The 144,179-nt window shown below is 38.3% G+C and overlaps 2 protein-coding genes across 2 annotated transcripts; one reads left to right on the top strand and one right to left on the bottom strand.

Moving 5' to 3' along the window:
• Positions 1-71,716: 71,716 nt before the first annotated feature.
• Positions 71,717-75,711, bottom strand: LOC129206755 (translation initiation factor IF-2). The gene is made up of 4 exons (XM_054826554.1): positions 75,694-75,711; positions 75,630-75,636; positions 74,318-75,459; positions 71,717-74,225 (listed from the first exon to the last, which is right to left on the bottom strand). The coding sequence occupies exons 1-4, from the start codon at positions 75,709-75,711 to the stop codon at positions 74,145-74,147; spliced, it is 1,248 nt and encodes a 415-aa protein (XP_054682529.1). The 3' UTR covers positions 71,717-74,144.
• On the top strand, positions 74,815-138,238 carry SPRED1 (sprouty related EVH1 domain containing 1). Its single transcript, XM_054827085.1, has 6 exons — positions 74,815-75,983; positions 110,781-110,955; positions 118,297-118,465; positions 119,752-119,801; positions 128,214-128,372; positions 133,111-138,238. Exons 1-6 carry the CDS (start codon positions 75,952-75,954, stop codon positions 133,768-133,770), a joined length of 1,245 nt encoding a protein of 414 aa, XP_054683060.1. The 5' UTR covers positions 74,815-75,951; the 3' UTR covers positions 133,771-138,238.
• The last annotated feature ends 5,941 nt before the right edge of the window (positions 138,239-144,179 follow it).

Raw genomic sequence — 144,179 nt, 5'->3', positions numbered from 1 at the left:
GCAAGTAACAGTTAGATGTAGAGCATAACAAAGGTGGATTATAACATTAGTATATATGTTTCAGATTTCAGAAGCGTCAGCACTAAGGGAGTCTTTTTTCATTTAAATGGCTCTTTCAGAAGAACAATGTTGCAGTTGGTGCTCTTGTAATTCAAAACTTTGAGAAAAATGGCATTAAGGTAGCCATTGTAGATAGGGCAAAATGAACCAAGATCTAACAGTGAAGCTTAAAGCTTAGTACAGTAGTTGTATAAATCCCTAGATAGCACAGTCAACTTGATATGTGATTTGCAAATACTAGTCCAAAAGGGATTGTTAACTTGGAGTGGAACACAGGTACCCATGTGCCCATGGTAAGGGTGTAGGGGGTTCCTGTGGTCCAGGTTCCTAAGGAAACTATGTAGATCCCAGAACATTCAAATCTGCCAAAACTGAACCAATAGTACTGTAATATGATAAGAGACAATATGAACGAGTTGGTATTTTTTTCTGTTGAGTTCATCTTACATAACAGTATCCTGTTGGAAATTCATCATCTCTTCACTTCCTTGATCACTGGTGGATTAATTTCTTCCAATACCGGGATTTTTTTAAATATCTGCCCACTTTACTGTGGAATTTAATAACCATAATAGTGTCACCAGTAACTGGTGGCTTTGCAGACTGCTTTCATCTAAAATGAAGAGTTTATCTGGGGTTGTTCACTCTCACTGAAGCCATCCATGTTTTACACATGTAAAAATTGCTTTTGATGGATGATCTGAAATAGTTCTGTTCTGTTGATAACATTTGAGAAGAGAAACATTTTACTGGCATCTAAAAGATATTACTTACTGTATGTTCAGTGTTAGTGAAAGCAAGGACAAATTGACAAAAAAAAGAGTATCTCAGAGTCTATCAGCGTATCAAGGTCTTATTGGTACAAAGATGGAGTTGCAGTTTTGATATGTGTGACTGCATAAACTGGACCCTCCAAGCAAAAGAGGAGAAACAGATGGTGTCCTCTGAAATGTAAAATTGCTACCACATTGTGAGAATATTTGGAGCAAACACATGAGACATAGTATGTTATTCAACTACACAATGTTATACGTTAAGATATCAAAATTATATAAGAAAGATTAAGTAACATACTCAAGCTAAGATAAGTCTAAGAAAGGTAGAAAGAAGACCACAAGATCCTACATCTTCATATTTGGCTTGAACAAGAAACTTCATTGCATCTTTCAGAGTATAGATATTTATTTTATTTTATTTTATTTTATTTTATTTTTACTTTATTTTAAGTGACAAAGATCATGAGGCTAGAAAATACAGAGAATATTTGTGCCACCTATTTTGGAAAACCAGCTGTCGGTGGAAATGTATATGCTGCAAAAAAAGCTGAAGAAAAAGAGACAGTATCATTAGCGAGATTGCCTATGTAGCAGAGCAAAGAATAAATGTCAAGTAACAATAAGGACCACTAGTATAACAAGGCACAAATACAGGCCTATTATGATTATAGCCAACTGTCACTGTAATAAATGTGTTCTAACCAGTTTTTGAGTAAAAGTAAGCCTTATCGACCAAGTTGATTGTTATCAGACAGTCTTCAAGATAGTGCTTTTAGCAGCATGTATTAGATTTGACAAAAGATCGCCTGTGGCTTTGTTGTAAATGTGTTTTAATGCCACTCTGCAAATGATCCAGTGGTTTACACGAGCTGTCTGCCAAAACACAACTCTTCTACTTTTTACTTTGTGAATATTCAGATATTCATAGACAATAGAAAAAGAAAAGATTTAGACTGGCAACATATACCGTGCCACTATCATTTTGTTACTAATCTTGATTTAAGCAAATTGTCTGACATACTGGTAAAAAAGGCTCTGGAAATCAGAGGTGAAAAAATAATATGGATTTTTGCAGATAAATACAGTCCATGTATTTCTAACATTACACTAACCAACAGAGAACTGTTATAATTCATTTGATAATGCCGCCCCTATGAAAATCTATGATCAGCACCGTTTGCTCTTAAAATCAGGCATTAAGGCAATGTTTCCATATGTTGGTATTTTGATAATCTGTGAAAGTTATGCTTACTGTGAACAATTTAACACCCAAAAAAGAGATTAAAATGAAACAAAGCAGGTTGTAAAATTGTATATTTGAGGAGAAAAATATTATTTTTTTTATGACTTTTCATCAATATGGTGTGCACCAGCCTTGTTAATATGTTGTGCAGCAGACCAAATTAAGGATGCAGATCATGAAGGCCAAAATATCTTCACACACCTGTTAATTACCTCTATTATATGTAACAGCTTAAGTTGAATATTCCACTAATGTTCCAAAATATTTTCTATATAGGATAGCAGGAAAGTGTCTGGCACTCCTCTCTCCTCTTCTGAAAGGAATGAAACTCTGCTGTGCTTACTGGAGTTATTAATTGAGCTTGGAAATGGCATGTATAGTTTGCATAAAGCTCATGCACTCATATACTCATATTACACACATGTGAACAAATAAAGGAGTGAGATGGGTATTATAAATCATAATCATTCTGGAGTGAGACTGTAGCAGTACAGTACTCTTAGGATTTGTCGTAAATCTCCCGCTTAACTCAAAACGCTTTAGTTTATTTGATATAAAAATCTTGGTTTAATTTGTTGCCTTAACATTGTTCTGTATTAATAACTGGAGTAAAGATCCTAAAAAGCACAAAATACTTTTAAAAATGGGGTAATCTCAACTATTTCCAAATAGTATTCCAACAAATATTATTGATTTAATAGCTATAGCCTTGTTTTATAGGACTTCATTACGCTATGTGTTTACCAGACACATTCTCAAGGGATAATGAATAAGATTCAGGAAGCCATTTTCTCAGTGTTAAATATCTGTGATTAATAACATCTATCCATTGCCAAAGGTTACACGTAAAACATAGTAAGGTAACTCACTTTTTTCAAATCTGAAGGCATAATGCCATGTTTTTGGAAAAAATGGCAATGTAAAAGCTTAATTTTTGCCACAGGCAGCTTTAGAAGAAATACAGGTTCGTCTACAGAGCAATTTTTGGTTCTGTAAATGCAACACAGTGGATTTCCTGGTGTCATCAGGCTTCTAGCATTCGAGTGGGGGCTCAAGACCTTACGCTGACTGTAACTACTTTAACAAATGCCGAGAGATTAGTGATCATTCAGATAGCTCTGGTCCAAGCCATTGCAAGTATGTTTATAACAGAACGGAACTTTTACATCATGTATTATATCAATTTGTGAACTGAAACACAGGGGCTCTGTTGAAGAACTGACTGTCTTTTTACTCCGACATGAAGTTTTAGTGTAAGTTAGAGTGATTCACATAGTCTTTCTGCATCCTGAATTCCCTGTGTGTAAAACGGTGATGATAACTTCATTTCACCCACACATTACTTAAACTCCAGGCTGTTCAAGGCAGGACAGTATTATCACAGCTTTCAACAAAATTGCACCACTTTTCCAGTACAACTAATAGATCATTCTCTTAACTGGATTAATTAAATGAATGAATGAAAGTGGAATGCATCCCATCTAATTTTAGCAATCTAAATTTAGGCATTGAGTCTAAGCTAGTCATCTGCACTTCTGTAGTAAACGAAGAGAGGCAGAGACTCCCAACGGGTGATTCATCCCATCCGAAGAGAAGTGTTTGGCATAGATGGAATGAATTGCCATCTCTCTCTTTCCCTGCCCCTACCGTGAGCAGAGGCAGCTGGTTGACTACATACATACCTCTTCACAGCTGAAAGTAGGGGAAATTACTTGCATTGTTGAGTATACTTTTTAGAAAGACTGTCATTAATCTTTCTTAGATTCATTCGTAGTAGATATAAATCCAAAGAAGGGATTCACCAGCTTAAGGTTTTGGACAACACATGGTTAACATTTAACCGTGTCAGGGTTGACAGGAGAAATGTATACTGCTTTGTTGAATGGGATAGAATTATTTGAGCGACAAAGTTAAACGTGATGGATAACTGAGCTGAGGCCTACCTTATCCTCACTTTTGCTTTTGAGGAACAGAAGTCAATACAGCCAAGTACATTTTAAACTTCTATTTCTTTGCAGATTTATTTATAATGTACACTAGTTGTAAAAGATGAAACTTCTAGCATTACTGAAAATCTTCACCTATTATATATATCACTGTGGTAGTCAATAAATCGAGGTTAAAAAAATTAACCAATGCATCCACTTGAGATACAAAATTTCGTGGTGCATTTTGAGGATGTCTGCTTGCAGGATTTCTTAGTCGTAATAACTTTGGCTGAGTGGCTGGGAGCAGTAATTTTAACATTAGCAACAGCAACCACGTATCATGCTAAAAATGTTTTTGCATTATAAGAAATAAAGAACTGAAATATTTTCATTGTTTAACTGTACCAAAAGCTATAAATACATAACACAATATTATCCCATCATAAAAGCATATTCAATACACTAGAGGACAGATTACTGTAATTATTGTGCTCAGTGCATGAACATTTGTGTTTTCATCACTGATGTGTTGGTTAGTACAGTTTTAAGCTCATACTTTTCTGTACACTTCAGTCCATTACTAATTCATAGAAATGTGTTGTTTTGAAAGGAATGGACACCGTTGCATTTCTAAGCTTCAGGTTTACTTTAGGTAGTGAAAATGCAGTCACCTGCCACATCACTGGCATTCATTTTTGCTTGAGTTATCCAGCAATATCTTATATTCAGTGCAGTGTATATTACCGCAGAGATTGTCTCCAAATTCCTGCTTGAGCTTTTGCGTAAGTGCATGGTAAAATAGTCTGCTTACTGATAATTACATGGAATCAGTTTCACATGTTCTGATAATAGTTGATAATAGTATACTTTAAATCAGTCGTCAGACCTCTACAGACATGCTAAAGTCATGTCGATGCCTGCCATTTCTAAAAGAAATGTGATGTGATAAGAGCTCCTATTGCCCAAACTCTCAAATGTGGACTCTGCTTCCTTTGCATAAACATTTCTTTTGCCTACAAAAGATCTAAAAAAGTTATAGTTCAAAACCTGAAGAAAAGAAAACAAAACAAAATAAGAACAGCAAACAACCCCCAACAAAAAACACGAAACCAAAAGAAAAAGGCCTTGCAGTCCCATCAATGCTCTTTGACTCCTGAGACATCGTACTGGTTTCTCTATGTGAGTCTGGTCCAATTCTTTCTCATATATTGGGCAAGACCTTTCATTGTCAAACCCAAGGCAGCACACAAGGACGTCTCTGTCTTTACCACTAAATGTGACTAACTTTTCATTTTAAACATGGGAATATGTGCAGCAGTAGATAGGAAAAGCTCGTGCATGAGGTTCTTATATCCCTCAGAGCTGTCTTTTGTTCTGTGGAGGCTTGCTTCGTGTGCATAAAACTGTCATGTACTCTGTGTTTATAAACTTTTTTCATTCTTTAAATAATTATTCAGTGAGGCTTCTCTCCACTGTTGGGTTTTTTATCTGCTGCTACATTCCTGAAGCAAATCTGATGGTAGGCCTTACATCTCTTTTTTCAGTAAATATCAAACACAGCCTAACTTCCATGGCTTTCTGTACCTTTACATAGTACTAAATGCTAAATCAACTCCTCATATTCTCCAGATGTGTCATGAACACTCTTCCCTCTCTGAACCAGAATCATTCCATCAAGAACACAAATAGCATGGGGAGAGTTTCAGCAGAGCTGTTCTACTCTTTTTATACTTATGCTTGCCTTGGTTATTTTGGTAGTGATCCATACATTTCTAGCACCAGGTGGAGGATTGGTAGTGCATACCAGTAATTCTCTAATGTCCAAGTCTGAGCTTTGAACAGTGATTATCATGTTTTCAAGTAAATTCCTGTCTGCTTTGAATATGCTGTTTCCTTTCCTCACGTGAGATTGTTTGGCCATCTGTTGCTTTTGATTTGGCTTTTTTCAACTCTGTCTTTGATGCTGTGAGAACATATTTATGGAAAGCTTATGCATCAACATGTTTTACAGTATATGTTTCAGTACATGTTTCAGTATGTTTTTCCCTGCGACACCAGCAACACTAAATGCTCCTTCAAATTCAGATTTCAGCTTTCAGTGAACACTTCTTGTTCAGAAATTTAATCTATTGAGTTTTATGTGTTACCTTACATGCAGCTTGTCTTTCTATGAGCTAAATCAATACTATCACTTAGACATTAACATTTTATTATTATTATTTATGCAAACAGTTCATGGTATGCAGTACTGTCTGTTTATTGAGAATATTCACTGCCTTATCCCATGTTACTTTTGTTCTCATCATCTTGGTGTACAAAACAATAATAAGGATCTACCCATCAATTGCTTTGTTGCATATTTTTGTACATTTCATCTCACTTGCTGTTGAACTGGTTGGAGCCTTTCTTTGTGTCGAGCCTGAAGTATGCTCCACAGCTTACCCAACAATCCTGGTCCTCCAGCTATTCAGATCAGAGCCTGGAATGTGCTGTGGTTTCCAGCATATACACCTGTATTTCCTTCCCAAGCAAACCAAAGTATGGAGGAAGTGGAAAGAGGAACGTAGTGTTATTGTTGGTGAAGCTGCACTTGGGAACTGAGTCATGAATTTTACATGTCTTCTGTGATCATGTGACTGCTAGCCCTGCCTTTGCTCTTCAGCTCAATATGCGTGACACAAATGACATGTATTTTATATGTACAAAAAAATAATCAGTCCACCATTAAGAGAAGTACTAGCACGCATGCTAGCAAATGTATATTATGGAATCAACTTATCATTTTACACCTTGGAAAATATGGAGAGAGGCTTTTGCATATAAAAAACTCCCCTAAAGTATGCTATTAACCCTGTCCACCTCAAACTTTACCATTTCCAATGCTACCAATCACCTGCCTAGTTCCTGGACCATGTGAGATTTAGAAGTTCAGTGTTCTAGTATATTTTCCCACCTTTCACTCCATCCAAATGCCACTTTCCAAAGGATGTTTGCTAATTAATGGAACAAAGGTAAAATTTCCTTTTATGAAAAAAGTGAATAGGCAGGTATTAATGAATTCTGAGCTGCCGTCATGTATTTCTAGGAATAATTAAATGACATAAGTCTGTATTCTAAAACTCATGTTTGCATTCTTGTGAAATCTCCAATACAAGATATTCAGTAAATATATATATTCTTATCCTGTGAGGAACAGCACCTTTATAAAGCTCTGGCATAAGCCAGTGAGAATGGATTGTCATATTGTACAGAGACTTAAATTATGCAATGTATATTAGTAAGAACTGAGGTGGTTAATGAAGCAGACGTCCTTCAGTTCCTTGGCTCTGAGTAATTTCTGAACAGCACGTAGTACCAGAACAAGAATGGTGTTCTGAATGCAAAAGTAGACCAGCTAAAACACCGTAACATAACAAGGAAACAGATTTCTTGGGGTGATGAACTGTAAAGAGAAAAGATGTGTCTAATCAAAGTCATCAAACTAGCAACCTGGGAGTATTAGTATGCAAAGAGGTTCAACAGATATGAAGAGCTAGTCATAGCAAGAAACACTGTTTTGAAGCACTCAAAGAGGCAATAAGGTAATGCTAATGTACTGGATAGTTCAAAACTAAATTGTCCGTGGATACTTCAAATTCAGGCTATAGTGCCTTTCTTTCATCAGAAGTGGAGGCCAGTATTTTATGCATCACAGGCATTAATAATAATTAATTGTCAGTATACTCACAGAAAAGATGATGACTTTGGCCTTAATCCCTGACCACGGAAAGTTTCACCTTATTTATTATTACTATTGCTCTTTCATTTATAGGAGGAGAGTGTATTTTCAGCAGAAGAATGCTAACACAAATTCTGAATAGTGAACTGTGTCCAAGAAAGTAGATTCTTCTTAAACTAAAAAAAAAAGGTGTGGTATGTAAATTTAATACAAGGGTGGGAGAGACATTATGATTCCAGGTAGCCATTCTGGAGTATTTGACAAATATAAACAGAGCAACAGAGTCTAGTAACAAATCTGATTTGAAATTAGCCTATAAGATATGATGTAGCATGAACAGAGCACCAGAGCACTACTGGAGTCAGTAGCTGAAATTATTCATACCTGGTAGTTGTGCAGTATATTTCTATCCCCTCCAGATAGTTTTAAAAGGACCTTTTAATACTGTGTGAGCTGTTCTTTGAAGGTATCAAATTATGGTTTCTTGAAACAAACAAACAAAAAAAAGTAGAAACTACACAAATTCAGACATTGGTTTAACAGAAAATAAATCCAAGAACGCAAGCATGGGTAGAAAATGGTACCTTGATCACCATGGCTATGGGCACATATAAGACAAAGAAAACCTAATAATTGCTTGGGATCCCAAGGGTTGACCCTACTGAAGGAAGCGTGGCGTGTATTGGTTGGATACTGCCATTACAAACAGCAACAGCATCACAAAAGACAGTCATAGGTTTGTATATGCCTGTTGCTTCAAGACTGACATCTTCTCTTAAAGATAGGAGGCACAGGAGGAGAGAAGTTCGCTGTTGCTTGGGTCAGGTTTGAAGCAGGCAGTCTCCAAAGCAGGCTGAAATAGCTGTAGAACAGGATATCACACTGTTAAAATCAATGACTTTACCAACATCTTGAAAACTGTATTCTTGGCTACGTGATGCCCTTAAGATGTGTTCTGTATTATGACCTTCTGTGTTATTGTAGATTTGGCTATGCAGGATATTTCTCATGATGAGGGAAGGGAAGGGGAAAAAAGGCTTGTTTACTGTGTTCTGTAGCCACTTTATGTCAGCTTGGCCAAAACAGAGACCTTCTAAAATCTTTTCAAACATCACACCTGCCTGCCAAATACTGCTAGAGAACAGAGATTCCATGACTTTTTTTCTTCTGTATGAAAAAGCATACTGGGAATTTAAAAAAAAAAAAAACTGTCATGATTTACAGCTTTAGATGATGACTAGTAAAAAAAAATTTTCTTTTTTTCTTGGAAATATCATAATTCCTTTGGAATAGATCAGTCATGCCATGAAACTATTTTAGCTGAAGGACATGAGACATTCAGAGCTGTAATGACTTACTTCCATGGCTCAGGCCTGATCATCATAGCTAATACTTAGAGTACTTCAAACTGTTCATCATTCTTCAAAGTATTTAAAAATTCTTGTCATGGTAAACAATATGACAACTTTCCTTGGTTAAAGGTCACAGTAGCTACGCTCCTACCCAGTGAAATTTTCCCTTCAGTTATTAAGCCGTAACTTTAAACGTACATTGCAGCAAGAACCACATTACATAATGTCTCTTTCAGTCTTACAACTACAATCATGAGACAACACCTATTCAAAATATGAAACAGGATTTTTTTTTTTTCTCTAACAGTATAGCAGACAGGAGAGAGAAGTCTTAAAGTTTGTCTGTTTAAGGGTGTGATCTGCATCCCTAGTTACTAATTTAGCATCAAGCAAGATTATGGTTTAATTAGAAGCAGCACATTGCCTTTGATAAACAGATGTTCTCTTTATTTAACTGCTGCCCACAAAGTTAGCACAAATAGATTTTTTTTCTTTGTCACAGCCTGTTAATTTCCGGCCTCTGGTCGTTGCATCCAGATATAGTTCCCATAAGTAGAACATTCCCAATTAATAGGTATTGCCATAAATAAGTATTAGTTCATCCCTGTACGTCTCTATAATTTCCTTAAAGCACTGCAGCTAAGAAGTTGAGCTTTTCTGTCAAAGCTCTATGAGTAACAGTCCAATAAAGCCACACCTAGTTGTCAGTGGACCAGGATTTGGGTAAACATGGTCCAACCCAGCACTCATGTGTCCGGTGACTTGGTAAACAGTGAAACATTCAGAATTTTAGGGTCCTACCTACTGAGTGAATAAGACCCCACCTTGCTATTATTGCTGTAACAGCAAGGTAAACAAAAACTCGACACGCAACTCGAAAGAGCTGCCATTGGACCTACTTAAAAATAATTCTGTTCAATTGCTTGATAGGTTGCTAAGCAAATAAAGGCTTGGCTTTGTTCTACTTTTCTAGCCTCTAGGTAAATAGCGAGTGTAGAAAAGCACCCACGAGTTAATAAGCAAATAAAGCTTTTAACTTTTCAAAAATTATCTGTGTTTTATACGGTAGCAGATGTTATCACGAATATATTACTGATTGCACCAGTTTATGAAGAATGCTTTGCTTTATTCTTTCAGGTTGTATTTTATGGGTCTTTAAGAGCTACAAATGTTTAGCATCCATTTACAAATGTTTAGCATCCAACCTATTCTTAAGTTGAAAGAATGACTAGATCTACTTTTAAAAATGGATATTTACCATTTGTTTATTTTGTTATTTCAGTTCAACTTTTATCCGTGTATAGCTACAATATTCATGTACCAGGGATGGATATGAACATATGTGTTTAAGGTGCAGTCTGTCGATAGCTACTTCAATTGATTTGGTACAACATACATTTGTGATTGCTATGTTCCAGATTTTCAAGGCTCAGTGTCTAACATACCAGTTACCTTTGAAAAGTTCTCTTTTTGATTATAGTTTTAAAGTTTCGCAGAAACTCCATTGGAAATTCTGCCATCTCAGGTTCAAATTCTGCATTCACATTCACTGACAATGCTGATGTCTAGAGGGCAGAAAAATTTCCTCTCAAGCAGTCCATCCACCTCTAACTAAGAGCATTCACTGTAATGGTATTTCCTGTAGGTACATAATAGTATGGTTTTGGTTGTTTTGTGCTCATGAACAGTTAAATATTTATGACCTGATCTTTTAGGCAGCTGAGCACCTCCTTCAAGGTGATTAATGCTTTTGCTCCGGTCAACATGTTGATGGCTACTTAAAGGTTGCAAAGTAGAACTGCTGCTTGCTCTAGCGGAATACTTAGGCCATGCAGGGGAATATGAGAGTTCTTGCTTAGCCTTGATTTCCCCGAGCAAACACACAGCTGGGGCCTATGAGCGAACTGTCACAAAGCAAGAGTTCTATCTATACTACATCCTGTATTTATTTACACCAATGGGACTTCTTGTTTGAATAAGCGCTGGTAACAGAAGCATTTCCAAAATTAAATTGTAAGGTTTTCCACGTGACTGTAAGGTTTTTTTCATGAGTACTCTTAACTGAAAAATTTAGAAAAGAAATCATTTAGGCTGAGGAACCACTACTGAGTCGGAAAAACTACTGCAGGCCTTAAAACTAGAATACACACATTGGAACCAAGCAAATCACAGCTATGTGGTGAGCAAACCAATGATGACAATAGCAAGTAACTCTGCTAATGCAAACGAACTGCCTTTTTATTACATAAAAAAGGATAGAAAAGCAAATTAGGCCACAAGTAGTGACATAGTTCAATTATAATGTATGATATAGCTCCTGCCTCACATTTGCTATACAGTTCTGGTTTCTCTGACAAGACTATCCCAAAGACTCACTTTTAAAGAAATATTAATATTTTATGTGAAAATGAATAAGGTCTGTGTGGAAGAAAAGAATTATGAAAAAGAACTTTCAATAATGCTTTTCTAAAATGAATTATGAAAACAGAGGAGAGGGTTCTTTACTAATAGGCTAATTCCCCCTAAACAGAAGGAGGAGAAGAAAACTCCTCTAGTTAGAAGATAATATGCCATCCCATAGCTTGCTGGCAGTTTACCCCAACTTGAAAGAACTCAACCTGTAGTAATTTTATGACAGCCTTCTTTATTAGCAGACAGGGAGTTTGGCCTGGGAAAGATTGAAAAAGGTGTACAGATCAAGGGCTAAACTGTTTACCTTTGTAACTGGAACATACTAAAGAACTTATTTAGCAAACAGATCAATCCTGGGGGCACCGCAATTCTACAGTTATTTGGGGCTTAGGTGAATTTACAGATTTGCAGGTAGTTTGCAGCCACTGTATTATTTTTGCCTTTAATTTACCAGCAGGCCTTGGTTCTGTTTTGCAAGGTAAACAACCTATAAAATGGTCACGTATGCCCATCTACGCTGTGTTTTAGCTTCACTTTGTGCTTTTGGCTCCTTCGGCTTTTAGAGGCAGGAAAATATTACTCGATAGGAAGGGTTATTTTTCGGTTGCCAGAATTCCTGTGCAGTTTTAATGGAAAGAAGCAGGACTTTTTTGGGGGAGCCAGCATCTCATTTCCATTCCGCTCTCATACAGCCACTGTTGTATCTGCAGGGCCTGCAGAATGTAACTGCTGCGGCAGAGTGAACAAAGACGCCATTCAGCATGGAGAGCAGCTTCCCTTCCGCACCACTCTCTGGCCACGGCGATGTTGGCTGGAGCACGCTATCTGACCAACACGGGATTCGCTGCCCGAACAAAACTCCCCAAGGACGCCCGTTCGGCGTCCTGAATTAGTCCAGTGGGATGAAGACTTCCTTTTCAGCACTGGCATGAGCCCTGAGAATCAGCTGTCACTTGCTTTTGTTTCCCCGCTCTTTATGTACAGACGTGTATTCTTTGGGATCGTACTTAACGAAACTATTGCTCATTAGGGCTCAGGTGGCTGGTTCCACTACCCCAACTGTGTTCTGGGATGGTATGTCCCAAAGTTACAGAAGTTGTAAGAGGACATTGTTTCTAATCTGCCGCCTCTGAAATCCCATCGCAGGGATCATTTCCTGACTTTTGTGTCGTTTCTGTCCAGTCCCTTGAAAGTTCCCACCCCCTGTGACTGTAAACTAAGTATGTAAGTGAGGTATTTTCCCATATCTATTTCCTGGGTTATGCACATAAAAGAATTTAGTTTATGATTTTGCTCTAGAAAATTAATGTAGACATGTGCTGATTTAAATAATTAAAATAGGATTAAGTTATAAACTAAGTGTTTAAAGAGAAAATAACACCTTATTTGTAGTGTTTGTTCATTTTCAGACTTCAAGTTAATGAAAAATATACAAAAAATGTTAAAGCTTCATAAAATGCTTAACACTTCTTAGCGAGAACTCATGCCAACCTTCAACACATCTGTTTCTTTAATGAGCAAAACCAGGTCACAACTTTCATTTTCAAGCTCTAAATTACATAGTACCCATACCAGATTTGCAAGTCAGGCTTTGCTTTGTAGATAAACAACAGATACGGCTGAGAGAGGCTAAGCCACCATGACCGTAAACACCATTTCAAGACAGAGTCACCATTATGAACTGTGCCAGTACGACATCAGAAGCCAGCGATTAAAGAGAAAGATGAGTCAAGCTAGGATTAGTGGATCAACTTTATTCCTAATGAAATATCATTGAAGCAATGGAAGTTTGTATCATGAATGAATAAGGCCCAGTATGTCTGCAGTTTAACTAAATGACATGAACAGATTTGGCAGAAATCTTCTCCTAGTTGAACCAGTTTAGCTCCAGTGACTTCAGGGACATACTCTTTATTTAAATCCCTATGATCAGTGCAGTTGGATGTACGGTACAGTTCTAATTTCAAGGATAATGCAAGCAAACATCTGATTTGTGTAGTATCTTGTGTTTCCTCCTTTCTTTCCCAAAGTAAAACTATTTTATTTTTACTCATCTCCACAAAATGTGGACACCAGTAAAGGATGAGTCACAAAGATTTGGTGGTTCAGTTCAGATATACATCCAGAAGTTTTTGTGGTTTCCAGAGTTTACCTGATCTCATCCAAACTTCCCCAGTCTGGAAATTAGATGGCAATCTCCTAAAAACAGTCTGTCTTGTGATTTTGCAGCACTTCCTTGTTTCATTCAGGTCAGCTGTAGTGCAAGAACAGCCTTTCTCACAGTTTTTTGGCATTTCCGATTTCAGTTCTGGCTGAAACAGAGAAGTGCCGAGGCATGAGAAATAACTTTGCAATAGCTTACAAAACATTTTTAAGAGATCAGATTTGCTCCCTGTTGGTTTGAATTTCACATTAATTTTATCCTAGGTAGACTGATCTAGCTATTTCCACATAATAATTTCCCTAGTTTCTTTACTGACTAAAATTAATTTGTCCAGTAGCATTTTCCAAAGAACAAAGCAATTTGAATGGAGTGCAAAAACTAACTGGCACGTAATTACATAGAGAGATTACCGGACTGTTGACAAATTTTTTTTTCTGCATATTTTAACCCAGCTCTAAGTCGCAGTATACTTATCCTTAGACTAAGTGGCATAGCTAGATTTATTAAGAGTATTGTTACTGATTGAATCATGTATACTACAGCAAACAAGAGGCAGAATCCTGTTACACCTTACCTGGCAACATGCTCCTGTATTAGGGAGTCTTCTAGTTGTGTGAATAAGGATTTTTGAAACAATTGCATCAGCATTCCAAGGCAAGATTGGAGAATAACCTTTAACAGTGATATTGCCTAAAACTTCTGACTTTTGATTCATTTCTATTACACTTCTTATATTCCCTATAAAGGAATAAAAGGTCCTCTTTTGTAATCGAAATGGGTCAATAATTTGCATAAACTTATTTGGGTAATCAACTTTTATACCCTTCAGAACCAGCCTCCAGAAGAGTGAAGACAATTGCAAATAAGCAGTTGAAGAAAAGAACCCATGGATGTTTGATTTATCCTTCATTATTTCAATTTGATACTCCCATTTCCTGTATTTAAACATAAACACATACACACACAGGTATTTGAACTTTTATTCCTGAAATCCACCTTCTGCAGGCTGCACTTGAAAGGCACACACACCCCTACACAGCTGTTAAGGAGTGATCTCTCACCCAAGTGTCCAAATAAAATTCAAATATAACACTTTCTGCTAAAGAAAGCCCTGACGATGTGGCAGCCTTATACTTGCAAGATGCACAGACATGGTCAGTGAATTCTAATGGAATTTAAGAGAGGCAGTGCTATCTGGATATACAAGTGCCTGCACATTTTGGTGGCTGCAAAGCTGTCTGACTTTTTAAATTTTTTTCCTTCTTACCTCATACTTTCAAATTATCAACTCAATTCTTTTTAGGTGTTTGTAATGAAAAGGTATAGAAAGGAGGAGCTTCATTAAGAAAAAAAAAAAGGGGGGGGGCTAAGATATAGATAGCATTTAAGAAACCAAATAATGCAGCCAATATGATGCTACTATAGTAAAGAATCCTCATCTGGCCTAAGGAGCTGCGAAGGGCAAAGAACAAGTCTTCCCTGTTTCACCAAGATATTGAACATAACCAAATAAAAAGTCCATCTATTCTATTTCCTTCTCTTCTGACCTTTCAAATTATCCATAAATATATTTAACGCTAGTTGTTGCCAATAGATTTACAATCCTTGGGACACAAATTCTTTTGGTAGCCACTGTTCAGATAAATGAATCAAAGCAGTAGTCATGGAAATGCAAGCTTTTGCCATATTGTCTACTAATTACCTGAAAAAAATTACCCTAGGAACTCTTACCATAGAAAGGTCTTCAAGTCAGTGACTGACCATCTAATGCCTCTGAAAAACCATGCTAATTAATTCCAGCTTTTCTAGCTTTTTATTTCATCAAAATTCTTGGCCATTAAAAAGAAGTTCTTGGTATATCTCATCTTTCTCACACACAAAAAAAAGAAGCCATGAAATAAAACCAACCTTGTATCTTCATTAGCCTGGTGAAAACTTTGAAGAAGCAGTCAAGAAGCAACTTATTTTGCATGCTATTACCAATAGGTCTGGCCTGCACAGCTATCATGGAGTTTCATATACCTTAGAGCTGGTTGAGGACTTTGTATACCAAAGTGGTTTGTGCTTTCTTTTTCTCCTTATAGAAAATATAGTGTTAGAATATCTTCTGGGTTTGGGGTTTTTTTTCCACAAGAGAAACCTTTTGTGTAGATTCCCTCCATTGTTCCATCAGGAAAACCAAGAAAAGAAAAAGATTCTTTCCAGTTGGCTGAATATGAAACTAAATATTCTGGTTTGCTGAACTAATCTGAACTGTTTCGTTTTAAGTCAGCACATACTGAAATGCATATCCCTCTGCAGCTGCTTTGCTATATATGTCTCATACCCATGTTCCCTCTTGCGGGCTAGTATTTCTTGGCCAAACTCTCTCTTTTCAAATGAGATGGATGGTGCTTCATCAAAGACACATGACCTGGATGTTAAGCGAAACAATTCAGTTTGGCCATATGAAAATATTTCAGTTGTGAAAATGCTGAAATTAAGTATTTCCTTATTTCTGAACTGGAATTTTTCAAAATATTCTGTTCAACACAATAAATAGGAACTTCAGTTTTTGTTTCATTCTAAGATGAAGAATGTATTGAGATGTTATTAGTCTCAAAGAGATGATGCTCTGATTTTCATTCAGGTCAAGCATGATTATTAGAAAGAAATTCCCATCCTATTAGTACAAACTAAATCACTTCAATCTGTGTACTTTGGTCTTGAGTTTTGTTAAGAATCCTATAGATTTCCATGAGGTTTCCGTAACCAGAAGAAGATAGCAGCTTATGTGTTTCTTGCACTAGGACCTGAGTGTGCTCCCACTGAAATGAGTGGGAGTTTTGTCACCGACTTCAATGAGAAAGGATCATCTTAAATGAATATTTATGGGTATAAAAGGAAAGCCACTGGGCATGTGGTTATCTCCCAATAACCCACATCCTGCTGTGTTTTTTTGCTTACACACTTTATAAATAGCCACTTTATAATAGAATTGAGAGTTAGCCACAGTTATGACAAAAGAACCTTTTAAAGTGGAAGTACTTTTACTTTACTTGTGATTAGAGTTGCTTGCTAAGATGGTTTGATATAGAGAAGGAATAGACCAGTAAAAACATGGCTTGTTTTAGGGTCTAGTCTGTCTTCTGAACTGCTTCTGGGAAGGCAGAGAAACAGAATCTGCAAGGATGTTCTTTAACCATCTTGGGTGATATGTTTAAAAGTAAAACAAAATATAGAATGACCATTGATCACAAGAAGTACCTACATGAACTGATGTGTTGATTTTGCTTTTTATTCAGAACAGTTTCTGTGTAAGAAACACAGTTTTAAGCGTTTTATCAGCTCTTTGCATCAGAACACTTGCAATTCTTTTTCTGCCTGAACTAGCAGCATTTGCCTGGAGATCCCTTTGATTTTGGTTTTCTTTGTGCATTGTTTCTCTCTACTTCATCACTGACTGGGAACTACCAAGTATTTTAGACCAGAAAGAACAAGAAATTCATCATAAGGGGGTCAAGGCATTTACATGAAGTCCTTAAGCTTCCTAGGGATGAAATGAAACTGGATGGCAAAAAAAGAAGTTCCTTTCAATGGAGTGAGTGGAATTATTTGTGCATTAAGGTAAATGTTCACATATTTGATCTGAACAAAATAATCCTCTAATTTTTATGGTGATACTTTGTTTTTAGCTGGTCTCTGACTGATTATAGAATGTACAGGTCTTTGTTTTAGTTGGATAAAATTATATGGTTTCTTTTCAAAACCATTTTTATAACTTTGAAATTTACTGGTGGTGTTTGCTCACTGTCATTGTTTAACCCCAGCCGGTAACTGAGCACCACGCAGCTACTCACTCACCCCTCCCCCATCAAGGGGATGCGGAGGAGAATGGAAAAAAACCTCCTGGGTTGAGATAAAGACAGTTTAATAGAATAACAAAGGAAGATAACAATAACAATAATAACAAAAATAATAAAACAAGTGATGCACAAATGCAATTGGTCACCACATGCAGAGAAGAAAACCCAACCTGATGCCCAGCCTGTTTCCTAGCAGTGATCCCACCTCCCAGCTCACTTCCCCAGTTACATACATAGCGTGACGTTCTATGGTAGGGAATCTCCCTTTGGCCGCCCTGGGTCAGCTGTCCTGGCTGTGCTCTCCCAGCTTCTTGGGCACCTGGCAGGGCATGGGAAGCTGAAAAGTCCTTGACTTAGTGTAGACACTACAACCACCTAGCAACAACTAAAAACATTGGTGTGTTATCAACATCATTCTCATACTAAATCCAAAACATAGCACTATACCAGCTACTAGAAAGAAAATTAATTCTATCCCAGCTGAAACCAGGACACTTACATAGAAGAATATCACATGTTCTTTAAAGATGCTACCTGACTCAGCAGAACCTCTTGTTCCAATAGTAACAAAGAAGGGAGTAGACAGAAAGAGTTTTTTGGACGTTCAGTTTTGTAGCATGTAGCTGTCCCTAGTGAAAACTCCTCTTTAAGTTACTTGATGTCTAGGAAAATATTCTTTGCCTGCATGCTGAATGAATTGTACATAACATTTCACAAGTTCTGAATTTAGCTTCCAATGGCTTTTGGCAATAAACCATAATATTCATAAACAAAATACCGCTGGCCCTACCAAGAAGCATTGTCGTTCATTCCAAGTTATGAAGATCATTAGTTTAATTTAAAAATCACTAACCAAATAAAGAAGATGTTATGCTGTAGAAATAATGCAGAGAGATTTCAACACATTAAAAAAAAAAAAATATATTTTTATTTTAAAAAATGCTTTCCAGTATTTACAAAAGAAAGAAGTAATGAATGCTTTTTGCACTGGTTGGTTACTATAAACAACATCCCAGTGTGTCATGTGTCATGTATTTTTATATCAGGTATTATCAAGTATCATGTTTTGATCAAAAGACACTTTTTTGTATCCACGTTCTATCACACTGTTTTCAGTACACACTTCAGCTATTGAAATATATTTTCCATAAAGTTATATTTTTCTAGTATGAGAGGGATAATTTTTCATTTGCCATTGTATTACATATTACTGAATAGAATATTTTACACAACTCCTGCTCTCAACAGTCATACAGCGTATGTGAATGACTTTGGGGTTCATCAAATACAGTTACTGATGTTCACAAGCACAAAACTTCACTAGCAGCCCTCCACTTTTGTGTGGGTCTCAGGTTTGCATATGTCATTCTTTGGTTTTGACTACGGATTTACACAGAGTGTGGGGCAGGGAACATTCAAGGGAAAAAAAAAAGCTTTAAGGTGAGAGCTTTTCTTGTATTTATCTTGTAACTTCAACTAAAGAATTTTATTTTTATTTCCACATACCAAAAGCAAAAAAAAAAAAAAAAATCAAGTGCTAATAGACTCTTTAGTGGTTAAAAAAATGGAGACCATGTGCAAAAGGCCACACAAAAAAGCAAGTGGTAGAACTGACAGTGGAAACTGGGAGGTCTTACAGACTGTTCTTTGCTCTAACCATCTTTATAAATCTTCACTTCCATGTCACCTGTGTCATGTGTATAATCTACAATGACTTTGTAGATTTGGAACACCCAATCTTACTTCTTTCTCTATGCCTTTTAAGGAAGTGCATTTTCATAAATATATAGCTTGCATATTTGTGGAATTGTTATTTATTTTTATATTTTTTAAATTCCTTTAAAGGATACAAGCCTGAAGCTATGCACAGTGCCATAACTAAAAAAACCAGCTGGATTTATTATTGTTCTCTTTATTTCCCCTGTTTTTCTTTCTTTCATTTGCCATTTCATCAAAAATAAGGCTATAAGCTGTCAGAGGGAAGCATTATATCTTTCTATGTGTTGTTGAGGTTTTCTCTGTTTAAATTCCATGGCTGTGTTATGCAAAAGATTGAATTTAATGTTAAAAATTATGCCTCTGGTGCCATGAAGACTTTAAAACAAATGATCAATCCTTGGTCCATTGAAATCAATAGCAACTTGCCACCAACTTCAGTGCATCCAGGATTTTATCCTCTGCATCTTTAAATCAGTATAAATTTAAAGTGTGTTCTGAATTGCTATCTCTCAGCAGAGAATACATTTATGATATGCCTACTTTTCACTGACTGTTTTGTGGTTTTCTGTCACACCATCAAATTAGAAGGCAGTGCATTGGTAAACATCCATTAATACTTCTTATATATATAATTTATTTTATTTTAAGTAACTATTGATCACGTATGGCATGACAGTGGAATAAATTCAGTGACTGATGTACTTTGAGGCATTCTCTGGAGAAGTGTTTTCTTTACTGGCTTTTACTAGCTTAACATCTTTTATTCCTTCTTAGCATCTGAATTTATGTCTACATAAATCCACTGTTTCTTTCTCCTGAAAATATATCAGGGTAAGAAATGGCAAGTTTTCTATAATTATGTTTAATTTCTTTATTTCAAGTGCAGAAGTATTTTTGTTCATGTAGAGCTATCATGTTTTAAAATGAGATGTGTATCATTTTTTAGTTTAGTTTTTTCCACTAGTATCTGAAAATAATACTTTCTATATTTGTGCTTATTCATATGTCTCTTCTGTGCTTGTTCTTGCTAACTTCCTTCCTTAGGAAATTGTTTTTTCTGGGGATTTTACATTTGCAAATGTTTCTTCGGATAATTTTAGGATTCAGTAGTTCCTTACAGTTCCAATAGCACAGTTTTTGTATTATTCTGTACTCTGTATGAGTAAAATAAATTGGGTTTTTTATTAAAAGATAATTTCCCTCTCTTAAATATTTCCAGTTTCTTACTAATCACTTTTAGTTTCTTTGGCAGCTACAATTGATCTCACTGGAAGAATGACATATGTTAGTGACCAAATTTATTGATTCAGAAATTTATAAGATTCAGATGGACTATTATGATCATCTAGCCTTACTTGATAATAATGCAGGACAGAGAATTTCTCCGACTGACCAAATTCTTTGAACTAAAGTGTGTCTTTTAGGAAAACATAGCCAGAAGATATCCAGGACAGAAGCAGAGACATAGGAAACACATTAATGGCATAGCTCTATAGGCTACAGAAAGTGTCATGAGCAGTGATATGATGTACGATGCAAGGAGGAGCCTGAGGTATTGAGCTAACAGTATTTATCAATGTATAAATCCACAGAAAACCAAGCTTCCTTAATTGTGGTGCTCACAGAACAATCTGTTACTGTGTGGTTATTGTTTTCAGTATTTAGTTGAATCCCTTATAAAAGTTTAAGACTATTCTAGCAATGTTATTAACCTTTATCAACCAAACTTGTAACATTTTCTTTATTACTATTGTCTCCCTTTTTCTTCCCCAAGTTGGAATCTCATTTTTAGCACTATGTGGAATCAAGTTCTTTCAGAAGGACAAAGTAGGCCCTGATCTTGATAGCCCTGTGCTCTTCTAGTAAGAAACTGCTGCCCTATGATACTGTGGTATACTGAGTCCTGGCTTGGGGGCAGTCCAGGTGCTCAGCACTCTCCAGGAAATGCTCGATATGTTCTTTCAAAACGGAGGAAGATGAATGATGAAAGTTTAAGATGGCAGTGGTAAGGCACGTATCTGTGTCTTCTTCAAAGCCTGAAATCTGATTCCATTTGTTTACAATGGACTCTATTTTAAAATTAAGACAAGATGATGAGACTTAGAAATTCATTCATTCATAGTTTTGCACTCACAGAAACATAGAAATTCAACTTGGGGAAAAATCCTAATAGTCACTTAGTCTGGACCCTTTCAAGCTCTTCCCTAATTCTATTTACTTCTAAATTCAATCACCAAATTACATTTATTTATTATGTTTATTATGTATTCAGTCTAGTTTTAGACATGCTGAAACATGGGCTCTGATACCCAGGCAAGATTGTTGGAACATCTCTGCATTCTGAGGAAGGATCTAACTCCTCACCCAAACCAAATTAAGGAAAGTACATTAATTCAAACTCCAGAAGATCAGACTTTTCTAAACCTCCACAGGGAAATCACAAACTTGTATATAAAAATGTAAATGAGATGTCAGAAACCTACATTCTTCTTAGTTTGCATCTTACGTATTGTACCTTGCTTTAAATATTTGGGACTTAGTGCATCCACATATCATTTTCCCCTTTCCCTTCCCTTCCCTTCCCTTCCCTTCCCTCCCACACATTCCCCTCCCTTTTTTTTATCAAGAAAGATTTATTTCAAAGCATAGCCAACTTCACTGAAAAGCCCTTCATGTTTACCATTATTTGTTCTTGTCAAGTAATTTTCAAGTTCTCCTGAAGCAAAACTTACCCAAGAAGTGGACTTGAGATTCCATTCTGCATATCATTATTACCATTCCACAGCAGCAAAATGCCATCTTTTAATTCTTTTGTAGCACCAAAGAACTAGATTTCTGACAAGCTGAATTCCCAAGACTAATACTGTGACTGACAAATAACACCAAAACCAGCAGCCTTAATTTTTTCACATTTGGCAGGATGCTTTCGGGTAGCCTACATGACGTAGAACAGACACTTTTGTTTTCTTCATGGAACCTTAGAAGCAAAAATAGAAAAACATAAGGCAGTAACTGTATAAAAGGAGGCTACCCACTCACACTAAAAGTAAGATCAATGCAATAATACCTTACATTCATTTTCTTATATCATATTTCTGTAACTATGTCAGACCAAAACATGTCTTACTGAAGTCAACTTAACCCCCCCACATACACATATACATACCAAATCCTTTGAATTTTCCTTTCTAAGGAGCAAGATATTCAAATCTTTGACCTCCAGACTGACTTCATCTACACTGTGCTATAAGCATCCTGTATGTAATTGGGATAACTGGTAAAAAAAAAAGCTACCTAACAGGTTTTTGGCTAGTGGAGCTATTTTACAATTCATCTACACCATCCTTGTTTTCTACTCTGGCTTTTTTCACTAACAACATTGCACTGTTTGATTTCATTACCATGTAGTGTCAAATGAAACCTAGATAATATTGTAACTAGTTATTTTCTCTTTATACCTGTTTTCTGACTCTTGTAAGAAAAAAAAACAAAAACAAAAACAAAAACAAACAAAAAAACCCCAACAAATAAGATAATTCCAAAGCTGTTAAGTTGCTGATTTCATTCTTTTTTTAGAGTCTTCATTTTTTTCCACACACATTTCCATGAGTATTTTTAATGATGGGAAACATCATTTTTCTTGGTTTCAAAGTTACATATTCGAGTTTAAAATTTCTTTTGCTAATCGACTTCATATTACCTAAAGCTTCTCAGGACGAGCCTACTGAGTCTCCAGTTTCAGGACAGAAATCAAAATTCTATAGTTTGTAGGCCAGTCCCTGACCACTAAAATAAGACTTAAGCACATAAAAGAGAAGGTATGTCAGGTGATCACCTTGATTCTTGTCCCCAGTTGACAAAACATAGAACGCAGCCACACTCGTCTAGTGACAATTTCAGCTCAGAGGAAAGTTATGGCAGTTACCTCGCCTCCTCAGCATCGATGGGAGTGCACCTCCCCTGATTTGTGTCCGCCAGTTGGCACTCCATCAATATGTGCTTATGGAAACCTTGGCTGGGAAGACTTGTGTCAGACCGCATGGCAAGCAAGGAGACAACACAACGAGCAGAAACTGATAAGGGAGAACTCAGCTGGACACTGGTTTTCGGTGCTGCATCATTCCCACTACGCGTTGCTCCTCCTTAGCTGTGAAGATGCCATGCCGCTTGGTTTGTCTTCTATTCTTTGTTGTTGGCAATTACAAGATTATACAGGATGAATTACAGGAGCATCTGAAACCTGGTTAAAGCTACATTTACTGAAGTGAAAATCTCTGGTGTTATTATAGACACTGTACTTACTCAAGAATATCATCAGCGTTCGTTTTGATAACAGCAAGGGCTGCACTTGTCCGCTGCAAGTACCTATATTTATTCATCATAATAACAATATCAGATCAGCAATTCCTTTCACTTAGTGTTTGTCTACAGTTTGAAGATCCATTTATTGTGTAAAAGTCAGACTTCACAAGGAATTAAAGGCTTTATGCATTTCACTGCTGCTTTTGGCAGCCATATATATACCATTGAAAGTTTACCATAACCACTGTGCAGAAAAAGTATTTACAGTTGTAGTCTCATGTATCATAGTTCAAAACCAAAATATCTGTGACAGATACCCTAACCCTGTCAGAATTATTAATCTTGGCATTTAATTAAATATCAAAATTTAAAGGCTACTTTAACTGGCTAACTAATTTAATAAGTTGCTGTTACAAGTTGAAGTAATTTACACTTCCTTAAATTGACAGCATTGGGTGGAATTTTTCAGAAAACACTTGCTACCTGCACAATTTTTTTAAACTTTAAAGATTTCCAGCTTTTATCATTTGTATTCATGTTATATAAAGCTCACAATTTTTTAAATCATTTTAAATAAGTAAGTAAGGTGCTGGTGCATCAGGGTAGCAGATGTTTTCTCATTTCATAAAGCTTACATGTGTGACTAGATTTAGTTGATTCCATTGAGTTGATTTGTAGAGTCTAATGACCTAATCAAGGAAATAATGCCTACAACATTTTCCCACATTCTACTTAGGACCAGTTTTAAAAGAAACCTACAAACTGAAATGGAAGTCTACAGGAATCAATCATGAAGTACAGCTGGGTATAATTTTGAGAAGATTTTATGTGACTGGAGGAACAGCAAAACCAGGTATTAGGTAACTTAAAGCAATGCAATATGTTGACAAGACTGTGGCATTTATGAAAGTTGAAACTGCACACGGAATGCTTTCTCTTCTGCCTATCAAAAAAAAAAAAAAGGCAGAAGAGAAATATATTCTTCTCGTCTCTGCCTTATTAAAACTAAATACAACAGCAAATGCTAGCCATGGACTTAGATTGAACTGGCTAATTATCTGCAGGTCTCTTAAATTCCATAAGCAACTTTAGACCAGGTGACACTTGATGGTTTTGCTATGCAGGGATTTGTGAATATTTCTATAGGTTTTATTTCTTGCCATGTGCAAGAGAGTTAAGATGAACTACAAATCTCAGTGCTCAGACTGCCACGTTCTCAGTGTTTTCCCATGATACTGGCTCTGGTTTGACTGGAACTTCCAGAAACCTTGTACATCTGTAGGATTTGCAGTAAAACTGTAAGCTAAAATTCAGTCTCTGTCCATTAACACTCCAGAAACATGAGCCTCCTCTAAAAGAGATGATCGTTTACTCGTTCTTACACAGAAAACAGAAGTTGACTTGCTGTCGGTTATGTTTGTGATAATGGTTAGTGACATTATTTAGGACATAGGAAATGGAGGACTAATGTCTTTCTCAGCCTGAGGCTTTTTAAATCTACCTCTCTCTCCTCTCTGTGGCAGTTCTGTAATCATCCACTGACAAACCATGCTGGGTGAGATGTGGTGATATTGAATTACCACAGAACTACCAGATATAGGAAAAAAGTTACTCTACTCTCACAGTGTAAAACTCAAACAAGTTATTTTACAGCACTGAATGAGCTGAATTAGCTTTACTTACAAGTACAGAGAAATAAACAAAAGTGATTTTTGTGACTGTTGTGGCAATGCAATAAAACCACTTTAAAATAATTATCTGTTCACATAATTGTCAGGAAAATAATACATTATTTAGACATCCGAAGCATCTAGCAGCCTAGCAGCCTTGTATATTAGACATGAAGATCTGAAACCTTCATCAGCATAACATCACATCTTTAAACGCAGGTGATTATGGCAACCTGGTCTAGTGGAGAGTGTCCCTGCTCATGGCAGGGAGCTTGGAACCTTTGAGGTCCCTTCCAACCCAAAAAATTCTATGATTCTATGAATTAAGTACTTTGTTGCATTAAGAGCTGTCTAGCATCAGTTCCCAATCAGATATGGTAGTTATATGGTCAAAGTATTTTATAAAAAATTACAAATTAGTTGTCTCCTTGTACTTGTGAAATTACAATATCATCATCCTCAGTTATAAATGGAAACAGTGGCAAATTGCTTTCAAAGTTTATGCAGCTATAGTGACAATATTAGAAGTCAAGCTCTTCTGACTGCAGAATCGGTGTGTCTTTCCTCACACCACAGAATGGTCCTGCAGTTAGTTCATCTGTAGAGAGTTCTAGTGTTCAAAATCTCACCCGTTATTTTTAATCCTATTTTACATTCCAGAGCACCACTTCTGCCTGAGAGCCTTAGCCTTCCTTAGTAACACTTTCTAGTTCTGCCCCTGCCATAGGTGCAGGAGTACGAAGGGATGTCAATAGTCCAAACTTTAGCTTAATGTCTAAGAGTGCATTACAATACCTGCCATAAATCAGAGTATGCCCAGGCAGTCGACTGATACTTGCTACTGTAGTGGCCTGGGAAATAAGATGTAGTGCTGCAAAGTTGTCTTAATTCTTCCTGTACCCTCATGGAGTCCAGCAAGTGGAGCACCCAAAGGATTTTGACATTTTAAGGCAGTTATAACGTCTGTAATTTTAGGGGAATACCAGTGTTCATCTACATTGGTCTGAGTAAGAAATCAATGTGACTGTTTATGGGGTACTATGAATTTTTGTAACAAAGTGAAAACACAAATGAAAAACTGTAGTAAATCCATATATTTAGAGAATACCAGTCCCTTTCAACTCAGGTTTGCAAACAAATCTGATATTAGTCACCATGGTTTCATTGAGTTTTGGCCAGAGTCTGTAAACAGGAATTTCATCCTTGTATGAAATTCTGCCTTCATCTGTGCAAGATAGTGATGTTATTGGCCTTCACATGTCTTTAAAACTTACAAGCAGAGAAGTACAATAATAAAAAATCAAAATCTCACAACTAGTCATATGCTTGGAGGCAGCTGTACCAAAGAGCTTTGTGACCTTGGTTCTTCCACAGTAAAAACAAACAAACAAACAAACAAGTCAGTGACAGCTATTTTTTATCAATATTATTTGAATCATTGCAACATCTTCAGGTATCAGTTAGAGATCCATGCTCCACTGTCCTGAGTATTGCATACACGTAAAATGAAGACTGTCCTTGCGCAAAGTTTCTTCCTGTTTTTCAATCTGATGTTAATGATTTGAAGGGGATTTTTTTTCTCTCTTTGTTTGTATTGAAAATAATACATATCAACATCTTTTATGGTGGCTGGGATTCTGTATTTAGCTTCATGTAAACAGATCCTTACTTCCGTGAATTCAGTAAAGTTCTATATAGGAAAAAGAATCAAATTAAAAGTTCAAGGCTTATGTGAGCATCACCGCCAATCTGTTTGTGGCACAGAACACTGTTGCTGTATGCAGGGTGACATGGAAAAATTAGTCTAGTTGAGACAGAAAAATCCTGAGCACTCTTTTCTTTCCACTCTAGTTCCAGCTTCACTCTTTCGATTGCACGTACCTCTTGTTTTTTGGTTTGGATTTTTTTTTTCTTTGTGCTAATTGTTGTGTTAGAAAATCCTGCCAAAGGCAAGATTCAGTCCAAGTCCTGCCTGTTAGAGCCAGGTAATTACTTCAAGAACTGAACATCAAATTCTGTTTTTTCTTCCAGGTAACTGGTAGCTCAGTTTAATTGGTACTTGATTGCTTCTCTGTAGTTAAAAGCATTCTTGAAGGAAAATGGTATTTAAAATATGTCTGATCTCTGTAGTAGGCTACAGCCTGGCCAGGTCATTCTTGGGAGGGGAGAATGGAAGAAGGTCTTGAAACTCCACGGCATTAAAATGAAGAAAGAAAAAAAAAAATGGAACAAGGGATCTGTAAGAAGTTCAATATTGTAATCCACTTGCAGACCTAAAATCCAGAGAATTTTCCTAAGTCTGAGAGTTTAATGAAATCTATTGTAGCTTTGAATAAGGCAAGATACTTCTTGACCCTCATTTTCCTATGGTGGGAGAAAGAAATGACAATATTGACTGATTTCACAGGTGAGCATTCAAGATGAATAAATAAATGTTTATATAAGGCTTTGAATATGAAAAATAGTCAACATTTTAGTAGAATGAGAATAAGCAAAACCCAGGCACAATGTATAATTCTAGCAGTGTATGTGCATATACAGTTACTGTCTGTTACGTAAAGAATCGCAGTTAGTGAAATCTCAGCTCTTAAAATAAATTTAAAGAGATTTCAAGTACTGGAGTATGACTCAGAAACCTGTTCTCCCCTTAAGACACTTTGTGCTGTCTGAAAGATCCACAAAGCAACAGGGGGGACAGACCTTATAGGAGAAGAAACAAAAATGCTGTCAAAGCTAATGTAAACAAATTTAAAATATAGAGAAAAATGTATGTGTTCTGCCATTCCCTATGACTCAGTGATGTGTTACATTTAGTGTTGTCAAGCATATGTGTTTAAGGCAGAAACGTGATTATATTTCAGCTGATGCTCTTTCTTTGATTTCACAATACACTTGAATTCTGCACGGCTCTGTATTATTCACTGAGATAAAGGATGATAGCAAATGAAGTGTATCTACATCATTCGATACATTTCCTGTTAAAGACAGTAAGAGCAAGACAATCAAACTCCTTTCTGCTTTTCCAGTTCATCTCTTTAGCCCTGTTTTATACACTTCATTTTTTTCTAATGAGGTTAAAGGGTAGTTAGCAGGCCGTGTAGTACAATACCGGTTTTACTGTATCTCTCTGAGTCGCTAAGAATCCTGAGAGATGATGGTAGCTGAATTTGTCAGCTTGGTCCCTCTTCTTGCATCTGGCATACCTTCAGTGTCAGAAACAGGAACATAGACTGGTTTAATACAAAAGAAAGTGAGCAGCAGGACCAAAAATTTTATATGTGTATTAATAATGTGCACAGCTTGGGAAAATAGTGTCTTTTCCCCTATGTTCTCTGGTTCATCCGTTTCTTAGGAAATCACAGCTGTTCGAGTTTACAGTGATCTCTTCATAAGCTGGACATTCAGAGATTTGTGAAAAGCTGACTTAAATTTGACAAACAAATACTATTTATAGCAAGATGAGGCCAGCTACTTTTACAGATTTTGGTTTACTGAAAAATAATGCTAATAGATGTTTCTCAGAATACAATCACCTAAATAACTAATATGTGATTAAGGCAGAAGCAATAAAAAAGGAGTTATTATTTAATTCCATAGTGAGCATTTTTGCTACCAGAGTCGCTTCTGTATTTCACCTCAGAGATGGCTGTACTGCAGTGACAGATATGTGAGTTTTGGTTATGAGGTATCTGAGCCCTTCCAAAAGAGGATACAAACATTAATACAATGAATAAAGTATTTTTAAAGAAAATCTTCCAGAACAAATGCTGTTTAGAAAACTTGCTTTCAAAAATATTTCTTTAGAAAACAGGAAAAAAAGAAAGAACTAAACAGCAAAGAGTCAATAGATTTATTTTTCTTCAAAGGTAGAATCCTGTGCCCTAGAATGTTACTTCCAAAAATGCTTTCCTGGTTTTGCAGAACTTTCTTTGATAATTGGATAAGTCGGTATACCAGCAGCGAGCTCTAATACCATTACTTCATGCTGATTACCAAGAACAGAAAAACGTAATTTCTGAGGCAAGGTTTATGCTGAAGGTAGTTTACAAGATAATTTATTTACTGATTTAATTTCTATAAAGAAATATACTATAGGCTTAGGGATTTTTTGTAATGAAGCCTGATGACATGGCCCAAATCCTAAAATGAGCATACAAGCAAAGAGTGTAAGGGGGTTAAAATTAAATAAGAAGGCTCTTAACCTGAGCTTTATGATTCAGTGTTTCTCATGCAAGCAATTTACTATAATTGAAATGAGAACACTGTGTCCTTACATGCCTGATGTAAATTTGGGTCTAAAACATGGGATGTCCCTCATAAGTATGGGTTTGGGTGTGTCAGATATGCGTGTGGCTTCATTTGAAATTAGCTCCATGGCTGAACATTACAGGAAAAGAATATGCTGAAGTTTCTTCTCATACCATGGCAGAGAATGTCACAAACGAGTGACTCACTGCCTGAGCTATATTTTCAGGTTGTGTTGTGTTTGGTCATCTTTCCCTTGTGTGGGAAGGATGGCGAGTCTGGTCTCCAAGGCCCCACTTTATGTGCTGTAGCTGAAACGTACCCAGCTGCAAAGGTGAAGCAATTGTAAAACATATATCTTCCCCTTATCTTGCCACTGGGCACATTCGGACCTATGACAAAAAGCTGGAAAACTTACCATGAAATTTTGTGGACTGTGTGCTCTTCCACACATAGTCTTCAAAACAGAGATGGCGGGAAACTTCCCATCGGGTGCAACCCTGCAATACACCATACGGTGCTTCCTGTGCGGCACTCAAGCCCCCTCAGGACAACTGAAGACCTTCATCATCCAATCACATCTGCGACAGTCTGTATTCCTTTTTTTTTTTTTTTTTATGATGGCATATGTATGTCATTTCAAACAGAAGCATCCTTCATTTAATATAAATAACTATATTCTCACATACAGAGAGGACAGCTGGTGCTATTTCTGATAAAAAGAGGAGTTTTTAGAGAAAAGAAATCTTTCAAGACCCTTCACAGTAAGTGGAAAGCATCAAAATCGTCATGATTGCACTGTGGATTTTACAGAGCACATTCTCTCTAGTGTCTACTTTTACCAGGGTACAAAAGTCACTGAAAACCTGAGACAGAATTTCTGTCCAGTCCTTTCACCAAACTTTATTTAACCAGCTTCAGATCCCAACCAGAGTCCTCACTATATGCAAGCTACACATGGATATTGTGTATCCATGAGTCTTTATTGTCCAATGCTTATATTTTATTATTTCAACAGTAGCTCAACCAGGTCTGTTTCAAGTAATTCTGCCAAGCCAGAAACCACCAGGGTCCTGGTCCTCAGGTCAAAATGAAACCATGGGTTCTCATGTACTGTTCACTCCTCCCAGTGCAGTATGGCAGGGTGTGGAGAACAAGCTCCTTTGTGTAGATAGTACTTGGTGGGGCTAAAATATCATTCCTCCTCAAATAATAAAAGTTAGAAATAGGTGAACAGAGCGCAACAGTAAAAAAACCCTGCAGGTGATTTGCATGTGAAACATGAATACTTTCATTTGCATGACAGCCTGCTGTCTGTTTGCTCTGAACTAGCTCACTCCTCTTATTCCTCCTTCTTTCCTCCTCGTGCTGTCATACAAGTTGGCTGAGTGTTTTACCATGCTATGTTCTGATATTTGTGCGAGTGGATTGAGTACTTGCTATACTTCATTGTGCACTAGAAGCTGAACTTCAACTCCACTTTTGACTGTTGAAAAGATGTATTGTGTGTATGTATGGAGAAGGGGTAATTTAGGGGCTTCCTCACTATTTATACTGGTTTTCTGTTCCTTTTTTCAGTTTTATGCATCCACTGATTGTTGTCACAGTAATATTTCTTCCACATGATAAAAAGCACAGCAGCACTAGGAGATAGATTTCATATCACCTTCGGCACCTCATCGTACATGAGATGTTTTACATCTTCTGTGTACTTAACACAAAGTGCACACTTCATTCTTTGTTCTCGGATCCCACCCTTCGTGCTGAGATTTGGTCTATCTCATATATCCTCCCACTTCCACTGGAGTGCTTTTTCAGTAGCATCATGATAGATACTGGAGCAATTTGTAACAGAATGGTCTTTCTGGCTTATTTCATTACTTTCTTTTCCTTGATGACCAGTTTAAGAAAGACACATTTCTTCCTCTCTGCTCACAGAACTCATTATTTCTTCATACCTAGATGTCGCCTTGTGTGCTCAATCACTTCCTCTCTGTGGTAAATTTGTTAGACACAGATACAGTCACTTATGATATTTCTTAAATTCCGTTGAACATGTATTTCTGACAAATGCTACGTGTTCACTCCAAGGCATGATGCAGTGTTAGTCATCTTTATGTATTCATACTAAAAATAGTCAACCCCACAGCCAGCTACCTCTCTGTTAGTGGAAGCCAGCTCTGTGACTGTGGAAGGGTGACTAACTCCTAGAGCAAACATTCTCCAGAATGCCTCCGCTTAGTCAGCTCAGCTAGGACATTTCCTCCACTCTCTGGATGATTAATGTGCTAACCATTGTCTTAAACATTAGCTTTGTATTGACAATGGTAATGAGAAACATTTAATGGAAAACTTTGCTCCAAATTTAAAAGATGCTATTTAGCAAGTTAAAGGGAGTATCCTTATTGTCTGTGCTGCCTCATCTTCCCTTTTTGCTGAAGAACATGAGATCAAAACGTGCCCTAAGGCATCTTACACCCCTGCTACAGCTTAAAAACTGTGCGTTGGCCAGTAACTAGCAACAATTCATTGCTGAGTGTCCAAAGCCATGACTGGATCACCCTATCGCTATAATACTAATGGTGGGGTTTTAACAGCCCGGAGGAATCAGTTGCTGATGGTCACCACTTTGCATTTGTCCCACAGAAGACTGAAGAGATAATTTGACCCTAAATACATTGACTAATAAGAATTTAAAACTGAGTAGGGAAATACCTAGCGTTGCTTCACAAACTGCTTCTGGGAAAAAGCAGAGTAAAATGATCTAGAGAGGAGGTTTGCTAACTTGTAAAATAGTCCAACTTGTAAAGCAGAGGGAGGTCTGTCAGATTTCACCAGGCACCACAGAAAGGGTCAAGCTGATAGAAATTTTTAATATCTGTCAAGAGAAAGTGAAAATCTGCCTGGGAGCAGGGAAGACAGCTGCTACAGACTTTTCTGTTCTGGACTAAGCCAGATCTCTGCAATGCCAAGTAATGGTTACAGTAGTAACAAAATGTAAATTGCTGTGCCTATTATATGTATACACGTGTTTGTATACCTACATATATACACACATATGATTGCGCGTGTGTGAAATATTTCCATATAAATATATACATAATATAGACAAATCCATACACATAAAAGAATGTGAGTATGGACAAAACCTCCACAAAATATCTGAGGTTCTCATAAATGTTGGAGAAAACATTTTTCATCATCTAATTGAGCTGATATATGTGGTCTCTAGCTCTTATCTATGGCAAACTACATTCCAAGTCCTAGTTTTGAGCCTAGTGCTATAGGTCACTATTTAGCTGACACATATTGTCAGAATCCAGGCTGACAGAGGTCAAACCAAACTGATTAGAAGAAAACACCAGTTTGAACTTTCATCCAGAACTTTGACAGAACCGAAGCACTAGCTGTAGGATTAGAGCCATCATTACATAAAAATAGTAAGTTCAGAGGAAACAGATCCAAAGTTATCCTACATGTGGGAATGTTTTGATGAAGGGTGATTAAAAAGATGGCAGCCCGAAAAGTGGACTGACATTTCAATCCTCGCATTTAGAGCTAAGTATCTGGATTTATATTACTATTTGAAATGAAGGCTTGTCCTCTCCATGAATCTTGAACATTTTCCTTCAAGAATTTAATCAAATAGAGATGACAAGAAACTGTTGTTAGGTCATTTTGTTTCAGTGCTAGCGGTTCTAAAAACAGTTATCTCCACAAGGACCTCAGAAATTAACAATTACTGCTATTACTGCATCTTCAAAGTAATTATTTTGCATTGTTTCTAAATGTACTTTTTGTCAAGGACACACCACTCTTGACTAGTTTCCTGACTGCAGTTGACACAGCAGAGATCTAGAACAATATTAGCATGACAAACAAAAATAACATCAAGGGGCCTGATATACAAAATAAATTACTTGGTTTTACCTCATTGAGTGCCCAGAATGTCTTAATAAGCAATACTCTGGCTCCCATTCAACTCCCCGCCTGTGGCCCTAGTAATGATGTCAGAGACTGTGTTTCAATGTATATACGGAAAAAGATAGATACACACTCAAGCAAAAAAAAGTTGGATATTTAGCTATCTAAACAGAAATAATTTCATTTCTAATCTGGCCTTGGAAAAGAGGTGCAAAAATATCTCTCATCTGGTGTGTACAACACAGTTTTAAAGTCGTATACTCCAGAGGATCAAATTATTCAGGCAGCAGAAAGAGAGGCGAAACAAGCAGCCAAGGATTTTGAATAAATACTACAGCTGTGGGAAATGAGTTGCAGAAATAAAAGGAGGAGGGACCAGCTAGTTCTGAGGGTAATAAGCATACGAAATCGAAAGGAAACAGAGCAAAACTGACTCTGATTTATACCCTAAATAACTTCATTGAATTCATTAGAGTTCCATAGGATACTGAATACATCATCTCAGGAATCGGTTAGCATATGACGGCTGCGAATAAGAAAAAGGAATTCTGCAGAAATGCCACTCCTTTTGTCTTAAGATTTTGATACTATACTTTTTTTAGAGAACTTGGAAAGTCTCAGAGTGGTAGCTGGCGCCAACAGTATTGCAAGCAGGTGTTACACAACTCCCCAGCTCCCCCAGCTCCAGTGCTCTGCCTTCGTCCGCAACTCCTCTGCCGCTCTCCTTTTGCATCGCTCAGGAGTAGCTCTAGGCTGTTAATTCTGGGGTGAACTGGGTAGTGCTTTTGCTGTGCATACAGATGTGCAGCACTGACTAGAAATAGACCTCAAGATTGTTTCTACCTTAGATATGTTGGCCTTCTTTTGTCTCGGCCTTTCTTATTTCCATGCTTTCCAGTCCTCTGTGTTTGTAAGGTGAAAAACAGAATGGGCTGAGCCACTCAAAAGTGATTCTCACCTGGGGACTGTTTCTGCTTCTGCAGTTCTGATTTATGAACCTTTCCTTCCAGTTGACTTTGCTGCTTTGGATCTCCCAAGCTAGCTCTCTCATTGCCAGGGAGAGGATTTTGTTGCCCTCCGTAAGTCTTTCACCACCCCGCCATCCCCATATAAGCCTACGTCTGGGCATGACTAGATGAGTATCGCTTCATACAGAATCCTGCCTGTCGCAAAAAGAATACATTTCTCTCTTCAGCCAAAAAGCAGAGAAACAAATAGTCAATCCTGATTCACAGGGAAAGTGTGTTTTATTTAAGATATTTTGTGTCTCAAAATACACACGCAGCAGCAATTGTGACTTCCTACAGCAGACGTAAATGTCTCTGTGCCTGAGCCATCCATGTGAAGTGGTCCTTTAAAATTATAATTATATTCTGTGAGCTTCTACAATTTTTCCTGGCTCTAATGGAGACTGGAGATGGAAATCTGACATAACCCCAAAGAAAGAGGCCTACCATTCAGAAAGCTCAAGAACTACATAGGCTTATTTTCGAGTGTTCTCTTACCCGATTGTTAAACCAAAAAGGTGGAATCTGTGCCAAACGCCCACTTTCTTGTTCAAAGGATCTCTTGGTGCAGCTTCATCACAAACCTGAAGTTCTTAGTTACCTTGTATTTGCTTTTTGTAAACAATTCAAATCGGGTCCAACTCTCCAAGGTTGGTTAAAAACTAAACATACTTCAGGATAGGACTGTATAGAAATAAAGCTTGGCACATTTTCGGCCTGCATCCTAAAGGTCAGGAAATGTTATACAGTTTATTTGAAAGCAACAGTCTTATAAATAATATTGTAATTTCCAGTCTACTTCAGACCAGATACCCCTAGAAGTTCCCGTGTTTAGAAATAATAAGACTACTTCACCCTTATGGTATATGTCATTTCAAAGCTCCAGGCAAATTTACAGAGGTATTTTACCAAAAATTTTTACATAAACCTGTTAGGGTTTTTTGGTTGGGTTTTTTAATTTGGTGGTTTTTTTGTTGTTTGTTTGTTTGAAAAAAAAAGAAAATATTAACAGGGAGCTAATAACTTGAACAACAGACATAGTACCTGAAGCATATTTGAATCTGCCTGGATATGGTAAGCCTACATTGTCATTTGTATTAAGAATAGGCTATAAAAATAATATGTTGAGTTGGAAAGCAGAGTTGGAGAGGAAATACAGTGGGAGACACAGTATTGTTGATGAAAGATACAGGAAAAAAACCCATACTAGGATGAGAAACTGAAAAGTCATACTATTACTCGTCCTACTGCTATTCAGTGGCAAAACAGTGCTTTTGCTAATTTCCCTGCATTTCAAAAAACATTCAGGATCTGCAAAGCAGACATGGGAAGTACATACCTAGGATGCCTGGTTAATGCTGGTGGTCCAGGTATTATTGGCCAAAATCCACTATTGATAAGTCTAAGGAAGGCTGAAATTGAGACGTTTATTACTGCTTCATGCTGCTGTTGTATTTACCACTTGCTGAGTGCGATGTTCATTAATAGTGCTACTTGTAAAAATCCTCTTTTCTGTTAGTCTGGCTTTACAACACATGGAGTAAACAGTGGGGGCAGCAGGAATGGGCTAGTGCATGGAGGGAGACTTCTCTGCTAACATCGGGCAGCACTGATAGTCACCTTAAGCTGTTATCATTTAGAGTAGAACTAGTCTATGCAGGAGACTGATTCAGCTTCGAGTGCCGAATGCACTGCAAACAGAACCAAAGTCATGTAATAATGTGTTGACTTTTGCATGCAGTTTCTTCAGAATGGGAATTAAGTCCATATGTGATACTTCAGTCCCAGCCATAAATACTGGGAGTCCAATGTGTTTGGCACTCAGGGGAAGGGTTAGCACAAAGAACAAATTAAAATAGAGGAAAGGATAAAGCAAGAAATGTTTTCTACTTATCACCCACATTTATAGAAGATGAGATTTCAAGAAAATGCAGTGAAAACATGACTTGGAGAGAACTTTTTTCCTCATTTATTTATTTTCTGCAGTAAACTGCTGCAGGTAATATCAGTAGCATTAGGATCCTAGACAATAGGCAAAAGAAGCAGTTGTAAAGTGAGCTGTTTAGGTGGGAACATCTTTTCAAGAAGAACCAGAAATCCAAAACGTTTGTCGTAAAGGGCAGAAATCAACACAAGGATAGGAAAACAGTATTTGGTGAAGTATCCTTGTAAAGCATGTCATTGCAGTCACCTATTCTCATGAAATCAAGATTAAATCCATAGGAACAATGAATATGCAGGATTCTTAGGTCCTTCATTAGAGGCTTAAATGCAGAAATACAGCTTTGAAAACTTCATGGTTTTTTACTATGATTCAGTGAAAAATATTGTGGATATACTTGGAAAGCCAAGGGACAGCTTCGTGCCACTGGATTCTGCCCCATATCTTGTGACGTTTATCATCTTTAACTACAGGTCTCTTTATACAGCATTCCATCATGACTTTGGGAGGAGGCCATGACACCAATTTTGTCTTCTCTTCCTTCCAGGGGCTTGTCTCCCAAAGCTGGACGTGGTCAGTATTTTGGTGGAAGTTGCCAGTTTCTGCCTGGCAGGAAGGAGGAGCCTGTATGTATCAGATGTATGAAAGGAAGTTACAAGAGCTTTATTTTTTTAAGAGCAATAAATGTAGGGTTTCTTTTGTTATTCTTTCTTATGTTGCCATTTTTAATATTTTCTATAGAATTATTCTTACAGTATATACACATACATACACTGAGGAAGTTTACAGTCCACACATGAGAATTTGTTCATGGACCTCAAAAAAAGGAGAAAATACTACTCTCACATCTGGCAGTCATTTGGTGCATCTGAAAGTATTGCATAATAGATATGCAGGGTCAAAATCATCCTGGGTGTAACAGTACTGACGTCAATTCCCTTACACCACGAATGAATTTTTTGTGCAGAATGCAAACTGTTTTCATGAAAGACAGAGAAACAGTTTAGTATGGACACTTCTCTTTATTTTCTTTAAACAGCCAGCAGCTGGTAGACACTGGTGTGCTGGCCAAGGGCAATAAATGAGATGGACCATGAAAAAGAACAACTACAAGGAAAAATGAAGAAGGTCGCTCAGATAGGAATGGGATTGTATTGAGTTTTCTTACTAGGAAGGAAAAGGAGAAAAGGGAGGAATGGTGCAGAAAAATTATAGCATCTCATCTTTTTTAGGAAGCAACAATAAAATCATGTTTTTCACCACAAACAGAAGCAGATTGTTGTAATTCATTGCAGCCACTTCCAGACTAATCTTTTTCCTACTGTGGTCATACAAATTAGTGCTAATGCCCCATATTGTTTAACATCTTCTTCAATGATCTGGATGATGGGGCAGAATGTACCCTCAGAAACTTTGCAGATGATGCACCAGATGGTTGTGCCACCATTAAGAGAGCTCTCAACAGACTGATGGGAGTCTCATAAAGTTCAACAAAGGGAAATGCAGACTCCTGCATCTGGGTCCAGTTCTGGGCTCCCCGGTACAAGAGACATGGGCTTAGTAGAGCAGGTCCAGCAAAGGGCCATGATAACAATTAAGGGACTGGAGCATCTGCCATGCAAGGAGAGATTGAGACAACTGGGATTTTTCATCCTGGAGAAGAGAAGGCTCAGGAGGCATCTCATCAATGTGTGTAATACTTGGAGGAGAGGGGCAGTAAAGAAGACAGAGCCAGTTTCTTCTCAGTGGTGCTCAGTGAAAGGACAATAGGCAATGAGCAGGAATTGAAATACAGGAAATTCCATTCACACATAAGAAAAAACTTTTTTACCGTGGAGCAGGTTACACAGAGAGGTCATGGAGTCTCCATCTTTGGAGATTGTCTAAAGTCACCTTTACAAAGCCCTGAGTAACTGTAATTGTTGTTGTAACTGACCCTGCGTGAGCAGGGGGTTGGACTGGATGATCTCCAGAGGTCTCTTCCCACCTCAACCATTCTGTGATTCCACGAGATTCTGCTAAGGTGGATTCTGCCCCTGAACAGCACAGGGGATGATTACAAGGTCTTATGGGTGTGGCCAGCACATAATATAGGAAGAAGGTTTTATTTATCTTAGATTGAAATGTGATACAGCTTGATCCGGGTGTCTGCAGTATTAATCATGATTAATACTGACTCTTTGCCAGATAATGTTTTTGAGCTAAAACTGTATTCTTGTCTTACCTACTGTAATACAGTTTGTGCCTTGAAAGGTATGCATTGTAAGGGGGTCGAAAGATGCATAGAAGTCAAACGACCATGTTTTCTGATGCTGACATGCTTCATATCTTCAAATAATCATTAAATCTTTCTGTGCCTTGGTTTACCCAAGTTGTACTATGAAGATAATTATAGTTACCTGTACTTTACAAAGCTGTTTAGGATGATTACTGCAGGTTTGTCTGGAAATAGAGAGCACTCTTTTGTCTGGCATGTGGAAAGGTTTATGAATATCTCAGAAGGCAGGATTTTCTCATCTGTACATAATATGGGGTCGACATTTGACATTTTGACATTCAGCAGCTGACAATTCTAGTTGCTTTATCATCCTCCATCCTCACTCCTGAGGCCTCTCTCCGTTTAATGAAGGTGACTGAGGAAGAGTAGCCCTATGTATCCCTAAAGTCATCTTCTGTGAGCATGCCCCACTGTCTTTGCTAAACAGTTGACTGTTTTGATTAGGAGCACAGATAGATCTGCAAAGATCACAGGGTTCATGAGCAGCTGAAAGAGGTTCGATGCATATGGATCAGGAAGAAAAGGTTATGGCATAATTCTGAAACAAATGCAGTGGAGCAGCTGTCTAAATTGCATTTTTGAAAGACTATTTTTGAAAGAAAGCTGACAAAACAATTCTGATTTGTCAGAGCTAAAGCTGCTACCAGTAATTGGGGAGGCAAAAAAGGAGCTGGGATAGGGAGAATAAAACAATTGGTACTGAGAATTTGAAATACTGTGTGTATTTCAAGGGTTACTGTTTCAGACTATCCCTAACTGGTCCCTTGAACTGAGTCCGTCCTATAAGCTAGAAAACACCAGGTGTGCTCCTGAAATGCCCAGGATCTTCCCATAACTGACATGCCTGGATCTCCTGGAAACATGGATCATTTCCTACTAACAAAGGGTAAACTTTTCAGGAGTACCTATGTGACTTAAACAGCAGACATGTACTCTTTTGAAAAGGGCAGGAGCAATTTGCAATTCTTATGCTGTTACGTAGATTTTGTATCATCTCCAGCTGCATCACCTCCCTTGTTTTTAAGGTTGCTGGTCCTCACTGCCTGTCAGCAGAGAGGTTCCTTGGAGCGCTCCCTAACTCACAGTGTTAAAAACAGGCAGACTACTTTAGCTAACGCTTGAATTTACCTCCTGGTTTTGCCTGATGTGGATAAGGAAGCATCCCTGTGAACCATTCTGCTGGTAGAGAAGCAGGAAGGGGAATTTCTTGCAGAGAGGTAATGACAAACTTGGGAAAAATATCTGGAAGCACTGACTGATGGCTGCAAAATTAATATTTCTCTAAGTTTTGTAATGTTGAGTTCTGGTTTTGAAAGCCAGAGTTTTTGTGGGTGATCCTTTGTGTCCTAAGAAAGGTACATGTTGTACATCTTACTAAAAGCAACCATGCTGTTTATCAAACATCCAAAAAATTACAGTAGAAACAATAAGACATTATATAGATGTAGGCTTCACACATATAACCAAATTATATAAACACTTATTAATCACACATCTCAGGAAACCTTAGCCACAAAATTTCAAGGTACCTTTGTGGCTTCAGTGCAATAAATGGAATCTTTGATAAAAAAAGAACTTTAGCCTTAGCCCAAAATCAATTAAAATTGTTTCACAGCTTGCCTATGCTTTTTACAAATAATGCTTATAATTTACTAACAGTATTGTCCTGTGCAGAGGAAACAGCACGATTCTGTTTCCTTCCCTCCCCCTCCGTGTCTCTGGGCTCCTGATCCTGTAGAAGAGGAATTCCTGAACATCCCCGAACAGAGGCTGCCATTGCTGCTGGTACTTACACTAGCGACAAAGCCAACAGGAGGTAATGGCAGTCACAGCTTAACCCAAAATGCTAAATCAGCTCATAGAGTCATAGAATCATAGAATGGTTTGGGTTGGAAGGGACCTCAAAGACCATCTAGTTCCAACCCCCCTGCCATGGGCTGGGACACCCTCCAGTAGACCACGTTGCCCAAAGCCCCATCCAACCTGGAGGTCCTTGCAGCTAAGAATGCTACCAATTTAAAAAGATCTTTTTTAAAGCTGTATAGGTCTTTTTAAAATACTTATCATTTTAAATGTACCTGCTGAATAACTTTTGTGTATGTTTTTCTTAAACTTCTGTTCCTTTACAGTGTTCTTCATTGACTCTATTCAACGGGAACAAGATCAGGATAAGGGATCTGGATCTGTATACCTATATGTAAAGAATATATTAAGGATGTATCCTTAGTAAAGGTTTTATTGGAGTCAGCCATAAATTCATATTTTTATATTGTTCAGCTAGTTTTCTTCAAGAGAAACTTAACTGAATTAAATTGAGCTACAGCACTATAAACTAGTCACCAGAAAGTAAAAGGAAAAATCTGCGTGTGTATGTGTGCATCTGCACAGTTTTGAATTAAAACTGAGATTATTATTTCTTTAATTGAGCAATTTCAGACTGCAAAAATCAACGTTTGCAACTTCAAACACAAAACAAAAAAATAACATCCTCAGTCTAGTCACAGTTAACCACACAGTGACTAAATATAGCATCAGCTAGCCTTCAGGATGTGTCCACAATAACAGATTACTCAAAACGTTCTGCTCCTATTCCCTACCTAATATTATGCCTACAACAAAATGTGGAAGTTTAAAATATCTCTGTAATTATGGTAAACAGACAACAATCACTAAAATTGCAGAGTACTGTCTGCTGTTCCTAACGTACAGGCCATATATAGAAAGCTAAATTAAACAATTCTCCTACCACGGAGAGTCAAATACATACTAGATTCCAGGTGCTGGCGAAGCATAGGGAAATCATATTTTGAGTGGGATATAAACTCTAACCCAGATTTTCATGAAGATTTTTAGGCGATTTCTAATTCTGAACAATTAGTGTATGTTTCCTTGCTAACTGTGTCAAGAATTTTCACAGATACTTTAAAATGTAGGAGTCATTAGATATAATGACACTACTTCCTCTTACTTTCTTACTTTGGAATTGGGATATTACTCAGTGTCCAAAAACCTTCGTGCTGCTCTCAAGCCAAATTCCTCTTTGAATTGAACACGAAAAGAGTCAGGTATCTTCTTTAAGCGTCTCTCCGCCTGTGTTTTGAGGAAAGCGGTACTTATTTCCGGGCATGGCTTCCACCCCTCCCTGCCTGTGACCCCGTTGATGCCCCTCTGCTTGCGTACGCCAGCCTTTGAGTGAGAACAGGAAGAGGCGAATCAGGGAAGCAGCTGTTCTCTGAATCACAATCCTCTCTGGATTTCTGTATTAAAAAAAAAAAAAACTAATAGGAAGATAACGCAGAGCAGAAGCATAATATTCCTTGAAGCTACCTCTGCAGCTGCTACCAAGAAGACTCACCAGCATGGTCATAAATATGGATGCAAGTGCACACAAGGAAGTTTTGTCTTCACAGATTCAGGGTCTCTTTCACTTTGGTTCGCACAATCTGCAGGGCTGGGTGGCTAAAAATTCAGAGTCATCTGTACAAACGATCTACTAGAAGCTGCCTTAGTTTGGCTCCACAGGTTTCCCTTCTTGCTTAAAAACTTCCCAATATGGATTGATGGAAAATTTAACCTAACAATAGATGGAGCAAAAATTCATTATGGATTTCTGCATGCGGTGATCAAAGTGAAAGTCTGGTTTGGTAGCAATTCATATTCATCTTATATAGGAATAAATGGCCACACTTTACATAACAGAGAAATAAAATCTTGATTCTAGCATCTCAAGACTGAGTATGCAACATATTGTTGGTAAGACTTTCATATTTCCTGACATATTCTGTATTGCTCTGTCTAACCATTGGTGGAGATTATAAAAAAAATATTAGGGTAGGCTTTTATGTGGAGAGACAAATTCCTGAATGTTACATGCGCAGATAACATCCTGTTTGTGCTTTCTTGTAAAATTTTCAGAATTCTTCATTGAAGAGGTAAACATATGTGACTAAAAGCTAAGTCACAGAAATGCTTGTTCTATGAAGGACATATAGGAGACACCAAGGAGGACACAAGTCTGGTTCCTGGAAATCCTTGAGGTGTGTTACATACTCACTGTACTGCAGAATTTTCCCAGCACTTCCTTAAGAGGCTCCGCTTTTAATATTTTCAAGGTTTGTATTTAAGAATCACCTCTGTCTTAGCTGCTCAAATACAAATCCATTCATCAGTCTACTTGCTTCCCTGTTTAAGTGAGTATGTAGAGGCCAAAATCTAACATCAACAGCTGTGAACACTTTTCTGTCAAGACACCTATAAAAAATGCATAGACTTGAATAATCATTCTTTTGCAAATTTAGGAAAATCTGTCCTTTTTAGTTTTAGAAGAGACCAACTTGCTCTGTATTCTTCTGGAGGCAGATCATCTGTTTCTTAATTACTTCAGATGCTTATTCTATGAATGGGGCTGTACGATATACTGAATTTCAGAGTAAATGTTCTTTTGTCTTTCATCTCACAGATGAACTAGACTGTTTCTGTACCAGATACTCTCAAGATATTTGTAAAATAGCCAAAAATCTCATCCATATGTTCTGAAATGCTTAAAAACAGGACTGAAACTGTAATCTACAAAAATGGCTCAAGTTTTCTGGTCTGAGACCTGACCAGATTCAGGTTTTACTTGGAATTTTATCAGCAATTAAAGGTAGCTAGCAAGGGTTAAGATAACAAAATGAACGTAAGCACTCCCACATTATCAGAGTTATAAATGACTGCTCTTTCACATCTTCCTCCAGTAAATTGTACCAAAAATTGACAAGTATATTCATTCACAACTGATCAATTCCCATGCAAATTCCCGAAAGCTTCTTAGACTTAATTCCTTCTCTCAGCTGCCATTTCCCTTGTGCTATTTTGAGAAAAAAAGCCATTAATGGCTCTCCTTCCTGGCTCATAGTTCCTTCCTTTCTTCCTGCCCTTACTGAGAAATTATCTTCTGCGTGATCCTCTTGAAAACTAGAAACTCAGTCTTTGTATCATTTATGTATAAAATCAGATGCAGACTCACTTATATTAAGGGATTTTAGTCTTCCCTAGTAGTGCCGCTTGTTACGTGCTTCCACAGTATAGCCACGTGATTCTGAAGTTTTACCTACACTCTCCCTCTCTCGCATTTAACTCAGGATTTTTGCATGGTCTATCACGTTTTCATTAAAGGAATCCAGGAACTCCTTTCAGCAGGTCAATATGAAGAGAACTTCTAGAAAGCACATACTCAAACTACAGGAGCAAGCTAGTGAACAGTGACATTTAGTATAATAAATCCCTGCACTTAATTTAGCAGCCTCTTTGGTCAAACTACATTCATTGTGTCTTCTTGCAACATCTTTACATATCTTCAGTGAAATAATAAATGCATATGACTAATAGAAACAGTTACATTGCAGAATACTTGCTCTGTGGAGAATACAGAACAGGATTTTTACATGTTGAGGACAAAGTTTGACGCTCACATTTTAGATTTACGGTATCTGACATGAAACCAGAAAAGTGAGACCACAACTTACTTGCAACATGTTCATGGACAGCATGTAAAATACACAGACCTTATTGGATCAGGGAGGTGCCACGTTCTGCCGTCACTCAGTGAAAGAGAGAGCAGTGATATGTAGAGGATGCTGAAACTGGACATTTGCTACCTTGTTGCTTATGGTCATTAAAAGTCACCATGGACCTCTGGAAACCTTTACTCCCACTCACTTTCTTTTTGAGCACGGATTTTAATAAATTTCATAACGCAGAAGACGGTGAAAAAACAAGCCTCTTTGTTCTGAAATTATTAAAAATGTATTTTAAATTCCCATTCTGGTAATTTCTGTAGACCTTTTTCCATATATTTTGCACGCAGTACCAATATGGGTAGAAAAAACCTTTCCTACAAGTTTAGTTGGTGACCTTAGACGACACTTTATATTTCAGTGTGAAAACCGAAATATTTATTTCCTTGATTAAACATCTCATGAATACATGACTTCAATTTTCATTGTAATTTAGGCTTCTGAATGGAAATGTCAGATTTGAAACAGAGCTTAGGTGCCTGACTTGGATATTTTTTTAAAATCATTCTTTGTTAGCTTTAGCAGTAAAAAAATGAAGCACACATTCCTGTAATATTTCATCAAGTTCTGACTAACAGAGAATCAGAAATGTTCTAAAATGTACAATTACAAACAGGCATAAACTTTGAGACATTTTTGTGGTTTCAGAGAAAACTGACTTGAGTACATACGTCTGGAAAAGTCCCACGAAGAAGCCACTTCTGTATTTTCAGGAAATTAAGCAAAAGGGCCTACTGCAATTTTTCTATTGTCCTCTGTTTATTTATTTTAAGCCACATAATAAGCAGAAATTTGTGATCATAGGTACAGTATTTAGGCCAAAGGACATTGTTTGAAGATAAAAGGGTTGTTTATATAAACAACTGTTCCTAAAATTTTTGAGACCAATTGTAATGGTCTTATATTCTGTGAGACTGTGAATAGTGGGGGGTTTCAAAGCTTTGCAGCTGTGGAACCAAGCCACAATCACAGCCATTCTCCTAAGTACTCTGGTTTTACTTCCTTCTTCTGGAATTACCGACAGAGATTACTTGACAGACGAAAAGTAGTAGGATATGCCAGAAAATGCCTCTGACTAGTCTAGATAAAAAAGGTGACTGGAAGAGTAGTATCCTGAATTAGATTGCTGTTCTTGAGCACGAGAACAGCTATACTAGAGCTGAAAGTTCACGTAGCCCCACATCCTGTCTCCAGCACTGGTCAACGGCAGGGCCCAACAGGAGAATGTAACAGAATATTGTCAACATTCCCTGGTATTTGGAAGATCCTGATAACCAGCAGTGCGTAATTCAGAAATTCCTTTACATAAGAGCAGAAGAACCTAGGGTTTGTCTAGCCCCATATTCTATCTCCAGCAATGTCCATAACTAGGACATTAAAAATGGATCAAACATACACTCTCTAGCACTCTCCCAGCCTCTTGATTCTTTCAGATTGGAACACTTCCAAAGCCCGATACTGTTTGTTAAGTAATCCACCAACAGATCTCTCTCCCAGTTAGCCAACATTTCCCTGAAATCCTGTGAACTTCGTGCACTTACAGTGTCCTTTGGTTACAAGTTCCATGGGTCTACTACCCATTCTGCTTTGAACTTGGCTGCTAATATCTTCATTTGACGGCCACTACTTCTTGCATTTGATAGAGACTGTAAACACTTGGTCCCTGTTAATAAATGTTGGAAGGATTAAAATTACAGTCAGTTGGATTCTGATGTAGCTCAGAATCACATTTCCCCTCTTCAAAAAGCAAATGGCTCCTTCAGGTCTACTTTCTGCATTGACAGAAAGGACAGTCTCTTTCCTTTCTTTAAGAAGGTTTTCCAGATCAAAGGCTCTTCCCATTCTCGCAGAGTTTCTGGATTTCAGCAGTGCTTTCTGTCTAATGCCCCTGGCAATCCAGAAGCCAGGCTGCCCGCATGAAAGATTTCAAGTGTGAGTAATGAATCTTCTTCCAACCCTGAGAAAACAGATCAGGAAGACTTGGAAGCAAGACTTTTTGTAATGATACTGATATCAGACAGTCAGAGACTCACTGCTGCCAAACTGAAGTCTGATCCTTCGGGATACTTTGACTCTGTCCCAGCTGGCCCCTCAGCAATATTGCAAAGCTGTGAGACTTTGAGCCCCAAGCTGCACAATTAGCAATCACGATGGAGGGATCACAAGTTAAGCCATTTAATAGAAAGTATCCATTTCATATTGTTGCTGTGCAATATTTGCTACTTTCTGGTAAGGAAAATGGGAGTTCTGTAGGACTAACAGAAAATGGAAGGAAATGAGAATATTCTTCATGTTGGCATAACAAGTACCACTTTAGTTCTGCCCTGTTTCTCCCACTGAAGGAATGATGTGCTCACATACTTCATACCATGACATCATACACATATCACTGAATGTCCAGCAGCAGTTATTGACACTGTGCCTTTGTTCAGCTGCTTCTTTGGTGTTGTGAAAACAGCTGTCTTCTGATAACGTAGGATGCTTTATTGTATTAATACCTTACACTTCTTGCTTTCTGTTTTCAGGAAAAAGAGCCTGATGTCTTACCTTACTAAAGGTAAGAGGTTGTAGAGAGTAGGCATTTTTGTAAGGTTTCAATTCTGAAAAATGTAAGCAGCGATGAGGATTCACAGCAGAACCATCCTGTCATACTCTACCCTGCTACTCCCACATACGGCGCAGCGCTATGTGCGGTGTCATGCCCTCACCTCGCATAAGCCTCCAATCTGATAAGCTCTGACAGCTGAGCTTGCACACGCTATTATACTTTACTGAAATATTAGGGTTTGTTGAGCATAGTGACATGCTGATAAACTCTTAATTAGCTGCTGTTTATGAGTGTGTGCTTTTACAGTAGATCCTAATTCATCGGCCTCTGCCTATACGATGTCTCTATATGCCAAATATGGATTATATTGCAACTGGTATCCTCTTGTGTGTGCATATACAAAGGATGATTAGCTGTAAAGCCTTCTGTGAGACATTTTATATGGAAAAATACTTACAAAATATATCGGGTTGCACCAGACAGCTGCCTAAATTCTGGAATGAGTATCTGCTAACCATTTATATGCCAAGATTGTCATTCTCGGTTACTTTGTAACTGCATCCAGACCACTAAAGCAAAAACATTATTTGGCAAGTAACATTTTTCAGATCCACAGTTGCACTGGTACTAAACAGTATACCAGCCTAACACGAGCATGCTGGTATGCTTTTTCATCACTTTACCAATCTCTGTGGTCTACCATGCCCTCACTCGACGTCTCAGACGTCTGTTTCTAATTGGATGCTTCCTTTTGTGATAACGAAGATGATTCATATAGTGTCCTAAACATTACATAGGTTTTTTTCAGAACACAGTGGACACTTTTGCTTTAAGGCCATTCAGTGCTGTTCCATAATTATACACAGTTTTCTGGAAAAGGGCGTTGAGAAAGGCTGTACTTTCCTGAGAACTGCAAATAACATGATCTCTAAAGAGATCTGTGTGAAAAAAGATATAAATATAAATCTGTTCTCTTTGCAGTGGAATCAGCGAAAGCATTTCTAACACAATGCCTTTTGTGACAGTACGTAATACTCTACGGTGTCTTCCCTGTTCCAAAGAAACGTGACTTTCTTTTAGAACACATTCTTCTGCAAAGATGCTGAATAAAATTAGGTTGTGCTTAGAAGCTCTCGGGGGCAGCGGTACCCGTTACATTTTGTCTTTGAGCAGCCGTGAACACAGCGGGAATCTCTGCTTCCACTGGAGTCCCTTGTCACTCCCACAATAAAAACAACAGTGACTGTGCCGGCTTGTTTTTATTTACACTTGTATTTAAACTTCTCTCTGCTTTAAACTTCTCTGCTATAGGTCATAATTTATGTTTCCCCACCCTGTCTTTTAATTTGCATCCCAGTCATAGTAAAGCTTGTGAAAGAGAACCCTGTAGAGAGACATAAGAGAGAAACAGTGCAGGCTGTTTCACTAGAACATGGGAATTTTTCCCTCTTCAGACACCAAGAGGCTTTGTCTGTGAAACTAATGGGTGGCCTTATTGCCTAAATTGCCCTTTTTTACCCCTGCGCAGCTTTTCCTTGCCTAATGGACATGGGAGCGACTGCAGAATTCCCTTAGTTCGGCTGCCAAACCCTCTTTTCTTGTAGGAGTTGGGAGACCTGCTAGGAAAGGTACCTTCTGCATATTCAGATTTGAAGGTCATTATCTGACTTTGTGTTCAACATACGCAGCAAGCTCAGCGCTGCTAATATAGGACCTTTTCTTTGAAGCTTTAGCCCAAAAAGACACCATTTCCATTTGGCAGCAGTATCTGATTCACATGTTCACTGAAGTCAGGCTTCCTCTTTTGAGAACTGGAAAAAACTAGATTTGTAATTTGAAATGTCAGCAACCTTCTACGTAGCAAAAAGAAGAAAAAAAAAAAAAAGGCATGGGGAGTAAAGCCAGTAGTTTCTACTTCTATCATAACAGTGGCAAGATCTCTGAAAACAGGAACCAGAACAGGTCTTGGGATATTTTAAGTGTGGTGCCAACTTAGTTTCAACCTATATCTATTAAAAACTACAAGTCATCAGGAACATAAAACACTGATGATTTATGTTCCTTATTCTCCTCCCAATGTCACATTAGTCTCATTATACAGTTGGCGTTTCAAGCTCCAGCAAAAGACTGACATCACCACGGACTACGGAAGGCTCTGTATACGTACATACACACACAGAGAAAAGGATTATCTGCTCCCTAAAGAGCAACCTTACCTATTTCACTCAGTGTGAGACTGGAAACCGTAATGTACTCACCATTGCCAAAATATGCTCTAAAAAGAATCAAAATTCAACACAGAACTGTCTTCTATAAACTATTTTACAAACAACCCGAGGACATTATTATCATGTGGACAGAAAATTGTTTTTTGTCAGAATAAACTTAATTACAAAATGTACAGCAATAGTTACATAATTACAAGCACAACTGCTTAATGGTAATGCAAAGAACTTCTGAGGGGGACAATTTGTGATCTATTGTCTATTAAAATGGGATCATTTGGCCTGATCTCAGAAAATCTACCTTGAATCAGGTCAGCAGCCTGGTGACTTCACCCATTTCAATCACCATTTACTGCATCCACCGCAAGAGACTGAACACATGAGACAGACAGATGTGAAACTGAAGAATCAATAAAAATAAGATCTGTGGAAATTGCAGTCTGAGAGTAGCACTCAAAAAACCAAGGTGAATGAATTGCTTGTAGATATAGGAGTGCCACTTCTTTGACACAGGATGGCAGACGGGTAAAGGTGTGATTCACAAGCATTTACTGAATAGAGAATTAATCTCAATATTACAAGTGAATTTGTGCAGCAGAGGAAAGTCTGAGAGACACCATATGGCTTTAAGTCATGAAAATAACAGGTTTCCTGCCTTTTTTTAAAAAAGTTCTCTCAGTGAGGTATGTGGTTTTGATGGCAGATTTAGAAAATGATTGGCACACTATAATAGATTGTAATTTTAAGAACCACTGAATTATCCTACACTGGTGGTACACGTCTTTCCTTGTACAGTCTGAAGTCTCAGCCTAGCTTTAAATGTTTGTGTCTACTCTAAGTGCTCTTTTTTATATCCTTTTTTTTTTTTTTTGCACAAAAGACACTTTTGTTTGAAGAGGTGTGTAAAATGTCATTCAATTTATCCACTGAATTTAGAATTATTTATTTGGGAGACAGTGTCTAAAAGCAATTTATTTCAATTTGGAAATGTGAATAGCTAATGAGAAAATTCCATTAGTTTTGCAATTAATTTCTTTTTATGAATGCATAAGTCAAAATTTGGAAAAAAAAATGTAAAAGTTGGACACATTTTGTCCTATTTTGGAGGTGAGATCACTTTCCTTCACAATACTTGAAAAAAGAAGGTGAGGGAAATCACTACTGTGATTATTTTAAATATGTTCGGTGTACACCTAGGGGAAAAATATCTAAACTGCATCCTGTTAAGTATTCATGCAAACTGGTGGTGATCGCTGTCAAACAGGAAACGCATGGTAGGGGACAGAACATGACAAAGTAGATTCCAGAAATCATACCTCAGCTGCCCAGGTGAATTTAGACTGTGTTTTGACTAGAGTACTACCAGACAACAAGCTCATTTAGTCCTTTCCATGGAGAACACCCACGTTGCTTCCTTCTCTGGTAACAGTACCCAAAAACCAACGGAGCCCCAGTTGTGAAGGTGGCCCCGTGTCAGCTGGCTAAGAGTGCAGACCCACAGACATCAGCGTTGTGTGGAAGAGGGGAGGCACGGGGGTACAGCGTTCAGTCCTCTCCTGCCAGAGGACATTGCTGGTCCCAGTGGTGCTACGTTTCCTGCTCAGCTGGGACCCCCATCTTTCCTAACCATCCCTGCACCGGCAACAGACCTGAGTAAACTACATGTGTGAAGCCCATCTTTAAGCAGAATCCCTGCAGCGATAGAGATATTACTGAGAAGGTGTGACACATCTTCTCAGTAATTCACCCGAAAGCAGACCAACCAGCTGAGGAAGAGAAATGAGCAACAGTAATTCCCCATAACATTTGCATCCTCTTCCCAGTACTTCCTCATGTTCCTCTTTGCCATCTTTTCTTTCTGAATATAGAACTTCAAATATACGCGTGCATAATTCAGTTCTTTTGAACTGAATCACAGCTGCTTCTGTGATTTTTCCTACTATTCCTTTTTCTGCTTTAGCAAGAACCTTTCCATGTTCCTCAAACATGGGACTAATCAGAGCCCTTTTTTCCAGGAGTAACATGGAAAAATAAATCTGAAGCACTTCCCAGCAATTTTGGCATTTCCAGGATGAGCTTCAGTCTTCTGTGTAGCTCTGAAGAACCTTTATCTAGTTTCTCAAAATCTCTTTTGACCACTTCTATAAATCTACTAGGGGTACCAACTTGAGTGCATAACAGCAGTCCTAAGTGCCCCTAAATTACCTTCAGAAAATACCTGAGATGCCTCTCTTCCATTTACATGCCTGATTAAGTGCTTATTTGCTATGTAGAGCAAAGCTCTTGCTTTGAAAGTTCTGTTTACTTAACAATTATCTTTTTGAACTAGAGCAATGCTAGAGGTTTCAACTCTGGTATTTCCAAATCCCTCCTTGGCACGGTTAATCAATCCAAAAGCCTTTTTCTTCTTTAAATAGAAGACCGGATTTATGAAGGCCACATATCGGGTTTCTTTATGCGATGTTATAGAAGTAGTCTCTAAATTTCTCATCTGTAATATGAAGACACTGACCCTCAGGCCAGCTTAGCAGCTCAACACTACTCCAGTGAGATAAAACAGTTTTAACTGCTGATAGCTTTTATATAAAGAGAGTTCCCAGGTAGTCAGAGAGTAGCTTCAGTGGTTACGACACCTTCAGCTTTCCCTTTTCCAAAGATTTGGCATAAACAGCTCTCTGGGAGAAAGTGGGTACATTCTTGTCAGACTCATCTCTGCCTGAAATGTGGCATTTAAGTAGCGGTTCTTTAACTTCTCTGAATGGAAAGTTTTTGCTTTGTCCATTCTGTTCTTTTCCAGAATCAGTTCATTTGAAGGAGAATGTGACCTGTCACCTTCTGGTGGGACAGAGTTGTATTCTAGCCCCAAAATTTAGTAAGCACCAAGATTTTTTTTAGCTGTGTTCACCTGCCTCTTAAGCTACCCTCTCTTCCTTGTGATTTCAAGCATGTTTCAGTACTAGCCGATACATGAGACACAATATGTATATTTTCATTCTTCCAAAACTAGCCTAGTGTTAAATAACCACGAATAAGAGACTGATCTCAGCTGAGATCACAACTCAGAATTCCAAAACTCAGAGCAGAATGCATTGTTTGAATCTCTTCTATCCAAAAATATATAAATCCCTCATGAATGAGGCTAAAGTAGCTTCAGTAGGGGTTTTTTTTCTGCTTAGCTGTTTTCATGGCCTCAGTCTTGTCACTTTATCTTTCTCACACTCAATTTCTCCAGCTATAAAACGATCCTAAACTTTACTTCCTTGTAAAGTATTATGAGATAAACTAGTGAACTGTTTCTATGCTACCTGAGTTTTAGTACAGTGAACGAGATCATTGCTTGATTTTGAAGATATATTACCCTAAAGATTGCACTGAATATAAGCAAAAGAATTTTGTTCAGAGATGTTGGTTTAAAAAAGCAGCCTCCTCTGGATTCCGCCTAATGACAGTTGCAAACTACTATTTAGGTAGTAAGGCAACCAATTTTTAAAGCTGGATATTTTGTAAGCTTGAGATACGTACAATATTTACTCATCAAGGTAAGGAGTAGGATACCAACCTTGCAAGAAAAGAAGAAACTTTTCTGATGTGCGATTCATCATAGGCACAAAAATAAAGCATTTTTGTGGGTGTCAAAACTGGCTGGACCACATTTGTTGCCCTCCCTGTAATTACGCATTCATGAGTGATAGACATACTTGCTAGCTGATGTATGGCATGAAGGACTGGTCTACCTGATGAGTTCCAGCAAAATGGATACCCTTGTTCACCTTTAGTCTGTGATCTGGCATATAAACGAAATGTCAGAGGATTTAAAAGGTTTCCACACTGGTATGTATCTTCGTAGGATTAAGACTGGAATTTGTCAAGTAAAGCATTTTTTAATCAAAAAGTACCTCCACTTTAAAAGGCAACATGCAGTTCTGGCAGATGCCTCTCAACACAGGACAGTGAATGAATCCTTTGCTGCTTTGCACATGCAGGTCATTGCCAATTATGTAAATAGGGTAGATGAGAAACCAAAGAATCTTAGACTGGGCAGTGCTCTTTACTAGGATAAATAATTTTAACAAATATAGAAATAACAAACCTTGGAAAATTAGGCTTACTTTTTAAAAAAATATCATTTTTGTGGTGAACTCAGTTACCCAATCCTTGCATCATCTTGCCTTACAAATTGGCCACACAGTCATGCTGACCTAAATTACTGGTTTGTAATTGGACACAACCTTTGAAAAGTTTCTCATTTAGGATTGAACTTTTTATGACCTGCATAAAAAACTTCCATTTGAGAATAAAAGCCACAATTTCAACTGATGAGTTTTGCTCATATGGAGGCAACAATTGATTTGGGAATTCAATTTACATGGATGTCATTCCAGAATGTATTTTACAAAAAGGACAATTATAGAATGCTTTTCTGTAACTGAGGAGTTAAATTGTGAGGCGTCAGCGGTTAAATCTGGCCCTAAAAAGCATTTAAAACATTTTCTAAACTTTTTCTTTTGGCTTTCCTGTCCTTTCATGCTATATGAGATGCACAAGACGTTCTTCACCTAGGATTTCTGTGCAAAGACAAGGTCACCTAACTGCTCAAATTGGTCGGTAGGAATAGACTTTGTCCCAGTAATAAATCAGTGATTTGCTAAATAAAACCATTCTCCTGCAGATTTACTTGCCAATGCTGGGTTTATGTATGTGGACAACAACCTGAAAATATGGATTTTGTTGTAGCAAGACAAATCTGGATTTGAATGTGTCCAGAGGCTTTACAACCTGCCAGCTAGATCCAGACAAGCTGACTATAAGTAATACGTACTCTTTGCCTGCAAAGTAGGGGTGTGATGGGTGGGAGTTACTTTCCTTACAGCTTTTCTCAGGATGCTTTCTGGGGATGGTGTAGTCATTAAGATCAAAAATCTGCTCAGCAGAGTAAGGGTGACTCATATAAGCAACAGTTTGCTGAACCACCCATTTTCACAGTTGAAGGGCTTCACTCATTGTTCTCCTTGCATAAAAACTGCAGAAATGCCAGCCTAAACTGGGTATAAAATGCTCCTAAATGTGGAGATGCTATTTTATACTCTCTGCACTCAGTCAGTTCAAGTGTAAATCGTTACTCAAAGAGCAATGGTGAACAGGATTTCAAGAAAAAAAGCCAGGGCAAGTATTATTCTGCTTATATTACATGTTCTATGGGATAAAATATGTGCAAATACACACACAAAGGATTTTTTACTGTTACTTATTTTGCAGCTTCATTATCTGTCATCTTGCTTTGGGCCAAAGATTCTATTAATTAGGGTTTAGAAAGAATGTTATGTTTATGAAAGAAAGAAAAGGAACAGATTGGAAATCAGTTACTAGTGCTAAATTTACTTTAGAAGATCCTGTTTTGAAAAAAATTAAACATGTTCGCTTCATTAATTTTTTGTTAATAGCATCATTTCTGAGTTGTAAGTGCTCCTGGTAGTCAGTACGCAAGTCAGAACGTAGTTTCTTCTTTTAAATTGACTTACAAAATAGGGGGAAGGAAATCATGTTCCACAGTATCAAAGGATCATCATAAAAGTTTCATTATTGAAAGTAACTTGTAGCTCCACTGTGCCTTTTGCATAAAAACTTCAAGGGAATTCTAAGGGACTGTACAAATATTCTAAATTAAATCTTACAACCCTAGCATGAAATACTGATACTAGCGTGGGTTCAGGGGTACAGAAAGAGCACTACAAGACACTAGGTTCACTGCTCATTGTTGTCACCAAAACACCCAGGATTGAGAAGAAAATCATTTGAAGAGTGCCTTGTATCTGGAAGTCAACAAGGAAAACATCAAGGAAGGTCCTGAGTCCAGCTTGGCTGGAACAAGAAGAGTTATTCCCTGCTTGCTGCATGAAATGTGGATTTAAAACTTAGGAAATTTTAAGGTATATTTGAATATACTCAAATGTAGTTAAAGTCTTTTATACAGCAAGATAGTTGTTAATTAAATGATCAGGTTTCAGTTCATTCAACATGTGTAATATTTGCATGATAAGGTGTTATGCATTTCATTGACATTCTTATACTTAGCCAGAGAATATGTCATGCGGAATTAATGAAAGAAATTATATGATTTTCTTTGTAATGTTTATTCGCTGTATCATCACCATATGATTTAATTACTCTGATCAGTGTAGGTCCAACTGTCATTACACTCATGCAGAGGAAGGGCAGACATTCGGAACTATAACAGTAATACTTCAACCACTTTGCATGAAATTATAGACAATATTTAAATTTTCCTCAGAATCCTTTCAGCCTGGGAGCACATTTGTTACTTCAGGTTTTCATGGCTTGAGGTTTGCTTATTTTCCTAGTAAGCAGAGTATTTGTAAGTTATTTGAGTTGCTTTAAAAATTAGACTTTTGCATGCATATAGATTTGTTCTTGAATGTCTAATAAACAGCTTTCATTTGGAAACTAAAAACTGGCAATTGATTAGACTGCTCTGGAGCATAATATAGCTCCCTGCACCGATCAGAGCTATTCATACTGTTTTTACTGAAGGAAGGAGGTGCAAATTGTAGCTTGTATACAAGCACCTTTCTTAGAGAGCTAAATGACAGATACTTGCCCTTTCACAGACTCTAACTTATCTGCAATCAGTAACAGAGAAGTGATAAAAATCTGGGTAGTAAAAGTGCATTTGCTTAGATATCCAATGATTTGTTTGAGACCTAATCTTGATCTTGTTGAATTTGCTGGTAATTCATGTAAACATCAGTTGGATGTTTAATCCTTTTGTGGATTAAAATGTTCTTGCCCGTAAGTGGAGATGTCAGCTATTGGCCCACCTGAAAAAAATTCTGTGTAACAATATATTAACCACCTCAGTCTGAATTATCCCTGTTTATGAGGGAGTGTAGTGACAGGTCAAGGGGTAATGGGTTTAAGCTGAAGGAGGGTCGATTTAGATTAGATGTTAGAAAGAAATTCTTTACTGTGAGGTTGGTGAGGCACTGGAACAGGTTGCCCAGAGAGGTTGTGGATGCCCCCTCCCTGGGGTTCAAGGCCAGGTTGGATGAGGCTTTGGGCAACGTGGTCTAGTGGAGGGTGTCCCTGCCCGCAGCAGGGGGGTTGGAACTAGATGGTCTTTGAGGTCCCTGCCAACCCAAACCATTCTATGATTCTATGAATTAGATGGCTCCTTCAATATTCATACTTGTGGCTTAGCAGAGGGGGAGGCTATCTGTCACAACATACAGTAGCCAATTATTGCTTTATACTTAATGAATAATTGACTAAAAAATGAATAGTGGAAGAAGTGTTCTTAATGTTTTACTCAAACCTGGAAGTTTCATTAAAATGTGTGACTGAACCAAGCAGAAGCTTGGCACTAAATCTGCTTATTAGTACTGGCACTAGATATGCCTTTTCTAAGAGGAAGAAGCTCAAAAGAGCTGGAGTATTTTGATTTGAAAATTGGCAATTGTGATTGCCTGGGGGGGTGGACAGGGGTAGAAACTGTTTTACTGAGCGGATGAGAATTTTGAACACAGCAGGAAACATAATCTACAAAGCTTTCCAAAAATGCCAGCACTGGTATTAAACATGTATGCCTCACCCCATTTGAGTAATAAGAATACTGCGAGTTAAATTTATTCCTCATAGTGGGGAAAAACACATCCCACGCAGATGTGATAAAGCACCAGAAGAGCAATGAGACAACGTGGGGGATGAGCACCCGTGCTGTTGCGGCGCAGCTGGGCTGGGCTGTGCTACCAGCCGGTCACAACCCACAGCCCCTCCGTCCTCCTGAATCCCAAGGCAAAGACTGGCGGCAGTGTCTCCGTGCTGCACAACTCCCAAGCTGAAGTTGTAGCTCATGAGAAGTAATCGCAATGATATCAACTATTTAAGCACTACTTGAAAGCTAAAAACACAAGTTGCTCCTGCTCTCTTTTCCTTCCTGCTCCCAGGGGAACTGCATGAAAGGGTCTCCCCCTGTGTTTCACGATCCTTATTTTATAATCCAAAAGAATTTGGGATACTGCAAACAGTTATGGTCAGTGGGAAAATATCTCATCAGTCTCTCTGTAACTGCGAGGTCCATTTTCTAGAGCTTGCCTGGCCCCGTTCCCCAAACACGGGAAGTCCTACCGCTTCCCCCGGGCAAGCTCAGCACCGCCTCGTGCACGTGTCCCATCGGCAGGAAGCTTACCCTGACCTAAGGGCTCTAGCAGGGACACCGTGGTTTTACTACTGAATCTTTGCCAGGATCCAAAGAAAAATTATGTTGCTTAAAGCACCCTTCCAGGTGCCACAGGCAAGCAGACCATGCTGCACAGTCAGAAACACCCCATGCTCTCTTGTCCTTCTCCCCAGACTCTATATTAAGCTATCATTGGAGGGGACTGGAGGCACAGCCTTTCCTTAAGAAGAAAACGTTACTCAGTATTTCTTGGTGATTTATCACTCTTTAAACAGAAATATGGGGAAATCAACCGTCAGAAAGTTCAGCCAGGACAACATACTTCCAGTTGCATGTCCCTGTGCTTGGCAGATGACAAAGGCATTGCACATCAATAATTAGACCATATGGACTAAATTTTTTACCCTCTCCACTCCCAGCTCCACACTTTTTCTTGTGGCAAAGTATGGTTTTGGTATTTGATCTGTTCTAGTCACCCCTCCCATCCCTTTGATTAAATTAGTTGCATACGTAGATTTGATTTTGTGTGTTTTCTAATCTCGGATAGTGTCTAATACTGCATTTCAAATAAGGAAGAAGAATGGACACACGTTACTTTTTATCGGCGTGTTTCACTGCTGACTTCTCACAGAACATAACACTGGTCTCCTCAGACTTCTCTTTTTTTACCTTATTTTCATGTATCTTGAATAGCTTTTTGTGTGTTGGTTTCTGGTAGCTTACCCTCCTCCATGGAAAATACAAGGATTGTAAATGAAAAAAAAAAAAAAATCCTGGAAAAAAAATAGAAATGACATTAAGAAAATAGCAACAGGCAAATGCGATCCCACACCATTTCCTAACTTGTGGTGTATGAGGAGGCAGTGATGGACTTCTTGCTGTGAGTGTTTTATAACTATACTAAAAAAATAGCATTTTATTGTAGGGTTGTTTCAGACCTCAAAAGCCTAATGATGGTCATGCCAAAATAGCACAACATGGAAGTGGTAAAATAAACCCCAAGCAGATGCCTCATAGGAATATTCTGCACTGTATGATTGCATGGCTTTACTAAGGAAGGCTTTCTCATGCAAATAGTCTGATGGAAGTCTATCTAAGAGACCATTAGCATACCTGCCAGTCTTAGTGGACATTTCTGTTCTCTGTGAAGATATAATTGCTCTTTCAGATTGTTAGGAACTTGTTTATTCATGTATTTTTGCATTAAAAAACCTGACAGATTTATGTATTATACTCTCATACTGAATCACTATTGCAGAGAAAGTGTGTCCAAAGTAGAAATTAAGATCTTCAGTGAAATTGTTATGAAAATCTCAAAATTTTGTAGCTTTTTCAGGAGCATTACTCCAATTTTCACAATTAGAGTTTCTATGTAAGAGTTACTGGCCACATTTGGTTGGAAAAAAAGGATGTGTAGTACACACAGAAGAATGATTCACAGAAGAATAGGGCAGGAAAAGAGAGAAAAATCTAAAACTGGGAAATGGATGGGATGGGAAGAACAGAATATGAAATCAGGAAAGTGTGAAGCCAAGTCAGGGACAGTTTTGAAACCTAGAAAGAGAGCTTCCAAGCGGATACAAACAGGAGTAGAAGTAGTCATATCCTGTATAGGGGATCTCTCCTTAAAATATTTTTTGCAGACAAGCTGACCAGGAAAGGGATTTTACTTTAAATACTGATCACACTTTGTAAGGTGCAGCCTGAGAACCATGATTTACGTAAAGAGCCTCCACAGGAGTAACTATACACTTACTCAGTCTCGTGTTAAAAATGTAATATTAAAAATAAAGAGAATTATTTGAAGCTAGAGAAAAATACTCCAGCTCAGTTCTTCATCACTTTGGCTGATGAATATTGACTCTCCTGCCTTTTGTGTATTGCCTGATACCAGCTACTGCTTTTTCCAGCTGGTGATTATTCAGTCAGCAATAAGAGATAGCATCATTTCTATTATCCAGGTGGTAGTTATGTGATAGTAGCAATCTTGCTCAAAAAGATTCAGTGATTCATCCAAAATCATGGACTGGGGTATCCTGATCAATCAGAAGGTGGCACAGAAAGGGCTTCTGAGTCTTTGTGGGTTTTGAGATGAAGTAGGATTTATTTGCGATCGTACAGCAAAAGAAATGTTCTCAGAACTGTTTCTAAGAATAGCAAGATGACTTATTTAGCCATCCTGTGAGTAATTTGAGAGAAGCATATATTGTGTGTTTCTGCATCCCATGATAGCATTTTAATCATAAATGTATATAATTTTACATCAGCATTTTTTTCCCCGATTTTTTTTAATTTACAAAAGCTTGACTTGCCTAAGAAATTTGCTGTGGTCTACAGTGTTTGAAGAATCCTTGTGGGATTTGGAAAGCAACAGCATGCACCAACTCTCAGACTTCACATTTCTTCACCTTATCTGTGAGCAAATGACAAAAGTCTGCGGAAAACTAAGTGGTAGATTTGAAAATGAAAGATCTGGGAGCTACAGCAAGGCAGCTGAACCACAGGAGACTCATTCTCAGAAGATCCATTAAGACGCTGGCAAAGCTTCTTCTGTGCGTTTCATTTAATATAAGTAATCACCATGCAGTAGCTAGCATATATAAGCAGTGAAATATGGTCATGGCCAACATAGGAGATAGTAATGCTCTGACAGTTTGGGGTAATCCCAAAGCAAATGCCAGCTGCTCACCGATCCTGAAAGCCATTGATTATGACTCTATTACTAATAAAATAAAACCCAACAGCACTGACATTATTGGAGGAAGGAAAAAGAGCTGTGGAAAGATTAAAGGACAAAGGAAGAACACCCTGACGTGTAGCTGAACCCATCTGAAAGCAGTTGAAACGTTCAGAGGATTAGTAGTGGCAAGAGGCTGCTCCTTTTACGTTCCCCAAGTCTTGAAGTTGTTGGTCCCAAGGTCAGATCGCTTCAGGGCTGCCTTAACTTATAACTAAATCACGAGATCAAGAGAGTGTTTTGTTAGCAAATTGTTGCGTAACTATATATTCCCAGTAACAATGTCTTTCCTCCGGAAACGTCCCTTGCGCTGCTGGGTTGGCAGAAGAAGATATCAAAGAGCATACTTTCCGCCATCTAGAAGAATATGTTTTCTTTACATTTCATATACACTTATGGCTGCCATAAGCTAATGTGTCTCCAGTAGTATAATTTTACATTCTCACACCAGGCAGAAATTTGATCCCAAATCTTTTGTAAGCCATACAAAACACAATTAACATTTCTAAAAGGAAAATTGAAAATGCACATGTAAACACATGCATATTTGGCAGTTTGAATATTTGTAACATTTGTTAGAAAAGTAGTACAGTGGAGGCAGAAAATTCCTGCCAGTAGGATTCATATGACATAGCACTTGAAAACACATACAGGAATAGTAGGCCATACACGATTATTGCTTGAAAATCCAACTTAGCTGGTACAGTCAATGTTAACTACATAAACGCTAAACTAATAAAAACCAGCAAAAACTTATTGCTAGGTCTCCACTGCAAAATACAGCAGCTGATCTTTGAAAGCTTGTAAGTACTAAGAGATTTAGCACCAGACCACGAAAAATGCCCTCACTGATTCTTTCTACTATGTCTTTGTCCCAGTTTGTCTCTTCCAGGACTTTTAAAAACTTTTTAACAAAGACCATTTATCCTATCGGACCATTGACACCATGAAAGACACCACAGCAAAATCTGTCTGATGGTTTCAGGAGATCAGGGGACATAAAAGAGACAAATGTGCCAAATGACTGTTTTGCTCGACTCCTGCTCATTCCTGAAGATAAATGTACTTTTTCTGTTTTGAAACCTGAACTGTGGTTATAGGAGTGCTGCTCAGATGGTATTTGCTATTGTAACAGAGGTAATTACTACATTCATTCAGGAGGGTGTATCAGCAAAGAGATGGTATCTCGAGACTTCATTGACAGGAATCTAAAAAGACAAGAGTCCAAAGAACAACCTCAAAATGCATTTTCCACTGGATGACCCTGTGCAGCTCTCCATGCAGTCCGTGTCCTGTCAGCAGCAAGTTTCTTTCTAGTCAAGTGACTGAAAAAACAAAGGTTATTTGCTCTTACATTAACAATTGCTCTTGCACACTAGGTGGATTTGAGTTCTCTATAAAAAATATGCCAATCAATCAGCTGCTCTCTCCATTGACTTCCAAGAAAGTTTGACTCTTTGATTCTCTCTTGGGGTTTTTAAAATTTCTTAAATTCCCAAAATGCTTTACCAATCCGCTTTTAGTATGCCCACTCTTATTGTTCTAAATTGATTCACAGCCAGTCAAGCCAAATAACACTTCCTAGCAATCTCAGACACACAGCATTTTCAGGTACGCATTTTCTAGTAACAGTAGGAGAATAATGTGCGGTTAACATATTAGACTGAAATCAAAAGATCTGTAATCAATTCACGGTCTTACCACAAAGACTCGGTACAACCTTGGGCAAAGCACAGCAGAAAAAAACGTACAACACGTATCTTCAGGCATATGATCTAGGTGCCTCACTTACAGTCTAGTCTCCATCTCCGGGCAATGGACAGATAATAGTTGTAGGTGCCTCCCATTTCTGTCTGCAAACACTACTGGACTTCCACTCTTTATTGGATTATTCTTCTCTATGTGCACATTCAACAGGTAGTGCAGAATGAAGCCCAGGCCTATGAGCCCCGTAGACACTCTGACACCAGCAGCATCAAGGCCTGCCAAGTAGGTATAGTATCATGGAAGAAAAATAGATTAAAAGGTTTATTAATTTATAAACACTTCCTTTTTCAGGAACAACTCAGATATGTGTGCACGCGTATGTATGCATATCTGCGCACACACGTGTATGTGTGCATGGCTATACATGCATGTGTGTCTGGGAATGAGTGTGTGTGTGTGTGTATGAAAACCAGCTTAAAAACAAGGGCACTTCACAGACATTTAGGAGAAGATTGATTTAGCAATGGAAGAATTCCACTAAAAACCCAGAGCACATTTCCAACCATGTGTTCTGCATTGTACTTGTCTGCATTTCCCATCTCAAATGAATAACTGGAAACACTCTGTCAGTACCCCAGATCACAAGAGGAGCAGGATGCTTCTTGACTACCACACATTTTGTAAAGAAGAAAAGGCTGTTTGCTGTAGTGTAAGTCAGATCAGGCTGAAGAGAAGCAATTCTGTCTCTTCCTCCCACACATAGACAATTTACACCTGCACGATTCAGCTGTGCTGAAGCATTTTAATCAATCTCAGAAAATCAAGAATAGGGTTTAAAATCCCCTTCTCCTCTTATACAGATCAGAGATGTAGGAATGGCATATCATATGTGTTGCAGCTTGTGTGTACGATGGAAAGAATTAAAAATAGTTTCTAAAACCTGACTAAATTTTTTGTATATTTGTGAATTGAATTTAGTCATTACATTAACTGAACACTGCTCTTTGTACAGCAAATACATGTACTTTGTTATTTACAGTGGAAGATTTTTTTTTTTTTTAATCTTTACAGAATGTGGAGGCTAAGAGGAAATATGTAAAGCATTACTATTATCCATGAATCATTGACAACAGGGCAGTTTTTGTCCATACGTCTTCAGAAATGGTGTTTCCTACAGTAGTGCCAACTAAGAATAAGAGCCCATTTTTCTAAGCACTATGGAAACAGAATAATCTTAAAACTAGCCCTACCTCAAACAGTTTACAACCTAAGAAATGAGAGAAAGCAGATAGTAGGTGTTAGTTTAGTCTTTATGTCTTGCCTTGTATACTGAAACCGTAAAGATTTATATAAATTGTTGCTAGTTCTGATACAGCTTTGAGATTTGCAGATTACACTGAAACAGTAAGTATGGTTTCTGCCTTACTGCTCCAAGATGTATTTGAATTTCTGGATCTGAATGAACCTGATGACCTTCTTTCTCACAGAGGTTTTTAGTTTTATGTTCATAGTTTTTATTCAAACTTGGATGAAAGGGGAGACAAGCTGTAGGTTTTCTGATGCCTTCTAATCTGAATTCTAAATCAAATGAAGCATCAAAATTAGATTATACTTCTTTACACTTAATCTGAATATGAATATTGTTTATTTGCCCTTAAGTGTTCCAAAGTTGTTAAAATGGTCTCTGTATGAGCAGTGAGTAGCCTGCAAATGTTAGCAGTCTGAGGGAACAGGGGGAACTTTGACGGACCAAAATAGCTTTAAGGCCTTGAATGAGGATTCTAATCTCTTTGACCAAAAAAAAAAAAAAAATCAGTTCTTTTGTCTCTACTTCTGTTTACAAAATGCATCTTAAAATCTCATTTAAAAGTACATGTGGGAGCAGTGGTCATGTCACCTTACAAAGTGCAGATGTTTCTCATTGAATGTTGAAAGCAAAGCATCAAGCTGGAGAGGCAGCTCGTGGAGTTCCTCAAGCACTGCTCTTGGGATCAGTCTTATTTGCATCTCGATGGACATACATGTCACAGAATAGATCTGTGGTTATGAGATGGACTGACAAAGCAAAGTGATCACAACAGAGGATATGGCAGCAGAAAAACTGGATACCTGAAGTGAAATTCAAAGGCCAAAATCAAGCATTTAGAAACTAAGAATGAAAGTTTCACTATAAAATCTGAGCTCCTCAGCTAGAAACAACTCAGGAGGAGAATGACGTATATACATTAACTGGATACAAAACTATTTTAGCTAGATAACCAAAGAAAAAGAGAAATGCATTCATAGGCTGTATCAGAGACATGGAAGGACTAATACCATTAGCGCAGAGCCCTGGCAATTCCTCACATGAGCTATACTGCACAGTTCCTGTGTTTCATGTTCAAGAAGGATGAATCCAAGCTAAAGTAGTTGCAGAGATGGGCCGTTCAACTGGCCTTGGAAATGGAGAGCATGGCATATGAGAAGAAAATGGGAGATCGTGGTCTGGTTCACCTAGAGTATGGGATTGACACCATGATGGACTGTAAATATATCAAGGGGGGCAAATAACTATTAAGCTAGCCGACAGTCTTGTCATGAGAACACGTGGGTATAATCTGATCATGAATAAATTTAGGCTGGGAGTTAAGATGTTTTCTCCTAATTAGGGAATGAAGACAGAAATCAGCTTCCCACTGTGAGTATGGAGGAGAAACGAGTTGGGCTGTTCTAACACAAAGTTTCGTCGCTACAGAAGAAAAGCTGTTTCACACAGGTGCTCATGTCAGCAGAGCCACATAAGTCAAATGAATGTCTTGCTCCTTATTACTTCATAGAATACTTTGAGCTTATCTAATGCAAAACTTCATTTTTAAATTGGTGTTTCACCAGATGGACTGAAACCTTTAAAAATGACCTATATACCCAACCCCCATTGAATTCATGCAATTAAAATATATGGGTTAAAGGACTGGGAACTCAAGTATTTTTTCCCCCAAAATGATTTACGTGAGCCACGCTCTGCTGTGGGAGATAGGGAGACAACTTTTTAGTCACTCATCCAAAAAGGCTGTCATATTATTTTTAATAGTAGTGCTTTAATAATAGTGCTTTCCCCAAAAGACAACAGCTTAGTTCTTTCCTACTTAGTGTGTTTACCATCCATTGTAAAAAGATTATCCTGTAAATGTTACTATATAAATAGTTAGTTTTATTGTTTACACCCTGGAGATGTCAAATATTCCTAGACAGCTGGTAAGCAGTCCTTTTACTGAGAAACAAATAACATTGAAACACACTGAAAGTAACTAAGAAATGATTTTGGCCCATTTGCCCCTAACCCTGTGTGTCTGTGATCTTTGCACTTGACTGCTGATAGACTACAGACAGCTTCAGTATCTCTTTCATTTGTAGCTGCCTGTGATGTCTCGAAAGCATTAATTTCACCATTGATAACTAATTTCTTTCTTGAGAGAGTAGTGAGAAGGATGCAAAGATGCTTTTTGAGTCCACTCTTTTTCAGACGGATTTAGCGTGTCCTTTTTCTTTATAACGCAGCGCGCTCTGAGATCTGAGACTACCTTTTTATGGTTCACAAGTTGTTGTTGTAATCAACTTGGCTGCAGGCCCAAAGCAAGCTGTGTGACTCAGTGACAGTTGCAATCAGTGCAACCAGGAAAAAGACAAAGACCCGATACATTTGGAACCCACGGCGATGGATGGAAACGTTTGGAGAGCTTTTCACGAAGTCTATTGGTTGGAGAGCTTCAGATTAATCTGATCTTGAAAATATTAAATATCATTACCAAGGAACATGTATACTGCATCTAATGCTGCCATTTTTTTACTTAAAGAGCCTTACGTTTCAATTAGGTATGGTATTGTTAATGTCCCACAATAAAATGTTTCACTGTGTTGCTGTGCACTACGAGACTTTTGTTTAGGAAGTGCTTAGACGTGTCTTAATACGGGCGGCAAGTTACACTATCCTAAAGCCGCAACGTGGTCACGAATGCACTTAGCTTTATGCGTGTGCTTAATTCTCAGAGACATCCGTGAGATCTAAAAGAAAATACTTTGATTTAAACATGACCATTTACCATCCCAGACCCCTCAGGAAAAAACAACAGGTTTCCTATCTAGGAGTTGAAGACTGCTTTGAAATCAAAGCTGTTACTTCAATAGAAGGTATCTAAAATTTTTCTTCCTATAAATGGTAAAATCCCCTGATGCAGATCTCTCGTGTAAATTCTTTCACAAGCATATTGGTAGCTTGTGAGAGCAATCAGGAATCCACACCAGCTACACGCTGTAGGGAGGAGTTGAATCTAGGGTGAGATACGGCCGATGTTAACTAGTTACACCTGTTCTGCCCTTGCTGCAAAGAAAGGAAAAATGCACAAAGCATATGAGAACGGGTTAAAGATATCCTGGATAGCTCCAACTTATGTAATAGCACTCCCACTTTCTCTGCTAGCAATTCATTGCTGCTTCATGAACAGAAATGTACTTAAAAGTCACCCACAATCACACATATGAATACAGTCCCACTCGATTGCACATTTGTATAGCGATTCCTACAATATTACCTTGTATCAAGCAGCTTAAAAATGAACTTTTAAGGAAGAACATACAATACACATTTTAAATAGCCCTGGGAAGTCGGCAGATACATCAGCGAGAACTATGACACGTCCTGCTGTCACAAAGAGCCTTCGGTTACATAAAAATTGCCAGATTGGCTCAGATTAGTTGTCCATCGAGTCTCGAATCCTGTTTTTGAAGGTGACAAGTACCAGATGCTTCAGAGGCAGGTGCAAGAAACCCCCATACTGAACACTTATGTAATAGAGAGGGTTCTTCCTAAAATCAGGCAGTTGGTGGGTGGCTTATGCTTCACAGCAGGAGAGTTTATAATGCTGTGAAATGTTTATCTTCGTTATGTAACTGTGGATGTGACTACCCATCTATAGTCAGCCCAGGCAAAAAAGTGCCACGGGGCTTTTAATAAACACTGCTAATCAGGACCTTGTTTGATTTCTCAGCTGAGAGACATCGGAGCAATTCAGGATCTGAGAGACCCTAGAGTACGATACCAATTTGCTAGACTGATCATGCTTTAAAGCATGGAAAGTGCTCGTAAGTAGGGTTCGTTTAGCCATCTAAAAGTTGAGTGTCTGGTCTAAGCTAGTCACTAAACCAGAGACACATCCTGGTCTGCGTGCCGATAACTAGAAGCAGTGGGTTTCTAGGGTTACACATAATGAGCTGGAATTGGGGAAGTAAGCAAGCGGACTTTTTGCTTCAAGACCTTCTTGGGCAAAAGAAAAATCTCTTAGGTGATTGGAATGAAAAATAGCCCAGCTCTGAAGTACACTACAATTCTCAAATAATATTCAGGATCTCCATTACTTAGGAAGAAAGACAATTTTTTTTTTTAATAAAAGGATGAATTTGCTTCATAGTAAAGAAGGAGGAATGGAAACATACAGTATAAATACCAAAAAAAACCCCCACCTTCTATACTGAATTCTTGATTTTTAAATTAGTTCATATTGCTGTTTTAAATGTTTGCTCTCCTTCCCTGAGTTAAAGTTTTTCTACAAGAGGCAGCATGCACATTAACAATTTAATTGAATTTGTTTGATGCTATAACCATGTCATTAGTTAATTTAGCACAACTCTGTGTGGCTCCCAGAAATAGTGGCGCATACAGCTTAGTTGTCACACTGGTTTGCGGCACAAGCCCATTTGTAGGAAAAGAAACAAGCGCAACGCAGAACGTCTCAGGTTTTAACTTTCTTTTAAATTAAACAATTTCAATAAAATGGCAATAATAAGCATGGTGGAAGGAGGTATTGGAGTAACTGGCCACCTGAAGTGGTGCAAGGCAAGTTCTCTCTTTGCAATCCTGGTACCGTGCAGTCGACTTTCTGAAGTAAAAACTATGTGCAACACTCATTTGCACTTGAGCTAACACTCTATTCAGACCTTGCATATCCATTTCTGCTTCCTTTCTGCTTCTATTGGAGTGGAAAAGCTTGAGAGAGTTATGAATCCATTTGAACCTCTGAGGCACTTTTAAAAATATAGCGGATATTTCCATTCTCATTTCTAGAAGTGAGAGAAATCAGGGTGGAGTAAGAATTGTCCTCCTATGGAAGTTGAGTGATACAGGAACCTACTTCCTCATGGCTGAACAAATTAAACAGTCATGTAAATGCTCCTTGTTCGTTTTACTGCAAAAGAAACAGGTTTGCTTTAATTCCCTACAGTGGTAGGTTGAAACTAATCTCCCAGCTATGCCCTGAAATGAATTCAAAGTCTGCATACAATTGACCACAGCGTCTCAGCTGAAATCTCTTCAGCTGCATCACAAGCCCTTGTTCAATCGTGCCGTACCCTCGCAGATTTTTATATGAATTGCCAAAGATCGCACAACACAGGGGTGGCAGGGCTGGGAGGAGAAGCAGAAACGCTGACGGGTCATTCTGTGTTCGGAGCATTAGACCACAGTTTCCCCTCGACAACACATTTCTGCATATGGAACAGAAACGTGTCTCCGGTTCCTATTTTATACAGACTGAAATGACTGCAATGAATCTGTCCCCAGTTGCTGGCCAGCAGGCACCACTGTAATTTCTGAATATATTTGGGACTTTCCCTTTGGAGGATCCTGGGGCCTGATTTTCTAAGTGACTATTGATAATAACGGGCCAAAAATTTCAATAAAAGAAACATATGAAAGATTATATTAAACTTAGAATGAGATTCAAACTAAGATTTTTGTGTGTTCTTCACGAATATTTACTTCTTAACATAAACATTAGCAAACGAATGAGATTGCAGTCATTTTCAGTGTTCTTAGATAGTCTGGTTTCTTCCTTTTATTTACCCAAATTTTGTGGTATTTTACCAAGCCACACTTTAGGCTGGCGCAAATCACCACTGCCTCCATAAAAAGCAGTTTTGCAGCGCCACTATTTTCTTGCTCCCCCCTCCATGTTATACGTTCTTGGGTAAGCATGGGTGGTTATCTAGTTGCACGGTTAACTGGAAATACTGGAAGACTAATCAGTTTTTACTTCCCACACTAGTTTTAATCTGGGTGAATTTCCCAGTGCAGTTCATTGCTCAACACACAAATATTTGGGCCACCTAAGGTGCAAGATAGGGAAGGGAGCAGAGTAGGAGGAAGGTGAGGCAGCTTCTTTCAGTGGCAATGCTGACCCTAGGTGGCCATACCTTAAGGCATATAGGGTATTACAAAAACCAAACAGATGCTTATCCCAAAACATCCTGTGAGCATGTTCGAAAAGGATAGAATAAAGTTACTGAACAACTGATACCACAGATCACCACTGCGATTGCTGTGCACATCAGCCGCATCAGCCACATCAAAGGTACAACAGCTGATACCTCTGAAAACACACAAGGTGCACCCCCCCATTGCCCACCTGGGTCCCCATTTTTCCAACACGTAGCAGCAAGTGCTAGCGGTTTTCTATCTAGTATAAACAATTCTAGGTTATTATAAATCAGTAACTGGAATAATTTACGAAACTCTGATATTCTAATGATTTAGATCCATCTCAAATACATCAGAATTGACACAGATTTGACTCTAACATGGTTTTGTATCTGGCTGGAAAACATTTTTTGAGACAGTAGCATCAAGTAGAACAAACAACTTTTTTATGCTGTATGCAATAACAGGATTTCTCATTAGAACTTAACAAAATCTGACTTTGCTGAAATAGTAATGTAGATTTAATCAGCTCCTTTTAGCCAAATCCTTATTAAGTTGTGTGTAATGACCATCCCGTGTTTAACTCACGCTAGGATTCTAAATGAAAGCTATTACAGCAGGAATTCCCAAATGACCTCTAATGATTTTCCTCAAAATGGCAGAACGTCCATCTGACCTCCATTTGTTGTAAACTTATCATTAGCATCTGGATACAAGTATAAGCATCACTGTGTTTTGTCGAGGCAGAGTTCAAAACTTTCATATTTAGGAGTTAAAACCTCCACTAAGAATTGGTCACTTAACTTCCGCAATGACTGACTAATCTGGATGGCTTTACTTAACTTCCACTGATCCTATCATGGATTTTAAGACGTGAACGCCATGCCGATCAGAATTATGCAACCTAACCTCCCTAATACATCTTCTATATTTAATTCTTCTGCTGCAGACTGAGTCCTGCTACATTCCACGGCCACTCCTGACCACCTCTTTCATCAGAGACGTTCACAGACACGCGTGGAACCATTTCAAGGAATGGTGAATAATTGGGCCAAATGCATGCTAGCTCTACACTCAGTAGTAGTATATGAGAAATGCTTTAGTCCCACTCAGTCAAGTAAATGTGTTTTGTAACATAGAGCAGACTGCTGCCTCATCATAATTACTCCTGGTTAACTGAGCATTTTAAGACTAGTGTTAGCCATAGAAGGACAAATGCCGACGAGCTTGGGATGCATACACATGTGAAAATTACAGAAATTCAGAATACAGATTATTATTTCACTTACATAGATTTCTCCACGTACATGGCTTCCTAATTACATATATTGCCTTCACCTTCCCTTAGCAGCAACTGTTGCCTCCCCATTCCTCATTTAAAAGGGTCTCTGGAAGTAAGGCCAGAGAATACTTACATCTCAGAGATCCACGGCTATCAAAATGTTACAGTGGAGCAATGCCATTGAGGTATAAATTATTTTTTGTAAAGTGCAACTAAAGTAGGCATTGGATGTAGGAAAACATCAAAAAGCAATGTAAAAAATCATATTTTTAAACTACATTTGTCCTATTCCATACTGGGCATATCTTGTCTCTAGCTAAGGAGTCATCCCTGAACCTACACCAACAAGTGAGTACACCTCAGCAGCTCTAGTGAAAAGTATTAGAAGCTTTCATTTCTAGAGTTAGCTTTTCCAGCTCATACACAGGAGGGCCAGATTTCACCTCAGGACATTTAGCTTGCAAAGTCTGGAACATCAGAAAGCAAAGAGGCAGAGAATGTATGAAGACAAGACCCCAAAACATGTGGTGCTTGGGACACAAAGTGGCCATTTGTCTGAGGTTTCTGAACGGTGTTGCCCGTGCCTAGCCCGCTTCTGCCTTGTTTGCACAGGCAGGGCTCACACATACTTCTGAAATAAGCCGTTTACACTGAAAACACCTGATCGCTTATTTCTGCTTCAAAAAACGAACCTGGGAGGCCCTGAGACCAACTGCTGCTCAGCAAAAGGACACCAATATTCCAGCATTGTGTTCTCTGACCTTTCCAAACTGGGCAGAGGTAAACAAACAAACACGATTTCAAAATCTGCACCGACCCGTGCAGATTTTCTGTCCTCTTTGTGACATTCAGGTGAAGGGAAAGAAACTGCCTGCAAGACCTCTGCTACACATATCGCAGCATGAGACTGCTTGCAGAAGTTGAAGAGCCACCACAGGTGAAGAAGCGGTGGGCCCTTCTCCCGTTACTGCCTCCACACAGACAACTAAAAGTCGCAGGATGAGTCTCACAGTTTCAGTTCACAACTGAATACACGTTTTATTCTTAATAAAGACACTCACAAAAACCTTGAGGAGACTGAAATGATTTGAAATTATTTGTGGTATATGACAAAACAGTGCACTTTATTGAATTGCAATGATGAAAATCATTTTTACATTAAATATATTTGAGGAATTTAAAATAAAACCCCAGATTAATGCTCTTTCTTGTCATCGTCATGTCTTTTTCTTCAGGTGCATCTGAATAGAGCTACACTACCATCTGACAAACTGAGCTGATTCTTGAGCATTCTTGTACAGGATCACGTTACTCAAATTATCTTAATAAAAATATTAGTTTACATAATGTTAAATATTACAGCTTTGAAGCCAGTAGAAAATGAGAATTAAATTAGCAGGAAGTTACATTATCTGCCAGTCACAAGACAGGAAGTTCTCTGAAAGGATTCTCGTCGCGCAGTAGAATAATACCGTACCCCCACAGCTGAGTTTCAAAATGCTTGAGGGGGGGACCATCATATATTCAATTTGATTCATGTGAATTGTAAAATTGTACAAAAATGGGTTTGTAATGTATTTTTAGTATTTGGATAAGGTTGCGCCATGAATAACTGATCTATTTTTGAGTGTACTCTTTTAGAAAAAAAAATGTTTTTACAAAACAATTGGAAATTTTCCTCCAAAAGATTCCCAGATAAGGAAGCAAGCATTAGGAGGGCAGGTTTGAGATGGGTACTTCTTGAAACGTGTTATAGGCCCTTTATCAGAGAGAACGTGAGACCAGTGTACTATCACTCTTCATTATGCTTATGGTAGAGCCCTCTTATAGAAACATGGAATTTTGATCCATAGGAATATTGCAATAAATATAAACTATCCAGAAACAAAACACGCCTTTTCTTGCCTGCTATAAGATAAAAATAAATTTATGTTTAAAATCCTTTAACTAACCACCCCTCAAAATAAAAACCTGACTGAAACTCTATATGCTTTTTCCTCACTGCAACATTTTCTTATAGTTCTGTATCTTGTGGTGTGCCCCAGGGGTCAGTTCTGGATCCAGTCTTACTCAACATATACATCAATGACCCAGGCAAGAGGACAGAGTGTACCCTCAGCAAATTCACTGATGATGCAAAACTGGGAGGAGTGGCCAACACACCAGAAGGCTGCACTGCCATTCAGCAAAACCAGGACAGACTGGAGAATTGGGTGAAGAGGAACCAAATGAAATTCAATAAGAGCAAGTGTAGGGTCCTGCATCTAGGGAGGAACAACCCCAGACACCAGTACAGGTTAGGGGTTGACCTGCTGGGAAGCAGTGCTGTGGAGAAGGACCTGGGAGTCCTGGTGGACAACAAGCTTTCCGAGAGCCAGCAATGTGCCCCCGTGGCCAAGAAGGCCAATGGTATCCTGGGGTGCACTAAGAGCATGGCCAGGAGGTCGAGGGAGGCTATCCTCCCCCTCTACTCTGCCCTGGTGAGGCCACATCTGAATATTGTGCCCAGTTTTGGGCTCCCCAGTTCACAAAAGACAAGGAACTACTGGAGAGAGTCCAGCGAAGGGCTACAGAGATGATTAAGGGACTTGAATATCTCTTGTATGAGGAAGGGCTGAGAGAGCTGGGTCAGTTTAGCCTGGAGAAGACTGAGAGGGGATCTCATCAATACTTATAAATATCTAAGGGGTGGATGTCTAGAGGAAGGGGCCAGACTCTTTTCAGTGCTGCCCAGGGACAGGACAAGGAGCAACAGGCACAAACTGGAACACAGGAGGTTCCATCTCAATATGAGGAAAACCTTCTTCACTGTGAGGGTGACCGAGCACTGGAACAGGCTGCCCAGAGAGGTTGTGGAGTCTCCTTCTCTGGAGATACTCAAAACCCGCCTGGACGCCATCCCGTGCAACATGCTCTAAGTGATCCTGCTCTAGCAGGGGGTTGGACTAGATGATCTCTAGAGGTCCCTTCCAACCCCTACCAATCTGTGAATCTGTGATTCTCAATCACATAAAAAAAAGGAAAAGCCTTCAAGAAAAATCTCTGGACACCATTAAGACCCGTAGACAAATTGTACTTTGAACCTTAGGCGTAAAGGAAGAATTTCCTTAACAAATACCCTCAATAAATGCAGTACTGCCCTGCTTCTGTGCATTCAAACAGATGCTGCAAGTTTGTAGTCTGGCATACGATGACACGAGGCACTCCAGGTTCCCTTGAAATGGTGAAAACTCCTTCTCCTGATTTCCCATGTTCCAGTCTCTCCCTTCCTTGGGAAAAGCAGCCAACCAACAGTAGCGTGGGAATCGGACACGTTATTGCCGCCAAGGGAGCTTGCCCCATCTTTTTCAAACCGGAAGAAAGAACAGCTCATCACTGCTCTTATGACACCACCAGAGTTGGGAAGAAATCCCGCAGTTACAGGAAAAACTGAACTAAGATTAGAGTTGACAGAGAAGGCTGTTGGAGACCAGCTGTGAAAAAGCGAGGAAGTACACAAGAAGCCGGGGATAATGAATGTGCATGAGGGAAGTGATGTCTCTCACAGTAGCATCACAATATTTTATTCCATAAATTTCGGACAATGAGATGCATCAGTTGGCAAGCACGCATACAAAGACTAGGCAGGAAGAAATCAAAATCTAACCGACAGACAAAACCACAATATAATCTTTTATTATAATCTAATTTACTTGATGGTCTGACTCATGATTTTTGAGTCCTCAGGGTTTGCAACACTGCTCCACTTTTCCATCAGACCAAGCAGCACATTTCCCATCTAAGCTCCTGAAAAGGGATTTGGGTTCACTTGCTGCTGCTTCTTGATTTCACTGCTTACCTGGATCAACAACGAATACTTCCACAGCAGTGTGCGTTTCGAGACAGAGGCCGAGTCAGGGTTTCATACACCCTCCCGTGCCATCACCTGCTTAGAACCGCTCCCAGATTTAGAGAGTTCAGGTACCAACTACACACGGGCTCCCCTCTCAAAGGGAGGTGGTGAGCTGCACACCCCATCTTCAGAGGTGCTACACGGGTGACAGCCTCACACGGCATCACTTCAGGTAGAGCAGGTCCAGGCTAACATGATGGCATTTCTTGGCTCGCCACTCCATCTTCTTTACCGGCGCGTTTCTGTTGAACACGGAGGTTAACGGCGGGCTGTACGGAAGGAGAGGCCGGTGCCAGGGAACGGGACACGGGTGTCACCCGCACTCCCCACAGGCTGCCGCACACTTGGCGTTTACACTCACTTCGGCTTCAAAAAGTACAGGAGTGGAAACGCAGCCCGCAGGGGGAGGCGCCCAGGCACGGCCCCCTGGAGACCCGCCGGCGCTCAGCCGCGACCGCCCCGAGCCCCCCGGCCGCTGCAGGCCGCCGCCGAGCCGGGCCTCCTCTCCGCCAGAGGCCCGCTCCCGCCACACCCCGGGCCGCCCGCCCCGGCTCGGCCCACGGCGGCGGACCCAGGGGTCTGCGCCCCCCGCGCCGACCAAGGGCCGCCGGTCCCGCTGGCCCTGCACCCCCGCTTTAGGCCGGGTCCGACGGCGCCCGGGGCGGGAGGGCCTGCCGGGGCGGGAGGGACTGCCGCGGCGCCCCCCGAGCTCCCTGCCCCGCGCCCTCGGAGCAGGAAGGAGAACGACGCTGGGGCAGCTCGCGTATCCCTCCGCGTCGCCGTGCGTGCGTGTGCGGCGGCAGCTCCTCGGGAAGCGCGTGAGGCAGCGCCGAGGGGGGGAGGGAACTACTTTCAGGGAACTCGAGCGCAGGGCAGCCGCCGGGCGCCGTGGGGAGGGTGGCGGGCGCCGGGCGAGGGGGTTGCTTTCTTCCTCGCTCTTCCCTCTTGTCCCTCCTCCCTTTCCCCCTTGGTTATTTTGGATCAAGCTGTGGTGGCGGAAGGAGCTTGAAGTAACGCTTCCGCCCAGTTTTCCTGTGAGGAGGGGGCGGAGGCGGCTGCGAGGAGCCGAGGCGGCGGCGGCCGCTAATGGAGTTGCTGCTGGGGAGGGAGCGCTGCCGCTGAACTTCCCCGCGGGCTTTCTCCCCCCTCTCCCCCTCGTCCTGCGGCCGGGGGCTCCTCTCTCGCCCCGGCGGCTCCTCTTCCCCTCCCTCCTCGCTCCTCTCCTCACACAAACAGCCGTGACGCATCCTCTCTCTCTCCTCCGTCCCCCCCCTTCCCACCCCCAGGCTGGTTTAAAACGCCTCCCTCCCCCCGTCACCAGCCTTCTCCTTGGGGCCGGCTCGTCCTCCCTCCGCAGTGCTCGGCGTCGCTTTAGGAGGGGGTGGGAGAGCCCAGCCGAGCCGCTCTGCCCCCCTTTCCCCCTTCCCCCCCCCTTCGCCTGCCCCGGCCTGTGGCGGCTCCGGTGTCTGGAGGAATTTCTGCCGCCGCCGCCGCCTGCCCCGGCTGGGCGCGGGAGGCGGGCGGGCAGGGAGGCGGCCGAGAGCAGCAGGAGGAGGAGGAGGAGGAGGGCAGGAGCGAAGGCGGCTGCAGCGGGAGATGAGCTGCAGCGGGAGGACGGTGCGGTGCAGCTTTTTGCGGCGGGGAGCCTTCCCTTGTCTCCACCACTCTGTTACCGCTTAACTGCGAGCAGCTCGAGAGCAGAAGATCCGTGGTTGTTGCTGCTGCTGTTTCCACTACCTTCATCATCATCATCATCTCTAAAGACAGGGGGAAATACGCTCCAGCGCCGGACAACGGGATTTCGTGTTTTCAGGATAAAGATCGCTTCGCCCCCGTTTCCCCCCTCCCTCTCCCTCACTTCAAAACACTGCCCGTGCCCTGGCCGGGGGCGGCAGACCGGGGGGGTAACAATGGTGAAGTTTCTGGTGAGTTCTGGCTGCGCCCTGGCTGCGTCGGTGCTGCTCCGTCTCCCTGTCGGATCGCGGTGAGGAGAAAATGAGCGAAGAGACGGCGACTTCTAACAACGAGTAAGCGGCCGTTCCCCCCTCGCCGCGGCGGCGGCTCTCCCCTCCGCTTCGGGATCGGGCTGGGGCTCGGCGGGTCCCCCCGGCTCCGCGCCCCGCGGGGGCCTCTGCCCGCGCACGTACGTGTCCTGGCCTCCCCGTGCGCGTACTGCGCATTTCTGCTCGCGTACATGCAAGCCCAGAAGCTCCCTCTTTGTGAAGGAGCTCGGTTTAGAAGGGCTACGAGCCAGCGGCCAGAAAATCGTGGTTTAATTAAAGCCCGACAGAAAACGGTGCAGGTAACGATGGTGTCTTGGAGGGGGAAGATGGGGTTTGAGTGCCCAAAGAGGTATCGGCACGTACCACCTCTGATAATATCCTATTACTTGTAGATATTTCACATGGAAACTAGTGTGTGGGAGCTTCATCCTGCAGGAAACTGCTCCTGAATTTTAATTGGATGAGTCAGTCAGTGTAAATACAGCTTAAACCTACCCTAAAGCCTTTTTTTTTCTCTCTCTCTTTTAATGAGCACTTGGGACTTTTTTTTTTTTTAAAAAAAAAGGAAAGGGGACAGTTCACAGATCTCTTAATGTTTTTAATGTGACTGGTTTGAAGGAAATCCAGAGGAAAATGTGTGTGTGCGGCTGTATCCCCCCTGCATGTAATCTGTCTTTGAAATACATTTTGGGTCGGAGGCGATAAATATTTCTCAGAAAACCATCAGAGTTCTTTATGGCATTGAAAACCAAATATAAAGTATTTTGAAACTTTTTCTGTTATCGGGAAGCTTATGGTTGATCGCTACAGTCTCCGAGCTTTAGCGTTACGATTTGCGATGTCGGTGTTTGCTCAGGCTGATTTTATGAATGATGCGGGTGACGGCCGCGGCCATGGCGATGGGGAGGGAGCGCTGAGCCCGTTGTATTTGTAGGTAGCGGTAGGTGGGCGAAGAGCAGCCCGACTGACAGGGTGCGGACGGGTCTGCTCCGGCAGGGAAGACGGATTTCCCATTTCGCTGCCTTCCTCTGGGCAAAGCCTGCGCACCCTCCCCTGCGCTCCCCAAAACAGGGAGGTTTGATCCCCGAGGAGCAGCGCAGGCAGAGCCCCGCGGGGGAGCGGGGCCCGGGGAGCTCCGCGCTACCGGCCGCGGCGCTGAGCGGGGAGCGGAGCGGGCCGGGCGGGAGCCGCGGCGGCGCCCGCGGGGCCGGGAGTCGGGGCCGCCGCCATGTTTCCTTTTTTGTGAATCGGTCTCATTTGCATACCACAATCTCCATTCATAAAAAAAAAAAAAAAAAGAAAAAAAAATGCTGTCATCACCGCTGACCTGCGGCAGAACCTGCCCTGTAGAGTGCCCGGAGCTGCTGCTCCTGTGCTAAGGACCAGCCTGCAGCCATCGGCTGGCGGAGGAAGGTCCCCAGGACCTGCTGTATTAATATGTGCTGTTCGCTGCTTGTTGACACAGTTATGTGGGAAATATCAGCTCGGGGAGGTGCTGGGAGCACGTGATCCGCTCCATTCATAAAATACCTGGCTGTCCATTCACAGTGCAGTACAGTGTCTGCATTCAGCAGCCTCGCACATCAGACCTGCATGGGAAGGGAGAGGCAGCCAGGCCGGCAGGTTTATCAGAGAGGGCAGCAGAAAAAGGGCTTATGGCTGCGAGCAGGGGAAGTTACTGCAAAGATGGGGGGGCGGGAGTCATTTTTATGGCTCGTGTTTGTCCTTTTCCTGTGAAGGAGCCTTAGTTCGGAAGTACCTTCTCGCTGTACTGTCTAACGTTTAAGCAGAGAAGAGTTTTTATTCAGAAAACGTTGAAATATTTTTCCCTCCAGAAATAATGACTCAAATATAAAATACTGAAAATCAAATTCATTATTACGAACGTGTTTTCAAGACAGTATGTTAATCCATTTGGGGTAATTTACATTTTATTGAACAATACTGACTTATATCTGCAAGATATCAACATGGTGTAGAAGGAAGTCAGTCGTACCTAATGAGACATCTGAAAATGTTGTCTTACCGTAAAATACAGGTAACAGTGAAGACAACTAAATTGATAGAAATCAGCAGTGCAGTTCATTTTTCTGTTTACTTTGAGAATTTTACGGCAGATTAGCTATAGTCATTTCTCCTTAACCTATGCCGTGGCTGTTATTCTGAAATATCAGAAATACAGAGAAATATCAGAATAACAGAGAAGTGTTTTTACTGTGGCATAAACTGTTTAGAGGTCTGGGTATTAACTTTGATTTTTAAATATTTTTACATCTTTCATAAAGTAAAATGGAATGAAACTCAGTGGTGAAGAATCCATGAAGCAGACAATATATGTTTCATATAACTGTTTTGTGGTTGCCAGTGTTAAAATGGTGATGTTCACTGCTCATGAATACACGATTTCATTATCTTAACAAATTAAGATGATTCTTAGTGAAGGAGGCTTTGTTGTTAGTGTAACCTAAGAGAATACCTGAAAGTTTACTAATCTTTACTTAAAATGAGAAGGGAAAGCTCACATAAATTATGTGGTTTGAGTTAATTCAGTGTTGTTATAGAGCTAAATGTGCATAACTTTACAAAGCACTATCAACAGCACTTTTTCTCGAAGAAGAGATTTTTTTTTTACATTGTTTATTACAATATCAGAAGAAAAGAAAATTATTTCTCTGCTTGGTTTCATTTGCTTTTTTTGACAGCATTTTTGGCGAGGCCGGAGTCGTCGTTCCTCTCTGGTTGATTTTGCACGTAGCACAAGAGCGTCACTTTTAAATGATTGGGAAGTATGATTAAAACTCCAAATGAATGGTTTGTGAAAATAGGGCAGATCTACAAATTGAAATTCATCATATATTAAAATTTCACTGTTTCATTTATCAGTGTAATTGATGGTATCAATGGCCTTGAATTCATTAACAAATCCCTCGGCATATAAGGGTGAATACGGGTACTTTGCAATGCATTTTCTGTCATTGTGGCTACCAGGAATATTCTGGTAATTGAGCATTAATCTTTGTTTATAAAACTTCATTTTATGGAGTGAGATATAAATATTTGCGGTGTCTGGAGTTTGACCTCAGTTAATCATGTTAAATTCTCAGTGGTGGTGGGAAAGATTAATTAAAAAGCTGCATTAAGGACTACTAGGTTTCTTGTCAGTCGTGAACATATGGAAGGCAGCCTTATAAAATTCGGATTGCCGCAGATGAATCTTCATTGGTGATTTTTACATTGTTCTTGTAATGATGTTACTGTATTTTTCAATTACATATTAGTTAAATGAGAGCATTTCTATACCTCCAGATACTTTAATTTTTTCCCCTCAGTGGTGTTTTGCAGTCAGTGTGGTCAGCACGAACAATGTGGTGTTGCTGGCAGTTTTTAAATTAGTGGGATTTGTGGACTCACGGGTCAATTTGCTGTTCATGCAACTTAACGTAATAATGTCATAGCAGGCAGGTCAGCAAGCACTGTACCAAATTCCTGTTTTGGTGGCAGATTTTATTGTTGTCTAGAAATGCTACTGAATTTCAGTGTGAGGTAAAACAGAGTAATTGTTACGGTATGTAGTCCCCATTCAGTTAGGGATGAATGATGACAAGCTTAAGATGGAGTCTGAGTTGCTGCTATTGAAAAGTAGGAGCACTGCTTTATCGGCTTGTTTACTTTCCTCTGTAATGCAGGTGGCCTCTTTCTTTTTCAGGGAATGCTTGTGCTTTTGATTTACATTCAGAGTTGGTTTTATTCACTGTATTTATACAGATTCAGACTGTCATATGCTAATTGTTTAGCTGTATAAATATAGGTAATCTTATACTGATTTTCCTAGATAATTTAATTCAAGAGATTATAAATTAAAGAAACATGGAGTGTATATTAATGCTGTGTGCTTAACAGCTTCTAGATTATGATGTTATAAACAGTCTCAAGTGTTGATTGAAAAAGTAAAGCTGAACTACATTTAAAAAATAAAATACTTGATGTGTTCACATCTTTCTTTGGAATTTATGAAAATACTGTTTGTACTTCATTTGTGCTTCAGAACTCCTTGTATTACAAGTCCAAATACTGAAAGGTGAACGTGAAATCGTATTGCAGAAAGTAAACTAGTTTGGTTTTATTACTTCTGGGAGGATTTTAACACTTTTCAGCAGGCTAATTTTCTTTCTGCTATTTAGGGCATATATAGACTTTGGACTTCTTCATCCCTTAGTTTAAGGAATTTGTAAAAAGAAGTAAGAATTTTATTTTTTTCTTAAGTAAAGCATCTTGTAAACCAAATGATTATATAAAATCATTGCAATTCTGATATATTTTCTTTTGGGGGAATGGTTCTTTATAGAGTCCCGGGGAGGCTTTTCCAGTCTTATGAACTGCTTCTTGCTGTCTCTTGCCGTCTCTGGCTTTATGTAGGCAACACTGCTTTGAAGGTGAAACTGAATTTTCATGTTACATAATCTGGGAGTCAGGGAGGTTTTGTTTATTTTTTTTATTTAAAAAAAAAAGGTTCACCTTAGCAACATTCCTTGATTACTGTGGTGTTGCAGAAAAATGCTTTCTGGATGTTTCAGCATAACTGGAGCCAGCGATAATATTTTAATTAAAAAATGATGAATGTTTCCCTTGTTTGTTCATTTAAAATTTAACGTTCTTGAAGTGTTAAAGTGGCAGTGAGGGCGTCAGCATATGTTTCAAAACTAGAGACCTTTCTTAAAAGGAATGTATCTTGACAGGACTGGAAATCACAGGATTAAAGCTGAGGGCATTCCTGGTGGTGTTTTAGGCTAAACACTGACTTTTTTGGTTTTTACCCATTCTTGTGTATATCTGGAGAAATTGTATGTGTTGATGACTTGATGGGATATGACAAACACCAGAAACAAAAAATACTTCTCGGATTATTGACGCAAGTTTAAAAAAGAGACAAAGGAAATACTTTTGTCTTTTTTGGTTTTTACTCCCCTGATTAAAAAAAGTAACGATGATATGGCATACAATGTATGTTGTCTTAAATGGTATTGTTCTAATGTTTAAATGTCTGCTTTCTCCCTTGTACTCTTCTTTCTCGATTGGAACATGTTGCAGCTTCCTTAAAGGAATTTGAAAGATGGCTGGGAGTTGCCATGTTGAGGATCCCAGTTCCTTTTCAATATACCCATAAAGAAACTATCTTTGTCTTTTTCCTCTTGGTTCTAACGTGCAACAACATTTAAGCAAGCAAATTTTAACTAGCACAGTTTGCACAATTACTGAATGACTGGAATTGGTTGTAAACAAAAATTAAATGGTCTCTGAAACTATAAAATTTGTTCCTCCTTTCCCTCCCTTGAAAATATTCATTTCTCTTTCTGAAAGTACTTCTAGTTATGAAGTATTTATTTAATTATTGGTCACTAATGTGGTACAAATATTCCAAATTAAAATTCAATAAGATGTAAATATATTTGCAACATTTTTTATACTTTCTGATACTTTGTTAGGTGTGTCCTCCAACCAGTCTTGGTATTCAGCAGAAATAATCTTCAGCAATGGTTGTTTTTTGAGAGGAGGAGGGGGACTGGATGCTCTTTTTGTATGCTGTATTAATGTGTATTTCTAGACTTAAGACAATAGCAATACATACTTTTGTTGCACTTACTTTTCTTGTGCTCTGTAAGAGAAGGTTTTTGGGGTTTGGGGTTTTTTTTTTGCTAGTCCTTAGACTATGATCTAGTAAAATCTGTTGGCTGGCACTACTCCCTGTGTTTTTTCTCGTACACGAGGTGGTATCATGTTGTATATGGTAACATATTTTACAGTATATGGTACCAGGGTAAACATGGTATCCCTCCTACTTGAAAAATATCTGTAATAGGAATCAGTCTCTAAGACTATGGTGGTATTGAACAGCACTTACTTGTAGGAAGTAAGCAGACATTTTAAGTGCATGTGTTGTCACATCTCTTCAAGCTTGTCTTTCACATAATGTTCATGCTGATATCTGTAATACCAGTTTGTTAAAAGAATGTATACTCATTTATTTATATTCAGTGCTTTATATTCACTGTTTTTTTCTTACATATGACAAGAAAAGAATTTAAAAAAACCCCAAATGACCACAAATATGCTAAGGGACAAAAAATGTGAATTTAAGTGTTTTCAGTACTAAAATTGTTTATAAATGTGGCTCCGATTAAATAATAACTGACTTGCTACACATAGTTGCAGGCCCTAATTCTCAATGCCCCAAATAGGGTGGGGAAAACTAATAATAATACAAGTCCCAATATAATGATGATAAATGCAAGGAGATCACAAGCATTTTTTCTCTAAGAACTCAGTGTCATATGACAGTAAACACTTCAATTCAAACAGGGAAAATAGGCCATAGAAACTTCAGCAGTTTCTGTGCTCCATTCTGCATTGCTGCCTGATAACAAATTTCCATTCAGAAGAAAATATTTTTCATGTGTGTGCTACACAAGAATTCCCCAAATGTGTACTGTTGAAACATCTAAACTGTGTTCTCTTAAAAATGAGGTGCCAAAGGATTTTTTTTTCCTTCCGCCCCCTCCCCCCCGACATGTATTCATTCTTGTGTTTGAAAATTTTGACTACTGCTGTTTGCGATATTTTAGTTAGGTGAGGAAGTCTTGTAATCCATACTTCTGCTGCAGCGAGTCACTCACCTGTTCAGAACCCCTAAAGAAATTCTGTGAGCTGATATTTGGCTTGAATGGTTTGCGAGAGCAGGTGTCATTAAAACCCATGGAAGAGTGGTCTGGTGGGTTTTTTGGGGTGGGTTTTTTTTTTAAATCCAGAAAAACAGTACCAAATAAATAGGTCTTCCCCAAGATGATCTGACGGCTGTTGACAATTACCCCTTTTTCATTGACTTGTACTGATGAGTTGTGACACTAACTGAAGTTTGTCAAAACAAAAATGAAACTGATTTATTTCAGTTTTTATAAAGTCGAATGCTGTGAATAAACAAGTGTAGCAAAAAGAAGTATCAAGAATTTAATTAACAAAACACGTCATTACTGAAAACTAGTGTTGGGTTTATTAAAAATTGTTACTGAGACTGACTGCCTTCCTTAAATAAACCCAGAATTGGTAAGATGTAACTCGCAGTGAGGATTCCTGCCTGGGATTTTTTTCTTTCAGAAATTGTGCAGAACTGTTTTGGTGAAGTGATATAAATCTTGAGGGCACAAGTGATTTCTCTCTCTTTAACCTTTTGAAAGGATTAAGGAAGGGTAGTGAAAGGTGGGAGTACAGAGCCTGCTCTGATTTAAGAATTTTTATGTAGCTTCCTAGAAACTTTTCAGCCTTTCAGACGAGTACTCTGTGCCCTGGGTATGTATTTGTCCATGGCATGCTTATTCTGGACCCCAGTACAACATGCTTTAGTATGAAGCCTGTGATCGAGGCTGATACATGTTGAGCCTTGAACAGGAACACATTTTTGAAAGGTGCAAAGAAACTAATTCAGAATTTACAGTTGAGGCCTATACATTTAAAATGGGAAATCCTATTTTTTTTTTAATCTACGCAAGTGGCTGACCTTATGTACCAAACCTGTATGTTTTTAAGCAGTAGTTGCTGGTGCTAATGACTGATCTTTATTCTTGGCCCTAAAGGGAGCAGATTGGAAGTTTCCTAGTAGGGTAGACTTAGGATAGGTGTGTTTGTGCACTCTTCAGGGGGCAATTATCTGTTTCATTACAAGTTCCACCTGTATTTCAAATGTTACTGATCTGTGCTACTGTTGTTATGCAAACATTTTTTGAGGTTACTGTCTCTGACTTTAATTTTGCAAGATTTTAAGAAAAAAAACCACAAAACTGTAGAAGAAATTATCATTGCTGGTACCAGTAGTACATAATGAGTGTGCCAAGGGAATGCAAAGCTGTAAAATGATATACTTGAGAATTTTCAGGCTTGAGATCTGAGATTGTTTGTGCAAATATAATCCGTGTGGCCAGGGGGTATGAATTTTGATTTTGATGATGAGACAAGAGCCAGGTATATAATCAGATTGCCTGGGTTCTTCTCTGAAACCTTCAGTACTAGGAAAGGCCCATTGTCTCTTTTTCAGCCCCTTGCCTCATTTGCTGCTCATCCTGTGGCAGAGAGGAGGACTGCACCTTCTGATCATGCACAGGTGGTGCTGTGTAATTGAAGACTGCATCTTAATAAGTGTTAAAATTCTATAAATACTAATATTGAAAAGTAAAGCAGTGTTCTTACAAGTTTGTTAGGGGTTTTGTTCATTTGTTTCTTCAGTTTAGTCTGGTTTTACTCCTTAATCTTCAGATTTCAACTATAGGAGTATTTCAGATGTTGGTAATATTGCTGTAATTCTATCCAGGCTTGTAGTGGGCTGTTTCTTATATTCTTTCTGCTAGTGTGATTTTTCTTAATCCTTATCTGAAAGTTGGGGTTTTGGTGTTAGGGTTTTTCCCCCCCAATTTGGAAGCTCTCTCTAGTGTAGTATGAGAATTTAATTTGAGGGAATAATGTATTTGTTATGTTGAACTTGCTTTTGGTTTGGTTCTTTTAAGGCGATAATGACATCTGTTATGAGTAGTCATGCCACTATGGGATATGTGTGTCTAGCATGCTAGTCGCAGAGTGCCAGTTAGGCTGTTGACATGTATGGGCATATTTGCTGTGGAGGCACCTAACATATGGATTACCATTGAGCCTGAGTTTCTGTGGTGTCAATCCTGTATCCTACAGGAATAGTGTCATACTTCGGGCATGTAAGTGCAAAGTGCTTGCAGATCTCATTGAAATGAAAATGCCAGTTGCCTGTCATTTCTTAATCAGTGAATATGTTTTTCTAATGAGATCTTTTTTCCTACCTATTTTTTTCTTTTTTTTCAATTGGTAGGTAAAGTGTATTGTTCTTAAAAATTTTTTACTGTTCTGCTCTGTGGTTCCTGAAGGAGTGTCTAAAATCAGGCCGTTATTACACAGCTGTTTTTATGCATTAAGGCTTGAATTTTGCTTCATCTTCTTTCAGCCTCCAGAAAACTTTTTAATGGATGTGTAACCACTGCTTAAACAGTCCTGTGATGATCTCTAGCACAGCACTTTCATGCTTTCTGTATTTGTACTGAACGGGTCTAGCTTAAAATATTTTATATTGTCTTAGCTGTATTCAACTTGACACATCCTCTAGAAGAGCCCCCATATGCACCTTAAAATGTACGTGCTTTGTTACTATGGTGATGGAAAAGAATCGTGCATGCTAACAACCCCGGGTTAGGTAATGGAGGATTTGCAGAAATCAGTTAAGCATTTGCCTGGGGCACTGAAAATTGAGTCCGTGACCATACCTCCACCCCAGCCTCTTGGCTACAAGCAGGCTGAGGGAATCTTGTTATGGGATTAGATGCTTCTCTGTTTGGAGGTTGTTTGGGGGTGAAGAGGACTTTTTCGAAAAGATTTCAGAAGACGCTGAAGTAGTGTTGCCTTACCACGTGCTTTTAAGTATCTTACATCATATACTTAGGGTGCTCTGCACAGTGTAATGGAGATGCTTGTGCAAGCATGTTCTGTGTTTGTCACTGATACAAAACCAGTTTTATTTTTCTTTGAACTCCCTAGGTTGACAGTGCAGGAATTCACTACCTTTTATTTCTCTGTTATGGTTGCCTGGAAAGGGAGAATATGTCCATGTTTGTTCCCCTGATGCAAGGTGGAAAACACAAGCTCTTCTTCATCTATTAGTTGAATTCTGGATGGAGAACAGGTCTATTCAAGGAAGCTATTCCAGAACAAGACATGAATTTAGAGGGATAAGGTTTAGAATAGTGTAATTTCCTGGGGGGCCTTTTATTCTCCTTTTTCTGGAGTAAGCTGTGGTTAAGTAGGGGAAAACTGATAAGCTTAGTTGTCTAATTAGAGGATGTTCTCCTCTCTTTCCTTCTCTGCTCTACCTTTTTAAAACTGTAGTTTTCTTGCATTAATTATTTTGTTATTTGGTTGGGGTTTTTCTTGGTTTTACTGCCAAAAGTATAATATCTATCTATGTTTTGAAGTGTATTAGCTTTCTATCCTTGTATGTTGTTTTTTGGTTTTAGCACTTTAGGTAGCATTTTTCTGAGCATTTCTCTGTGTTAGTGTTCTCATACAGCTTATCCTGAAAAGCTTCTCTGGAAAATAAGGCACTGGTTAGTGTCTCTCTGAGACATTTTGAGTGGTCCACTGAGCACCCTTACAGGTCCTTAATACCAGGGTTTTACCCTCAAGCAATGCTAGCAAGAAGCCTGGGTTTTGCCACTCTAGGACAACAAAAATATAACCCAAATAAAAACATGTGTTTCCTTTGCTGTAGAAGGACAGAATGCTTCCCACAGGCTACAAGTTTCTCCTCCTTTCAGCAGTGAAAAGAGAAGACATTACAGAAATGTGGAAAATCAATGTTGAGTGACTTCTCCCTTACAGAAAATTCAACTTTTTTGACATTTGTGAACAAATCTTTGTGAAGCAGAACTAAAATTATATGTATAGCTTCTTTTCTGAACAAAATCGAAGTGTATAGATTAGGCTTGTCGAATAACTGGAAATAAGTTTACCAAATCTGTTATTTCAGCTGGTTTCTTTTCACGCCTGAGCAGCTACTGGGAGGTATAGGATTGGCTTTTCTATCTTTTGGCAAATTTGTGCTGCTTGAGCGTGATCCCCACAACTGAAGCTCAATGGATGAAGTAAAAGCTTTAAGTAAGCTTTAAGGTCCTCATGCTCCTTCCAGCTGGAGGGTGCAAACAATGAGCTTTGGTCAGTGTATCATCCCAAATAAGGCATGATGATCCAAATCTCTGCCATGTGCTTCAGGAAAAGAACATTTCAATAGAGAAGTTGCAAAAGATCCTAATTAACTTTCACATGTCAAAGGCAGGAACATCTCGAGAATAATTTTGGCCAGCTTTACTTAGGTTGCTTCACAGTTTGTTTCCAAGGCAATTACAATCAGATAGTGCAGAAATCATAGTATCCTGCAGTAGAAAGGATCTGCTTTCTGTGTTTTTTGTTTCTTGTATAACTTACAGTTAGGTATTTTACAGTGGAGAAAGCATAACCATAATTTCCCAGTTACAGCATTAATATCTATGATCTAGGGTGTATTTGGTGAGAGGGGATATATTGCAGTTTAGTTATTCCTTGGCAGAGACAAATATTTCCTTATTTTGTCTATATAATAAAATGGTATATTTGATTCCTGAGAAATGCAGTCTTAACAGTTAAATTGAAAAATGCTGTTCAAGCTTTTATCATTAACCAACAAAATCAGTTTGGTTGTCTCGTGTTTTCAGTAGGACGCAACTTCTGTTGTCTTTATTTACACTGGGCAATGGTGTTCTCCAAAGGACTATTTTTGTTTTTCTCCACAATGAGTTCTTATTATAGCTCAGCAAATAATTTTGTGAGTAATTGCTTCTGTTTGACTTTGGGATATGTCCTTTGGCACTAACAATGCTGGTCAGAAAATAGGAAGTTCTATTGGTCTAACCCTTTCTTCATGCATTATTCCAGTGGATCCCAAGAAGCTCAGATTGATCCTTCTCAGGGTTTAAATAGCCAGGTAGTATTTGTATGCCTTTAACTTCCATAGAGAGCACGATCAGAAATGGCTCTAGTATCTGACAGCAGCAGTAGGGAGGATTATGTATTACTTTTTTTTTTTTTTTAAGGTTTGTTTTTTCCTAATGACAAAACTTCTGTTCATTCATCTTCAGTCTCTTGACCTCCATTATATACCCTTTCCTTCACAAAGGAAAATGTTTTATATGTGGCTTATTCATTTCACTATGTAGCTTTGCAGCAGCAGTTGCCCAATCTGGTGGTTGAGGCTGCTACCAAGTGAGGTTCCAAGATCCACAGGAATTAAGTTGAATTCAGTATTAATGATACTATTTGGGATTGCATGAAACTACATGTCTGTAGCTCTGAAGGTTTGGAAATTGATGCTCCTTTGTAAAACTATGCAGAAAAGGGTACTCACAAGCAAATTTTTATAATTCTGTGGGTGTTTTTAAGAGATGTAAATCTGAACTTCTTTTTAAATGCCCCTTTCCCCACGGTATGATGTTTTGTAGTGGTATAACTGATATGTGCTATGGGTGGGTTTGTTTTAATGGGTTTTGATAGACTATTTACATAATTTGAAATACTTAACTCTTCAAAATGGGTTTGAGTTTTGGTTGGGTTTTTTTTTTTTTTTTCCCCCCAGATCCTTTCTGTCAACCTGTGAAGTATTTCAGAATAAGCTAAAGCTGCATAAGTACACAAGCCATTTAAAATAGAAATAAAAAGAATTCCATTAGTGCCCTGCATTTTACCAACACTGACAAATCCAGTTTCACTAAATAAATAGCACTGGTGCTGTCATTTTGACACACAAAATAACTTTGTCTCTATGTAGTTAATAGCCACCTCTTAAAGCATCTAAAGCAAATTTACAGTTGAGATCAGTTAATGAGGGAGAGTGGGCGTAGATTTATTTAAAATCCACTGAACTTAACTGCTCACTTGTTTGCTTTTTAATGGTAAAGCAGATCTGTGGTTTGAAATGGTTTGGGGAAGTTTTTGTGACAAGGCAGATGATGGTTCAGAACTACTTAAACTACAAAGGGGTCAGCTACAGTTTCTCCTTTCTGGGAGACTGGAAATCTCCCTTTGAAAATGTTCAAGAAACTTGATAACTGAGATTGAAGATCTTCAGAGATGCAATTAGTATCTGCAGAAAGTGTTCCAAGGACATCACAAAATAATGATTTAGGTCTATATTATATTATCTTAAGATGTTAATACTGCTATTATCTTAAGATACTAATGCTTTACATAAAAACATAAGAAATGCCATAAAGGATCTGGCAAAAAATCTTGTTGACATCCTTTCTCTGACTTTTCCACTTGCTAAACTTAGTTAAATTCCATATGTATCTGTTTCCTCATCGTGAAGTTTGAGCTGAAATATATTATTTGTTTCTTGATTCTTTGGTGGAAAACTTTACCGTGTGGTTGGTTGGTAGGACTTCATTTTACTTAAGCCATCCAAAACTAAATTGCTGCTAATCTGTTCTTAGTACAAGTGGTGTGTTTTCAGGCATTCAAAGTTGAAGTGAACTGACATTGCTATGCCTGATTATGCAGTTTTAATCTTTTGGTATAGTTTGCTGTTCATGCTTGCATGTTAGAACTTGAAATTAGTCTTAGTATCTAAACAGAGTATTTCAGAGCATTGTGTACTGCATGGGTATTTCTTTTCTTGAAACAGTTTGTCTCACAAGAACCATGTGAATAAGGACATGGGATAAAATGGTAAGCATTGATATTCTAGGGAAAAACATAGCAATTCAGTTTTGTTAGGAAATGCATTGAATTTATGGTAATGTGAGTGTCATCTGCTTGCTTTCTGATGCTAAAGTAGAGTTTTTAACAGAAGGAGAAAGGGGATTGTGCTCTTGGGCTTTGGCCTTGAACAAGGACCTCATGAAGTGGGGAGGGGATCGTCTGCGTCACCATCCTTCAGTCTCCATTCAGTCAGGGCTGGCTCATTAATACTTGGAAACTGTTTTTTTTTTTTAAAGTTGCTACTTTACACTAAATACATCTGAGGTGCAAACAAAGGACTTATTGACTAAAAGAGTAAATACTTCAAAATTATCTATGTCTTCCACTTACCTGTAGATCTATCTGACATTTTTGTAGACAAAACAAAATGTGCTTAATAGAAATCAATCGAACGCAAGGAATTTCTGACCGGTTATTTGGGCCAAGGCAGTACAGACTGTAAAGTGAAATCATACGGGTTTGAGAGAGCTGCTGAGTATTTTAAATTACTTTTTTCCCCTCATTGCTTTTAGCGTTGTTGGACCTCTTGTAGACAATTTCCTAGAAGTAAATTACACTAGGGCTGTTCTTGTTGCGTGCACCACTTTCTCAGCTGTAAAATCTTGATGGTGAAACTGTTTTTTTCAAGGTGGGATTAGACAGATGAAAGTGTCAAATGAAAATAAGGGGAGGAATGGAAGGGCAAAAGTAAACCTGCTGTAAGAGCTACCTATGTCTACAAAATATAATTCCTTTCCCCTTATTAGAGCTGGGCCTTCTGCCAAGACAGATCTGCTGTTGCAGCTGGGGCTCGCAGAGGCAGTAGTGACTGCGGGAGGTGATATATACTATTCTTTTAATTCTCAATGGCATTGACAGTTACCAAAGTTCCCTTTCTCTGTTCAAGTTTATCCTTGCTAGAAGTTAAAATGAAAGGCAATAGAGACAGTAAGACAATGCTGAAAAGATAAAGACGACTGACAAGGAGAGAAATCTAAGGCCTAGTTTTAGCTATGCATTTAAAAGTCAATTAGGCAAGCTACTGGCATTAAGTTTCTAAAATTATTTCAGATGCCTGTCTTGCTATTTGAAAGCTCTTGTAGCAGATTTTTTAGCTTTTTCATTGAAGTATAGTACAATGAACTTTAGAGTCCTTTATTAAGACTGCTTCTCATATTGAGTTATTGCCCTGTCACCTAGTGCGTTGGGTTCTGGAAAAATACCTAGTAAACACCACAGCCTAATTGATGTACTGTTTGGAAGTGTGGAAGCTATAGATAGTTTGTCTAAGAATTGCTTCCAGTCTTACCAGTGATATCCACGACACTAGTAAAAAAGCATTTCTAGGCAATTTTTATCGGCTTCACTTGTTAGCTTTCTTGCTACTTTTGAAGAATGCCCAAACACTATTCCGAAACTTTAAAGAAAATGCAAAGAGAAGTTTAAATGTCTCTGTGGGCTATGCAGCTGCCACTCTTTATATGAAGAATGACAGGCTTCACCAGAATGCCTGGTTCTTAAGGCAGGGGACCATGATGCTGAAACACATTAGAGCAATGTTATTTATATTCTGCCAAAAGCAATTATCCTGCAAGACTTATAAATATGTGTTAGCTTTTTTGTGTGTGATAAACTCTACAGACTTTCATGGAGATCTGTAGGTCTACTCAGAGTGATGTATTTAAATTTTTGCAGGACTGAAGCCCAAGTGCTTGCATGGAAAGATGCTTCTTGTTGCAGGCATATGCTGATTATTCAGTAGTGTGGCAGAAGTGTTTCTTTGGGATTGGTCTGTTATGATTAGGATGGTTATTATGCCAAGGTAAGGAGTTTTTACATTTAATATTACTTGATAAGAGGTGTTTTAAGAAACCTGTTTTGATCCACCAGTATCTCTTTCCAACAACTTCTAAGCTCCCAAGGGCTCTTATCTGTCCAAAACCCCTATTTTCAATTTGTATGAATCCTTTACTTTTCCTCCCTGTGAAGATTTATTACTCCTTAAAAGTATCTTCAGTTTGCTACTTTAAGCCCTAAAAGTGGCCTTGTTCTGTGCTGTGTCTTTTCGTCACCCTGTGACAGAAAATGAGCTCCACTGTTTGAGGGTAAAGGCCTGTACTTTGGATCTTGGCTACCAAATAGAGCAGCTTTTCTGTTCACCCCACAGCTGCTGTAATGTTTCATTCTGCAACTGCTAGAGGATGGGCAAGTAACCGTCCTCATATGAGACAAAAATATAACTCCATTAGTCAGCTGGCGTGGGTTGTTGAAGCAGAAATGCAGGCAGTATTTTCTCCTGGTGGAGAAAAATCCATCACATCCTATTAAAGTTGCCATTAGCTGACTATGGGGGAATGTACATTTCCTGAATCCACGATTGCCTGTTCTCCTTAAACTTTGATGGCTGTCTCCTTTAAAACTTGTAATTTAGTCATAACTATTATAAGATCATGTTACATCTCTGGGGTTAAATCTATTTGACATATAATCTGTCTGAGAAAAGCCCTTAAGAAATAATGGTGCTTGACACTAACTGAACCTTAAATTATTGTAGCGTGAATTAGAGAACCTTGTTCCTAAAGAGGTTCTGTGAGCTTTCTGAAATCTATATTGCCCTGTAGGACTTCTAAGATTTAGTATTTTAACTTTTAGGCTATTTAATATTTTAACTCATTGCTGTTAAACATGAATTTCAAAGTTTCTTTCTAAGGTGGGTTGGTTTGTTGTTTTGTGAATTTTTTGTTTGTTTTGTTTACAGCTGTCTTCTGAGGGTTGAAGATGTGATAGGTTAGTGGCATCTTTGGCATCCTCTTGCCAGTGTTCACTGAAAGGTTTAAGTGAGGGAGAGTTATAACCCTTCAACTCTTTCACACTAATATTTGAACCCTTAAGGTTTTTGGATGTTTAATCTTCGTAACTTGCAATTATGACATCAAGCAGAACCAAGAAAATAGAAAGGTGCCTTCTTTTCATAGCTGCTTATCAATGAAAAGAAAATTGGTTTTGTTTGTTGTTCTGGACATGGCAATTTTTAGTCATGTCTAGAGCAGTGTTTCAGTAAAGGATGACTTTTTTTTCTCTCCATACACGTACAGATGTGTTCAGGCTTCCTCTTAGTTTAGTGCTTAAAGATTTTGTTAGAATCTCTTGTTCACCTCATTCCTCACCTCATTCCTTATTTCTTTAATTGCTTATGTCCTTTCTTTTTATGAAGTGTGGATAGAGATAAATGTTCAAATCCCTGTAATTGAAAGGGATGAATATTCAACCTTAAGATGAGGAGTTCTTTACAGTAATGTTTCTGATATTAGTATATAGAATGTCATGGATCTGTGACTGCAGATTACAGGTGCATTAACACCTATAAATTAAAGGCAGAATATTATTCAATCTTATCCTGTATGGCCCATGTCTGTCTCCATATTGTGTACAATATTAAAGTTGAAGAAGAAAGGATGCAATGGCAAACTGTAGTCTAGTTTAGATTTTTATTGTAGTTATGTTATAATGTAGGCAGATCCTAGATGTATCTCCAACTCGTTGGCAGTTTGTCTCTGTTTTCTGTGTTTCTTTAGGGCAGGTAATGGGCAACGCCTTCTTGCTGCTTTCAGTTTCCTCCCTTCTCCCTCTGATATAGTTGCTTCTTGTTATTCTCAATAAGCTATCTATCACAGTTAAGTGGTAGTGAAGAACTTCAGAACATAGTAGTGAACAGTAAAGTTAAAATAAGAAGATTAGATTACTGTGTTGTTATACAAATAGAATTTAGTTACATACTTAATGACTCTACTAGTCGAATTAAACTAAAAAGTAAAAATTATGCAGCTCCAGCTGAGGGAGCTATTTTCTGTCAAGTCAGTTCCTTGCACGTTCACGTAAGTTGTGTTCTCTAAAACGCAGAATGGAAATATAGGCAAAATTTTGTACTATTTTGCACAAGAACTTGCTTGCTAGGCTAAAAGCTGTTGTAAAATGCAATGATTATTTTGTAATACTGAAAATAAAGTCTCTGTAAAAATCTGTTTTCACTCTCCAGAAAAGGAAATGAGCAAGACCCTGTTCCACTATATTTGATAGACAATCCTAGTTTCACCAGAGCTAAACACAACTTCATGTATTCAAAGGTTGGGCACCTGTGAGAAACTTCTCTGCTCTTTGCTGAGAACGAGTAGCGGAATTTCTCCTGAGGTGCTGTGTCTGGGGGTTGTTTTCCTATTGGATTTTTGCACTTTGGTGTTCAATAAAACTTTAATGTTTTCCCCTCACGAAAGGAAAATCCATCTCCACTACATTTCTGGTTGGCCTGCCTCTGCCTGCGAGCTTCCAGGCAGCTACGGAGGTTTCTTTTCAGCTTTCAACCTTTCTCCTCTTCAGTCTCACTCTCCTGCGAGTAGGTTCATCCTCCGCATGCGTTGCTCACTAAACAGGCGCTGTTTTTCCTTCAGTACAGTAATTTTCTTTATGTTAAAGCCTTCCTGCGTGCTGAATAATGCATCTGAGTCTCTGGTTTTTCTCTGGACTACTCAGTTGCATGTAGGCAGCTGGCTAGTTTTGTGCATAGTGGAGAGAGAAGCTGGAGTGTGCTGTAAATGCTTGTATGAGCATGGGCAAGGCTGCTCTTAGCCTTGAAGCAATGTTTTCTATAGTTCTTACTTGTTACTTTCATATATTGGCAGAATTTAGTAACTGGCCTCTGTGAACACAGAGGAGTGAACACTGGTATCTGTAGGCTTTCTCTCTTACCTGGATCTCTTTGGGTTGGGTTGGTAGGGAGCTTGTTTTGCCTCTTAGGAATTGAAAGAGATTGCCATATGGTCCGGTATGGTTCATGTACACAACTGTGATCCAGTAGAGGAAAGGCAAACTCCCAACCCCCCTACTGCTGTTTCAGAAAGGAACAGACAGGAGGAAGTAGGAGTGAGAACAGATTTCTGGATAGATTGGTAGGCAGCGGGTTGAATTCTTAGCACTTCCCACCAGAAGTTTATTCTAATAGGCATTGGGTTTTAACCGTGTAACTGCTGCTCGGGAAGCTGGAACATGAGGATCAAGAGTAAGTGTATAAATAGCCTTATAGGGCTAATTTCAAATTAAAATGATAAAAGTATTTATATCATATCTGAAACAAGGCTGTGATGCTCTCAGCCTCTAGTTCTGTGAAGGTAATCATGCCTTGATTTTTTTTGTTTTTAATTTCTATTTTTTTTCAAACTTTATGTGCAACTGAATGTAAGCACTACTGGCTGTATCTGGAAAACATTACTGTAGCAGTGTCATGACTGAATGAGGCTTTCCTAAGATTCACACCTGGTGGTGGAAGTATGTGTATAATTGATCTACAGTGATTGAAATTGTCAAATGCAACAGAAAATTTTCTTGGTTTCTGGGTCTCTTAAAGCAAAGGGGTAATTCTGTCTATTTGTTCCCATACTGTACAGGAAGAACAAATGGATTTTTATATTGGACAAATGGCTATGTCATTGGTCATCAGTTTCAGACTGATTTAAACCAGAGTTAAAGCAGTAAACAAGTGAAGAAGCAAACTATTTAGAATTAAAATTTGTGCATGGACTAGAGAACACCTTTTATGGCTTTCCTCTGGATTAAAGATGAATTTATATATAAATGTTCCCCCCAAAATGAATAGTTTAGATAAGTCTTTAAATAATTGTATAAATCAGTATTTCTAATGATGATGTATGGTTTTGGGCTGCCACTGAATGGGACAGTTTGCATTCATCTACACAGCCTTGGCCTTAGATCTAAGAAGCACATGACTGCATGTGGTTTAGGGCACTGATCTGTCAGAATGATCTTTTTTGGGACGATGGATTTTCTGTTTTGGTTGCACAACAAGCTCACTTCACATTGGCATACTGGTTTGAGTTAACACAAAGGAAGTAGCAGAATTGTGCCCCGAGTCTGGAGGAGAAGAAAGCGGTAGGAATTCAGACTGGATTTAGTGAGTAGGTTTAGTTGCCTTTCTGTTATCCCACAAAATCAAATAATTTTTGCTGCAGACCTACAGATGCTGAATCACTGGTAGAACTCTACATGTATGACTGTTTAGACATTTCTATGAGTAAAACCTTGAATTAATAAGGAGCTCACAAAATGAGAGACCTATATGGCATTTATGTATACTATACTCCTGTTGTATAACTGTTCAATGGAGCATCGCCCTTTAATTTATCTGATGGAGATGCATCGTCTGTCTGTGTCATAGTGCTTGCATGAGTGTAATCTGGAAGCTGTTTTTCTTCTGAATGCCACTGTACTGGAACCCAGTGTTTAAAGCTTGAAATTAACGGATTTTGTATTTCCTTGCATTCTCAACAAATACTAAATAACCTTCTGTAAATAATATCTTTATTAAAGGATGAATAGCTGCAAAACTTGAAGGGTTTTCATGTTTGTTTTTTTCTTCTTCTTCTTCCTCTTTTGAAGAGGGGAGATTTGTATTTCCTCTCCCTTATGTGCTTGGCATAATAATGCAGGAGCACAAACTGAAAAAAAAAAAAAGTGGTAACAAGCAACAGTGGTTCATGATGCCAGTACTACTGCTGTTTGGAAAATGTGTTGCACCAGTAAATTGGCTAGTCTCAATTAAAATTTAGAGTCTCCATTACAAGTAGTTAGTTAACCGTATAGTCACTTCATCGATTTTTTTGTTATTCGTTAAAAATGAGTAAATGTTTTCTAGCAGGAAAGGTTCAGTTGTCAAATGAATTTTTCTAGGTTGTTCTTAAAGGCTACTTTTCTATTTTACATCTTTTTTGGGGTGATATTTCCTTGAATATTGGTGACTGTGCATCAGTGAAGATGAACTGATGAATCACTTCAGCCAAATCACGTTTCTTTGGTATATATTAAGCTTCTTCCAAATAGAGGTTGCTATAACTCCTTTCCAATAAAAAGATCCAGATTGAGTACTCTTAACCCTTCCCGAGTCTTATTACAGTTTGCATTCAGACTTCTAAATTCATACAGTTGGACTACAATCTTTAGTGTTACTTTATTGTAAAATTATTGTTTTATGAGTATAAAAGTTTGGCCCAGATATGCTGTATCAGTGTTTTAATCTGCAGCAAGATAGTGCTCATTTCTTTTATCTGCATGTTGAAAATACTAGGTTGTATGTGGATTAATGATACCAAATTAAAAGCTACTTGCAGGTTACATGTGCTTATAATTGATTCTCATATTGTGATGTATTTTCAGTTGTATTTCTTGAAAATTGCGGTTTCTCTGCATCTTGGTGTTCACCACATTGTGGGATAAACTTTTTGCAGTGTTCAGAATATCTGTTTTCTGCACTACCAGAGTTAATCCCCTTGCAACTTCTGGAATCAAGAGGGCTTTCCCTTTGTGTATTCAGTCATTACATAAAGGAAATTCAGTTTGTTTTGTTAGCATGTAAACTGGGCTTTACTAAATACAAAGAGGGCCAAAACCTCTTGCAGTAAGAATTTAGAGAAAGAAAATGTACGTTTCTTGGAAGGAAGAAAACTATTAATAACTTTGCTACACGTTTGGTGCTCATCATTCCACATGCATGAAGCCAATAAAAAGGGAAAATTTAAGACTAAAGTTATGTTGACACTACAGAAAGAGATCAAATGTGCCAGACTTTGTGGCTTAAATCCTAGGTGCTCATAACACTAGTTGTGCCTTAATCTCAAAATACATATGCAATGTACAGAATCCGTCAGGCCCCAAGTGGGTTGTAATGTGACTGACCCCTTCTTTTCCTGATCCATACAGACTTATGTGAGTGAGAGTTTAGCAACAGTTGCTGATGGTGAAGCAAACACTTAGACAGGTTTTCAGACAATGCTCTGGAACTTGTGTTGACGTATCAGTCATTTACTGATTAAGGTTGGATAATCGTTCTGAATTGAAGTTAACCTTTCTTCTGGATTACTCTTGATTCACATCAGCTTCCCAGTGTTGATCACCGCAGAGCTGCAGAAGCAGTGGAGAAAGTGCATGGCAGGAATTAATGATAAGGGCAGGAGAAGGATGGGCAGTGCTTCTGGCAACAGTGCCAAATCATACTACTTTGAAGTGCTTATAACAGCAATGGTAGGGCAGGTATGAAAGTAGCCTTGGACTTGTTAGTAGCAGATAGTGTAGAACTGTCAGTAGTTTTCACCCGTCTCCATTAAAGCACCTTCTGAAGTCAGGCTGCAGAAAGTGGTAACAGGCAAGATGAGAAGAAATCTGATGACCGTATGTTTTCATCTGTCTCTGCTTACTCACTGTGGGAATGCTTCTTAGAACCTTTCTTTCCACTCCTTCATGATCCCTAGCAGTTTTCCACCTGTGTTACTTAAAACTATTAATATATTATAGATTGTAATACAATAGCTTGTATTTGCTGGAAATTACTTAATCCATGTACAGTTAAAAATGAAAAAAATCAGTATTTTACTGTGGGGTTTTTTTATTGGAACCGATCTAACCAAATTCTTACCAGTGTAGATTTAGCTACAAGCTTTTATACTTCTGTTTTAATGCAGAAAAAAAAATCAGTGTATTATAGAAAGCCATAGTATACGAATTGTATGCTGAACAGTGATATGCTTTGTGATTATGCTTCTCTCATATAGTTAAAACCAAATACTTTGTGCTGCACGCATTGAAGAAGGGCATCCAGTTTTTCCTCGTGTCTGCTGCTTGTTTGGGAAAAGGAGATGCTGTTTCCTCTCTCTGTCTTATTCCTCCGCTCCACCCTCCCCCCCTTTTTTTTTCTGTTTTAATGTTATTTATTTGTTAGGGAAGAATTTATGCAAGGCATATTCTCCCTCCCCCCTGCCCCAGGGTCTTTTCATCTCACTGACTTTTGAAACATCTATTACTTCATTTTTGTTACTTGAGTTCTGGCATTTTTAGCTCCCCTTTCTTCCCCTTAAATAACTCTTGGGCAATCTTTTCTTTTTTGTGCTTCCTAAAGAAACAGCTGTGTCAGCTGTTTTTCTTTAAATATCAGCTTTTTATGTGGAATAGTCAATATCATTTTTTTAACTAAGTCTGTTGTGAAAATGCCTCAAATAGAGTACCAGTCACACAACACTTCCCAGTCAACATGTGGGTGAAGAAAACAAAAGGATGAGCTACTTTAGTCATCAGGTAGTTAAAACTGCAGAGTGACAGTTCTAGAATCCTTTGACTCAAACAATCACTTCTCTCTTGATGTTTCTTTTAATGATAAGTTTTTAAAAATAATAAGTCTTTAATAACACTGGGAGGAATGGATAAAAATTACAGGGAAATTAGTTCTGTCTAGGAATTACTGTATGACTAGGGAATATTCTTTCTTCCCTTCAAACACAATAATTTTGATATTTGAGCAACCAAATTCAAGAAGCAGAGCTCTCAAAAACACTATTGTACATCCTCTGCGTAAAGCTCATACGTGATAAATGCATTCCCAGTGTTGAGTTGTGAACAAAGTCTACAGAATTCTGTCAGATGAACTTCTACAATACAGCCAGTATTTTAGGCTTAAATTCCTAAATAATGAAAATTTTGCTTCAAAAATTAGAGATTGTTAGTATTACTAAAGAAGTTACTTGTAACATGTTACTGATCTTTTGACCTTGCTTTTCAGGTTGCATAATGAAATGCTGATTGCTTTTCTTTAGCTAGTAAAGCAGTTAATGACTTCTCCTGGTTTATTTGGATTGTGTGGGCAGTCTCATTGCAGATAAAAGTACTGAAAATTCATTGTTTTTTGTAATAAGGGAAAACTATTTGTAATTCTTACTGTTTTAATGGTATACCCTGTGCTTGGGATATGAATAGAGAAGGTCCTTCTGTTGCTGGAATAAGAGCAGAAGTCCATAACAAAACATATGGGTACAAATGAAATGGCCGAATTTAGATTCCTGTTTCTTGAGTTTGATCTTCACCATCTACACCTATTTGTCCGTTCTACCAGTGTAATTTCTCATAATACTTACTGAATATATGATGTCTTCTGTCTCTCTAAGCCAAGATATTTAATTTTCTGTTTGTATTTCTTCAATTATGCAGTCAGGATTCATTTTCAGTGCTGTTAAATATAAGGACACAAATGTTTGTGGAACAGTTTAATGTATATCTCACCGACTTACTACTGAGTTTTCAATTTTGTACTTTATACTGTATTTTATAAACTATTTTATTATACCATATTTTGTGTAATAGAAGTGGCAAATAGCCACTTAAAACAGATTGCTATCCATCCTAAAAATGTTTTGTCTAGTAAAACTGCGCAACATAGGTGTTAGAGCTGCACCAAAAAAACTATATAGTTGTTCCTACATGACGTTTTTGTCCCATAGATTGACTGGAGCAGAAAGACCTTTCTTTTACTCCTTGCTTGCTTGGATTCTACTGTCTAAAAACTCTGTTGAGCTTGCATTGTGTCATGTTGCACTTGCTTTCTTGATACTCTTATCAATGTATTTTGTGCAGTTTGACTTAGCTATCTCCAGCACGCTTTTCAGAACTTCCTCCTTATGGTGAAGTCCCACCCCAGAGCCATAACTTCTGGTGGTGCTAATAGTTTTGAAAAGTCCGAAGAGGAAGAAACAAGATGTAATCATAACACTAAATCATCTCATGATCTCAGTGTTGTAACCCTTTCTTTAGGACTTTTGTCATTGCCAAAACAAGGAAATTCAGCTGGTGGATCCCTTTTCAGTTGCTGAATAGATTGATAGATTCAGTGATTATTGTTGGAGTTCTCATGACCAGCTATCATTTATGAAGTGTGAATGTATTCTTGTTCTGTTAAATATTTGGGGGGAATGCATGTATACTTTTTACTCTTTTTCTGTTCAGTTGGTTACAAGTTTCTAAACTTTTCTTCTGGAACAGCAGCAAATAGTACAACTTAAATCTTGCTTTTAAACTGAGAGGCCTTTTAGTGTGCTAATTTGCTCTATGGTATGTTCATGCATGGCCCATGTATTCATTACGTACAGCTTTTTGTAGAAACTTGTGAAAAGTATTACTTCAGCAGTAGTTGAAGCGGGGAATGTAGTTATGCAAGGCTTAGTTACACTTTTTTGATGCACTATTAACATTCCTATGTTCTCTGACCTTAGGACTTATGAATCACTTATTTCTGTGCTTGAGACTGCTGGCGAGGATGCTAATTATTACTGAGATTATCAAACAGATCATACAGTCATATATTGGATATGTAAGTCACATTGTTCATGCTGACATATTGCAAATATGAAGGGCATACCATTAAAACATTTTGTATGATCTTGTTAATCTTTTGTTTCTTCTCCTTCAATGGATTATTGTAATAGAAGTCTTTGCATTTGTCTTTCACTTGTCTATTTCTTCTATCCCAAATATTCATGGTTTGTTAAAACTACAAAAAGACTGATTCAAACCACAAGGGAATGGTACCTTCCTTTTGGTCACTGAACATAGAGTTTTAAAATAGATCTGTAAGTTCACAAGCTATCTTCCTTAAGGCTCATTCAGATTTTCTTTTTTACTCTGATTTTGATGCTATTTTTGAGCATTTTGCAGTTTGGCCTGTAGTCTTTCTGTTTTGTTGGTGTGGACACTTAGGATTTGTCCATTTGTGTGTGTTTGAAACACCCTTTTGGATGTTTATTGTTCTCTTATGTTAAAAAGAGCAATTTAGCATTAGGGAATTTCCTAGAATATCATTTACTTTGCAAGATCGCTTTCATATGGGCAGGTTAAAGTCCTCAAAAAGCCATGTCAATGTAAACGTTGAGACAACCTTTAGATTGAACGATACCAACAAATGATACTACAGTTTTAATTCACGGAGGTTTTAAAACACTATTTCTTATACAACATTCATTAGCAATCTCACAGCTTAGAAAGTTAAAGGAAGATTATTTTTGTAAGCGTGGATATGCTTTATTTGGTTTCAGGTTCTGTTCCTTTTCTGTGCAGGCTGAGTTGGAAATGCATGCCAGGAATGATCTGGACCTTTTATAAATTTGTTTTAAAGTGACAAGATTAAAATTTAAATTTTGTGATTGCCTACCTAATACAAAGTGTTGCTTGAGGTGAGTAAACTCAGTGGGACTGATGCTTTTTTCTTCCATAAATGTATTGCCAAAAGATTAAGAGTATGTAGCAGCTTACCAGCTAAGCTCTGTATACCGTATACTGTATGCCAACATGCACTCAGGTCTTTATTGAGTTATGCTCATTACAGATGGTCTCTGTCCATCTGTATAGTCTAGGACAAGCTGAACGAAATTCAGACATAGTAAACATAAAACCTGACACAATGTTTTCAGGTATGTTAAAGAAGGTATAGTGGGGTCTACTTGGTTTGTCCTTTATTTTTGCTAAATAAGTTCTTAGGTGTGTTAGGAGGAGAATAATAGCTTTTTGGACATTTGTAGAGCACAATTCTTAAATGCAAGTAGCAGTGGAATAAAAAGTACACAGGTGCTGGTTTGAAAATAACATATTCAGTACAGCCTGTCATACCTTCTTAGAGTAGCTAAAATTGTTCATAAGGAATCTTCTTACCATCTTCTTTCAATGTATTAGTTAACTTCATCTTATTTTAGTGGTCAAGAACTTTATTACAAAATTACTTCTTGATTAATGCATTCATATCTCCTGTTAACAGGGTCTCCAGAGTCCTGCCATTCTTCATCTTGATGGCTAGATGACTAACAGCTTTGACTATGAGGGTGATCTAGTTGTACTTGCATGCCTGTGTGAAGCTCAGGGACTTTGCGAGTATGTAAGACTGGAGGAAAATGACCCTGAGAGAAGAGAGAATTCTGACTTGTTCAGATGTAACTATTACCTGAAAATCTTTCCTTAAATTATGTATCATAAACTGTAGTAATGATTGATATTCCAGGGAAAATAAAAGGCACAACTGAATCTGTAAGCTTCATTTTAAAAAATAAACTTTTCTTCTAGACTGGATGGATGTTGTCTGATGACATTTACTGGAAGTGTCAAGTTGTCTTAGTTTCAGTGGAATCTGCCTTAGGCTACAAACTTGTGCTTGTCCTAAGTTTGCTGAAGTGCCAGAGAAACTTAGAAGCTTGTCTTCCATCGTTTCTTTGGATGTTTCTCTGTTTTTGCAAGGTTGGAAAGAGACAGTAACTTTTCTTATCTAAAAAAAATTAACTTTTTATCTTGTTTTATTTGTGGGCTTTTTCATTTTTATCTACATGTTTCCATGGTAAACAAGTCACAATTAATTCATGGCATCAGTACCCAATAGTGTGATTGCTACTTGATAAGAAACAAGTAGTGATTTCACAAAATTAGAAGAGGTACAGGCATTCTGCACTATAAATGAAGAGATTCCTCTGGATCTTCAGAAATTCTGGGGCAAGGAGGAAGAAAAAACTATGAGAATATATATAAAGAGAGGAGAAGTCAGGTTGGGATGAATATTTCTGGAGTTCATGGCTGTCAGCTTGTAAAAATGAGGCAAACAGGGTTTTCTGGAGGAAGCCCATTAAACTTCGGGGGCATATGAGTAGTAGGATTTGACCACTCAAATCTTGTTATCTGCCTAAAATTGGATGGAATTTAATCCAGGAGTCCCTGGTACCGGCAGTCTTCTGTTGTTAAGCAGGCTGCTGTGGCAGTCATTGAAAAGCACCTTCCATGTCCAGCTTATCTCACCAACCTTTTTACAAAGGGAAACTACATGCTTTGTACTATTCTTCTGGTTCTGCTCAGGTGTCCAAAATCTGCGGACCCATCTTTGAATGTTACTTTGGTTCTTTTTAACTTCTGTGGGGAAGGGTAGTGTCCTGATTTCAGCTGAGATAGTGTTGATTTTCTTCATAGTAGCTAGTTTGGGGCCGTGTTTTGGATTTGTGCTGGAAACAGTGTTGATAACACAGGGATGTTTCTGTGACTGCTGAGCAGTGCTTACACAGAGCCAAGGCCTTTTCTGCTTCTCACAACACCCCACCAGTGAGTAGGCTGGGGGTACACAAGGAGTTGGGAGGGGGCACAGCCAGGACAGCTGACCCCAGTTGACCAAAGGGATGTTCCATACCATATGGCGTCATGCTCAGCATATAAAGCTGGGGGAAGAAGGAAAGGGGGATATTCGGAGTGATGGTGTTTGTCTTCCCAAGTCACCGTTACGCGTGATGGAGCCCTGCTTTCCTGGGGATGGCTGAACACCTGCCTGCCCATGGGAACTGGGGAATGAATTCCTTGTTGTGCTTTGCTTGAGTGCATGGCTTTTGCTTCACCTATTACACTGTCTTTATCTCAACCCACGAGTTTTTTCACTTTTACCCTTCCGATTCTCTCCCCCATGCTACTGCAGGGGAGAGTGAGTGAGTGGCTGCATGGTACTTAGCTGCCAGATGGGGCAAAGCCATGACAGGTAGAAAGAAAAATGTTTGTTTGGATTTTTTATTTGCTTGTGTATTTGTTATCAGATGCAATTTTCTAAGTAATTATGCCTTGACCAGACATTGTTACAGAATCCATACTATTATGAAAACTGAGGGCTCCAAAAGGAAGTTTCTTTAAAAGAAGTGGTACCCAAGTATGTGTTGTGATCTCCTTTAATCTGCTAAAATATTACTTCATTTAACTAATGGGTGACGTACAGAAGTAAAAGACACTAGCTACAATTATTAAACAAGAGGAGGTACTGGGGAGCAGGGCTAAAATGTTATTAATGGAAATGTCAAATATCTACTTTGTGTGAAATTTTCATGGTTTTCAAATTTTTCTAACAGCTGCTTTGTTCTTCCTCTGCTCTTGTGCTTTGCAAAAGCTCTTATGGTAATAGCCATTCTTCCTTGCAGCATCAGTTACTTTACATGGTCAAAAATCTTAGGTTGTCTGTATTCAAATAGGAATGTGGTTCTAGTCCTGCTGCTTGCTTTTTTTTTTTTTTTTTTTTTTTGGTGATGTCTCTAAGAGAACACACTGTAACACCAATATACTGTTTTGACAGTTTCCCGTTCTGGACACTTGTTCATTTTGTGTCTCATTTTCCCTTTTGACTTGTAGGTGCACTGTCAAACACCTTGTTTTACAAGTCTTTCCTGCTAAATAATAATTGTGTAATCAAGTATTTTTGGGTCTTTCAGGATACCAGTTTCCCTTCCTTACGTAATACAATTTCCCACGTAGATTTTTCCTTCTGCCATTTTGGGTTCGAGCCATTTTGTTTGGTAGTTCATGTTTGTGTAAGTAGTTTGGTTTTTGTTCGTTTGAGCAGGAATGTCCCATTCAGGTTTTTTGGCAAAGTCCAAAGCTCTTCAGTAAATTAGTGTAGGTACCAGTATCCTAAATGTAACAGCATTTGTCTACAGTTCCTTCTGGAAATCCATGTCTTTTCTTGCTAAGCTCCTCACAAAAATAAATTTCCTAGGCATAGTAGCCACACACCGTTGCTGTATCTCCTGTCTTTACTGTGAAGAATACCTTTTGCCTCTCTCTTAAAAAGTTCTGCCTTCTATGCATAATAGTTTGGTGTATATTCTGATTTACTGGTACAATTTTGAGAGGAGAAAGGTAACAGTCAAGTCGGGCAGAGCCTCATATAGTAGCTGTTGTTATGGCAAAAATATATATGCAGCAGTTTCCTCTTCATAAAAACTAATAGGATATGCTATCATATGTTTTCATGATGTAAATTGTGTCTTCTTTAGTATTTGTGCTATATTTGCATCTCCTTCTGTTGTAGATAAGTTATTAACGTTTGTGCCAGTGGCAGTCATTCTCTAAACCTTTAGCAACAAAGGGCTTTATATCATCAGCAGTGTACCAATATGTTCATTTGATACTGGTGAAATGAATTATTTTTTTCTAAATTGAGTCAATACTCAACAAATGTTATCTGAAAGTAAAATTGACTTAATTCAGTGGTCTGGTATTACCTTCTGGTACTCTGGGTATGCACGTACACATGAGCACTTCTCTAGCCGGTAATCATGAAATCTTCTGTTAAGCTGTTTAGATAATAAGAACCATAAAAAGCCAAGTGTGGTTCATGTGTGCTCTTCGGGTGAGGCTACAAACAGAGAAATATATTGCACCAGAAGTTGGAGGGGTTAAAGTACATGTGTAAAGTGCCAGTCGGAGGTAAGGAGCCTTTATCCATGAACAGTTCAAATTCGGAGATCAGCCTAGAGCTGTTACTTGCGTGCCAGCGAAGATAGTGTAATTTCATAGCAGTGCATGTCACGATTTTTCAGAATGCCTTTTTTTTTCATCTCCTTAGCCTTGTCAGAAGTGTTTTAATAGCAGTTGTGCACAGTGACAACTCTTACTTCAAACTATCATGAGCTGTCATAAATTAGCCCATGTTAGTTATAAATATAAAGTTGTATTTTATTTAAATTGCTGTGCTTTGAAACATGATATTAAATAAAAGAAAGAATCACAGAATAATTGAGGTAGTAAGGGACCTCTGGAGGTCATCTTGCCCGCCCCCACTGCTCAAGCAGAGCCACCTAAAGCAGGTCACCCAGGACTACGTCCAGGCGGCTTTTGAATATCTCTAAGAACGGAGACTCCACAGCTTCTCTGGGCAACCTGTGCCAGTGCTCAGGCACCCTCACAGTGAAAAAGTGGTTCCTGATGTTCAAATGGAACCTCCTGTGTTTCAGGTTGCGCCCGTTGCCTCTGGTCCTGTCACTGGGCACCACTGAGTAGAGCCTGGCTCTGTCCTCTTTGCACCCTCCCTTCAGGTATTTATATACGTTGATAAGATACCCTCAAGTCTTCTCCAGGCTAAACGGCCCCAGCTCTTTCAGCCTTCCCTCATAATATGACAGATGCTCCAGTCCCATAATGATCTTCGTTGTCTTCACTGGACTCCCTCCAGTAGCTCCATATCGCTCCAGGTGTGCCCTCACCAGTGCTGAGCAGAGGGGAAGGATCACCTCCCTCGACCTGGGGGCAACACTTCTCCTAATGCAGCTCAGGACACGATTGGCCTTCTTTGTCTCAAGGGCACACTGCTGGCTTATGTTCAGCTGGGTGTCTGCCTGAAACCTGAGGTCCTTTTCTGAAAATCCACTTTCCAGCTTTGGAAGAAACCATAATGCTAATAAATATTTTTACCAAAGCTAAGAGGGTCAGTTTCTCGTATGGTTCAGTTTATAAATCCACTTGAAGATCAAGGTTTCTTGATGGTGATGGTAGTAGCTTTATAGTACTAACAGCAATTTGCAATTGCAGTTCAATTGTCTTAACAAACATTTCTGAGATCACTGTTCTTATTTTTCAGTCCTATGTTAAATTAGAAATGTGCAAGATGCAATACAAATAAAAGAATGGAAATGCTTAATATGACTCTAGGAGAGGGAAGATATGCATAGACAGAATAAACATAATGCAATGAGATAGCTGCTCTTTTTTTTTTTTTTTTTTTCCTCCTTCAATATCTCTTCTTTTTCTCTGGGAAAAATATTATGGCAGAAAATTCTTAACCTTCATTCTCTTTTGGATCATTAATGCAAGAAAGGACAAACGTAGTAACGTTTGGTATCTTTACTTAGCTTGATATTACACCTAAGAAGTACCCCCAAATTATCAAAATAATTTATTTTTACAAAAAAAGCCATAGTGATGAAATTACAGTTGTGTTCATCCCCCCAGCCACCAAAAGCAGGATTGTTCATTAGTTGCTGAGCTGAAGGTCTCAGCCTGTCGAGGTCAGTGGAGTCCTTCCTGGGCTTGAACAACAGTTAGGTCATCCAGGTCGTAAGTCAGTTTGGGCCCAAGAGCATTACAACAATATAAACACAGGGTTCTTGGAGGGAGGACAGAGCCTTTAAAACCTGTGGTCAGATTTTAATGCTTGATGCTGTTAAAATAAAGTTGATGGCAGGCAAGGACTGTAAGTCTTCTCTCTTTCCTGTCCACTTATGGTTTGTAGTCATTTGTTTCTGCCCAATAATGCTTTCTCAGGCTTTTTAGTTCACCATGCTCCAGCTTTTGATTTTGGTACAGGAATCATCTTCATTTGTTATATTTTTAGAATGAAACTTTACACTATATGCTATGCTATTTTAGAATTACTTGAAGTTTAATAGGTATACCGTTCAGACACATGCTGTACTCTTCAGTAGCTCTTAACTACTGGGAGGAAATAACACTGTGGATAACCTTTTTTCTTCTTTTTTTTCTTTTTCTTTTCTTTTTTTTTTCTGCTTCATTTCAATTTGTAACTCACTGTAATTGCATAAGAATACCGTACTCTCATCTCCTTACCTGAGGCACTCAGCTGTTAGAATTTGTTTCCATAGTCGTTAGGACTTGATCTTGGATTCTGCTGTAATTGTCCTCAGCCTTCACTGGTGTTCAGCCCTGACTCTTGGGAAGCAGCATACTTCTATGGACAGAATCCTATTTGGCTTTTCCTGTAAACCTTGCTCTGCCTCAAGAGTTTCCAGTGGCTGCAACCAAAATCACGGGAGTCTCAGGAAAGGTTGGATGTGATACGATAGGTTTGGACCTGCTGTTGCAATGCTGCTCTTCATACTACGTTTCACATGCTTGTGGTAGCTCTAGTAAAGGTTTCACAAGAGCAGTGCTCAACTGACCACCCTATTTGTTCAGTTTTCTTTGGTTTAGTTATTCCTGATAGAGCTGCTAAACATGCAAGAGTAGGTAGAACGGTTAGGCTGTAGGGGTGGTGCTGGAAAACCCTGGAGACTTCTGTCCATAGAAGTCTGCCCTTTTCCCACAGTTAAGCTCCACCAGCAGTTTAACAATTTGTTCCGAAATTCCCAAAAGTAGATGGGGCTATAATGCTTAGAGATACAAGACATCTGGGTGGTTTCGGTAGCACCAGTAGTGCAAACAGGCAGATGCTGTTTTGTTTGCAGAGGATTCTGGAAGTGGAAATCACTCTGAGTCCTGCTGCTGCTTTGTGGCTAATTACAAGCTGGTTTGGATTGTTACTAAAAATAGCTATCATTACCAATTGTGAGTTCCTTTAAAATACAAAAAACTAATATTAAAAAATGACCAACACCACCACAAAACCCACAAAACTAAGCAATGTCTTCATAGTCTTTGGCGTTGTTGCAAGTACGGTAATGAATTTGTCTAGTTAATTTACAGGGTGGTTGTCTGGAAAAACTGTTTTGTTTTAATTTAAGAAGCTATTCATTAAATATTACCTGTTGGGAAATCTTATATTGGCTCTTGCACTAACACAGTGGATTTGACAGTAGTTCCTAAAATATTTGAAGCTTTAAATGTTTAAAGCAGTTTAGAAAATACGGGAACAAAACGCAAGATTGTTAACTAGACCAGGCTAGACGTCTCAGTATGGGAAAGGGGGGAAAATCCCAACACTGACAGAAAACTTCTGGCAACTGGCAGTAGCTAAGCCATTGAGGTATGACATGTATCCTCCATCTTTGCTTCTCCTTAGCAATTCTTGAAAAGAAAATGGATGTGGAGTGTAATCTGTTGTAGTTAAAGTTTTCTCACATATCCTAAGTGAAGTTCTGTGATATCCCTAAATGATGCTTAACTGAACTCTTGCTGCAGTCTGGTATACAAAACAACGTTCTAATATTCAGATTTACAACCAAATTTATAGAATGAATAACTTTAAAGCTAAATTTGTGGTTCGCTTGAATGGAGAATAGCAAAGAGAGTGTGTAGGTTTAACCAATTGGTACATCCTATTTTTTACCATTTCAGAGGAAAGTCCCAGTGTCCTCAATTTCTGGCAGAAGAGGCTCTTCGCCTGAGAGAAATGAGACAAAAGACTGCCTGTGTCTGAAGTGTACAACTACAATCTGAACTTATCTCTTGGTGAAATACAGTGATAGAGACCAGTGAATGATTCAGCTTTCAGTAATATTATTGAGCATCAAGTTATAGCCATTTTAATCTGCAGATATTAGAATTGATAGATGCATACAATGAAGGATTGGTTTTTTCTTGATTATATTTGTCTGCTGTGTGGGAGGAGTTACTAAAAGATGTTGGTACAGAAATGATGAGAAACATTGACTAAACTGTCATTTTAATGGTGAGGTTTAGGGGGAGGAGGAGGCTGGTTTTTTGCTTGGAGGGGGCAAACAAAGTCTCTATAAACAAATTCACTTGCCTGTAAGCTAAAATTGGATAGTCTTGTTTTATTTCTCATTTTGCAAACCATTACGTATTTAAGCTTCAGATGCTTGCAGCAAAATTGCTTTTTATATATATATATATATATGTAAGTGAATCATATGTGTGAATCATATGTGTGTGTGAGAACGTAATATATTAATTACGCAAAAAAGCCTACCTTCAGTTATTTTGGGACATTTGGGGGGAGAAATAAAGTGATCATTTTAAAATACAACAGTTTGGTGAATGGTTATATCACAAATAATTTTGTACAAAAGGAACAACTTTGTCCTCTGCTACTGTTTGCTGTTGAGTCCTTAAATTTGACATCACTAATTCTAACTGGCGTAAGTACTTAAACCCTCAATCAGAAATATGTTGCAAAAAATATCATGAAGCTTATTTCTTTTGAAGTGTTGGAATGTTCATTCATGGACTATTACATTCGTGCAGTAAACCATACTTCGAATGTAGGATCTTATAATGTCCTTGGTAAATCACGGGGTTTTCCAGCTGATGTAGCAGCAAATTCATAACCAAAACTAAAATGTGTTATTCAGTTTAAAAGAAATAAATAAAAGCTCAGAGAGAAGATTGCCAAAACCTCTTTTTCCAAGACCTCGAAAAAGGAATTTGGCTTTTAAGTAATGAAGTGATAACCATTTGTTTATTTTATAAAAATGCTAAATGATGGAAAAAGCTGTTAAATTGTAAAATGCAAGTAATTTTCCACAGCCTGCGATTACAGGAGAGAACCAGCTACTAAACACTGCAAATACTAGGTTTTAAGGAGCCGGAACTGGTTCTTTTGTTGTACCCCACAGCGTGTGTGTCCTGACCTACCCTTGCAAAGGATGGGTTATGTGCGTGGGGAGGAGGGAGGGACGGATGGACGAAGGGAAGCAGGGTTTCTGGCTAGAAGCCTGTTCTTGTTTAGATTTCAGTGGCAGAAGGCCTGACCTTTTTCTGCTTTCTTGTTCTCTTTTCTATGCAATTTCATGGTGGCTGGCTGGCTTCACGATTAGTCCAAAATAAATCGGGAGTTGATTCTTACTCTCTTCCCACCTCTGGCCCTCTCTAGCTAGATCATTGACTGTAAAGTTTTTTAGAGGAATATCAGTTTTGACTCTGAGGAACTGTGTTGTCTGGTTAAGTTTCTTTACAAGGAGTCGCATGTAAGCTCCAAGAAGTCCTAATGAAGGCATAAAAGTAGAGAGGAACATTTTTTTAGAGGGTGGTCTTAGACTGGTTTCTTCTAGGTGACTTCTTATGGAACGATTGAACCTCCACAATGTTAATTATCATGATCTTGGCTGTGGGTTTGTTGTTTTATTTTGTTTTTTAACTAGATTTAGCTGGTTTGCATTTATGGAAAACTAATTTCTTCTTTTGCATCTCTTCCAGTAATAGTTATGCACGAGTGCGAGCTGTGGTGATGACCCGGGATGACTCAAGTGGTGGATGGTTACCACTTGGAGGGGGTGGACTAAGCTGTGTCACAGTCTTCAAAGTCATTCCCCAGGAAGAGAATAGCTGTGCTGATTTTCTTATCCATGGAGAACGACTCAGGGATAAAACGGTAACAATTCACTTCCGTTTAATGTTCCTATTAAAACTCTATAGGACCTAAAAATAGGTGTTTGCTTATTTCTGCTTGTAGACTAGAAAGTAAATTTATAGTCTCAGTCCAATGCTGTTGCTGAGCTTTTATCCATATCAATAATTATATACCTAAAGAGCCAATTATTTGTTTTAGGTGCAATACCATGCATTTGTAGAATTAAGCATGTTGATATTTTAGAAACTTTAAAACGTATTTTTTTCATTGCCTTTTTCCATACATTTGGGGAAACATTTTGTTATTCAGGGTTTTTTGCAATGGAGGGTTAAAGTTAAACCTTCTTGTTAACCTATTAATACACTAATGATACTGTATTTAATAGGAGTGTTGGAAAATGAGATAACTTCTTAAAAACACAAAATCTGAAGGAATTCTGCGGTAATATTTCAGTTAGTTGTGGAATTCGACTGTGACAAAACGTAGCCATTTTACATGAAAACGACTTTTGTATTGGAAGAAAGCATGAAGCTGACAGGTCCAAGAATTGATCTGGTTTGATGAACACATAGACAGTATTAATTTTTCAGCTACTTTAAATAACATACCAGTAATAAACTTGTCTAATACAGCATCACAAAAGTCAGTCAGCCTTTCAAAAGGAAAACTAGTGTAGGATCTCAGCCATTTCTACATGCAGACCTGTGGAAGACAAAATTGGCTTACTAAGACTTGCTTAGTTACTTGTGTGCCAAATAGGTTTCTGAAGGGAGGGGTGTCTTACTGTGGAAACAGAAGTGGGGAAAGCACAAGACCTCCATGTTAGTGACTTTTATCAAGAACTTGCTCTTTTCTGCCAATAATTTATGACTCCTGTGTACGCTGAAAAGATAGAATTGCTTCTTACGCCGTACTGCTGATTCTTTCTCAAGCATACCAGTTTCTCCCTTGAGGCAGGACTGCTGAGTTTTCCGCCTTGACTGTGACTGTTGTAGGAAGAGAGCATATAAATAGAAATTCTGCTGACTCAGCTGTTTCAGCGAGGCGTAGTGCTATTAGCAGAGTACCCTGTGTTCCCGCACAGCTATGTGCACCTGCCGTTCCTTCCTCACTTTGCAGTAGTTCCCTTTAGAACTTTTTTTAGCCTTATTGAGGCTGTTTTTGAGGAGCTTAATTGCATTTAGAGATACTTGACAGTTTTGTCTTAATACTTTCGACATTCACAGTTTGCCTTCAGAATCTGAGGGTAATAAAATGCTCAGAACTGAAGGCTGGTTTAATGTTTCTCCTGCATGCATATGAAAATACCACAGCCATCAGCGTTCTGATCTGTTTGCTCTCTCTCTCCTGCTTCCCCTGGGCACGCCTTGTTTCATTTCCACTTCTGGCAGAAGGGTTTAAATGTCTCTGCCCCTCTTACTGTCCAAAATCAAGCTCATGTTAGTATGAATGTTTTCCAAACCTTTATTTCTCTGAACAGTTGGGGTTTTTTGTTTTGTTTTTCTTTTTGTGTGTGTCCCATCCCGTATCCATCTGTCCCCCCCTCTACTGCACCCAAATGTGACCTAGTCTGTCAGGGCAGATTTTGATCTTACTACAGTTTTAGGAACTCGCTGTTGGAAGTCAGCCCCTCAAAAACAGAGGATATAAGATGGAAGAAATGCGGCTAGAAAGAACATCTATCCAGTGTATATTGAATAAAGCTCAGGGAACTAACAAATACAGAGTTAGGCTGTGGAGAATACTGTAGAGCCAGCGATGCTTTGGTAACAGTAAAAGGAAGCTATGTATGCATGTATTTCCTCAGACTTCAAATAATGCACTTCTAAGCAACAGCTAATGTGTAATGAATTAACAACAAAGTTGCACAGTATGCAGCCAGACCCCTGTTGCTGTAAAAGAAACAAGATCCTACACAAAGGTATGTGAGGACATCGTTAGGTCATGACACTTCTTCAGAAGGTCCATAGCAGGGGCTGGAAGAGAATTTCTGTTGGACAGGGACCTGGCCACTGATTCTAAAACTGCTCTGATCCTTATGCTTTCAATATAGTTAATGGTTTTTACATTTGCTCTTAGGATATTCCTGTGGATTCAGTGTTCAAGCACAATTTTTAACCTTTTAGTGAAGCCAAACAATTGGGTTTTAGTCCAAATAGAATTGACAGATGACTTATATTTCATAATTCAAAGAAAAGACGGAAGAAAAACAACATTTCAAAAGTTGAAATGTAATTGTCTGTTCCACTGAGAGTGGAAAAGGCTGTGTTCTCAAAGAGATAACCCTGAAAAGGGCTGTTGAAAATTACTTCAGTGGCGTAAAATGCTATTTTTAATTCTTTCTTTAAAAACAAAGTAAAAGTGGAAATTGTTATGGGTTCATCATGTTTGCTATTGAGTAGGGACCAAATATTTTGATCATCTTCTGATTTAGAGTAAGAGTTATACTGAATCTGTGGTTTCTGAGCTCCAACATCGCTCTAATCTCATTTTAGAATGGCCTCAGTGTATAAATCTGTATACTTGAATAATCTTTGTAGTTAGTCGTACGCTGTCTAGTTGATTGCTCTGCCATTGTATTTGCAAAGAAAAAGTAGCAATATTATTTTAAAAAAGCTTCCGAAACCATTTTGAACATTTCAGTTCTTCAGACTTTGAGCACACATGTCTTCAGGAATGTTTAATCTATTGTAGTATCTAGAAGTCATCACGGCTTCATCAGCTGGACCATCATTTCTGGTTTACTCACTTTTTGCAAGGTACACACAGCTATTTCTGAAAGTACTTTTGTGGATTAAAAAAGAAAGTAATCCTTACAAATGGAGTCTTCCCCGCCAAAGCCACATTACACGCTGTTAAAATACCTTTATAACTAGATTATACTTTTATTTCCTTTGGCCAATAAGTCTTTCTTTTGTGAACTGGCTCAGCTTCCAGAAAAGGTGCAAAAATTCCCTTATCCTGAAAAATCTATAGTGTGGAACTTGGAGCACTTTTAAGGGACACAGGGAAGCATGGGTTTTGAAATACCTCAGGTTAGAGGGAAAATGGAATTCAGATCTATGGCTTTTACCCCAGATACATGGGAGTCATAACGCCAGTATTACTGTTTAACCTGTGTGTCAGTAGAAATGTGGAATTTATTCCAAAGCAACTTGAAATCCATAGGTTAGGTGTTTGATGAAGGTATCTTCTACATGCCTCTTAAATGGTTATACTCAAAATGAATGAGAGGTCTTTTATCTCTTATTGTTTCTTGTAAACTAGCTTTAGTGGCTGCTTCTCCAAGTACTGCTTATGACAGTATGTTGAAATTCTATTCCAATGTGCCAGATCTCTGTATATATTTTATAGGATATACGGGCATTTAATTAGGACTATAGATCTCAGTCTGTAAGTCAGCTGTATAAATGGAATACTTGGGGACTGAACATCAAAATTGAAGTTCCTTGTTGGGGGGGAGTGAGAGGAGAAGGGGAGGATATCCGCATCGTTTCTCTATATACCTGAGAGTTAGATTGCTCTCAGCCCTTTTACAAACCAGCTTCAGGTGACGTGTAGAACTTCCAAAACTTATGTGCAGTATCAAGCTATTTAAAACATCTCATGGGGTTCACAAAAAGCATCCTGGTTATTTGAGAAGATGATCAAAGTGGTGGCACCATTTGAATTAATTTAGGAGAGGGAATGCTGCCTTCTAGTTTGCTCAGGTTGTTTAGATCTGCATTGGAATGTAAGGCTATTTCGTGAAGACTTTGACGTAATTACATGTTTCCTCCTTTATTATACTCACCTTCCTAGATCTGGCTCCAGACAGTCTACTTGGAACAATTGCACTCCCTCCTAACCTGGTTAGGTCTGCTGCTCTCTTTTACTGTGTTTACAGTAGCTCTCTTCTATCTTAATAGCGGTAGTGTTAAACATACGTTACGCTCAAGCTTGCAGCTTTTTAGGCTTTGGTGACTTTTACGTTCTTGAATGAAAAGTCTAATAGACTTCTCTGTTCTGTCTTATTTTCTTCTCTAGTCCTTTGCCATGCAAGTTTTTACTGAAAGAAAAAAAAAAGTGACTAGTATCTTTTGGATCCCGAGTCAGGAGTGACAAATCAAAGTTTAAAATCTTTCTTTTGAAGAACAGGTAATTGTGGAAAGGGAGAGATACAAAGCTGAAACTGAATATAAATAATGTTCTAAAAATCTGATTTTCGAAAACTTAATTTATCATTTACTTTTTAAATTGGCCTTAAAGTTTGAGAAAAGACTGATTCTGATAGGTTGTAGTGCTGTCCTTACATCATCTTACTTTTGAACTGAAAAAAGTATGCTCAGAATAATAATCATGTCACAGGGTCACGGTGGCACTGGGGCCACATGCCCTGTAGCATGAATATACTCAGGTCATGCTGCTTGGTCCCAAGACTCGAGAAAAGCCTTTGATTTTATTTAGCAGAAAAGGCATTCAAAAGTGTCATCAAAAGCTATATGCTTATCTGTTTGTAGATTTGGGCTGACAATGACAAATTGTGAAACTATCTATCTACATGTAATGTTGTAAACTGTTGAAAGTACAGGTAGAAACCACGAAAATAGTATCCAGTATCTAGAAATGTCCAATTATGGGGTCTGTTATCAAAATAGAAATTTATATCAAATGCAATAAGGGGTTTTTCATATTTGTTTCCAAAACAAGCCCTAGATAATGATGCTAATACCTTAAATACTTGTCTTATTTTTGTTTAAAAATATTTGGGTTTGAAGTGTTGAAGTTTAAAATTTAAAATTTCTGACTTTATAGTTTCGTCTTGTCTACACAAGCCAATAATTTCTAGTATCTTTAAAGAATGTCACCTGTAGAGGTGAGAAAAGAAACATGTAGCAAGTATTTTTATGAGTAGTTATGAACTCATTAGTGTTGCATTTAATAACATCTAGATATTAGAAGGATTTCTTCATTAAATAGCAGTAAGTAGATATACAGTCCTGTGTATTCTCTGAGAATTTTGATCTCGATCGTGTGGATCTGGAGCTCTTCTGTCTTGAGTCTGAGACCTCTGCAGTACTTCCCATTACCTGCTAGGGTGGCTGCTTCATATTGGCGGGGAAGTTTTATATTAACTCTTCAAATGAAGAAAACCTTCTCTCGGGTGGGGCAGGCATAAAGTCTTGCTTATATGGATTCTTATGTCTGATAACACGTATGATTTTGATGCAACTAATTTTTCCCCTTTCAATGCCCTTAACCACTTACATCCGCTGTGTTAACTGGTCTGCTTTCATACAGCTTTAGATCTGAATAATCAGGGTTGTCCTGTCAAATTTATTGTTTCCTTAAATCAAGCTGAAAGCAATTACAGCGTTGGATAGGATGTTTGCTTGTTTTGTTAACGATTGCTTGTCTTCTAAAATGTTGTGAGGGGTGGGGGGCAGGCGATAGTAGTGTTGCTTTTGGGATTGGAGGGGTTATTTGGGGGTTTTCTGGATTGGTTTGGGTTTCCTTGAAAAATTTCTACTCAGTAAAGTCTTACTCCAGTGTTTTATCTCCAGTGCTACTATCTTTTAAAAATATTTGTCATCCAGGTATGAATTTTCAGTATAATCTCAATTAACTCCTTTGGGAGCAGGTGTTTGTTGAGATGCTATAAAATCAGTATTGCAGGAGTTTTTGTTGATACTTTGGGTGAAACTGCACACAAAATACAGTGTGAAAATAGTTGATGTTTAATAGAGTGCAGATTCCTCCAAAAGTGCTCACAGACCTAGAAAATGCAGTGATGTGAGAAATCTTCATTTTTTCACTCCTCTTTTTAGGAGGAATCATCAAAAGGAACAAAGAACTTTTAATAGACCTTAGAACTGCAGAATGATAGGGGTTTTCTCATTTGTTTGCGGTTTTTTTTTTTTTGCTACAGCACCTTTTCCTGCTCATCTACAGCAAACAGTTAGATTCCTTCTTATGCTTTCTTGTAGGCCATTGTACCTACACATTGTTGACCGTTTAGGGAATTCAGAGCAGAGTTACAAAAATTCTTCTAATGCTGAGAGAGTTTATATGTGCAGAAACAGTGTCATTCTTCTAGAGACAGAGCTAAAAGGCAGTAAAATTCAAGAGATGATTAGTGGTGGGGTGTAGGGTAGGGGGAATAATGAAAAGCAGGAGACAAAACCCTATTTGCCTATGTAATAATTTGACAAGGAAAGGGGAAGAATGCAAAGGATATGTAAGAATAATCTAAGTACAGACACATAATTTTTTAAAATTTGGAGATTTTTTTCTATTATGTATATAATTAACCTCAGTTTTCCACATGCTGTAAGAAATTTTATGTTTTTCTCTCAAAAAGCTACATATGTAAGAAAATAAAAAATGAAAATTCTGAAAATACATTAATGTTGAAATGATAGAATATTAAAATTCCTCATTCACACCTCAGTGCAGGTTTTCAGAATCTAGTAATAATACAGAGATACGAGGTGTCTTGCTGTGTTTTTTATTATACGTAGTGCTACAGGAGCAGATCAGCGCATGTCCCTCCATACTTTCTTGTTCACCTTGGTTTGGGGGTTTTTTTTAGTCAAGAAACATTCAATGTAACAACGTTGCATAAAATAATTTTTGCAGGTAAATTAAATATGCAAATATATTTTAAAACCCAGCCAATTTAAAGTGGGGAAATGATGTGAAGACTGTGACTTCGCTTTGTAACTGAACGCGCGTGTTATACCTGCGATGGTTTTGTAGCCAAATAATTCTGTTAGTTATTCCTAATTACTGGTTTTTTTATAGTTGAGCCATAAATATATTTGTGTCTAGATATAGTCTGTAATACATACAAAAAGATTTTAGTTTTGATTAATTTCAGTTTTTAAAACAGTTCTCTTGTATTATTTTCTCTTGTCTAGTAACCTTTCTGGGAGAAAACTGGTATGGTCTGAAAACAGCATAAAGTTAGTCCAGCGCTCAAAAACTTTACAGAATAAGTATACAAATAAAATTCCTAGTGATACAGTAATACTTGATATCAGCACAGTCGTGGGTTTTTGGGGGGTGTGGCCTATTTCATTTGCTGAACAGCAAGTCTGTACTAAGAGAAGTGCTTGCTGCAGGTGTGAGATACTTTTGAGACTGCTCAGTAAACAAGTAGCGACCTTAACCCATACAGCCTATCAGCAACTGTTAGTGAATAATTTGGCCATAATGGCAACAAAGGTTAAATTACATCCTTGTAACAGGAAGAAATTTAAACAGAGGCTTTTACCTGCCCTTATGATGTATGTTTTCAGGTAATTCACGAAGAGTACGTTTTGTTCTCAAATTTGATATATTAGTCAGTGATATCTTTTCCTTCTGTCTTCTTTCTGGAAGGTGGTCTTGGAATGCACATTAAAGAAGGACCTCGTTTACAACAAAGTTACTCCTACTTTTTACCACTGGAAGATTGATGACAAAAAGTTTGGCCTCACATTTCAGAGTCCTGCTGATGCAAGAGCATTTGACAGAGGTATTCGGAGAGCAGTAGAGGATATTTCTCAAGGTACATATTTCAGGTGAAGGGGTTGGCGGGGTGTGGGGGGGGTGTTGAGTATTTAGTAAATGAGATAAGTCAAAGCATTTTGCATAACATAAATACTGCTGACAGTATTTAAGGATGTGGATTGATCTATAGCATATTGAGATTTTAACAGTTTTTAAATAGCACTTCTGGCATTTCTAAAATGCCATTCATCCAAGTGTCTTAAATTGTTTCACAGACACTAATAAGGTAATTCCCTGAAACAGCCTCACATAATAAAGCCTCGCCTCTTTTTTTTAGAGATGAGGAAATGGAGGAAGCTAGAGTGTTATCGTGTCTTACTTGGATGATCTTCTCAGAAGCTTGTTACAGCTTCTGTGTTCTTAGAGGATAAGCTATTGAGTTCTCTTTTTCTCTCCTCATACTTTCAGTTAAGAGTTGTATTTGTTTACTAACAGCTGACAGAGTAGTTCTGAGGACAAGTTTATATGGGACAGTAGAAGAATTTACTCTAATAGTAATATGGCTAACTGGTTCCAGAGCTTCACTGAACTCATGGAAACTAGTGAGCAAACTGAAGATCATCAAGCCACAATTCTGAGATGAAAATATGATAAATGTATTGCTAGATAGGGAGAGGGAGGACAGGAAGAGAACAGGTGTCTGTTGAATGGAAAGAACATCTCTTTCAGGCTTGTAAAAAGTAACTCAAAGGGAGAAATTTAAACAAAATATTCTGTGCTGTGATGTGCTGTAATTTCATGTGTTATCATATTAGCAAAGAGGAAAAACATGTTTCTGAAGGGAAATGCTTTTTGACATACTAGAATGACTTCTTTTGAATTGTGCTGATATCATCTGTATCCCTGCAAGAGAAATAATTAGAGAACATATGAGTCCTTTTTTCTCTTAGGGTCTTACAGTTCCAATTTCTGTTGATTTATAGCAAAATATAGCACAATGTGTGTTCATGCCAACCAAATGTATCTGCCTTTCATTTTCAAAATGCTACATTAACAAGAAATATTCCCTTGCTTCTGACTTCTGATGAGACTTTGAAAATGCTTTTACAAGAAAGGTGTGAACAAGATAGAAGAGTGTGTCTAGGAATACTCAGTATATAAAATACAGAATGTAGGAATGAATGGTACTCATAAAATCAAGTTGAAATACAATGATCCACTGGTTAAAAATGTAAGCAAGCATATTTATATCATCATAGCTGGATATTGAAGGATGGTGTGGACTATTGGAAGTAGTAAACTGTAAATGAAAATAATCTTGTCTGTTTTTTACCTTTTCTGTAGGTTATCCACCCTCCCAAAATGATGTTGAAGTGGCAGAAGACTGCTTTCAGGTGATTATTTAAATTTTTAAATTAATCGTGCGGTTATTTTTGGAAGAAATTCATTGCACAATTTTTGTTTTCATTAGTGATAGTAAGCAAAATAAGAGCAATAGCAAAATTTATTTTAATTAAGTTCCAGAACAGTTATCTAGAAGACTTACTATACTCTCTGTCCTAAACTAAGTAGTCAATATTTAATCAACAGGATGATTAACCATCCTGAGTTTAATTTTTAGTTTTTACGGTGTCTGTTCTAGGTTATGTGTCCTCTTTGAACTCATGGGAACATGAAGTATTCTTCTGGGGGGGGCGGAAATAGAAGGGTCAGGAATCTTTTCACATGCACATCCTAGTTGTTTTACTAAATTTCACTCTGCAGCAATAGGCACGTCTAACATTGTATCATTAGAGTTGAAAAGGTGCTGAGATAATGGTTAAAAGAATCTAGTCCAAACGAGAGCAGAAGTTCAGATAATTTTTAAAAACACACTGAAGATAAAGCAGTCATTTGAGATTCAAATTTTTATTGATCCTTCTTTGCACCATTCAATTTCTATAGGTCATAATGGCATAAGAGGTAAAAACTTACCTCCTACTATGCCTCAGAGTTATAATACTTTACACAAATACGAGTACTGTAACACTGATGTGTAGCACTGCTTGGTAATATCCAAGAATCCATGTAATTAAAAAGCCAGTATAAACAAATACTATGGATACATATATACAGTAAATAGCTGTAATAGACCCAAGTAGGTTTTTACTCAGTTATACGTCTGCTTGTCATCTCTTCTTTCCTATTTACAGTTTCATGGAAAGTTTTGGCTTTATTCACACATACATTCAGTTTTCAGAGTGCAGATATTTAAAAGAATATGAAGCTGATATAGAAACAAGTTGACTCAGGGATCTTAGTGACCATTTGGAAAACTGATAGTATTCCTAAGTGGTTTCTTGAGGTGAGAGAGTTTTGATATTTATGCAATATTAAATTCTGTATCAGTGTAGATAGTTGCAGTGTAGAACCTCTGCAACACAAAATCAGAAAATTACCAGCCTGCTTTGAAGATATGGGTAAGAATCAAATTATGATAGGAGAGAGTCAGGTATTTAGAAAGGATACTGCAATGCAGTGGCAATGCAGAAGAGTGTCTTGATTTCTTTCCATTTTATGGTAGAAGAAATGTGCCTCTGTGTAAGAGTTGGCTGTGCAACCACCTGTTGTTCTTTATTTGCAGTGCTTTATTTTAAGGCACTTTGAAGTAAAATTGCTATAAATATTCGACATTTTTGCATTTAAAAATAGGAATGAGATTTTGACAGGGTGGAGGAAATGTGTGCCAAAGTTAATGCAATCCTTATTTAGCTTTTTAAAGACTTGTTTAAACACACTTTGTTGCAAGGATTAATAATTGAGCAATTTCTACAGGCCTAATGAGATTAGAGGAAACTAATTACCTCTTGATTATGCTGCCTAGTTATTATGTTTCTATATAAGGATGCCAAAATTGAAGGAAATATCTGTGATTCTTTATATATACGAAGTTTGTTATTGAGGAAGTGGAGAAAAGTACATTTATATCATCTATTCTATATAGATGTAAATATAGATATATTTAGACATGTAAATAGATGATATAGATTTACTTTATATATATATTAAAAATAAATAGATACATATTTTAAAATACTCTCTTTATATATAAACTTACAGGTGTATACAATCCTGTTTGGTGCAAACTGCTGGTAGAATTATCTGTTACATTCCAGACAGGAAAACATATTTCATGACTTCACCACAACACACATTGCTTAATTGTGAATAGATGGCAAAAATTACCTGTTTTCTAGAGGGAGAAAAAGCTGGCCAATCTGTCTTACCACTTCTCTGCATACCAAACTAAAATAAATGTTACTAAAATTGCCTATTGATAACAATACCAAAAGTGAGGGGAAAAAAAGAAATGCGAGGAAGGCTGAACCCACCCTGGTTTAGCTATGCTTCATCTAAACAAGGTTTATGTATCAATAACAAATTCATAACTGCAGGGTTATGAGGGTCAGCGTAGAAGGGCCACAGATTTTAGTTACAGGCACCAGATCTAGTCATCAAGAATATCTTGGAAATACCAGTGTACATTCTCCTCCAAATGATTAATTCCTTCCCCCTTCCAAGTTTGGTACTGTCGTGGGTGGAACTTGATACCCCAGTATTTTTTTAACTGGAAAAACTGGTAAGACCATTTTGTTTAAAGATAATGTATTATGTATTTAAAGGGTCATGTTGACTTGGCCCCCTTCTTCCACCCCACTGTAGTTTAAAAGGCCTAATGATTTTTTTTCCCCCTGTTTATTCTATAAGTTGTTTTCCCAAGTCCGTAGTAGTATTTTTGAGTAAGTTTTGGAGTATATCTATGCAAGAGCATTGTAGAGTGTGGATAGAATGTTAAAGAGCAGGTTGACACTTGGATATGAGGGCATTGGGATGTTTGTTGTTTCATCAGAACAATCTTCCAGAATTGTAATGTGTAACCGCTAAGGAATGAAGTACAAAAGATCAAGCAGTGGAGCTCCTCTGTTTAATTAAAAATGTTAAGTAGTGATAAGTTGTTTCTAAAATAGCAAAATATCAAAAAGAGAAAAGGGTTATTTCACACTTATTTTTCATAGCATGTTTGTTAATGCAGTTATATGTTTGTCTATACCTTGTAGTAACTATCACATATATTGGTATTCTTCAGTTTCATTTCTTTCTTTCTTAGTTAGTATGGCAGGTAAAGTCCCCAGGATGTCATCAAGGTACACCTGAAAATATTAATAGGGCCTTGTCAGTTAAATCGTCTGCTATTAAGGTGTTTTGCCTGTGCTGTTGCAGTCATCTTACACAGCAGGAGTCCTAGATTTTGTGCATATTTGAACTATGAACGTAGTATGTACTTTGTTCATAAATTTCATTAACAGTGTTGGGTTTTTTTAAATGAAGATGATTAATGATGAAGGAAGCAAAACATGTTTCCTGAGTTTTTTTACTGGCTGGTTATATTTGGTGCTACAGAGACCAAAAAAATGATCCAAATAAGATCAAACCCCACAGCCTTCTGATCTAGTCGACTGCACTGCTGTTAAACCTCCATACCTACTTGTAGTAAGTGTTTTCACATTTTATAGGATGTAGCAAGTAGAGATGGAGATTGTCCAAAACATGTACATGCAACTCTTTAAATACAAATGCAAAAATGTAACTCTTATCTTGTGCTTTCTAGGCTAGCATTTTGCTTGCTATGTTGTATTTTGGGTCACTAGCTTCTTTTTTTTTTTTTTTTCCACATTCTTTAAATAAAATCTCACAGAGAAAGCATTCTTCTTACTAAAGATCAAATTTATCATTTTAAGACGACATAGCTTCATTATAGCTTCTTCAGGTGCTCTGTGGTTCACAAATAATGTAAAATCTTTGTCCTAAAAAAATACCATCACTTAAGGGTGTTCATACTTGCTTGTAGAGGTTGCTTAAATGATTACAATTACTATTAGCTGTTTAATGAACATATATGCAAATTGTTTATATCGTTAAATAAGCCTTAGTCTTACTAGATTAAGTCAAATAGAAATAGAAAAATGAGTTAATGCAGAGCTATCTGACTTCCTGTAATGTTTGTAAATGGATCCTGGGAATGTATAAATACTTATATGGAAATATACACTGGGCATTTGTTTTGGTACGGGGTTTGGATTTTTTGGTATAAGCCCAGGCATTTTGAATGCAGTAGACAAGCAGCTTGTTTAAGTCAGTTTGCTTGTTTGTTCAAAGATTGGCCCAGATTCTTCTCCTCCAACAAATATAAATTTCTTGCTGTAAAACTCATGTAGCTTAGCTGAAAAAACGTAAAAATCAGATTTTTTTTTTTTTCTTAGAAGTGTAACTAAATGAAATCTAGAGCTTATGCATTCAAAAGTATTTTTCTGTGGGTTTTGGATACTGAAATACGTTAGTCTTGCTTTTGAGAACTGAAAAATGGAGCAGTTGAGTCTTAATTTCTTTCATTTTTTGTTGATTCAGCCATACTAGTGCTATTTATAGGCTACCAACACATTTTAACAGTTTTGAAGTAATAAGAAATGGAGGACTTACGTTGTTTAGTTTCTTACTACTGACGGAAGAAAACTGAAGGCTGATAAATCATAAGCAAAAAAAAAAGTTTGTCTTGTTCTTTCAGAAATAGGTACATTGGTGGTTTTGGCAATACGCAGGTTTTGGTGGAGGCAAGGAGGACATAAGTGGTTCATGTGCCTCTTTGTAGATACACTATTTAGTGACCATTTGATTTATTTTGTCTGTAACGAAAGGTTTGCACAAGTTTTATTTTACAAAAATAACTTGACATTATGACTTGTAAGGAAATAGGGAAATAATTTACCCTTGACACTGTATTGTTGGTATGGAGAAGAAAATACTGCATGATAAAACACTAAATATTAGCAATATTTAGTGCACATAATAAATTGGCTAGGTGTAGTTCCCATAACTAAAAGTAATACTAATTTATATTATCCATTTAAAATAAATCTAATAATATATTGTGCTAAAATTATTTGGTTTCGTTAAGCCTTTTTGTGGAGTAGTATTCAAAAAAGAGGAGGAAATACATATTTATTTATTTATCACCAGTATCCCTAACAGCCTGTTTACATCTCCATCTCTCATTTCCTCAGAGTTATGCTTTGTGTTTTAATTTATTAGTTCCTTCCTTGGAGTCCCTTAAAACCTCTAGTATGTTATATATATATATTTAAGTTGAACAGGCCTGGAAGAAGGAGGCACGTCAAATGCCTTATTTTTTACTTTAAACTGCACAAAACATTCAGAGTAATCCAGGTAATATTTCAGTCCATATCAGAGATGCATACCTGATTGTAATAGAGTTTCTTTCCCAAATATGCAAGTAGTTCCTCCATCAGTCTTAGAAATAGCTAAAGCAGAAGGAAGTTACTGAAATGTTTTTGAAACCTGTATCATTTATTCACAATTAAAAAATTAAGGAAAAAAAATTAAGCTCTTTTTGTATTGGTTAGCATCAAACAGCAGATTTTCAGGCCTCATGGGAAGTAAATACAAGAACTGGGATGCAACGGAAATGTGGTCTCTCATCCATCCTTCTGTGTAATCATTAAACTTAGAGCAGAACATTTTTAACAATGTTTGCAGAACAATGTTGAATTCTCTCCCAGACTTAACTCTGGCAAACGAGAAGAAGTAAGGAGAGAAAATTTGAAGAAGAGGAGAAGCTCAGTCTGGTTTTCATTTTCTCTACAGCTGTCATCTGGCTTTGAATTCTGCTGGAGAGCTACAGCTGGAGTCGTTTTATTGCTTTACCCAGCATCCTTTTGCCTGCGCGCACAGAAATGTTTTAGTAGTCTTGGAAAAAAATTCAGAGTATCTCTTAGCAACCATAGGACAGTAATTATTATACCAGCAGCTGGGAGCAAACCAGATTTCCGTTGTGCATTAAAAACTGGCGTAGGTTACTTTACAAATGATACTGAATAACCTATGCCAGTACTGTACTTTGCAGGCTGTGGTTAAAGGATATTGAATGTGGGCGGTGTAATTGCTTTGGACAGTAGAAAAGGGGAATGTGTGCATCTGTGTTTGTGTGTAATATTCTGTATATTTAATATACCAAGCTTAGCTCTTGTGGAAAACTTCACATTTGCTTTTTACTTAAATGCATTTTCAATACAATAGCATTTTTGTTTCTAGGGCCTCTGCCTTCAGGTTGTCAGTGTTTCCATTATAAATGTAGGTTTTCGGGTGTTTATGACCTTGTCATAAAACATCCCATTGGAGCAGGAAGTGTCATCCAAAGAAAGCCTTTTTGATACTAATACATGAGGGTTTGGCTGTATCTAAACTATCAGTTTAATTTTTAACTGACCTGATCACTTTTCATTTTTCTTAAATACCGGAAGCAAGGCTGTTTCTGCTCACCTGTAGCGCCTGGGTTGGTAGCATGAGCGTTGTGCTTTGCAAACAGCTGTCTCATCAGTTCTTGCCTTACAAAGCTCAAATGTCTGTCTCTGTCTCCTGCCACCCCAAAATTCATCCCTGAAGTCAGTTAGATTGAATTGTGGTGTCTGTGTTGGAATGTTATAAAAATACTCCTTTATAATTGCTGGATGTAGGCCACAAAGGCTCGCTTTAAGATTAAGGTTTGTATTTTGTCCATCAGTATCTGGCACCACTAGTTAGCACTGTCATAGATAATCAGTGCCCGTATCCTTTACTTAGATGGAGCCTTTCTTGGCTGCCAAGGGGAGTGCGTGTGTCTGTGTGTCTGTCTGTGTGAGCATGTGCAGGTGTCCTTTTTGCTCTATAGTGTAGGTAGCTTATTTCTGAAGGAAAAAGGTGTGAATCACCTGCAGGGACAGGAAATAATGCAGGCTGTTGCAGATCTCACCCAGGGATAAAGACTGGCTTGTGGGTAGTATGTATTTTTTGCCCGGGAAGGAAGGAACGGTGGTTTTTGCAGCTCTCATCCTTCTCCCTAGACCACTCAAATTGATAATAGCTGCGGGGGGCAGGGTAAGGGGGTTAGGTAGTGCTTATCACTGTGGTTTCTGTGAAATGGCTTCTAGCTGTTACGTGTGTTCCTAGCTTAAATAGTTTCTGCTTGTAAGCATTTATAACGTTGCTCAAACCAAAAATAGTTGTAGGCATTTCTTCCACATTCTGAATGCAGCTCTCCTGTGGTTTGAACCAGTGTTTTGGAAGCTTTTTATGTCATTGGGCAATGTACCTGCAGGAGTACTTCCTGCTAGGAAGATGTTTTATATTGCACTCATATTTGATGCTTTTTGCTCTTAAAATAAGTATGCATCCTTGAGATCTAACTCTTGCCAGTCATTTCAACATTTCTTTTGTACTCCTTTCCCAACAGTGTTTGACCAGAAAATTTAATTTTGACAACAACAGGGTCGATTGCTTAGTGGTGTTGTCATGTTCAAGGATCTGCAAAAAGTACTTCTTTCTGAAGTTTTGCTTGTCCTCACAATTTTTCAGTGGAACTTTAACCTGATTGAGCTATTGTCTTTCATGGGGTGTATGCTTACTAGTGTTAATTAAAGCTGATCATTAATTAATTAGCAATTTTAATGTTTTTCCACTCAAAGTGCTCCCGAACAATATAGAAATTCTTTGTGATGTGATGATTTTCTTTTTCCTAAAGAGCAACTACAGAATGGCTGCTTCCACTTGATCTAGATGTCTTAGAACTTGATACATTAGGCTTTTATGTACATGAGGTGCTAATGTAATCCCAGAATAAGTTCCTAAAGTATTTTGATAAATGAAAACTAATGATTCAGTGTTAGTATTTAACCTGCCAAAACTTCAGGTTTGCCGCTGCCTCAGTAGTTTTCTGCAGTATTTTTACTGTTTTGTCCTTAATGTTATCTTGATATATAGAAATCCTTATCATAAAGCTGAAACATTCTCATTGCTGGAAGTTGGATGATGCCAGAATTTTCTCAGTGCTATCAGATGATGACAGCCAGTTAACGTTACAACGTCTCTCAATACAAACAAAACATTGTACAGTACATTTTTTTTGGCAGCCCAATGGGATTTGTGTCAATATGCTCTACTATATGCTATGTATATCCCAGTCAGTTAAACTTAAAGAATGAGAACTGTTTGGTTTTCCATTCTTTTCAGAAATTGGATCATCTCACAAGCCAATATTCCACCCAAACATACTTCCTCTTCCTTATTCTGAGTGGCACACGTCCTGCAGATATCTCATTATATGTTGCCACATGGTCTCATTTTTGTATCAAATTGCCTGTTATAACCTTAATTTCAAAAAGACAGTCATTAGTTGTTTAATGCACACTTGCTGTAATTAGATATTTTAATTGAGCCAGTATATGTTAAAAATGATTTTCTGCTCCTTTCCAGCTGATCTGTTAAACAGACTTGCTTTTCATTTATTAAAAGGTCTGACTAGCTTTTGCCTTATTAGTCTCAGAATTTTTTTCCTCCAATTGTGTATTTGCAAATATTGGCAGCCTCATGGGTAGTTAGAGAAAGCATAATCTCAGAGCCTGAGCTAATCTCTCCTTCCTTAAAGGACTTCCTCAGCCTGATTTGGCAAGTGAGTTACAAAGGCATGTATCTCTAATGCCCAAGTTGTGTACGCTCTGCAGAGAAGGAACTCTTATTTTCCAAGGCTGACTCATAGTAAAGAAAATAGTTGTCTACTTCTAAGTCCTTTAAAAATGTGTATTTAAAAGTATTTGTGTTTATAGATGCCTCTAACACGTTGTGTAGAATATTAATGCATTTATGTATGAACTCGGTGGTTTTGGTGTGGCTTTCGTACAAATGCAAAATCATTTCAACGGAGTTCTTGTGTATTCTAGACTACTCAAGAAAATACATCAGGTTCATTAATGAAAGATCACCTTTTCCAACACGAAACTGTAGTAACCAGTGAACCTTACAACAGTGCAAATTTAAGGCCTTCAGCATTTGAGGATTTCAACACCAGAAGAGCCTGTTTTCCTAGCCAAGCTAACCAGGTAAGACTACCGACAAAAGAAGCGATTCTTCCTTAGCTTGCTGCATTAATGGCACAGTATGTAATTTCTGACAGGAAAGCACTTCATTCTCAGTCCCTGTATGTAGTATTATACTCTCAACTTCTTGAAATGATCAATATAAGCTATGCAGCTGAAATACTACAGCATTATTATGGCAGAGGTAAAGCTTTGTGATGGTATTCACCTGTGCTGTAGTGCAGCAGACTAAATGATAAATCACTTTCTTTGAAGTCAGATTTCTGTATTACAGACTGCTGTATCTGCAGCCTTGAAAGGCTGTTTAAAATTTGTTCAGAAAATGTTAATTGGCCATGAGGTCAATCTCAGTTATGTGTACACTAATACTGTTTTGATTAGAAATATTAAAAAGTGTCTTTAAAATTGATACCTTGGATGCATTATGCAGTGGGGCACTTCTGCTAAATATTTTTAGTGAAACATTATTTGTGCTTTCTAACTGCATTTTTAAGCTACAGTACTCCATTTTGGTACAGAAAGGAAAACAGTGTATCAGTTATGCATGAAAGGTATTAAGCTGTTGGTAAACAGATTCTTAAAACAGGAAAAAAAACACTAATGTGAGGAAGACTGGTGTACAGACGTTTTTTAAAAGAGGTCATATTTATACAACATTAGATTGGAATGGCAATGTTACAGCTTTTCCTTTAACAGTAAACACTTTGCTTTTTTCTAAGTTTCAAAGAACTGACAGTGTTTGTAGACTGTAGAGGTAGACTTAACAGTGAGTTGGATAATAATTATTTTGAGGTTCTTATGCCTAGAAGCAAACACATGGGAAGCTTTTTAGAATAAGCTTAATAAAAGAAGTCAAAGCAGAATGCAAGTTCAAGGGGTTGTGAACACTTAATCAGAAAATATTTCTGCTTTTCGAAATAAAACTTATTAATAACCTCAGTTATTCTTGCAAAGATAGATAGGTTTATATTAAAGTCTTGTATCAGCTGCTTTTTAACCGCTTTATTGGGCAGAAGAAGCAGTGTTATCTGGAGAGCTTAGTAAAGAGCTTGAAGTTAGGAACTTCTGATTTTAATCATTGATCTGCTCTAATTATCTCTTTGTGTAAGTCACCTCATGGTTTTGTTTGTTCTGTTTATCAAGAGGTACATATTCTTCCCTCTTCCATTTACTTGCAAAGAGAATTTAAGAATTTCTTAGAATAAGAATAGATGGGTGATTAGGTCATTGCCGCTAACACTTACTAGCTATGATGTATGTGCTTAGTCTTCATCAAGTTGTAAAGAAAAGTGCAGTAGCCTAAACTGCATGTATGTTTTAAGAGCACGTAAAGATTTGGCTCCTGAGGAAATGATAATTTAAGCTGTGGTATACTAGTGCCTGTCTGACAGAAATTAAATAAGAATTTCTTTGAAATGACAATGCAAGAATTCACTTCTTGTTGACTGAATTTGTTAGGCATTCCATGGAAATTTAAGTAAATATTCTTTAAAATATTTTTCTCATATTTTAGCACCATCTGCAATTTTGTTTCAATTACGTATAAACAGGTTTGAAATTTTTTACTGTGCTCTTACATCGAATAGCTCAAGAAGTACACGGAAAACTAAAGTAGTGATTAATGACAGTTCAGATCTTTACCTGTAATACTTTGACTGTTAATAAAAAATATGCAAGTCCCTCAGCTCTTCAGCTTCTGATACCCTGATGTGTGTTTAACTTAAATTTAGTACGTGGCGATGATATATTCAGCTGCCAATGTCCTCGTATTGTGGAGTTGCAGGCTGAGCAAAGTCAGGTGTATGTGTTTGAGGAGAGACAGTGAAGGCCATAGTACCGAGCAAGCATCCGTTCGGTGTTTCAAGGTGCACACCTTCAAGTAAGGTGTATACCTAGTGAGTATAGCTGTATACCTAGTGAGTTCAGTCATGTCATCAAAAATTTTCTGCCTAATTTCCAGTTGGCTAATTACGTTCATAATGCAATTCTCTGTGGAATTTCAGTTTGGTGTAATATTCTTCCTCCCTTCCTGCTTCAGCTGTTACACAGAGATGGCACTTATACTGAGTTACAGTTTTGAATGGCTAGAGGACTACGTGTGTTGTTCGCAGTAATTTTGCTGGTGTTTGTGCCTAACTGAATCTGGGCTGTGTATTGTTCTTAAGGTTTTGTGTACCTCACACTTTCATATAGGTCCCATTAAACACCCACTATGTAAGCAATCTGTAAATAAAGCTTTTCCTGTTGGCTTGTTTTTAAGCATTTCCCACTTGCTTTCTTAAAAACTAAATTCTTAATATCAGTTGCATAAAGAATGTAATGCTGCCTCGTTTGTAACATGTCAGACCTCAAGCATTTTAGTAGGTGTTTGGCTGGGAACTTCAAAAAAAGAAATGAGTTCTACGTATGTGTTGTGTTCTGCTCAAACAAATAAAAAGCCTTCAAAGAGTGAGAGGTCAGATTTTACAGTTAGTATTTGTAGTGATCTTTAATGGCTATTAGCTGTCTGGGGGATGGGAGGATGAGGGTAGGGTTTTTGCTTTGAGGTTTTGGAGGTTTTTTTCTTTTAAACAATGGGTTTTATTTAATGTCTTAAATGCATGTGTAATATTCTGTGTGGACAGTGGGGTAAGGATCCTTTATGCATGTAACATATGTAATTGTAATGACATTTTTGATGCTTTTTTCCTTAAATAAATGTATGCTGTTAACTGTTCAAAAAAGCCAATTATCCATAGCTAGTTATTGATGCTAAAACAATAGGCTCTCTCTCTTGTTTGAAAACAGTATAGAGTTGAGAAGCACTCTGCTTTTATAAGCAAAGGGGAGGCCTAACTGCTTGCATCGGAGCCTGGGGAAGTATGGAAGAGCAGGGGTGTTAGCTGAATAGGATATAACCTTTCTTCACCCTGTATCCTTTAGACCTTGTGGAAGTCCAACTATGTGGCTTGGAGCCAAGAAAAAAAATACTTCTTAGCATACGCCAGTTGAAACTCCCAGGGCAAAGCAGCTCTAATTACAGTTCTGTACTTAAAATAAAAAAGGATTATCAAGCAGGGAAGTGATGGTTAGAGCAGGCTACAGATATTCTTACATAATCAGAAGCTGGCATATTTTAAGAAGCGGTTCCCTTCCTCTTCCCCAGCTGCCTTCCCTCTTCCCTCCTCTGCCTCCTACCCCAAAACCAAGGCATGCAGACTTCAGTGTAGTAGGAGCATAAACACGTGCAAAGCGAAATAGAAGTGTCTTTAACTTAAAACATCCTCAGAAGTGCATTGTTTCACTCTGCAACAGATTAAGAACGTGCAGTTCAACTGTCGTCCTAGACTACGGAATGGTAGCACATTAATTCTCATTAATTTGATCAGTACTAATAAGGTAAACACTCTCCAAGCAGCCATACTGATGCCAAAGATGCATTCCCAAATAATTCATGATTCTGGAAGAATTTGTAAGGCTAATGGGTTAGGGAGTGATTGATTTTTTTTATTATTATTTTTTTTTCTCCTCCAGTCCTTTCTGTGAGATGCTTTGCAGGCTGTGCACTTGACAGGAGAAAAAGGCGGAATTTGACTTGAAGCTCACTTATATTCTGGCTCCGATTATAATAGCCCTACAGCGTAGGACAATAATTGCCTGTCTGTAAGGCAGGAATAGGAATACTGGACATACTGAGACGTTTGCTTTTTTGCTGCACTATCTGCTGTTTTCAGGATCTCCTTCCATACCCACGTGCTAGATTTTTATCCTGTCATTATTTGCACATTTTCTTGAAAGGCTTGTAACATGACTTCAGTAACATTTAGTGGTAGTCCACTATCTTACACTTACATCTGAGGTCTGCTGTGTTTCAACGGCGATGTTTCAGATTTGCCACCTTCGACAACCTTTTTGTGCCCCCATGCCCTTTCATCATAAGGCAGAATAAACAGGAACTCTTATCTCTCTGCTGTTTTGTATGTGTCTAGCACGTTCCTTCTTGCTTGCCTTTTGAGGGAAAAGGTCTTGAATTACGGTCAGTTCATTACAAGTTGAGACTTTTAAAAGTACTTGGGTGTTTGCCTGCCAATGTCCTAAACTAATCGATTTAAGTACTGTATATTAGCTAAGGGGAGATGCATTTAGAAGCTGCTGTTGTTGATTGATCATGCTACCGAATGTTGTTTTGCATATGGCAAAATCCTTGTCTAGAATAGAGCTTTGAGAATAAGCAACCAGTATTCAATATTCTTGTTGCAGAAGTGGAGTTTGAAAACATAGAGCAGGAATAAAGGAAAGCTTCTCCTAGATCACACGAGTAACTCCAAGTGAATGTATTGGGGAGTTAATCCTAAAGCAGTGGATCATCGCTGACGTGAAATCGGCAAATTCACATAAGGTGTAATTGATCGGTGGAATTAGTTGCCACTGTAAGATGTTGAAACCTGAATTTTGACCATAATTCAAAGAACAGTATAAAGTTTTATGGAGATATCAAAATATCTAAAGCTCTTAAGAGATACTAAAAAGTCAGGAAAGAATACTAAAGCTCATGGTCCTAAAATCATGCAAAAGGCCGATTATTGGGGGGAAGTCTGTAAATGGTACTAGTAAGAAAAGAAGCTGAAATTTTTATCTTCAAGCAGCAAGGAAAAAAAATCCTGTTTTTTTTTTTTTAATTTTCTAATCCAAGTTTCACATTGTAGGTAGACATAAATTTGGGATTTCACTATAGTAAACGTCTCTTGCTTTGCTATTTCAGGTCCCACTGAAGCCAATCAGACATGTTAGTTTTCAAGACGAAGATGAAATTGTTAGAATAAACCCTCGTGACATTTTGATACGTCGTTATGCAGACTACAGACATCCTGACATGTGGAAGAACGACCTGGAGAGGGATGACGCAGACTCAAATATACCATTTTCTAAATCAGACAGTAAAAAATCTGACTATTTATACCCATGTGGGGATGGAACTAAGTTGAATTCCCTGAAAGACTCAAAGAGTTCTGTGGTATTTAAAACTCAGCCTTCCTCATCAAAGTTTAAGAATTCAAAAAGAAGAAAAGAGGATGGTGAGCGTTCCCGCTGTATATACTGCCAGGAAAGGTTTAATCACGAAGATAATGGCCGAGGGAAATGTCAAGATGCGCCAGACCCTATTAAAAGATGTATCTACCAAGTTAGTTGCATGCTTTGCGCAGAGAGCATGCTATATCACTGCATGTCAGACTCTGAAGGAGATTTCTCTGATCCTTGCTCGTGTGACACTAGCGATGACAAGTTCTGCTTACGCTGGTTAGCACTGGTGGCGCTCTCGTTCATTGCTCCGTGTATGTGCTGCTACCTCCCCTTGAGAGCATGCCATCACTGCGGTGAGGTATGTGGGTGCTGTGGAGGCAAGCATAAAGCTGCGGGATGAATCGGTCTTGTGCCAAACAGAGCTGAAAAATCTTTGTTTCCAGGAAGCATCTAACTTGGATTTGTGGAAGCTTTTTGGCAAGCTGAAGGGAATCTTCTTTCATGTAAGAGATGCTTGATGTGGAGGAAGCAACAAGACTTGTCAGACCTTGGCATTTTACAAGTGCTAGCCATGCCTAACTATTTCCTTTGAGCGCGTGGCATTTGTTGCAAGTTGTGAAGGAGATTTTGCAAAGGAAAGCCTATTCTTGTTACTGGCTATAAAATGAGTATATAAACTATGATTATACTAAAAGGGATTAACTTTTGCCACTTTGTACATTCATGGTTTAGGTGAGGGGGCTCTTTCGAAAGGATTAAAACTTACCTGAGGGGAAATTTTAACTAAAAGTGCACTAGTGACAGTTGATTTAAGATTAAGAAAAGTTAATACTCGGCAAATGAGAAATGAAACTGATTTTAAGTGCAACTAAATCACTTATTAATAGTTTTTTGGAAGCGACTTTATGTATAAATAACAAATGTTTATATTTAACTAAATGTGTAAGGTACGAATTATTACATGTTAAACTTTCCTTCCCTCTGATATAGTAGGTATGGACCATATCTACTGTCACATTCCATGGTAGTATTTTAAATATTTAATTAGTTAATTTAGTTGCATTTTTATTCCAGATGGACAAATTGATATTTTCAGTCCTGTTTCCCTTCAGCTACAGTTTGTGTTGAGTTGTATCCATACATTCTGATAATCTAAAAACCTTTAAAATATTAATTATTCTAGTCTTGAGTGACCAATATTTTTTGTTAAGCACAGATGTAATTGTCTAAAATGTTCTCATTAGAACATAACATTTATTTTTATATATAAATGACTGATTTCAACATAATAGCAAAAAGGAAGTTGTTTCTGTTGCTCAACCAGCAAGTTGTTTTCTTTTGGGGTGTCCTCCAAAAATACTTTATTGCATATTCAGATGTTCATTAAGCAAAAGGTACATTAAGGCAGTTGTAACAAATTGTCATCAGTGTTCTTGTTTATCCTTCTGTTAAACTAGGATCCTGTTCAGCTGTTTATCAAGTACTATGATTAAAACAAAAGATTAATAACAAAAGCGAAATTGTTTTCATTATTTTGAACTGCAACTTTTTCTTATTTGAACGGGCAAGAACAAAAGTACTGTGTGTTTTGTTCAAAAACAGCAACAAAAGACTTAGCTTGAGAAATAAATTATGGCTCAGGCAAAATTGGAGTGAACTTCTTAATTGAGGAAATTTGGAGGGAGGATTGGGGGGGAGAGAGAGTGTGTGTGTGTGTGTGTGTGTGTGTATGCACAGTGGTATGTCATCTATGATATTTGTTATGCCTTTGTACTTACTCAGTGTTTAACTTTCAGATAAGAATTAACCGATTAACCCATAGAGAATTTTTTAAAACACGACATGCTTTGCTCTATCATGAAGTAAGAAACTTCTTATTAAAGATATGTAAAACACGAAACCCACTTCTGATTCATTAGCGAAGGTGCCTATTTGATACCCTGGCTGGATTGGGACAGACTGTCCTCAGTACACCCTTGTTGTTAAACGAACAGAAAACCTAATTGATTTTAAAATAAGATGCACATGACTGGCTTCTCTCACTTCCTATGCGTTTCTTCACTATATTTAGTGTAATTTTTCTTTCTGCATGTATCCGTGCCCTTAATTTTCCTCTGTAGCCCAGAAGTAAAATGCGTAAATGTATATAACATCTGTCTGTAAAGTACTTTTTAAAAGAAAACGTTTATATTTATATTACAGCTTGACTTGACCACCTTGTGTACATAGATCATCTCAAAGTATTATTTCACATTGAAAAGAAGACAAATATATTGATAACTGTAGAAGTTACGGAAGAGCTTCTAGTTTTGTATTAAGAGTTGATTGGATGAATTCAGTCCAAGAATATGACATGGGAGCAGCAGTCTTGGTTTTTACTGTTTATATATTTGAAAGCTGCTACTCTGGTTGATTTTCATGCTTCACACATTTTCAGCTAAACTTGGTTGCCTAGAATAGACTGTTAACTTTAAAAACAACTTTGATGATAAACCTGGTAATGTTTTTCTAGTGAATGAGAAGAATTTAATCTAAGTGCTAGGTTCCTAATTCAAGGTGGAGAGGTATGAACAACCTAAGAAAAGAACTTGCTGGCTGTATAGGAAAATGCTATGGAATCATATTGTGTATATACTTCAGAAAGAAATGAGTTTAACAGTTTTCTCTGAGCACTATACAACATAGTGAAATCCTGGTCCTGTACTGTATTTTATATGAAACATATATGCTTTAATATTTTTATTGAATGTGTGCATTAATATTTTCACCCTGCATTTAACCACTTTTGCTGCTAAAACGTGTTCACCTTTTGCTTTCCTCTTTGAAGACTCGATCCATCTAAAACGGTTTACTGAACTGACATGCGTTCACTTTTTCTTCTTGGGCTGGAAGCGTCGGCCTGCGTGCCGTGCCGGGTTTGGGAGCGACTGAAAGAACCGCGCAGATCCGTGGTTACGCGAGGGTTGGTTTGGGTAGGATGCACGCGTATTTTTTTTTTCTTCTGGTGTGACCCACTGTTGCAGTTAGGAGATGAGCTGTGGAAGGTGGACTTACAGCAAACCCACTCCAGAATGGGCTCTCGTATCTGTGCAGCTTTTGGTTTTGACAGCACGTTACATTCATTCAGTCTTTTCTGAAATACTTTCTTAAGCATTTGGGAAAAGAGAAATTTCGCCCCTGATCCTCCCTCCTCCCCTCACCCTTAACACCAGAACCCTAGTTTGTCAGGCATGTAGCAGCAGAGCTTTGTGTTGCTTGGAGGGGAGTCCCGAGCCTTGAGAAACCATCACTGAATATTAAGTCCCTCTCTTGTTGAAAGCCTCTGTTACCGTGAAAATTAAGTATTTCCCCTTGAAAGTGGGGGAAGAAGTTAAATGACAGCAGCGCTCGTGCACCATCTACTGGGAAAAAACGTGCAGCTGCATTCGGGCACAATATTTGATTACATAGTAATTTAACTGGCTGTCGGTGCGCAGCTACGTTATGGTAAAAATAAGGTAAAAATATGTTAAGCTTTAGTTATGAATTTACAAAATAGCAGTTTGGACTCTTACTGTGATTCTTTATCTCATCCTGATTCTTAAGTTTCATTATCAATATTGATTGAAAGTAAAAAATGCTTTAACCATACATTTTGTTAGGTTTAAAATAGTTACGATGGCCTATTACACAAGAGCATAAGAATCAGGAATGAAATGAAAATTCTTTTGATTCTGTCACTGGGTTCATAAGAAAGATGATTTTATTTTCATTACGCGCACCGCACCCCCCCACCCCCAAAGCTCTTTCCCACAGCAAAGTGATGGAGTTTTGATGGTGATGCAGAGGGAATCTGGCCTTTCGGTTTGTGATAACAAATCAAGTTTTGAGTAGGCACAGGTGGGACTGTGTGCCCGCACATGCGGCTCAGTAGTTGTGAAGGGAATACCTACAGCTGTGCGCAAGATTAAGGCAATATTCTGATAATAATCTACAATTACTATGGTAACTGTTTAGTAAACAGCAAATGATGGCATAAAACTCGGATGCCTTTCCAGAGCTTATGTAAGGGATGCTCCAAACAGTCTTAACCAGTGTAGTTTCCTCTAGAGAAACAAAGGTATTTTGAAGAATGTCTTAATTTTGCATGGTGGAATATAACATTCCTGTTTCAGATGCGTTCTCCCTGTTCGTGTGTACCTGGAGGATAATGTTGAACTCCTGTGTAAATAATGCACAGGTTTAAATTAGACTTTAAATCTTTTCAGAGCTTATGGCACAGTATGCAGCCAGTACAGTGATACGTTCATATTAATAAAATGAAGATCAAGGGTGGTGGCTGGCAACAAAACGGTAACTTTAAAAAGATGCCTTATGGTATGTTAGTCCAGCAGCAGGTGGATAAAACTTCCATTTCCTTCGGTGCACAAGGAGGGGTTGGGGGTTGTTTGGGTTTGTTTTTCTTTCCTGAAAGCTTCTCTTTCTTAATTGCAAAAGTTGTGGTTCGTTTAAGAAATCAAAGTGTTCGCTGAAGAGGAAGCCTTCATGTTCAAAGCTGCAGTATAAGCTGTACATAGTTTTCCTTCTTTCGCTTGCTGCCATTTGCTTTCCACCCTAATGACCTCAAAGTGCCTCACGTGTATATTGTTCCCATTAAACCCCAACTGCTATTTCTTTCTACTAAATGATGTATAATTTAATTAACTCATCCCATAGGTGTTTATGAATATGAATATAGCTTGTTACTTTGAGTATATAATGTAAATATGCCTTTAAGTTTGTAACTGGTTTGTTACATATCCTTGTAAGTTGACATAGCAGATAACACCATAAAAAATGTTTAAATGTTTTTTCCTGTAATTACCTGATTAAAATTATCTTGAAATGAAACAACTGACATGTTTTTCCATTCTGTGTTGGGATTACTCAGAACAGTGCGTATGAAATTGAATGTTGCAGCTCAAGAACGGAATGAAAAGATGTAAATACAGGTGTAATCATTCTGCCATAGTATTCTGCTTACTGGTTAAAATGTTAATCAGATCTCTTTATGATTTTTAAGACTGGTCAAACAAACATTGTAGTACCCTCAACCTCCAGCATCTCTCATCATGAGAGCCATTTTTAAGAGCTGTTACAATGTTTTAAACAAAAATGTGCCTGTACCAGCTTGCTTTGTATCTACAGCAGCACTTGACATCATGCTATGGAGGTCAAGATTCCTTTGTATACATCATGTTTATTTGTTCCCATTCAACCCCACCACAAAAATGTGTATCTCCGAATATTATTCTAAGCTTTGTGCAAGTTAGAGAATAAGATACACTCCAGAAAAGGAAGGAAAACCAATCCGTCCGTGAAGACAAATGAACACATAGAAATCTGAGACGATCGTTCGAAAGCTCAGTGGTCAGGGTTTAAGATGGTTTATTCTAAATCGAATTGTATTCGCCCCTAGCTTTTGCAAATGTTTTCTTCTTGGTTGCAACCGATAAAGTAATTCTTGCTGTTCATCTGATCAGTTTCTAACTTGAAGAATTTTATTATTGTCAGGTGCAGTCATTACATGGACTATTAACTGTTGATACTTGAGCTTTTTAACTGATGATTGGAAAATGCAGCTCTACCAGAGAAAGAAAAGAGGCAAATGAATTAAGTGACTAACAAGGTTAATAGTGAAGATTACAGGACTACATGAAGACCACGTATGAGAATGTGATTTGGCATTAAACATGGTTTCATAAAAATTAAAAACCTAGTGTCAGATCTCAGTCAAATGCACTTTAAAGGGGTAATGCACAGTTTTCTGGTTTTAAACAAGAAAAAAAGGATAGGTAAGGAGTTCTGTTGTGGTGGTTTTTTGTTTTTGTTTTGGGTTTGGTTGGTTTGACAGGTAAGTCAAACACGATTGCTGAGGTTTATGAATTAAATCAAAAACTGAAGTTAATCCACAGACTATAGTGGCCAGTTTCTAAAGAGAGTTCATAAAAATAGCCCAATTAGTCCTTGCCATACAGCAATTAATACTCGGTATTTTGTATCACTGTTTCTTGAACCTTTTGGCTTACTGTCATGGATGACTATGTGCTCCTGTACCAGAACGGAAAGACTTCAGTCTGTAGGGTTATATCATCGCTTCCATCATTTGGGAACACTGAGCTATGTAATGTAATTTAATAGCTTGGAAACAGACGTAAGTAAATGGACGAGAATAAAAAATAATCCCACATTCCATACCATTAACTTGAGGTTGGAGAGTGTGTGCATGCACACACAATGGGGTCTAAGTTACGCTTTGAGTACTGCATAATGTGAGTGACTGGCAATATTTGGGTTTACCTAGAAGGAAAAGAAAGAGAGAAGTGAGTTATGCAGGAAGATTGTAACTCTAGATATCCATGTCCTAACTTGAGAAATTTGGGAATGTTTGAGAAGATAATGACTTTACTGACAGAATAAGCCTCTCGGATGAATTGTGATTTCAGCTAAGTGGTGATTTGGCAGACTACAGGCACATCTCCGTACCCACCAAATTATATCTGATGTGCTTTTAGCAATGTACGGTTATTTATGTCAGTTTGAAGTGATATACAGGAACAATTATTTCATGTTTGACATTTACTGATTTTAATTTAATTTTTTTTTTAAACCACCAACAAAACACTCCTCTGTGTTCTGAATGTTGAATAATATTTATTGGGGTAAAGTAAGGTGACCAAAAATCTCAGTGTTTGTCAGGGAGGATGGGTGGAGAGGAGAAAAAAAAACACGAAACACCACCATGGCCAGGAAAGCTCTTTTTAGTTCCTACCCAAGCCTGTATGGTAGATAATGAAACAGCTCCTAAATGAAAGCTGTGCAGTATGACCTGCTGTCTGAAAGTGGAGACACTACAGAAGCTGCTTGTCAGGATAATGAGCAACCTTGCTAAGAGATAGTTCTGATTCCACCATGAAGGACCAGGTGCAGATGTTAATGAGCTTGCTAACAATGGAAAATGCTGCTCTTTGTGATGGTAGAACCATATGCAGTGGGATCAACAATAAATGTTTGAAAGAGAAGCAATGATCCTTTTAAACATAGATCCGGTATTGATCAATCCAATCTGTTTCTCCAGTCAGTGCTACAATTAGCTGTAAGAAAGCCTGCTAAGATGATTAAACTTCCTGTTGCATTGAAAACCGGCCTTGACTTATGGGCTAATCTCCCCTACTCCGATCTTGCAACCTGCCAAACCATTCCTGTATGAGCTCTCTCCTTCCACTACTTCATTTGTAGAAAACAAATCTCTTTACGTGCATTAAAGACCTCCTAGCCCCCAATGCAGGTCACTTGCGAATTTGTATCCCATGCAAACAGCAAGTACTGTAGCAAACCATTTCTTTCACACGGAGGATATGAGACTATTGTCGTTATTTCTGAAGTAAAAAGGGGTTATGGAAAACATATTACTGCTGTCAGCAGCTATCACTGTCCCTCTGCCAGGGCTGACTGTCCCTTCGTACCTGCCAATGTGCTCAGGTGCTTTTTTGTTGTTGCTTTATATTGCCTATAAGGGAAGCGTTACAGCGACTTGATCTTGCCTATGTTTTTTTCTATAATTTGTTCCTTTTTCCTTTTATGTTGTCTGAAGTTGTCTTCAGCTTTCTCTGCCAGCATATTGAGGTTTTTACGGGCTGTGTGTGCATCTGATGACTATAGCTGCTGATTACCAAGGGCCCATTAGAAATAGTATTTAAAAGTTGTATTGCAAGAGGCAAAAGAGTATGAAAAATTGCATCTCTCTTGAATGTGGTAATGCTGAGAAGTTTTCTCTGTTATGTGGGCATCCAGCCACAGGCTGAACAATCCAAAGAATTGGTTTCTGAGCCTGATACGGTTTTACCTAAATTTTTATTTGTCTCTTGCCTATTTGCATGTAGCTGTCTATAAGATAGGTAATGGGATGAACTCTCCGGTACATTATTGGGCAGCCCTTTCCAAGGGGAGGGGGGAACCAAACCCTGAAGTTCTAAACAACTCCTGGTTTGCTCTCTTGCCCTAACAATCACATCAGTAACAGTTGTTGAAACTATGTTGAAACCAACATGGTGGAACAAATTAGTTTGGGAGGGTTGTCACTGTTGGCCTTCAACAGTACAAGAAATGCTATTGAGTCACCAGCTGTGCAGGATCCACTGTTCTTGTTTTCCATGATGTTACAGCTATGCGTTAAAAATGCTGCTTATGAAGGAGAGAGCTCTTTTTCTTTCAGGGCTATATCTGTCAGGAGAATGATGAAATGACTATTACTTCTTACTTGGGCTTGATGGTCTTCATTGAGTTCTTAGAAGCCTGGAAATTGGTGGAGGCACGAGATGTGAGAATGATGATCCCTGAGCTGAAGAGGTACAGTGTGGGACAGAGGTTAATTTTGTGTGTGTGGAATAATGGGGATGGAGAGGGAGAACAGAGGAAGAGGAGCATCATCTGGGGCTTGTTCACAACATCAGCTTCGTCAGGATGAGCTGACAAGTGATACAGTATTCACAAGAGAGTTCAAGCTTTCCGATTACAGCTATGCAGCTTCTGACCTCCCCAGGGCCTGTGAGCCTCATCGTGTACCTGAATAAATATGTAAAGTCTGTTACAGTCCGGGTCCTGGCTCTTCCATAATAGGCACTGTCTCTGAAATCCACCAAGTCATAGTAGAGAACACTCCTCTTCGTAAATAGTGCTTGTCTGGGATTTGCACAGATGAATAGCTAATTGATCAATATTGAAGGTTGACTGCTCTCCAGACGTTTCAATTAACACCCTGTTCTAAAGGGGGGGTGGTATTCAGACTTCTGAATAATTTTAGCTTGTGGCAGACTTGCACAGACATCTCTGTGTTAGCTATGTTAGTAAAATAAACTTATATTTCTAAAGTCATAGTTGTGAAAGAGTATCCAGAAGGCTTTAGTGCATTTGGAACTGATTGCCCGGAGAGGTGGATGAGTCTCCATCCTTGGAGACATTCAAAACTCAACTAGGCATGTTCCTGAGTAACCTGCTCACACTGACCCTGCTTTGAGCAGGTGGGATTGGACTAGGTGATCTCCAGAAGTTAGTTAGTTAGTTACAGCATCGGTGATTCTGCGGATTGTTTCTTCAAGAAAATGAAGATTTTGGAGAAGCAAGAGAGCAGTCTCAGAAAAGTTAAGCAATTTCGTGTCTGCTAAATTTGGTCTCTGATTTGGAAGAAAATCCTACTGTTAATGCTTGAATATTTCAAGTACCGTAGTAGAACTGTCCTTTTAGTCATGTCATCCTTATACCTTAATATTTTTCACTGGCAGAATTATTAAAATATGAATATATCTCACAAACAAAGGCTTCCATATAAGTAATAGGTATAAGCATAGTATTGAGGTGAGGGGGAAAGCTATTCCAACTGTTAGTAAGCTTAAAAATATGCACAGGTGTTTGCATAAGTACTGAACAGCTGCTTCACATGCTCTTTTGGCATAGAAAATGTTTTCCCAGAGTTGCTAACTAACTTTAAGATAGTTTAGTGTGTAAAAAAAAAAAAAAAAAAAAAAAAAAATTAAAATCAGGCCCTCCAAACCTTTTCCAGATTACCAATCTAGCTTGAAAGCATCTCTGAAACCTGGCTGGAATCTGAGGCAAGTTTCCTGAGAGAAGCCAGGCAAAAATGCCTGAGCGGCGTGTACTTGGAAGGCACATGCACATGCTCAGACTGACGCATCAGTGTCAGGATGAGACTGGACACGGGTGTCCGAACGCACGCAGAGCCAGCAGCTAGCAATGGCTCTGGGACCCTGCACCTACTACAAAATTTAGACTGTGCTCAGTAGCCAGAGCCGAGGATGGGTGGGGAGCTGAGAAGGCTGAGTCATTCCCCTTCGCGCCTCTCCTAAAAAAATCAAAGTAATGTTACTGCACACAAACATCCATCCCGTTTTTAGACAGACATTTGTCTCAAGCAGTTACTAGAATAGATTTTAACTATGTAATTGCCAGTTCACATGTCTTAATCCTGTTTCTCTCTTACAAAGGTTAGAATAATGACATATTCTAAAAACTTTGACCATCTTTGTGTTTCTTCAAATTTGAAAGTACCTGAACTGCATCATTGGCTTGTCAGGTACCTTGTCGTCTACAGCTGCCTGCTAGCTTACCTCCAGCCAGTTCTGAAGTCGTAACTCTGGCACATCAGCTTACTCAGTAACATGCTGGCCACGACTCAAGTCCTTCCTCCGCTATCCTTGATGACTTCATGCTCTCTGTAGCTTTTCTCTCCATTGATCTATCAGTCTTTCCAAAAATGCTTAATTATTTCCTGAAGTCTTTCTTCCCTTTACACCTGTCACCTCTTTGCTTTCCTCTCTGTCCTCATTTGGTCAGCCTGATACCTCAGAACTGACTCAAACATTCATGAGTGTGGCGGCAGTTCTGACCACTGACAGTATTGTCTTCCTATATTTATTAGTTGCAGATCTCATTTCTTGGTAAACATTTCCTTGAGGCCTTCCTTGAGGTGTAAATAAAGTAAGTTTTTGCCCCAAGATCAACAAAAAAACCCCGTGTACAGCAACTCGGTCTCTCCTTCCAGCAAGGTGGGAAGTAGCTGAAGGAAGGTGGGAGCAGGTATGGTGGTTGTACTTCTCCATGCTATCACTCCCCACTCTTGCAGTAATATACCTTTGGGCGGGAGAAAAGGTCACACAGGCACCGGAGCCACGACTGTCAGCCACTGGAGCTGGAAGACTCGCTCTCACTTCAGACCCTGAACGTGTGGCCCATACGTATCTACTGAAACTCCTTCGCTGCATCAGTTATCTCTGT

The sequence above is a fragment of the Grus americana genome, chromosome 5 (assembly GCF_028858705.1).
Source record: "Grus americana isolate bGruAme1 chromosome 5, bGruAme1.mat, whole genome shotgun sequence".
Classification (NCBI taxonomy): domain Eukaryota; kingdom Metazoa; phylum Chordata; class Aves; order Gruiformes; family Gruidae; genus Grus; species Grus americana.
The sequence above is the reverse complement of the archived record's forward strand: the minus strand, read 5'-3'. Positions and strand labels throughout refer to the sequence as shown.

Excerpts from the sequence above, each read along its gene's own strand:
- LOC129206755 (XM_054826554.1), bottom strand. Across the intron at positions 74,226-74,317 it reads CTGTACTTTTTGAAGCCGAA|CCCGCCGTTAACCTCCGTGT; the intron begins GTGAGTGTAAAC and ends CCTTCCGTACAG.
- SPRED1 (XM_054827085.1), top strand. The coding sequence starts at position 75,952 with ATGAGCGAAGAGACGGCGACTTCTAACAACGA. Across the intron at positions 110,956-118,296 it reads AACGACTCAGGGATAAAACG|GTGGTCTTGGAATGCACATT; the intron begins GTAACAATTCAC and ends TCTTTCTGGAAG. Across the intron at positions 118,466-119,751 it reads AGTAGAGGATATTTCTCAAG|GTTATCCACCCTCCCAAAAT; the intron begins GTACATATTTCA and ends CCTTTTCTGTAG.